The sequence below is a fragment of the Miscanthus floridulus genome, chromosome 6 (genome assembly GCF_019320115.1).
Source record: "Miscanthus floridulus cultivar M001 chromosome 6, ASM1932011v1, whole genome shotgun sequence".
Classification (NCBI taxonomy): domain Eukaryota; kingdom Viridiplantae; phylum Streptophyta; class Magnoliopsida; order Poales; family Poaceae; genus Miscanthus; species Miscanthus floridulus.
This window is the reverse complement of record NC_089585.1, coordinates 119,880,965-120,024,749: the sequence shown is the minus strand read 5'-3', so window position 1 is coordinate 120,024,749 and position 143,785 is coordinate 119,880,965. Positions and strand designations below refer to the sequence as shown.

Below are 143,785 nucleotides of genomic sequence, written 5' to 3'. Positions count from 1 at the left end.
AGTTGGATTTCACAAGACACTGTGCTAACTACTAATTGTGCCTCTTCTATAGGAGAGATTTAACCCATATGCCTCATGTACTCCCCCCAATAGTAGTCCCTCAGCTATTAGGTTATGGCCAGTATAACATGACATGATAAGATGCTCATACTAGAAGAGGCACAAATGCAAGTCAAACCTAGGTCGTGAGGCTCGCCCTTCGCAACCTACATGCGTGCGTCTCACTAAAAAGTCCATCCCAAAAATCTTATGGGGAAAAAGGGCATGGAGAGCACATACATAACTCTAGCCTATACAAGTGCTAACTCCAGAAGCTACTGACTCCATGTGCCTTGGTGTCGATCTTCCTGGTATCTTCGTCTTCGGGCTTCGGCTTCCTCGACCACTTCTATGACATGGATTGTTAGCTTCAGTCGGCACATAGGTCTTTGTCTTGAGGACCTTCTTGATGCATAGATCTTCATCTTCGGGACCTTCTCGGTGTGCAGATCTTTGCCTTCGTGACCTTCTCATTTGAGGCTTTGCTTGGAGATGTTGTCGTAGTCGATGTAGTAGAAGTAGTCATAGTTGAAGGTTGTCGTGAAGCCTTTTAATCTTCTCTCACCAGCGCTAGGCAAAAAACTTTGCCCTTTGGAGTGGCCGGTCCACGCCGGCCCCCTCCCTCCTGCCGTCGGCGAGCTCGCCAGAGTGGGCTGGGAGTGGGGCCTCCCGCCTAGTAGTCAGAAGGTAGTACTTGTAGGTTGCCCGGATGGGTGTCTCCTCTCGGGGAAAGTCCTGCCTTGATGTTGCCGTAGTCTTCCTTGCGATTCTTATCCCCTGACACGCGATTGCCTATGCCTACATGAGTTTGGATCGCTTGCAAATTTAAAGGATGATTTCTGAATCATATACTGAGGAAGGACGAAGGGCAGGCCTGGTGCAAGCGGTAGAGTCTTACCGCCTGTGACCGGAAGGTTCTGGGTTCGAGTCGCAGTCTTCTCGCATTGCACAGGCGAGGGTAAGGCTTGCCACTGACACTATTCTCCAAACCCCGCACAGAGCGGGAGCTCTCTGCACTGGGTACGTCCCATACTGAGGAAGGACGCTAAAAGCTTTTGTTTTCCAAGATAGAAATATTGCACACTTGCATTGTGTTTGAACAAAGATCATATACGTCCACAACGATTCCAATAATTAAATGAGAGCATGTTCATTGCACGTCTTAAAGAATTTATTGATAGAACTGACCACAACTGCTAAATCACATGGAGCCTTCACCTTGAAGGATGACATCTTGAGGCATAAAGGCCGAGTTTGGTTGGGGGCTAATTCTTTAGATTGCCAACATGTTATTCAGGCAATGCACAATAGTGGTTTTGGTGGACATTCTAGGTTCCATGCAACCTATTACAGAATTAGACAACTATTCACATGGCTAGGTATGAAGCCTCTATTAAGGACTATATCAAATCTTGTTTTTTCTGTCAGCAGGTCAAAATTAAACATGTGAAACAACCTAGGTTATTGCAACCATTACTTGTTCCAGAGCAGACCTGGAAAGTGGTTTGTATGGATTTTGTAGTTCCTCAAAGTCTTCCTCGCCGTCGACGGTGTTGCTTCCAAGGTTAGTAGAAATAAAATAAATCCGCTCTCTGAAGCAGTTCCAATCCGCCCTTCTCTGCCCATGGCTGCTTGAGCTCCATCGCCGTCGCCCTCGGTCCGTCTAGGTTCGAGGATGATTTGGTGGCTGCGCTTCTAGATTGGGTCTCCTGGTTGGTGGTTCTGGTCTTCGACGCCGGCTTTCAAGTCTTCTCCATCCTTGCCGCTTCATCTGACTCCTCTGACTCCACCCGACACCCCTGTGCAGCCTTGCGCCGAGCGTCACCGAACCTTCGTCGACCATGTCGCCACATGCCTTGCAGGTCGCCCTCGCATGGCCCCGACGAAGTTGTTCTTGCCTGCCATGGAGTACATGTCCTGAGCCCAGTCGCCGTTGGGGTGGCTGCTGATACCGTCAGTGCAGCCCCGGCCGCCATGAGGCTCTTCTTTGGTGCGATGCAAGGCGCTCACCTGCTGTGCTGCTTCTTTGAGACTCGTTGTCCTTGCTAGGGTGGATTTCATGTTCGATCCTTGGATCCAACCTCTGATTCACCGTCTCTACAGCGGTGTTTGTATGTGAAAGTGAAAGAATGATCGACCACACTTTGTATTGATCTCTGGTGTACAATATATACACGTATAGGTGAGCCTTGGCTCAACGGACTCTCATACAAAGCTGCTACGCAAGCCAGCGGCAGAGTGAGTACATGCGTGGCGTTGGCGAACATTGCGGATCGCGTCAACCGCGTCCAGCGATTACAAACGAGCTTACAAGCGGGCCCTGTGTAGACTAATCCACTAACACCACCCTCAGTCGCTGTTGTAGGTTTGCCAACGCAGAGGCTGTCTCGGAAGTCGTTGAAGAGCGAAGACGGCAAGCCCTTTGTGAAGATATCCGCGAACTGGTGCGCGCTCGGTATCTGAAGAACACGGAGCTCGCCGAGTGCAACCTTCTCTCTAACGAAATGAACGTCGAGCTCGATGTGTTTGGTCCACCGATGATGAACTGGAATGCGCGCCATGTACACCGAAGAAACGTTGTCGCAGTACGCGATCGTGGCGCCCTGGATGTGGCAGTGCAGCTCGTCGAGAAGCTGTCATAGCCATGGACACTCAGCGACGACGTTGGCGACACCGTGGTACTCGGCCTCTGCGCTGGAACGTGACATCGTCGCCTGGCTTTTGGAGCTCCAGGAGACGAGAGACTCGCCCAGGAACACTGCAAAGCCCGACATGGAGCGCCGTGTGTCCGAGCACCCTACCCAGTCCGCGTCAGTGCACGCCGTGAGCTTGAGCGATGCTGCAGGAAGAAGGTGGAGCCCAAGACTCGTAGTTCCCTTGACGTAGCGTAGGATTCTCTTCAGCAAAGTCAGGTGGGCATCGCGTGGTGCATGCATGTGCAAGCACACTTGCTGCACGACATAGGCGATGTCCGGCCGCGTTAGTGTGAGGTACTGAAGCGCCCCCGCCATGCTTCTATAACAGGACACGTCGTTGATGAGATTACCGTCGGTGTCGGACATTTTTGGGCGAATGTCGGCTGGTGTCCCGGCTGCCTTGCAGTTGCTCATGCCAGCTCATTCGAGGATCTCCTTGCCGTATTTCTCCTGTGAAAGGAAGAAGCTGTCGTCATCGCGTTGAACGTCGATGCCGAGGAAGAACCATAGTGGTCCCAAGTCCTTGATGGTGAACTCGAGCTTGAGCTTGGCCATGATGTGCTGAAGAAGGCGTGAGGACGAGGCCGACAAGATCATGTCGTCGACGTAGAGGAGGAGATACATTGTATCGGCGCCGTGGCGAAGCACAAAGAGGGAGCTATCGGCGCAAGATTGCACGAAGCCGAGGCTGGTGACGTACGCGACGAAGCGAAGGAACCATTGGCATGGAGCTTGACGAAGACCGTAGAGTGAGCGCAAGAGCAGGCACATGGCGTTCGGGGTGCTCAAAGCCAGTCGGCTGGCTACAGTACACCGTTTCCTGTAGGTTCCCATGCAGGAACACATTGGAGACGTCCAGCTGATGGGCCGGCCAACGCTGGGACGCCACCAAGGTGAGTACCGTCCTGATCATCGGTGGCTTGACGACTAGCGAGAAGGTTTCACCGAAGTCGATCCCGGGGCGTTGGTTGAAGCCGCATACGACCCACCTTGCCTTGTATCGGTCTAGGGTGCCGTGGGGGTTCCACTTGTGCTTGAAGACCCATTTGCCGGTGATGATCCGAGCACCGGGCGAGCGGTCTTGGAGCGTCCACGTGTTGTTTGCTTGGAGCGCGTTAAACTCGAGCTGCATTGCGGCACGCTAGTTGGGGTCACGCAGTGCAGCCTGGGCTGACAAGGGAATGGATGACGTTGATGCGGACTCCGTCTGCAGTGCGTACTTGGGGTTGGACTTGAACACGTCGGCCTTTGCCCGTGTCACCATATGGTGGGCAGGTGCTGGTGAGGCTGATGAAGCAAAGGCTAGAGATGAAGCTGGCGTGGCCGCGACGTTCGATGCAGGCGATGATGCCACACTAGGCGAACTAGGCGGCATCGTGGCTTCCTGGGATGACGGCGAAGCCTGAGGAAGTTCCGCATCGGTGCCGACTGTCGATGTCGGAGTACGCGGCTCACTACGGCTGTAGCAATACAGAAAACACTGTTCACCACAAAAAGTACTGTTCCACGTGGAAACCACTGTTCACTACGGGGACACTGTTCATTCACAGCATCACGCCGTGCGCAGGTAGCGGTTTTTTACCTTTAAGCAAGCTAGTGAGCCACTAACCTTATGACGCGTCGCTATCGCGCCTTCGCATCTCCTGCCTTTAAAAGGATACGCCGAGCCGCCAAGCCATTTCGCTCCGCTGCTCACTTGCTTCTCTCAAATCAAGTTTCTCTGTTCTTGCCCGTGAAAGCTGCGTCTATCGATTTCTCTCGAGCTGCAATAATCAGCTGAGGTAGCTAGTCTGCAATTGATCTTCTCATTCTCTAATATTTCCTTGACCTGTGGTCTCCTCCCCCATTAATTCCTTGACCTGCATGAATGAACCAGCACCCCACCGTCAAGCACGTTTAGCCTAAAGCACACTCCAGTCCTAATGTGCTCGTTAAGTCCAAAGACCACTCAAAGTCCATCATTGAATTAATTCTCTCATGACCAAAGACCCATTACAAGTCCATCACGTGAAATCCAATTCACATGACTAGCTAGCCAAATGCCAGCTCCACCTCTAGCCCCACGTCTCCTGCCTATAAAGGACACGCTAAGCCCACCGAGCCGTCCCACTCCGCCGCTCACCATCTGACTCTCTAAATCAAGTTCCTCTGTTCTTGCCTGGGAAGGCTGCGCTCTGCCGATCTCCCTCTCCGAGCTGTAATCGACCGAGGTAGCTAACCTGCAAGGATTCCTCCATTCTCCTTCTCTATTATTTCTAGACTCACAGTCACGTACTAGTCAACAAGTCCAATAGCATGATTAGCCTACTCCAATAATATCATTTTCTTCATCTCTAGAGCTCATTTGAATTTATTTATTTATTGTGAAATAAATTTTGTTAGATTCCTAAATTCATGATCTATCTGTTAGTGTAATTAGTTTGTATGGTTCCGCGATGTTTTAGGGTTACTTATTAATTCTAGGTTGCTTGTTATTATTACGGTTATTTAGAGAATGAATTTTTGTGATGCATTGGTAGAAGTGCTAGCCCTAAAATTCTTTTACAGTAGGTTTATTGTATTATTATGTGCTCACTGTAATTTTTGTGGCCTTAGAATATGTTGATAAATATGGTAGCTAGTGCACCTTGTTTTATCATATATATAGTAAATTAATATTAACAATAAGGATGTCTTTAGTTGCTAAGATAATACATGAAATGTTTCATACCTATTTAGTGGAAATAATAGGTAACTTTGCGTATTAGTCATTCGAGTTAGCTTAGTAGCTTAGTAGATGTATTCTTATTTTAAGAGTTGTTGTTGCCGTATTACTAAGCGTTGCATCATCATTTCATGCATATAGATAACGAGTTAGTAGAGTTCATGACTGCGGGCGAACAGGAGTACGATGAAGTCATCGAAGAGTACGAGGAGGAGATCCTCGTGCAGGAGGACATCCCGGAGCCATTAGTTGCTGACTTTGCTAACACCGTGCCTGTCCAAGGCAAGCCCCGGTGCATAACCCTTACTTTAAATAATAACTGGATATATATATATATATATATATGATGTGCATTTATATTATAGGTATTTTATGAAAACTACATGCATAAATATATCTACCTATGAGTCCTACTAGTACAGGTCGAGTAGCTGTTATGCTCAGGATATCGGTAATGTGAGTAACCTGCCGTTACTCGCAAATAGGTGATAAACATGATCACTCATGATAAAATTATGGAAAGGAAAATGGTGACCGGATAGGGATATGGTTGGGTTTTAATGGGTGTAAAGGGTTGTGTCCTGCGGCCAATAGGGCATAGCTCGGTTACACTTTTTCCCTGTCTGTGTCGATTAAGGACCGATCGTTGTATATGGCTCTAGGCAAGTCACAGATCTATTGTCCTGAGCGCATACTTGGGTATGGGCGCAGGGAAGGCTTGTTGCTCTCTTATCGTGGATTCAGCTCTTTTTAGACCGACTGATTAGAGGCGGAGATGGTGGAGGTCCTTGCACCGCACTGAGTCCGGGACTCAGGAGTGGGGGCTTAGAGTCCAAGTTTGGACGAGGACCTAGACACCCAGGACATGAGAGTGATTGGTTGGTCCTGCTTGTGCCTGGGGTACAAGCGAGGCATGTGTCTTCAGGGCACCCAGCTAGGCATATTGATTCGCGAATCGCCAGGAAATCCGGTACGGCTTGTCTGCGGTTTAGCACCGTAGTAAGAACTGAAAGTTGAAAGGAGAAGAAATAGAACTGATTGCTCAACTCTTGCTTGAAAGTAGAACATATGCTTATATAGACTGGCTAGATGATAACTTAATACGGCTGATAATAATACATAAATGAGGACTCATTATTAGTATTGCTTTCTGCTAAAAGAAACCAGTAAACCATAAAGCTTACCATATTCCTTGGAGTCGAGAAATTATTCCCACTAGTCGGATAAGTCTTGCGAGTACATTGTGTACTTAGGGTTTATTTACCCCTGTTGCAGGTGATGCATGAGAAGTACCTTTGTGTGGAGGATTCTTCTGGTGGGCTCAGACAGATCCTCGTTCTTATCGATAGATGTTTATTTTAAATTCCGTTGTTTATCATTCCACACTCTGATATTTGGTATTGTAATAATGTACTTTTAAGAAACTCTGATGTATGAAATGGACAAGTATTGTAACTCGTTCTCATTATTGGATCCTTGGAAAAAAATGTGGATCTTTTGGGTTCTCCCTTGGGGTGTGCCCGACGGATACCACCCGTTGTAGCTTGCTTTCGGGGTGCTTAGTGTCTGGTGGAAGACGAGCACCTCTGTAAACATGTTATTTCAGGCGGTTCTACCACAAGGGGCTTCCTGGACTGCGCGGAATGGGAATACATGCTCATCAAAGACAATGTGACATGAGGTGATCACCTGGTGCGTCGCGACGTCGTAGCAGCGATAGCCATAGTGGTCCGCGGGGTAGCCGATGAATACGCAGAGCGCGAGCGGGTGTCGAGCTTGTGGTTCGTGGTGGCTGTGAGGTTGGGGAAGCAACGACACCCGAACACGCGAAGCTCGTCGTAGGTCGGTTTGACGCCGAAGAGGAGGGCGAACGGTGTAGTGGTGCCGGTGGCGCGACATGGCCGTTGGTTAATGATGTATGTCGCCGTGGACAGTGCCTCTGCCCAGGGGGAGCTGCACTATGAAGAAGCATTGTTTGAACACAATCATTAACAGTGCGGAGCACCCGCTCGGCTTTCCCGTTCTACTATGAGGTATAGGGACAAGAAAGGCGAAATTGTATGCCATGTTCCACGAGAAGGAGCCGAGAAGAAGTAGAATCAAACTCCTTCCCATTATCTATCTGTAGAGCAAGAACGGGTAGATGGAACTGAGTGTGGATGTATGCCAAGAATGCGCGTAGGGTGGGTAGGACCTCGGACTTTTTTCCGCAGAGGGAATGTCCAGAGGTAGTGCGTGAAATCAAGCACAGGAAGGTAGAATTTGTAGCCAGAATGACTGACAACAGGTGATGTCCAAACATCTAAATGTATTAACTGAAAGGGAAAATATGTATGTGATGTAGAGTCATTGAAAGGTAGACGAACATGTTTGCCCAATCGACATGAAGAACAAGAGTGTGCCACTAATTTATTACAATTGAAATCAAAACTAGCTAAACTTGAGAAAGAACATGATGTCCGGGATGGCCGAGGAGCTAGTGCCACAAGGAGACCGTCGAGGATGATGAAGTGGCGAGAGCTTGATGAGCCGGTAATCGGAGAGGGTAGAGGTCACCACAGCTATCACATCGGAGCATCTCCTCCCGCGTTGGAAGATCCTTAATGGAGAAACCAGTGGGGTCAAATTCGATAGAAACATTGTTATCGCAAGTAAGACGTCGGACAGAGATTAAGTTCTTAATTAGAGAGGGAGCAACAAGAACATTGCGCAAAAACAAAGGGGAAGAGGAAGTGGGGATGGAGCTAAAGGTCTAATGAGTCATGGGCAATTAGGCACCATTGCCAACCGTGATCATGGAGGAGGAGGGTTTAAGGTGTTTAGGGAAAAATTACCAGGGGACGAGGCCATATGAGTGGTCGCGCCTGTGTCGAGGTACCATTCGACGGTGCTCGGAGGCTGCGTGGGCACGCCGACTATGGACAACGCCTGGTGGAGTGGATCCCAATTGCCGAAGGAGCCGCTGTCCAGGGCTTGGGAGGCCATCATGGCCTGCTGTGGCTGGAAGGGTGGGCGGGGGCCCAAGACGCCGGTGGCGGGTGCATGAAACTGGGCATGCCAAGCCTACACGTAGCATGTCCAGGGGTTGTAGCCCATGGGTGCCTGGGGGCCCGCGGGTGCTTGGGGGTGTTGGCCGCCGTTGCCGCGCGGTCCGCCCCTGCGGTTGTTCTTGGGGTTGGCGGTGCGCAGTGGATCACTGGAGCTGCTGGTGCTGGATCCATGCCCGGCGGCAAGCGCCTGATTGGCATTGGCCTTGGCGTCATGCTTCTCACTGAGTTCCTCAAGGATGAGGAACTATCTGGCACTCATGAATGTATGGGGTGGGAATTTGGCGGTGATCACTGGTTTGAGGTGGCGGTAGCAAGGATTGAGCCCATGGAGCAGGTTGAGGACCTGGCTGGGCTCGAAGACAGGATGACCGATCGAACGCAGTTGATCGGTGAGGCGCTTCAGCTTAGTGCAGTATTCACTGATGGAGAGATCACCTTGGTAGGTGCTGTGAAGCTCAGCCTCAAGGTAGACAACACGCTGGAGTTCATTGTCGTGGAAGAGGCTTTCGACCTCGGTCCACAGGGAGAAGGCAGTGAGGTGCGGCTTGTGGGCGATATCGAAGACATATTTGGAGACGGTGAGAAGGATCCAATTAACGATGCAAGGATCCGTCAGCTGCCACTCAGCGTCGCGCTCTGCCGTAGGGGTGGGAGAGCGGACGTGTTCGGTCAGCCCAAACTTGCTGAGGACGGAATCGAAGAAGCACCGCCACTGTGAGTAGTTGCCCTCGTCAAGATCAAGGACCACGGGGACATGGGAACGGATGTTGATGACTTGGATGACAGAGGCAGCAGTGGGATCGGGAGGATTGAGACCATAGTCAAAGGAGTCGTCAGAATGATGAGAGGGAGGAGCCATGGGTGCGGCTGCTGTGGAAGCTGCGGCGGTGGCGGAAGCTGTGGCGAAGGAGTTCAGGAAAGGTTCGCCGGTAATTGATACCATGAAAGTGGAAGAATGATCAACCACACTTTGTATTGATCTCTGGTGTACAATATATACACGTACAGGTGAGCCTTGGCTCAACGGACTCTCCTACAAAGCTGCTACGCGAGCCAGCGGCAGAGTGAGTACATGCGTGGCGTTGGCGAGCGTTGCGGATCGCGTGGTGACCACGTCCATCGGATCGCGTCAACCGCGTCCAGCGATTACAAACGAGCTTACAAGCGGGCCTTGTGCAGACTAATCCGCTAACCGTCTGAGTCCGGTATCGCTAATTTCGTATCTTCGGCTCAGCTTCCAACCTCCAGGGTTACAATGCACAAGTGAGGCCCTCGGTGGTCTTTGTCGCCATTGCACAGTGATAGTGTTCACCATGTTCCCAATGGGGCATTTGAAAGACATTCCGACACCTTTGGAAGATTCGAATTTGGAGAACTTATTCCAATTTACCTGCTTAGTTTCTGCTCTTAGGATGCAGTCTCTTGAAGTAGGCATAGTTTTCTTCTGTGGTGCTCGGTGGTTTCTACCATGTAATTGGGATTTTATTTCTCAAATCTGTATGCTCTGGTTCTAATGTCTTAATATATGTGAACTTTATTAAAAAAAATGGCAACATGTCAACCAGTGGCCGGCACCGAGGTCGCGTGGAGCTGCCACCACCATGTGCGGCATCTCAAGATTCGTGAAGTCGGCGCCTCCATGGTCAATGAAACCGCTAGATTATCTTCGGCAGAAACGATTTAACTAACAAGCCGGCCAGTTCAAATCGATCCGCACTGTACTTATTCAGTCCTGTTTGCCGCACCGACCAGTCAAAGCCTGTGGATTGGGATGCCAGGAACTCAACGAGCAAGCCATGGCCTGCTGCGACAGATCGTACGTCCTTGCTTGGTTGTCCATCCCGGCGATCGAGCGAGAACCGTATCCATGGCTGCTCGCCCGCTGTTACGTGTGTGTACGCCTACTGCACGCATAGCTGCCATGCGTGCGCTGAGCACCAGTGACACTGTACGAGTGTGCATCTTCTTCCGTGCTGGGGCCATGTTTAGATTGCAAAAAATTGCAACTCGATGAATAGTAGCACTTTCGTCTTATTTGGTAAATATTGTCACCAACTAAGCTCAAAAGATTCATCTCGTGATTTCCAACTAAATTGTGCAATTAGTTATTTTTTTTACCTACATTTAATACTCCATACAAGCGGCTAAAAATTGATGTGATGGAGAGAGTAAAAAACTTGGAATTTGGAGGTGATCTAAACAAGGCCTGGGTTTCGAGGCTAGTGTCTAGTATAGACTTGGAAGCATCGGCATTGGGTTGAGTGCAGACAAGCGGGGATCGATCGTTAGGCCCCGTTTAGTTTCAAAAATTTTTAGCTTTTGGCTACTGTAGCACTTTCGTTTTTATTTGGCAAAAATTGTCCAATTATGGATTAATTAGGCTTAAAAGATTCGTCTCACGATTTCTCGGCTAACTGTGCAATTAGTTTTTTTTTCGTCTACATTTAGTACTCCATACATGTGCCGCAAGATTTGATGTGATGAGTACTATGCAAAAAAAAATTTGGTTTTTGGCTTCAACTAAACAGGGCCTTAGATGCCCGCCGTCTGAAGCAACAAGCAACGGTGGACCAGATCCCGCTGCATATACATCCCAGATCACCCCACCCTCCCCATCTCTCTAGTAGATAGAATAAACAAACGAGAGAGCAAGGCGGTCCTGGGCTGAAGCTTCTCTCCTGTCTGAGCTGTCTCGGAAACAGGGAAGTCTCTCGAGCACACATGGACGGGTCCTGGAGCCATGTAGTACAAGCCCGTGTGCTGGTGATGCTGCATTTTTCAATTCAAGGTGGAGTGTCTGTACCTGACTTTACCAACTTCGAACTCAGCTAGCACGAGCTAGTTCTCGGCAATCGAACTCTGCACGCAAAGGAAAGGCTCCTCGATCGTCCTATACAGCCTTTAGGATTTAGGAATGCAATTAGCTAGCATATATAGCCGTCATGCCTAGTCATTGACATCTGACGTCCAATCCATGCATGAAAGAGCCACCTCACAGCTCGATCAGTAGATATGCAGACATACATATGTATGCAGATACCGAAAACTGCTACTACTCCAGTGGCCAATGAGCATTCTTTCTAATGGTATACAAGATCACGTGAACAGTACTAGGTAAAGGATTTCATATTTTCGTTGCCTGAAAACAATGATATATACTGCCCTGCCCTCCAATAAAAATAACCTATTTTGAGGTGTGCACACATCAAAGTATACATTTAAACTTTTTGTTTGACGCTTTATAATAATTAAGACCAACCATGTGAAAATCAGAGCAGCATGTATATAACCCCTTAAAGTAACAGAAGTGCTGTCGCCCTGTAACTCATGCAAACGTTAGTTCTGAATCTTGTGATTGACAAGCAAGCAGTGTACATATTATCTTGTGATTTTTTTCACTATTGCAACTCACAGGAACTAGCTAGCATCAAAATATAAATATTTTAAAACCGTAACTCATTGAAGAAAGTTGTGGTGTATGTCATGACATACAAAGCTATAAATATAATATAACGTAAAAGCAAAGCTTAATTAAGAAATAAACATGGTGTGCCTACTACTTTGTTGTGGGGTAATAATATGGCATACATAACTAGTACGAGTATGTAGAAAGAAAACCACGTGATCCTACATATGAATCTGATCCTTTTTCTGAGCCTCTTAAGACTACTTCATCAGAACAGGCTATGTTATAGAAAACAATACAAAGAATAGGCACGTCAAATATATATATAGCTACTAGGTAAGTTTATTAACATATATATAGCTAAAGAAAATGATCAGTCATAGCACACAAAAACATAGATGGGAAATTCAGTGACCAATTTAGCGATACAGGATAACAAACTTTTCATGGTCAAAACGTTCGTCGAGAAATTAAAATTAAATGTGTCAATCACATATTATTTATATATATCACCCCTACTGAAAATGTAGCAATGCCGAACTATAGCATATGGATGGCATTTTGGCAAGTGTGCTATAGGTGTCCACCATTATTATAAATTTTGATGTGGAATGAAAACAAATACCGTGCTATATAATAGTATATAATAGCTTCGTTGTTTTGCTTCAATAATCATAAGTTCTGTAGACTCTTATCCGCATACAGTTCTAGACTTCCATTTGAAAGAAAAACTGAAAAATGAACTCACTGATGAAATGCCAAAAACAGAAAGTTGGACAATGACATCATTAATCATTCAACAGATAGATACGGATCAATTGTTAAAAAAACTACTGCCTGAAATAAAGGGTCCATGGAAGAACAGTCTTTATAGATAGTACCTGAAAACTAAGTGCTGAAAGGATCCATTTATCATATACTTCTATCCCAAAAAGAATAGAATTCTTATTTCCCAATGAGTTAAACAATATCAAATTAAATTTGACTAGATTTATACAAGATAGTATCAACATTTGTATCTTCAAATAAATTTATTTTAACATAGATTTTATAATTAATCTAGTGATATATTATTACACATAAAAATATTAGTATATATTTTTTTGTATATGTTTGGTCAAATTTGAAATTGTTTAACTCCTTGGAAGCAAGATTTTTATTCTTTTTAGAACAGAGGGAATATCAACCTCGATATAGAAATTCATTCGGGCAAGGATAAATAAATTCATAAAAATCTATTGTTCACTGCAAGCAAATTAAGGAATATCATTTGCCTATGCGTGAACTAATCCACTGAAACAGTGTGTTTGAGCTACACAAGTTTGGTGTTAGCTGCTATGGGATTTGCATAAAACTTTTGAGTGCCAAATCCCTACTGATGATGGTTGTACTATTTATATATATAGGATCATGTCGTGCTTACTTCACTTCGTCGAACTAATTTAATCAACCAACAATATCGCAATGGACAATTACAAGAAAATAAATGGTACATACATTCCATAATACTGGATTGGATGAACTTTTTAGTCGCCCAATATATATATCCACATCGATAAACCTATTTCTAGAAAACTTGTATATATAATTAAACTTGCACATGGTTTATTCGCCCAAACTTTCTACTAGTTGTGATCCCACCAAAATGTTAAATAAATCCATGCATGTCAACCAAAGTATGCAGGATGCTGACTTGGGTTAAGGGAGCTATAGTGATTAGTACTTGCCGGCTGCTCGGCTTCCGCAACGTACACCGCGGACGACGTCCACATCCCCGACGCGCCGCCGGTGGCTGCGACCTCTTGGCCTGCCTCCACCACCGATACCACGTCGTTAACGTGCACCGGAGCCGACGTAGGAGCCACGAAGCTGGCCGTGGCATGCGCTTCGTCGTCAATGAGACGGTTGCCGGCGGCCTGCCGGTACCTGTGCTTGATGATCTCGCCCCTCACCGCCTCCAGCTCGGCTTCCAGCGCGTTCACCTGTTGCTGCAGCATGGAGATGGCGCCCATGCAGCCGTACACCGGATCCCGCAGCCGGAGGTTCGCCTCGTACACCAGGCTGCTTGCTGCGTCCGCCCTCTCCCCCTCCGCCACCTCCTGTGACAATCGACGCGTTTACGCAGAATCCATCTACGGTGAAATCTTTTTAACTAGACTAGAAAAGGATGAATTTTTTTTAACTAGACTAGAAGAGGATGGATTTTTCTTTATGTTGAAGCTTTACCAAGAGCATCTTGGAGACGTTGCTGGCGCCGAAGACCTTGTGGACGGCGGCGAACTTGTGGGGTTCGTGCGGCGAGAAGTAGGGGGCGAAGGGGCACTCCTGCGCGCAGCGGCGGCGGAGGAGTTTGCACGCGGCGCACGGTGTCAAGGTGTTGAGGGCACCGCCGAGGCCGAGGCGGCGTGGGATGTGATCATCCGCCGGCACGGTGGAGGCGGAGGCAGAGGCGGCAGCGACGGCGAGGGCGGCGGCTGTATCCGGCTCTCGCTTGATCTTCTTGCCGATCTCATCGAGTCTCTCCCTGCAGATGGAAGTCCAACAGGCAGAGCTGTCACTTAGGGTTTGTTGCATGTGGGATTGTGGGATCAAAGAGGGGGAATAATCTTGAGAATTTTGATGGCAAGCGCAATGGGACGAGGTTAAAACTTAAAACACTAGAATAAGAGTTTGTGGACTGTGGTATCCATTTTCTGTCTCTTGATTAACTAATTTTCAAGCAAAAGGAAACGAACAAAGAACAGCGATTAGATTCCTTCTCGGAGAAAGTTTTGTTGTTGAACTGTGACAGAATTCAAGGAAGAAATCTTACCTCTCCGTGGACATCCAGGCATGCTCTCCTCTCCTGTGCTTGGGAGAGGCAGAGGAGACGGAGATGGAGACGGAGAAGACAGGGGAGAGGGATCGTTAGCCTGATGGACAGACAGAGAGATATGAGGCATATAGAAGTGTATAAAGTTTGGAAGGAAAGAGTGCTTAAAAGGCAAGGCATTAATGAGGGGGATGGGCCTGAAGACCGACAAATTGGTAGTAGTAAGCAAATATGTATGGCGACGGGCAAAAGATTTGTTGTTTTTATTAGTTGGCCTGGCACCCTCCATCCCCTACCTTTGATCCCTCCTGCTGTTTCTGATCATGTCAAGGAGATTGTCCCTTAGGAAAATCCATTGGCAGCGGAACCAGAGCTAGAACCCTGTAGTGCAGTCCCTTACTCTCTTCGACTTCGTCTAAATTTCGTTGAATCTGAACTGATATCGATGATGATGTTTTGGAAGAAAAGAAAAACATGTGGTGTCAATCTTCGCCGTGTCCTATATATACACGTGTGACAAGTATGTTTTTAGTCAAGTACCGGGGGGTGGGGGGTGATTTTGCATTGATTCCGGCAAGCCGGTGATTGACCTGAATATCAAAGTTATTACAGATAGGGAGCGGGCTAATTCATTGTGAAAAGAGAGCACTAAACTTTAGTAACATGTATCCGACGACGGGGGAAACAGTGGCTCCATGGACGACTTTCTTCTTTGCAGGAGCTCAGGACTCGGCTCAGGTCTGGTTGCTCATTGTGAAAAACAACACCATGACGGTGTTTCCATAGATGCCAGCATCACATGAGAATGAAGGTAGGGAAGAGCTGCCGAGGAAGGTTCTCTGGTCTACCGATTGCCTAGAGTTGCAATGTGTCCCGGATGGAGTCGACCCCAGTTTTGCCCAAAAAGCTGCAGCAAACGGACAATACTAAATAGATGACCCTCAGTCTCCAGACTCCCATGGAAGACAACACATGTGTCATCTTCAAGGATGCCTTTCCTGTAGAGGTTTACGCAGTACTGGAGCCGATTTTGAAGTAGTAGCCAACCGAAGAGCTTCACTTTCGGTGGGACGTGGCTTCTCCAGACAAACTTGAAGCTCGGCTTGGGAACAAAAGATTGTGTGGATGCTTTGTAGATCTTTGCGCTGTCCAAGCAGCGATCTCCTTTCTTAAACATACTGAAACAGACATCCTCATTCGGTGTAAGGGAAACAGCGGAGAGTATGCCTTCAAGCAGGCCACATTCGACATCAGTTGCATTAGACAATCTTGGAACAAGGAAGGCACAGAAGCCTCGCTGCACCACTTCTCGGACCGATACTGTCTTGTTAGAGCTGTGGCTGTGGAGGATAGGGAAGGTGCTGCAGAGAGACTGCCCGCTAATCCAAGTGTCATCCCAAAAAGACGTGGATCTTCCATCACCAATTGCTAAGGAGGTGATGCATCACTAAGATTTTACCCCTAGGATTGTTGGAGCATCAATGGAGGAGAGAGGGAGAGCTGCTAGTCGGTTGGAGTGAATGAATAAGGAAGATGACCGTAGGGGGAGAGAGGGGGAGTATAAACCCTCAACTCCCACGGCCGGCCCAACAGACAGAGCGCGGAGGCTCCGCCTCCAAGCGCGGAGGACCCACGCACCCCAGAACAGAATGGGAATGAGAAGCTCTTGGTATTTTGTGGCTGGTTGAATATAAGGTGTAGATGGATATGAGCACTTGATTCTTCCTTGCACACTATTAGTATCCCCTGATACTACCGCTTGTCCTATACTCAAATTCAAAATAGAAAACAAAGTAAACTAGCTCTTTTAGCCTTTTCAATCCACCTTTCGAGTTGGGGGTCTCCTTTAGTGTTTCTTTGCACCCATAATACATCATACAATGTTGAATACTTACAAAAGCCATTAGACCTTTAATTATACGGTCAACATCACCAAAACCCACTTAGAGCTTGATTGCACTTACAGTTTGCCATCACTCAAAAAAGGAGATAGTAATCCTAAAGCTAGAATTTGAAAATACATTTGAAAAAATTGAGCATCAAGCAATTCTCGAGCTCATGGAGGCTAGGGGTTTCGGCAATGTTTGGCTTCCCTGAATTAAAAGCATACTATCTTCTGGAACTTCAAAAGTTCTTTTAAATGGTGTTCTTGGCAAAATAGTTCATTGTAAAAGGGGAGTGATGCAAGGAGGCCCTCTTTCACCCTTACTCTTTGTTCTTGTTGTAGACTTCCTCCAATCCTTGCTGAACAAAGTAATAGAAAATGGCCTCTTCAAGTTTCCAATTCCTTTGAACTCCACCTCAGACTTCCCTATCATCCAATAAGCTGATGACACACTAATCATCATGGAAAGGGATGCTAGACAACTGTTCTTCTTGACACTAGTTCTGCTTTCTTTTTCAGAATCAACCGGTCTAAAGGTTTACTATAATAAGTCTATGATGGTTACAATCAACATGATTGAAGAAAAGTTGGATCGTTTCGCAAACACCTTTGGCTGTGTGTCGCAGGGTCGGAACCGCGGCAAGCATTGTTGTCCGAGTCGGTGTCAGAGTACGTGTCTCCGGTGGCTCGGGTGGATTCAAGAACACAAGAAACACAGAGAGGACGCAACGGTTTATCCTGGTTCGGGCCAATCGGTGCCCTACGTCCAGCAGCTAATGATCTTTATACTCAAAAGCACCCAAAATCGGGGGGTTACAATAGGGTTGTAGAGAGATTTGGTAGGGGGTTAGCTCGGTGCTAATCCTAAGGTTGCTTCGCCGCTGGTGGAGTCTTTCCCTCATCGAAGAGGAGGAAGACGACGGGATGCAGTGGAGGACCTCTCGGTGCCCCTCTCTGGGTTGCCTTGCTCTCATTGCTGAGTAGAGGCCAAGGAATGGAATGGAGTGGAATGCTCTGTCTTCTGATGATCCTCCCCCTAGGTTCGACCTTATCCCTTATATAACGAGATAGGTCGGGTACATGGCGGTTTGGGGGAACCAATCTATGGTCTACATACGCCAAAGTCTAGGAGGGCCTTGTAGTGATGCGTTGTGGACCGTGGTAGTGTTGTGGAGCCGAAGAAGCCTTGGGCGTCGTCCAGCTGCTCTGTTTTGACACTCTACATGTTAGGCTATGTCGGCTTGGACCGGCCTCCCCCAGGTGGACCTTCTAGAGTCTTCTTGGTGGTGAAGGAGGTCGGCTTCAAGGGCTGACGCACAGGCCCAGGGGCCTCCGACCCCCTAGAGGCCATGGGGAAGCTTTGTCTTCTTGTATCATGCCCCATGTGTGACCTTGTCGGGAAAGTGGCTAGCAATGTCGTGCCCAAGGGGCAGTGTCGGGGAGCCCCCGAGCCTCGGTAGCTCGGGGCGTGTCTTCTTGTGCTGGGCCTTGGCTGGCATCATTGGCGAGGCAGGAGCCAAGGGCCGGGCCAAAGTGTTATCGTAGATCAGGAGCCTCAGGGCTCGGGCAAGCCCTCGAGCCCCAAGCGGAGGTTTTGGCAGAGTCAGGTTTGGTAGAGTTTCTTCTCGGAGGGTGCGCGTGAGTGTACCCAATGGGTATAGCCCCCAAGCGATCCTGGAGGAGTCTTCATTGTTCGGGAACCATTAGACTCGAGGCTTAACATACACATATGTTAGGATCTCATCAGGAGGCTCTGAGCCCTTTGTGGTTTCACTTGGCGTGATGGCAACGAAAGGTCAATTTCGATCTTCTGGTGACCAAACCCTCCTTGGCGGGGATGGCTTCCGCTGATAAGGGCGTTGTGCCCTACTTAGGGCCTTCTTGCTTCAATGTGATGGGCGTCACTCGGCTGTCGAGGCCGAGCGATGATGGTGCTGACCCCTTCATGAGCCTATGTCACATAGGTCTTCGACTCGAGCGAGGGCTCGGTGAACTCATCTAGGAGTTGCCAACCTTAGGCCCGGGGGTGCCCTCCTTTTTGATCTGAGCCTACCATGGGTTTGGTGATCGAGAGCGTATGGGCTCTCGCTCAGGGGCCAACTGATCATTTGGAGCACCACGCCCTTCTAAGGGTTGTGATAGCAGGTCCTGATCCTCTCGAGCTGGCCTTCTGCGGCCATAGATCGGGGTGCAGGGGAGCGCGCCGCGCCTTGGATGGAGGCCCTCATTGGGCCCACTGCACAATGGCTCCCGCCCCAACTCTAGGGAGTTGGTTGGTCTTCGAGGGTGCATCGCCCGAGTGCTCATCGATCGGGGAGTCGAGTTGCTCCATCTGGGGAGCTGGCGTAGCCCCCGAGGCCATTATGGGGCCTCCTTGTCAGTGGAAGTGGTGGCTTTTGGGCACGTCCCTTCCACTGATGTCTTGCATAGGCAGTTGATGGTGTCTGGGCCGTCGTTCTTGGAGGAGGAGTTATGGCATGCACCCCCGTGCTGTCCCACTTCGTCTAGGAGGTGGGACATCGAGGCCACTGAAAGGTCGTAATGGCTAGAGGGGGGTGAATAGCCTATTAAAATTTCTACAACAACACTTAGCAAACCGGTTAGACAAATATGAGGCGAAGCGAGTGTTGTGCTAGCCTACTAAAAATACAAGCCACCTACCATAATTCTAGTTTCTATAGTCTCTATTCACACAATGGCTATGTGACTACACTATGTTAGTATGCTATCAAATGCTAACTAAAGAGCCATACTAACCAAACTAACAAGCTCTCACGACTAGCTACACTAAAGAGCTTGACAACTAGTTTACGGTATTGTAAAGAGAGAGAGCAAGATGGTTATACCGTCGAGTTGAGGAATGAACCAATTAATCACAAGAGTGAATACCAATGAATACCAATCACCTCGGAATCAAATGTTGACACAATGATTTTTTTACCGAGGTTCACTTGCTTGCCGGCAAGCTAGTCCTCGTTGTGGTGATTCACTCAATTGGAGGTTCACGCGCTAATTGGCATCACACGCCAAACCCTCAATAGGATGCCGCACAACCAACACAAGATGAGGATCACATAAGCCACGAACAATTTACTAGAGTACCTTTTGACTCTCCACCGGGGAAAGGTCAAGAACCCCTCACAATCACCACGATCGGAGCCAAAGACAATCACCAACCTCCGCTCAATGATCCTCGCTGCTTCAAGCCATCTAGGTGGCAACAACCACCAAGAGTAACAAGCAAATCCTATAGCGAAACACGAACACCAAGTGTCTCTAGATGCAAACACTCAAGCAATGCACTTGGATTCACTCCCAATCTCACAAAGATGATGAATCAATAATGGAGATGAGTGGGGAGGGCTTTGGCTAAGCTCACAAGGTTGCTATATCAATGCAAATAGCCAAGAGAGTGAGCTTGAGCCAGCCATGGGGCTTAAATAGAGAGCCCCCATGAATAGAGCCGTTGGCTCTCTGTTCACTGAAAAATCAGGCCAACCAGACGCACCGGTCAGATCAACCGGACATAGGACCCCAGCGTCCGGTTCTTAGATTTTTGCCACGTGTCCCCTGCTTCAAATGCTGATCACCCATGAAGTTTCAAACACTCCACCGGTGAAGTTTCGAACCCTTGCTCCCAAGTGCTAAACACAATGTGTATCACCTTTGTGCATGTGTGTTAGCATATTTTCACAAACATTTTCAAGGGTGTTAGCTTTCCACTAGATCTTAAATGCATATGCAATGAGTTAGAGCATCTAGTGGCACTTTGATAACTGCATTTTGATACAAGTTTCACCCCTCTTGATAGTATGGTTATTGATCCTAAATGTGATCACACTCTCTAAGTGTCTCGATCACTAAACCAAAAAGCTCATAACAATTTCACCTTTGCCTTGAGCTTTTTATTTTTCTCTTACTTCTTTTCCAAGTCCAAGCACTTGATCATCACCATGGTATCACCATCATCAAGTCATGATCTTCATTTGCTTCACCACTTGGAGTAGTGCTACCTATCTCATAATTACTTTGATAAACTCAGTTAGCACTTAGGGTTTCATCAATTTACCAAAACCAAACTAGAGCTTTTAGCCACATGGAGCAGATCTGGTGGAGGAGTTGTGGCACTTGGTGGGAGTGGATCTAGGCCATCGATGATAGCTGGTGGGCTCAAGGGGAGTCGGATCCCCTCAAGTCCCGTGAGGAGGCGTGTGTGGAGTGGGCGTCGCGCATGGTGGAAAGTGGAGCGAAGACTTGACTTGTTATCAGCAGTTCCTTGACTCTGCCTTTACTGCGTGACCATCATCACGCAACTACCTGGAGGCGTGCTGCGGGGATTGAGGAGACACCCGACCGGTTCCCCAGGGCCCCTTTACATTGATGGCTAATCGGAGGGCCTGGAGCTGCTCACAGCGCATCATCTGGGCTATAAATGGGAGCCCCAGGGGACACGGCATCTTTAATCCCTTCCTCTGGCCCCTTCTCTTCTTCCTCTTAGATCTATCTTCTTTGACGGCGATGGCGATGATGAAGTGCGACATTTCCCTCCGAGTGAGCCTGTCTTCGTGCGCCAGGCAACTGTTTCTTCGAGGGTGGAAGGACTCTAGCGAAGGGGGGGTCATGATGCGGCACTAGAGGTGTTTGTCGCATTCCCCTCCCCTAGAAGGTGCAAGGACTCTAGCGTCCTTACGCCCTCTGACGGGGGAGGGGGCCATGACACGCCGGTCGCTGCCCCTCTGTCTAGGTGATAGCAAGGAGGGCCCGACCCTGTTGATGGTGCGACAGTCAGTGTCACCTGTCCTCAGGCCTCAGGGGGAAGCCCTGGGTGTGCCCTACAGTCTTTGCCATTGTATAGGCGGTAGTAGATCATGGTTTCTGCCGCCATATATTGTAATCGGGTCATTCCTAATTAATAAAATGAAATCTTTCATTTGTAATCCCATTGCTCTTGAGTTGTGCTCAGAGACTTAGTTCCTCGTTGGGATGGGCTGTTACAAGGATGGCCTCATTGGCCAAGATCGCCATGCCCATGCTAGTAGCGGGTAAGTCCGTGAGAACCCCGGGTTTATGATCGTTCCATGCCTCGGTCATGTCCCCCAGAGGAGAGATCCTCGGCTTTCTGATTGAACCACTTGAATAGTTCCTGAGCCCATCTGTCAATACTCGGGGGCCCACTGCCTCCCTTGATGGGTCACCACAAGTGGCTCAAAATCGGTACTCAGACATCGCTTGTCCAGACAGTCAGGACGCTTCTGGGCATCCCAGTTATAGCCACGTGGGCTCGACTCCCGAGCATCCCTTGCACTTTAGGTGCTTCGGGCGGCCTTGAAACCCGACGGGCTAGCCTTAGAACCCTCGGTGATGCCCCTTTTAGGGGCCTAGGAACATCATGAGGTGGGGTGGCTCGATCCAATGAAGAATTGGGAAATAGGCAGGTACCTGCAAAGAAAATAGAATGGACACAAGAGAAGGGAAAGATGACATAGCTGGTAATGCGACGATTGGGGCCGTTCCATTAGCGCCTTGCCGATCATTCGCCCGATCCTCTCGCTCCGTCCATCCCATCCTTGCCTCGCTCGGGGGGGCCCTCTATAGTAGTCCTCCTTTAGAAAGGTCAGCAGGTGGTTAGCTCGGTCGATCCTCTACTGCAGCCGAGCTACCGCTTGGGTGGCTCGGGTTAAAGGAGATAATTATAGAGACAAGCAAAGCAAGAGGGTCGGGAGGATAGGACTTATCTTGGTTTTTGTTGTTGGAGAGATAGGCCAGCGAAGGAGGTCGGCAGGCAGGTCATGGCTCAGGAGACGACACTTCTGGGTGGATGGCTCGGTGTTGGCCTTCCCTCATGGAGAAAGGTTAGAACTCACCTTGATCGGGTCAACCCCTTCTGTGGGTCTGAGCACCTAGATGGAGGGGCCAGTCGAGCCACCACTATCGTCAGGAACCTTGTCCGTCTCACTGATTCTCGGTCCATCGAGCACTGCTGCTGCCTAAGGTTGCTTCCTCCACCGGTGCCCCTCCTACATCGCAATCAGGGCCATCAGGAGTGTAGGGGGTGATGAGTACGGCTGCTTGGGTGACACGGTCTTGCTCATAGTAGTAGGCTTGCTCGAAGCTACCCTCGACGGTGATGACCCCCTTTAGACCAGGCATCTTGAGCTTCAGGTAGGTGTAGTTGGGGATGACCATAAACTTGGCAAAGCATGGTCGACCAAGGAGGGCGTGGTAAATGCTTTGGAAGTCAACTACCTTGAAGGTGAGTGGCTCCTTGTGGAAGTTGTCTGGCTGGCCAAAGGTGACATTGAGCCGGATGTGCCCAAGGGGCATGGCTTCCTTCCCCAGCACGATCCCGTAGAACGGCGCCTTGCTGGCGCGCAGGTTGCTGCGAGGGATGACCATCTTGTTGAGGGTGCTGGCATAGAGTATGTTGAGGCCACTGCCCCTATCCATTAGCACCTTGGTGAGGTGCATGGTGCCTATGATCGGGCTGACCATGAGTGGATAGCACCCCAGATGGGGGACACGATCAGGGTGGTCTTCCTGGTCGAAGGTGATGGCTATCTGGGACCATCGAAGCCACGTCAGGGTGGTGAGGGTGTGAACGGCATTCACCTCCTGTTTGGTGATACGGCACTGCTGGTGGGATTCATAGGCGTGGGAGCCCCTGAAGATCATGAGGCAGCGCTCGACCTCGAGGAACTCGGTGTCTTCCTAATAGGCACCTCTCGTAGGGTCATCGGCCTTCAAGGCAGGCTTTTGGGCCTTGCCCTATTGGGCGAGGGTGCCATGGATGTAGCCCTTCATGGTGGCATAGTCCTTGAGGAGGTGCTTTGCTTGCCCCCCCCCCCCCGTGGAATGGGCAGGGGGCCTCAAGAGCCTTCTCGAAGTATTCTGGGCATGCGCCTCGCCCGCGAGGTTTAGGTCTAGCAGCACGATCGGCCGCGTCCACCATCTCCTTCCCACAATGCTTTCGGTCCTTGTTCCTCCTGTCGCGACATCGCTGAGACAAGGTAGGGTCGTCGCCTCCGCTGAGGTGACCAGAGGCCTTGGGTTTGCTGCTAAAGTTGGCCTAGACCACCTCCTCACTGGTGGCATACTGGGTGGTGATGTCTAGGAGCTCTCGTGTCGTGCACGGGGTCTCACGACCATGTGCGTGGATGAGCGCCTCGCAGGTCATGCCACAGATGAAGGCGTTGATGACGTCGGCGTTGGTGATGTTGGGGACCTCGTTGTGCTTCTTGGAGAAACACTGGATGTACTCCTGGAGGGTCTTGTTGGACCTTTGCCTGTAGTTGTGGAGGTCCCACAAGTTCTTGGCCCGAGTGTACATACCTTGGAAGTGGCCGATGAAGACCGAACGGAGATCGCCCCAGCAGTGGATGCTGCCAGGCTTGAGCTGCTCGAGCGAAGCTCTAGTTGAGCTTGATAGAAGCAGGGGTAGGTACTGGACCACGAAGTTGTCATTGGACCCCCTGGCCTCCACGGCGAGGCGATAGTCCTCTAACCAATGATCTAGGTTGGTCTCATCATCATACTTGGAGATGTGCATCGATGGCCGAAAACGCCTAGGGTAGAGAGCCACTCGGATCGTTGCCCTGAACACTGGGGGGCAAAGTGATATGGGACGGCGCCCCTGTCCCAACACTCAAGGGTGCGGGACTACACCAGAGCATGGCGCCTGACTTTGATGGTGTCACAGATGTTGTGGTCTTCGCCGATCTGGTGACGTGGGGGGGGGGGGTGGACGCTGAGGAGAACGGTCATGTCTTTGCTCCTACCAAGGCTTGGTGCCCCGGGTCCATGGTCGGTTGGAGCTATTGCTGGAGGTGTCGCCACTACTCCCCCCTGCCTATGGGCATGCACGTCGGAGCGGTCCCCGTTGGGAGTGGCCATCATTTAGGACGGTCGGGAGAGCGCGACGCAGCACCGGGATGCCGAGCTCTTGGCCTGCTGCTCGAGAGCAACGTGGAGGAGCCGCTTTGCCTCATTTAGCTGCTCATTGGTCTTCGGGTTAGGCATGTTAGAGATGTCTTCCAGGCGGTAGGCGGTGGCTGCCATGTTGTACGCCGCACGGGGAAAGCAGAGGCCGTTGGGAGCCCCCATGGGGGCGTCGTCGTCGTCGCCGAGAGGGTGCACGGCCTGTTGCCGGGCAAGGTCCTGCCTTTGGTGCTCGAGCTCTGCCTCAGCAGCCTCTAGGTCCACCTACCGAGCCGCAGGCGATCCTCCTTCTCCTAGAGGTAGGCCACACGACTGCGGGGACTCTGGTCCGACGACGTGAGCCCAGGCGCCTCCTCGGCAAGAACCTCACCGTCGACGTGGTAGCACATGTGTGGAGGGGCGTCGTAGTCGATGTCGTAGGAGTCGTACTCCGAGTCGTTCCTCGAGAGGATCTCTTAGAAGGTGCGCATGCAATGACGGGACATCGGTCCCTGCTGCGCTGGAGTAGATGGCGCTCCGTGGCGCCTCAGGACTGATGAGGTGCTCTAGCTCCTTCTAGAAGGACGCTGCAGCATTCTAGATCCCAAAAGGCAGGTCTAGGAGGTAGTACCAGAAGTGATCAGGCGGTTGGAGCACCTCACCAGTGGCTATCTGGTGGTGGACATTGGCCAGTATGTAGAACATTTGGCGGTGGTTCGACACGGTGGGGTTCAGGACCAAACTGCACTGGATCTATCGGGCTAGGACCTCGAGATCTGCTCCTAGAAACCTAGGTGGAGGGGGCCATGCTGGGGGCTCGCTACCCACTAGCATGGCCCTCATGGAGTGGACAAAGCTCATTGTAGTAGTCAGTGATGTAGGCTAGGCTCCCAAAGTTTAGGACCTGGCCCGGAGTGAAGGCACCAGCCATGACGGATAACTCGCTGGGGAAGCGGACACCGCCGTTTGGGGTGGTGTCGCTTGCTCCGGCAATAAGGCGGGTGGCTCCGGCCACCGTAGAGCCTGAGTCACACTTGACGCTGCCCCCCACCTGGCGCACCAGCTATCGCGGGGTCCAAACTACGGCAAGCATTGTTGTTCGAGTCGATGTCAGAGTACGTGTCTCCGGTGGCTCGAGTGGACTCAAGAACACAAGAATCACAGAGAGGACGCAACGATTTATCCTAGTTCGGGCCAATTGGTGTCCTACGTTCAACAGTTGATGATCCTTATACTCAAAAGCACTAAAAATCGGGAGTTACAATAGGTTATAGAGAGATTTGGTAGGGGGTTAGCTCGGTGCTAATCCTAAGGTTGCCTCGCCACTGGTGGAGTCTTTTCCTCATCGGAGAGGAGGAAGACGACAAGATGCAGTGGAGGAGCTCTCGGTGCCCATCTCTGGGTTGCATTGCTCTTGGTGCTGAGCAGAGGCCAAGAAATGGAATGGAGTGGAATGCTCTATCTTCTGATGATCCTCCCTCCTAGGTCCGACCTTATCCCTTATATAACGAGATAGGTCAGGTACATGGCGGTTTGGGGGAACCAGTCTATGGTCTACATGCGTCGGAGTCCAGGAGGGCCTTGCAGTGACGCGCTGTGGACCGTGGCGGTGTCGTGGAGCCAAAGAAGCCTTGGGCGTCGTTCGGCTGCTCTGTTTTGACACTCTGCATGTCAGGCTGTGTCGGCTTTGACCGGCCTCTCTTTGATTCCTCCTGTGTGTGTCCTTTAAAAAAAATCCCAACATTTGGTGTCTGAAGAGTGGTGATGGTGATTGCTTTAGTTGTTGCCAGGATTGTTTCTTTACTCTCCTTGATTGATCGGTGCAAGCTCTAAAGATCATTCAGACGAGCTTTTGCCCCAAGATTTGGTTCAGTTCTTCAGCTCTCTCGTCTCTCCATGTGCCAATGTCCGTGCGCTGTATTTTTATCCCCTAATCGGCGTCAGGAAATACACACGGAGTACTATACTAGAGGCCCACATGCGGGCCCAGGGGACTCCGAGCCCCTAGAGGCCACGGGGAAGCTTTGTCTTCTTGTGTCACGCCCCGTGCGTGACCTTGTTGGGAAAGTGGCCGGCAATGCCGTGCCCAAGGGGCAGCGCTGGGGAACCCTCGAGCCTCGGTAGCTCGGGACGTGTCTTCTTATGCCCGGGCCTTGGCTGGCGTCGTTGGCGGGGCAGGAGCCAAGGGCCGGCCCGAAGTGTTGTCGTAGATCGGGAGCTTCAAGGCTCGAGCAAGCCCCCGAGCCCCAAGCAGATGTCGTGGCAGAGTTAGGCTCAGCCGGGCTTCTTCTCAGATGGTGCGCGCGAGCGTACCCGATGGGTATAGCCCCCGAGCTTCCGGGCGATCCTAGAGGGGTCGGTCAGGGGGCCTTCATCTTTCGGGAATCATTGGACCCGAGGCTTAACATACCCATATGTTAGGATCTCATCACTGTGCAAAAGGGGCCCTCCCTTCACATACTTGGGTTTACCATTAGGATTAATTAGACCTAGGGTTGAGGAATTCTTGCCATGGTGAACAAATGTGAGAGGTGACTAGCAAGCATTTCTGCATTCCTCTCACAAGCTGGTAAACTAGAGCTTACAAATGCAGTCCTATATCATCTTCCAACTTTATATATGAGTTCTCTATCATTGCCATATTCACTCATTAATCAGATCAACAAATTTATATAGCATTGTCTTTGGGTAAAAGAAGGCACTATAAAAGCTTCATGGGAGATGGTGTGTATTCCAAAAGATGAAGGGGGCCTTGGAGTGATAAATATAAAGAAACACAATGAAGCACTGATGTTCAAAAACAAGGACAAATTCTTTAACAAAAAGAACATCCCTTGGGTCTCTCTAGTATGGGAGAAACAATATTCTAATGGTAAACTACCTAGTCATATAAAAAATGGTTCTTTCTGGTGGAGGCAAAATTTAAAACTAATTGACTCTTTCAAGTCACTACCTACTGCACAAGTTCAAAATGGTTAGAGATGCCTCTTCTGGCAGGACAACTGGTTGGAAGAACCCTTAAAGGATGAATACCTAGAACTTTTCTCCTATGACAAATTAAAGGCCATATCAGTGAGGAAACTTTATGCACAAGACCCATCACAAGGGACTTCAGCCTACCTCTGTTGGCAATACAAATATATCCTGCAATACTTTCCATTAACCAACTAGAATGACATCTGGAGTTAGAGTTGGGGAGGTAAATTTTCTGCTTCAAATGCTTATATTCCTTTAATTGGGCATAGACAAGTACATCAAGGTTTCAAATGGTTATGGACCTATTTCTATCAACCAAAGCATAACGTATTCTTTTGGCTGCTCATGAAAGATAGATTAAGCACTAGAAACATTCTGAGAAGGAAAAATATTCAACTAGAATCCTATAATTGTGTGTTATGTCAGTCTCAGTCAGAAGAAACGGTGCAACACTTGTTCTTGTCTTGTCCTTTTGCTAAAGAATGTTGGAGTGTATTGAACATTGACTTCCAGGTTGATTCAGCTTTTCCTAAAGCTTTACTACAAATAAGAGTTCAGTCACATTCCCATTTTTTTCATGTTGGTGGCTATCTTGAGTTGGGCAATTTGGACAGCAAGAAATGACCTCATCTTCAACAACATTCAGCCATCAGTCAATAATGTCAAGGAGACTTTTACAAAAGAAATCAAGTTGTTGATCTTCGGAATAAAGTCTAGTATTTCAGATATCTTTGACCTATGGATCCAGAATCTGTTTAATTTGTATTTTATCTTTTATCTTCTTTTCTTCCTTTTTTGTTTCTTGAACTATGGCTTGTAACTGCTGACTCTTCTTTTTAGTAATTTAATTTCTCTGTCGGGGCGCAAGCCCCTCCAACTGCATAAAAACTATATATATAGAGTTTGGGGCTATGGATGCAGTGAGTCAAACAAGTAAACAAAGCTATTTGCATGAACCATTTTCAGATAAAAACTCCAAATGCAAAATAAAGCTAGATAACCTCACTATTTTGTGCTTACCACCTTGCTAGTTTTAGAATATTATATGGATCTAGCCCATGTAGATTATAACTTAAGGGTTGTCTGCATGCGGCTTCATAGTACGCATCACTGTTGGCACCAGAGATTCCAGAGTTAGCTTGTAAATTGGATATGTGTTGGAGGGTGACCAACATACTACAAAAGAGGTAAAATTGGAGTACTAGTTTGCTCTAGTAGGTGTGCATGCATGAGGAGCAAACAAGACACAGCATCAGACTCCGATCGAGGAGATCCTGTATGCTAATTGCTTGAACAACGACATTGAGTTTGTTGCAAGGAAATTGTCAAGATCGGTTGCGTTAGTTGGCCGACGTACGGCATGAACTGCAGCATACCACATCCACACAGATTGCAAATCGTTGTATAGGTCTTTCAGGCACAAAAACGTATAGTAACTGGATTGCCAATAACTCGCGAAGCTGTTTGTCTAGCTAGGACAGATGTTCTTCATCCATGTGTTGATGATCAAACTCCTACCAACGTACACTTTTCCCATACATACTCCTGCCGTACCACATTCATGCACTGCTGCTTCAATTCATCGATGAGAAGAGATGATCGAGCTCGAGCTATGCAGTTCGTCCAGTACGTATGCATGTACTATGTGACGATATGGGTTTGTTACAGCAGGAACCAGGCCAGCACCTACGCGAGAATGGCTTATACTTTCAGCCTTCAGGACTAGTAAGCGACAGCGCTCGTTTCTGCATTTTCAAGATCCTGAATGTAGTACGTAGCTGTCCTGCAGATTCAGTAAGAGCAAGTGAGCAACCAATCTTGCTCGATGGACCGACCCACGCAGCCACGCCTCGCTTACCAATAATATATGCATTGGGAATATATATGTTGTCAGCAATTATTTTAAGGTTGTTGATTGTATAGTACAGGAAGCGACTAGAGATCGATTAGTGCAAGAAATTTGGATGAACCAGGGGCCAAGCCACAAGTTCACAAACTATATATATATATATATATATATATATATATATATATATATATATATATATATATATATATATATATATATATAGGGAGAGGCTATTCAGTAGCCGGCTACAAAATAAGTTATTCTGTAGCCACCTCCATTTACTATAATTTTATATACTAATTTACGATAATGTCAATATATATTTACGATAGTTGGGTTACTATAACACATGGGGATATTTACCATAACGTTATATTAAACAACTTAGTAAGGAGTTACTATAATCTCGTAAATTAACATAGTAATTATCGTAACTCAAAGTGGCTACAGAATAAGTTATTCTGCAGCCAGCTACAGGATAGTAGTTCATATATATATATATATATATATATATATATATATATATATATATATATATATATATATATATATATATATATATATATATATATATATAGGGAGAGGCTATTCAATAGCCGGCTACAAAATAAGTTATTCTGTAGCCACCTCCATTTACTATAATTTTATATACTAATTTACCATAATATAAATACATATTTACGATAGTTGGGTTACTATAATACATGGGGATATTTACCATAACGTTATATTAAACCACTTAGTAAGGAGTTACTATAATCTCGTAAAATAACATAGTAATTATCGTAACTCAAAGTGGCTACAGAATAAGTTATTCTGTAGCCAGCCACAGGATAGTAGTTCTATATATATATATATATATATATATATATATATATATATATATATATATATATATATATATATATATATATATATAGAGAGAGAGAGAGAGAGAGAGTATATGCAGTGAAAGGGCAAAAGGGGTAATAAACTGACACCTTAGTGTTCCTGGAACAACAATAACTACTACCACTACGTATAGACACGAGGGTTAATTACATGTATTATATGAAATGATCAATCGTGTCTCAGTTGTATACTCTCTCTATTTTAAATTATAAGTCGTTCTGTTTTTAGATATGTATAGTCTTTACAATGTACTTATTTAGACATAACGTAATAAATGAAAAATCAAAATGACTTAAAATTTGAAAATGGAGGGGGTACTTATTACATAGCCTCTGAAATAGTTAAAGAGTGTGGACTTATGGTTGGTTCTCCGTCACTATTGACATCATAGGTTTTACATCGTTCTTTCATCACATCCATCACTACCATTAGTTATGTACTGCTAAAGTGCTAATTGCATACAACTACTTATAATACTATATGATGATGATAAAGATAGGATCACATGCATATTACGACAAGCAGCAGAATCAACATATGATTCTTATCTCGAGCTCATGTACAACAGAGCTGCGCATATACTATATACTAACGTTGACGAGATATTCCAAACTCGTGAACTACATGATCTGTAAACACGACGAACACAAGAATAAAATTTCATGAAGCACTGCACTGGCCACTGGGCAATATACAAACAAACACAGTTCGACTCGCTGGCAGCGATAGAAATCGATCATCGTTAACCTATTTCGTAACCATAACAAACCACTTTCTGACTTGAGGATTCCTTGTCGCCACCACGCTGGGAGAGAGCGACCTTTAATTTTCTACGCCCAGCCGTTGTTCCGGCCGCCCCGGTTGCCGGAGCTGTTGCGGAAGCGCAGCAGCCACAGGGTGGGGCTGCTGCACGGCACGGCCTTGTGCTGTTTCGGGTGCGCGGCAACGGCGCCGATCTCGTCCTGGTGGAGGTCGTTGTGCTCGCCTGTCTCCGTGGCCACCGAGGAGAAGAGCCACCGGCTGGAGGACGACGCCACCTTGACTGGCGTCGCCGGGCGCTGCCGCCACCTCTTCCCGAGGCTGAGCCGCCGGAAGATCCCGGCGATGAAGCCGATCCTGATCCTCTTGAGCCTGCAGCGCCGCTTCCTGCCGCTCCTCGCCGCCCTACCGTCGCTCTTCTGGTCATGGCGTGCCGAGGCGACCACCTGCTGCTTGAGCAGGTACGACGGCGGCGGCGTGATGGCCGGGAGCGCGGCGGCGCCCATCCGCGCGACGTCCTTGGGCGTGCCCGGCTGCGACTCCCAGACGAACGGCACCGCGCCCGGCTCCGCCCAGTAGTACCGGAACGACAGGTTGGCGGCGGAGCTCTCCTTGGTGAGGAGCCGCTCGTAGAACTTGCCATCCTGCTTGATGCGAAGCGGGCTCTGCGGCATGGGCATGGCGCCGTTGCCCCGGTGAGGGCTCCGCGGCGGCTGTGCCGGTGGCGCCTGGTCTGCGACGCCGGGACCGGGAGGCATCTCGACCGATCGTTCTCTCCAACTGATGTCACCACGCGCGGAACGGTCCAAGCGCTCGCTCGTTTGTCGTGTGTTCCGGTAGTGTACTTGCGCTGTAGGTGGAAAGGACGCGACGTCTTATAGAGCGGATCTTGCTCGGTGGTTGGACGTCACTTTTCGTACGCACGCACGCTTGCAGACGACGGAGCGCGAGCGCCACAGCCCACAGCGGGCACGCTGAGCTAGGCTGCACCACCGGACGACACGATCGATGGCTCGAAACAGGGGGATGGATATGCATGGTCCAACTCCAACCGATTGGCGGGTACAGTACTATATATACCGAATGTAATGTTGAGAAGACCCCCTCAGTTTATACAACAAATCTTCTCTATAATGACTGTAATGATGCTTCTTAGAAGTTAGAACTTATCTATGATCATGCCTGAACAGTCCAACACTACAGTTAAGAGAAATATGTCTGTACGTAGTTTTGTCAGTAGTGCTTCCTCACCTGTAAAAAATGGCGCATCGTATAAACAAGAGAGAAGTGGGCAAGGAAATGGCTCGCACCTCGCAGCGCGGCAACCTTGGCAGAGACAGATAAAGCAGATTACTGATGAGCAATTGTTGATTGTTGCTAAGAAGAAGTAGATGGATGATGCAACTGGCGACACCGCATCCGGCCGTGAACTTCAGTTTAAGTCCACAAAAGAAGCCCCACATTTAGTTCGTAAAGCGATGGGCAAGCTACAGCTTGTTAATTTTTGATGAGGCCTGTATGTTGCGGAGGCGGTGTTTAGTTCGCGAATTTCGTGAATTTGGCTACCATAGCACTTTCGTTTTTATTTGGCAATTATTGTTCAATCATGGACTAATTAGGCTCAAAACGTTCGTCTCGCAATTTTCAACCAAACTGTGCAATTAGGCCTTGTTTAGATTGGGGTTAGGAATCAGTATTTGGCACTGTAGCACTTTCGTTTGTATTTGACAATTATTGGCCAATCATGGCTTAACTAGGCTCAAAAGATTCGTCTCATAATTTGCAATCAAACTGTGTAATTAGTTTTTTTTATCTACATTTAATACTCCATACATGTGTCTAAAGATTTGATGTGATGGAGAGAGAGTGAAAAAACTTGCAATCTAAATAAGGCCTTAGTTTTTTTCGTCTACATTTAATGCTCCATACATGTATCGCAAGATTCAATGTGATGACTATCGTAGTATTTTTGAAAAAGTTTTTGGAAACTAAACAAACACATAATCATATTGACCAACGTTGTGGTGTGTCGGTTAGTGAGTCCGGTTCATGGAGCTCTTGGAAGTTGAGTGCATCTCAATGTCTCTCCTCTCAAGGTGTACAAGTTGCTACAGGCCTACAAGAAATCTTCGGATGCGTGTGTATCTGTGGGAAACCCCCGTCAGGAACAGGAAGGAAGCTGACCCAATTTTTGGAACAGCAACGCCTCACCTTCCTGATGTCGGTTTTTATTATATTCGTTGCCTCATGGAACGGACCAGCATGTTCAAGAACGAATGGTGTAGTAATTGCTCATCATCATTACATGGCGAGTCGACGATATGGATGGCATCCATGGTGAGGTGTGCAAGCTAGGGAGATGCTGGAATGCCCCTCCGGTAAGGATGAAAACGGATCGGATACGGACGGATATCACCGATATTACATTTGTTTTTATATTTCTGTCCGGATTCAGATTCGAATACGGATAGTGTCAACTATGTCGGATAAGATACGATTGGATATCGACATCATAAATATGCGATTTGAGTATTCGGATACGGATACGGTATCGAATGTTGGATATCCGGACTCGGATACGGACAGATCTCAACCTCTCTAAACGGATTCGGTTTCAAATACGGCCGGAAAAATATCCGTACCGTTTTCATCCCTACCCCGGATGACAAGTTTGACGCACGATGAATTCGTCCGTTTCAGCTTTCATTCATTCCCTGATGATTACCATTGACAGGTCAAAAGCATCTTCATTTCGCCAATGTTTCCTACCAGCTTGCAGGGGTGGAGCGAGGAAGTTCAATTTTTTTTAATGTTTTGAATTTCAAAAAATTCAATGGAGATTTCACATTCATATGGGGGCTTGCGCCCCCCCCCCCCCCCGCTTCTGTCCCTGCCAGCTTGGTCATACTATACTAGGAAGACAGGCGCTCCGCTGCGCCCGCATATATACATTTGTTTAATTAGATATCCTTAGGCACTATGCTGCATAGTGTGAGCATATAAGGCAACAATGGACAACTTCAATTTGTATGTTGTGAACATGTGTCTGGCAGTCCTTTCTCATATATGACGCATACAACTATGCACATTAAAAGGAAAACATACTACAGATGGTTGCTCATACATGAGTAGTCCCATTTCAAGTAAAAAGTATCCATTACAGACTATCTCGATGCAGAAACTTGACTCTCCCGATATAGAAACCTGGTGTCTTGTTTTTTTCACGATCACGTAAAAGGTTTACACGTCTCTGTATTAAGGTAGAGAAAATGTTTGATACAACACGCCATAGCGGCATCATAGGGGGTCAGAAGAGTAGTACATGGACGCTCGGACCCTTCCTAGTGTAATATAGTGTCTTGTTAAGAACCAATGAACTATTGATTAAAATCTGTAACAAATATGACACTTTTTGTCGGATATCCTGAATTGGGGGCATAAGAAACATTGTAACAAAGTGAATGCAAAACTTTCAAACATCCTAAAAAATTATTCCACAATCTAAAGACAGAGTTTATCCAAGTCCAAATGGAGACCTATGGGCTATGGTTATTGATTACCCTAGTAAACTGGTAACAATCCACAGACAACATAGGCAGTCGCTGGTAGCCTTAACCGTGATTTTGTGTAAGTCCAAGCATGGTTGTAAAGGCGATGATCAAGAGCATCTGGACTGATATTGTCCTGCATTATCAGTTTATGCATAACACATGTGCTGTTGCACTGTAGCGGCTGCAGGGGCAGGCGTCGAAAGGCTCCCCTGCCGCAACTGTAGCCACAGCAGGGATATGCGTCAAAGGTAGGCCTGCTGTCACATCTAGTCATTGTAGCAGCATGGCAGCCTGATATGTCTGTGTACTAGGATTAGATGGATAGAGTTGTATATATAGCTTCCCACTGTAACTCAGTAAAGAGAGTGAGTTCAGTTTTGCCATCTCCTCTGCAGAGTTCCGGCCAACGCTGGTGCTTGTGCTGTGTGGGTGCGCGCTCAATTCTCCCTCCCTTCTTCTACTTCTAGCCATAGTGTGTGGTCGGCAACGCCGGTTAGTGGTCGGCTCACACGTTCCGAAGATCCAGGGGCCAACAAGTGGTATCAGAGCCATACAAGCGTCGTCGCTGGACTAACCGCTAACGATGACTGATGGTTTGGAGATGGACGACAGCAGCAGTGCTGCAGTGGCTACCCAGCCACAACATGAGGTTGTTTTGCACACGGTGCGAGAGGTCAGCGGCACCAGTTGGCCGACGCTGACTCGCATCAACTATGGCGAGTGGGTGGTGACCATGAAGGTCAAGCTCAGAGCCTGACGACTCTAAAATGTTATTGACAAGGGCACCGACAACGAAGAAGACGTCATGTCAGCGTTGGAGGTTATCCTCGCTGTTGTGCCAGTGGAGTACAGGGTGTCGTTGGGGGCAAAGAGCTCTACTAAGGAGACATGGGAGGCTATTGTGGCGATGCGCGTCGGTTCTGACCACGTAAAGAAGGCAATGGCCCAGCTGCTGAAGAAGGAGTACGCCAACCTCAAGTTCAAGGATGGTGAATCGGTGGAGGACTTTTTCCTCCGCCTGTAGACGCTCATCAGCAAGCTGAGGAGCCACGGTGTCACCATCGACGAAGAAGAGGCAGTCTCCAAGTGCCTCCACTCCGTGCCGATGAAGTACATGTAGATCACTCTTTCCATAGAGACGATGCTAGGCTTGTCCACGCTCACCATTGAGGATGTGACATGCCATCTACGGGCGATGGACGAGCACATGGAGTAAGACACAACAACGATGGACAGCAACAAGCTGCTGCTGACAGAGGAGGAGAGGGCTGCCCGAAGGAAGAAGTCCAGGGAGCCTCCTCCAGGCGCGGTGACGATGGCAAGCGCCGCAGCAAGGTTTCTTCTTCGAAGAAGAAGAAGGTCGACCCCAACGCCTACCGGCGCTGTAGGAAGATGGACCATTGGGTAAAGGAGTGCACAAATCGAAAGCAGGAGAAGAAAGCTGAGGCTCATCTGGCACAGACTAATGATGATGATGAGACCACTCTCCTGATGGCGATGTTCTATGCACTGCACGATGTTGAGGCCAAGGAGAAGGGAGAGGTGATGGCGGTGGAAGGGCATGGCAAGGCTCTGAAGGCTGTCCACCTCGACGAACCGCGTGCCCAAGTCCACCTCAGACATGTGGGCGGTGGACAGGGGCAGCAGTGGTACCTGGACTGCGGCACTAGTAGCCACATGACGGGCTCCAACGCAGCCTTCTCCGAGCTCGACGACGACGTGACCGGCACGGTGAAGTTTGCTGACAGCTCAAGGGTGGCGATCCGAGGGCACGACACCATCATCTTCAGGTGCCAAAACGGCAAGCACCGCACGACAATGGATGTATATTACATCCCGTAGCTGTGTTCAAGCATCATCAGCATTGCCCACCTGGATTAGCGCGGCAGCGAGGTACTAATCAAGGACGACGTCCTCAAGATCAGGGACCGGGAGCAGCGGCTTCTTGCCAAGGTGAAAATGTCCCAGAATTGGCTGTACCTGCTCGACCTCAAGGTGAAGCAGCCCATCTGCTTGGCTGCACGGCGCACGAAGGAGCCATGGCTGTGGCATGCCCGGTGTGGACATATCAGCTTCGACGCTCTTGGTTGGCTAGAGAAGATGGTGACTAGGCTACCTCACATCAAGCACGCTGGCGAGCTGTGTGACGGCTGCCTGGCCAGGAAGCAAAAAAGGTTGTCGTTCCCAAAGACGGCGAAGTACTGCACGATAGAGACCCTTGAGCTGGTCCATGGTGACCTCTATGGGCTTATCATGCCGATGACGCCTGACAGGCACAAGTACTTCATTTTACTGGTGGATGACTGCAGTCGGTACATGTGGCTACAGCTTCTGACCAACAAGACTGAGACAGCGAAAGCGGTCAAGAAATTCAAGGCGCGCACGGAGGTAGAGAGCGGCAAGAAGCTACGTGTGCCGAGGACTGATCGCGGCGGCAAATTCACTTCGGTGGAGTTCACTACGTACTATGTGGATCAGGGTATGGTGCGACACCACACCGCGCCATACTCGCCATAGCAGAATAGAGTGGTGGAGCGGTGGAACCAGACAGTGGTCGACATGGCTCGATCCATGATGAAGGCCAAGGGCATGTCGGCAAGGTTCTGGGGTGAGGTAGTGACCACGGTGGTGTTCATCCTCAACCACGTGCCCAGCAAGGCCCTAAAGGGTAAGACGTCATTTGAAGCTTGGTATGAGCGCAAGCCGAGTAGGTCGTCCCTCCGGACATTCGGCTGCATTGGCCACATCAGGAAGACGAAACCGGTCCTCACCAAGCTAGAGGACATGAGCACACAAATGATGCTCCTAGGCTACGAGGAAGGTACCAAGGCATACTGGCTCTACAACCCACATGGAGGCAAGGTGGTTGTCTCGCGCAACGTCATGTTCGATGAGAAGGCGGCTTGGGACTAGGACAGTCTGGGCACGGGGGAAACTAGCGGCATCACCAGCACCTTTGTCGCCGAGCACTTGGTCATCCATGGTGGTGGAGACGCTGGAGAGGAGGTGTCAACCACTCTAGCAATGGAGTCGAGCACTTCTAGGCAGTGCTGAGCACTCTGGGAGGGGTGCCAAGCACTCCAGGAGTGGTGCCGAGCGGTTCTGCAGTGGTGCCGACCACTCTAGGACGGGTGCCGAATGCTCCCATAGCGGAGCCGAGAGGTCTTACAGTGGTGCCGACCACTCCAAGACTGATGCTGAGCACTCCTACAGTGGTGCCAACCACTCCAAGAGTGGTGATGAGTAGTCCAGGTAATGGGAACAGGGATCCCAACCTTTCGTTAGGTAGAGGTATTTATTATTGTGACAGAGAATGACACACCAATCCGGCTTCAGATCAAAAGATCAAACCCTGCAATCTTAGCACCACAGCTCCTCTGGTTATCAACCAAGTCACGCACTAGGTTGACCTCGCCAAGAAGGCTAATCCCTGCCTATGCAACGAAGAACACAAGCAAGAACAAGAAAGAATACAACCAAATTACAGATGAATGATTAATCTCACGAAGTTGGGGTCTCACAAACCGATGAGCGGCGAAACTGTTCTTGACAGATTAATCTAAGGAAAACCCAAAACCTAATAGCAGTGGTGGCGTATGATTATAAAGATCTTAGGGTCATCGCCTACCCTGGACGCACCCCCTAATGGGCCCAAACATGATACACGGTCCAACAGACCAAAAGACGGTGTTGCAGCATCCTAGCAGATTTTTGGACGCTGACTTGTTTCGATAATTTCTGTTGATTCTGAAGGACTTTTGACATGAGACCACTTGGATTGGCTTCCTTATCAAATTAGCTTTCCAACCATATATGGATCATCGAAAACGGAGTCCGGATGCATCCTGGGTGACCAGTTTAAGGTAGACTGGTCCTGGAGGCCGAGGCAGACTCGAAATCATGTTGGACCAGGCCTCCAGTTTCTATTAGACGTCCTTACTGGTCATCATCGCCTCCACCTCTTCCTCTAAGTCCCTCATGACACTCTCCAATGTTCCTAATTAATATAACATCATTAGGTAGCAATCTATTCTCAAAAGTATGAAAATGATCACTTAAGAACGAGCTCACCTCTAAATTAAGTTGTCGCCGACAGTGGAGCAGCACCCTGACAGATTCTGGATGTCCACTTGTTTCTACGATTCCCATTGACTCCGATTGAATTTTAAGGTGGGACTGGTGCCATTGGAAGCTCCATGAAATTATCTTTCCATCCATATAAAGAACGCCCAAAATGGACACTGTATGCGACCTAGGCATCATTTTTAGTACATGCTGCTCCTGGACTCCAAGACGGGCTCGAACTTTAGTTGCTTTGGGCCTCCACCTCGGAGACTCAAACCGAATTAGCCTCGGGCCTCCTTGACTTGGACACCCTTGCTGGCCTCCTAACCCTCCATACCATGCGCCAAACATGGTCATATGCATGGGTGTCATGTCCTCATCACCAGGAGTAGTGCCAAGCACTGCAGTCGGGGTGCCGAGAACTCCAGGTGTTGTGCTGACTCTGGCAGAATAGGGGACTCCATCGACGCCGATCGAGTTCGCCTCACCTACAAGTGACATCATAGAGTTCGTGGATGGTTTCCACGATGGTGAGGAGGTGCGGTTCCATATGCTAGACGACATCATCAGCGACACAGGGTCCTCAGGCTTGGCAGATCGGCTGCTCAATGACCCAAAGCTGCTTCTCATCAGTGTAGAAGAACCACCCACATTCGCGCTGGCCGAGCGCGATGCAAATTAGCGATGGGCGATACTGGAGGAGATGAAGGCGATCGAGGAAAATAAGACTTGGGAGCTCATTGATCCACCTCTAGGATGCCATCCGATCGGTTTGAAGTGGGTCTACAAGGTCAAGCGGGACGAGCACGGTGCCATTGTCAAGCACAAGACACACCTCGTCGCTCGAGGCTTTGTCTAGCATGAGGGCATCGACTTCGAGGAAGTCTTTGCGCTGGTAGCGCGCATGGAGTCTATTCGACTGTTGCTGGCTTTGGTAGCAACGAAGGACTGGCGTGTCCATCATCTAGACGTAAAATTGGCCTTCCTCAATAGTGAGCTGGCGGGGATGGTCTTCGTTAGGCAACCTTTGGGTTTTGCCATCATGGGAGCGGAGCACAGGGTGCTCCGACTACGTAAGGCACTCTATGGGCTGCAGCAACTACGTAAGGCACTCTACGGGTGCTCCAACTACGTAAGTGTGGGGGTATTAACCCCTATACCCTTACGGCTAGGCTTGGGTCGGACCGGATTAGTGGGTCTGGTCCACCAAAAGATGACGCATGGCCCGGCCAACCTGATCGGAGTCCCATGCAAGGAGTCAAGGCAGATTTGGTGATCAAGCAAGATCCTGGTCGGTTAGAATAGGAATCCTTATCCGGCCACATATGACAATTGTAACTGGCTATGATTAGTTTCCAGATCTGTAATCCTGCCCCCGGACTATATAAGGCGGGCAGGGGACCCCTCTAAAAAACATCTCTCATTGACATACAACAATACAATTAGACGCGGGACGTAGGTATTATGCCTCCTTGGCGGCCAAACCTGGATAAAACCTCATGTCTATCTTGCGTCACCGTCTTGTTTGTGGCTTGCGCATCTGTCTGCCGACAATCTACTACCTTGGGCATACCCCTAGGTAGACTGCCGATCATATTTCGTCGATAGTGGCGCGCCAGGTAGGGGGTGTGTGTACTGCTCTCTAAGCAAACAAGATGGTCATCATCTCCGGCTCCATGGCTATGCCGAACGGCCTCATGTTCACCGTTGGCCAGATCACCTGGACCACCGGCTCCGATGACTTCATCACCATGACCACGGAGGAGGCGTGGATTCAGTCTGCGCCGACCACTGCCTCACCTGCATCGGCTACGGCTCCGACTATGGTGGATACAGCTTCGACCACGACAGATATGGCTCTGACCACGATGAATCTGGCTCCGACCATGGTACATCTGGCTCCGACCACACCTGCATCACCTTCAGCCACACCGACAACCCACCATCCGCTTCCTCGCTACAAAGGAAAGCGGATCGACAACACCGACCTGCTCGACTCCATCGATCGGGTCGGCACCAAACTCGCTAAAACTCTAGCTCTGGTAAGTATGATTCAAAGTCAACCTAATGAGTAGGTAACCGCACCCCACAACAGATCTACCCGACTAGCTTGGGCCAGTCGTCCTACACAACTTGGTACAAATCTCGTGGTCATATCTACTCCTGAAGGGCGCTCCGCTCGTCGTCGGCTAGCCTCCACGACGGGTCTTTGGCTCTCCGAGTACGAAGCCTCGACGGAGAACTACCTGGCCCAGTGAAAGGTCCTTGTTTGGTTTTAGTAATTGAGTGACAACTTAGGTGGACTAATTGTGTTTATGTGAGATACACAGGTGATTAGTCCACAGGTACATGTGTGTGAGCAACATATGCCATGAAGGTGAAAATGGCTTGGAAATGTTGTAAAGCTCACACATGTGATGATGAAGGAGCTTAAATGCACATGAGACATGACATTGAGTCATGTGATCAAGGTGGAGAAGATTAAGACAAGACTTGGCTTGATGGACCGGTTGCAAGCGTGAAGGGCAAGTCGAAGGCTTTGGAGTGATGGACCGCGTGGCGGTAAAGCTTGAGCAAGACTTAGCGCCGATGGACGATGGCAATGGTGAAGAGCAAGTAAAGTCAAGATCGATGAACCAATATGATCACGTGATGATATGAAGTGGATCATATCATTGTTGATCGTGTTGGTGCATGTGTTGCATCGACATTGGAGGAGATGGAATGGAATGCGCAAGGCAAAGGTATAACCTAGGGCATTTCATTTCATTGGTCATAGGTGTGTAGAGAAGTTTATGACCGGGTTTAGGATAGATGGCCATACTATGAAGAGGGGCAAACTTATTTGCATATCGGTCATCTAGTGCCACTCGAGTGATCTAACTTTGCATCGTCGCTAGGATCGAGTGGCGTGGCAAGTTGAGTGGCTAACATCCTTTGGGAAATGATTGTGAAAAGCTAACACACATACACATGGTGGTGTACACTTGGTGGTGTTAGCACATTTACAAAAGAGGTGGTGTTTGCAGGATCGAGTGGCGCTTTTAGGAAAATGGAATGCCTATTTTCTATTGTGCCGGATGCAAATTCTTGTGGTTGCCTCTTTGGAGCAAGGGTGAAGAAGTTAGAAGAGAAAACAAGTTGGTCGCGAAGACGCTGGCGTCGGTCAACTAACCGGACGCTGGTTCTAAAAACACTAGACACTGGCAGGGTGCATCCGGTTAGGCTGACGTATGGTGACACAGAAGCTAGAGTGTGACCGGACGCTGGGCTGCGTCCGATCACATGCGACCGGACGCATCCGGTCGAAGAAATATGCCTCGGGGAGCTTACTAGAAACGACCAGACACTGAGGTCCAGCGTCCGGTCAGTTCAAGCTACTGCGTCTGGTCAGGTCAAATGACCGTTGGAATTGGGACACGTGGCCATCTGTGGGCGACCGGACGCTGAGGTCCAGCGTCCGGTCAATGCGACTGGAGCGTCTGGTCGGCCTGATTTTTGCCCAGTGAAGGGGTAACGGCTAGTTTAGCCCTTGGGGCTATAAATAGAAGTGGCCTTCGGCCATGGTTGGCATAGAGCACCTTGGGGGACTTTGTGTCCATGCTTGAGAGTGCTTAGGAGCCCTCTATCTCACACATACTTGATAGCGATCATCCGATTGTGTGAGTGAGCGATTCTAGTGCGATTGCATCATGAGGTTGCATCGAGTGGCACTAGGTGATCAAGTTGCAAGCCGGTGGTGCTTGTTACTCTTGGAGGTTGCCACCTCCTAGATGGCTTGGTGGTGGTCTCCATCGAAGTGCGCAAGAAGCTTGTGCGGCACTCCAGAGAAGTGCTTGTGAGGGGCATTGTGCTCGTCCCATGGGAGCCGCGAAGAGCAACTCTAGTAAAGCGTGTCATTGAGCTACCCTCACTCAAGGGGTAGGTTCTTGCGGCGCCTGACGTGTAGGCTTAGCGGGTGATGCTAATTAGCCGCCGAACCATCAAGTGAGCGGTCGACACAACGGGGACTAGCGTGTTGGCAAACACGTGAACCTCGGGAGAAAAATCATCTTGTCAACCTTATTCTTCCCGTTGGTTTGCATCTCCGTTACACAAGCTTGCAATTACTTTTATACATATTAAGCTTGTGTAGTTGCTCTTGTAATTAGATAGCTTGTGTAGCTTGCTAATTTCCTTCTTGCTTGTGTAGCATAGAAGTAGCTCCCTTGCGTGGCTAATTTGGTTTTAGTAACCTTGTTAGTCACATTGCTTAGTTTGTGTAGCTAAGTTTTTACGCTCTCTAATTAGGCATTGGTTGCCTTGTTATTGAGCATTGCTAGTGAGCTTAGTTAGCTTTGTGCTTTTGCTTACTAGCATGTGTAGGAGCTCCCTTATTACTTAAAGTACTAGTGGCATAGGTTTATGTAACCTTGCTCCTAGAATTGGTTAGGTGAGCTCTAGCTAGCCCGGCACCTTTGTTGCTTGATTAGTATCTTTGGAAGGTGCTAGAGAACATAGATAGAGGGGTGTAGTCTTGGCTAGACCAATAGTTATAATTCCGCACTTGTTTCGGTTAGCCGACGTGATTAAGTTTAAAAAAAGACTATTTACCCCCCTCTAGTACGCCATCTCGACCCTTCACCCAGCCCTACGGCCTACGCAACGCTGCCTCCAACTACGTGTATAACATACGACGCTGCTCGGATCTAGGTTTTGTACATCAGCCCCGTCCGAGGCCAAGCAACTTCGTCAACATGATCCGGATTGAGGATTATCAAGAAGGATCCATCCACACGGTCCAAGAGGGTGACTCCAACTCCTCGTCTGGCATCGCATCTAATGCCTCCGTGCACACCGAGCTCCAACATCACAACGATGAAGGCATCGAATACGATCTAGATATCCCAGACCACGCCCCAGGTTTCCCACAATTCCCGTCTTTCCCACCAAGGCGAGGGGGTTTGATCAACGTTGTCAGCAATGATGAACCGCCAGCAGTTGGCGAAACAAAACAAGAAAGGATTGCACGCGAGGCACGCAATATTGACCGGTTTAATCGCCGGCAAATCGAAGCTGAAGCAGAAGAGGAGGCATGACACATAAGGGTCCAACCACGTGACCTCAACAATGCTTTCGATAGGGTGGGGGACAAACAGGTCTTCAGGACTCCAAGCACCAATGTAGCCGTCGCCATGGCGACAATGCAATGGCTACCCAACACCCCGGAAACCCAGGCAGTTCACGATGATATACAAGCTTATCTGACGGCTGCCATGGCTTAGACCACAGAGATGGTGAATCAAGCCCAGGCTCCATCCATTTTAGTCGAATCAAGCCACAGCCGCCAATGCTCAAGTCGCTCACAACCACTCAACCAACGTGGCTCGCGCAACAACGACCCATCAGACAACCGTCAAGGCAAACGGCTGTCATGATGGTGGTCGGGACGATAACCGCTGTCAGGAGGATAACCGCCACGACGTTCGGGATGACAATCGCCGAGATAACCGCGATAATCGCCACGGTCGTAGGGTTAATCAGGATGGCAACCGGGATCACCGTGATGGCAATAACGATCTCCGCCGCTACCTCGGGGAACGCGATTTGCACGATCGCATCAACCAGAGAGCCAACGATCGAGCATCTCACGAAAGTTATCGCCATATGGAATATGACACTGCCCACGGCTCACCGGGTCTGAAGCAGTTTACTCCGCACCTTCGCCAAGTTATATGGCCCAAGAACTTCAAGCTCGAGAAACTTCAGAAGTACGACGGCAAGGAGAACTCCGAATTATGGGTCATGCTCTATGAAACTACGTGCAGATCAGCCATGGCTGATGAGCACATCATGTCTAACTACTTCGCAGTCGCTGTTGGCCATGCAGGTCACCAATGGTTGGTCAGCTTGCCGGTGAACTACTTTGATTCTTGGCAAGAGCTCAAGCAGGCTTTCATTGACAATTTCATTGCAACTTGTGAGCAACTAGGAAACAAATACGATCTACAATGGATTCGAGATCAGAAAGATGAGCCACTGCGCGAGTACGTCTGGCTTTTCTCAGAGATGTGCATCAAGGTCCCATTAATCTCTGACAACAAGGCAATCGAGGCTTTCATTACTGGCCTCCGCTTCCACGACGCCCTAAGGGACAAGCTCCTGTGCAAGAGGCCTGAATCAGTTACAGCGCTCCTGGCCACCGCTAAGAAATATGCAGACGCCAACGACGCTAAAAAGATAATTATTGAAGAAGCAGCAAGGGTTCCACGCTCCGACCACCCCCCACACCACGACGACTACCGCGGCAACCGTGGTCGAAACGACAATTTTGACCACCGCAACCAGCGCAACAACTCTCACGACCACCGCGACCAACGTAATCAGCGGCATAACCGCCGTGACGATTACAGGAGCAAGCGTGCTCAGGAAGACGACGACGAGGTCAACACTGTTAAAAAAGGTGGCAGACGTCATAATTACAAAGATGACTACGCCAAAGCATTGAAAGGGCCCTGCCAGCTCCATCCTAAGTCAAACCATACCATGGAGAATTGCCGCATTCTCAAGTCTATCTACACGCATCAACAGGCTCTGGATACATCTGACAAGCCTAACGATGCAGGGGAACAACGCAACGAGGATAACAACGACGATGATGCAGACCCTTGTCACAAGTACGTCAAGCCAACCGATCGTGTGCACACCATCATTGGAGGCAAAGTGTCCATCGAGACCAAGCGAGAACGCAAGCTGCTTGCCCGCGCTTGCTTGAATGTGGCCAACACCGACAACCTCCTCACCGATCCATGGCTCCCTCTGTGGTCTCACCGCGAAATCTCCTTCAGCAGAAAGGACCAATGGGCCGCAATACCTGAGCCAGGACATTTTCCCCTAGTCCTTGATCCTTGTATCAACAAGGTTCAGTTCGACAAAGTACTGATCGATGGTGGCAGCTCCATCGATATACTGTTCAAGAATAGTCTGCCCGCCTTGAAGATAGCTCAGGCGGACCTCAAGCCGTACGAGGCATAGTTTTGGGGTGTTCTCCCCGGACAGAGCTCTACACCTCTCGGGTAGATCACGCTACCTGTGCAGTTTGGGACCCCGGACCACTTCCGCACCGACTACGTCAACTTTGTGGTCGCTGACTTCGACGGCACCTACCATGCTATTCTTGGTCAACCGTCGCTCACCAAGTTCATGGCCATACCTCATTACAGGTATCTGGTGCTCAAGATGCCTACCGAGAAAGGAGTTCTAACCCTCCGAGGCAACATGTATGCAGCTTATACCTGCGAAGATGATAGTTTCAAAATAGCAGAGGCTCATGACCTCTCTATTCGCATGGCTAAAACCATGCTCAACGCCAAGAAGACCTCGACCGACCACCTGGAGATCCCGGAGCTTGAGGCTCCACATAAGAACATCAAGTCTAAGGAGCACAAGGTGATCCAGCTGGTCGACGGTGATCCCAGCAAAATGGCCCTTATCGGGGCCAACCTGTATCCCAAATAGGAAGACGCACTCATTAGGTTCTTGAGGAGCAACATGGATGTGTTCACATGGAAACCTGCTGACATGCCCGGTGTACCTTGGAATTTGATCGAGCACTCCTTGAATGTCAACGGCAAGGCCAAACCTATCAAGCAGAAGCTACGACGGTTCACTCATGACAAAAAGGAGGCGATTAGGGTAGAAGTTACATGGCTTTTGGCAGCCAGATTTATCAAAGAAGTGTATCATCCGGAGTGGTTAGCCAACCCGGTTCTTAATGAATGGAGAATGTGCATTGATTATACTGATCTCAACAAACACTGCCCTAAGGACCCCTTCGGCTTACCTCGCATAGACGAGGTCTTAGATTCAACCACCGGTTGTGAGCTGCTTTCCTTTCTCGATTGCTACTCTGGTTATCACCAGATCGCTCTCAAAAAGGATGTCCAGATCAAGACATCTTTTATCATGCCTTTTGGCGCCTACTGCTACACGACCATGTCGTTTGGGCTCAAGAATGCCGGGGCTACCTACCAACACGCCATACAAGCTTGCCTCAAAGACGAGATAAAAGACGACCTCGTCGAGGCTTATGTTGATGATATAGTTGTCAAAACCAAGGAAGTACATACCCTTGTTGACAACTTGGAACGCACCTTTGCAGCCCTTAACACATTCCAATGGAAATTAAACCCAAAGAAGTGCATCTTTGGTGTTCCTTCTAGCATACTACTTGGCAACGTCGTCAGTCACGATGGCATATGCCCTAACCCAGAGAAAGTCAAAGCTGTCTTGGACATGAAGCCACCTAAAAAGGTGAAGGATGTTCAGAAGCTTACCGGATGCATGGCCGCCCTCAGCCGTTTCATATCAAGATTAGGCAAAAAAGGATTACCGTTCTTTAAACTACTCAAAGCATTCGAAAAGTTTGAGTGGTCAGAGGAAGCAGACGTTGCCTTCACATAGCTAAAATAATACCTTATGTCACCTCCGGTCCTCACTGCTCCAAGAGAAGATGAAACACTCCTGCTTTACATTGCGGCTACTAATCGAGTGGTCTCCATGGCCATGGTGGTTGAGCGCGACAAGCCCAGCCATGTCTATAAGGTACAGCGACCAATCTATTTCATCAGTGAGGTACTCAATGAGTCCAAGACTAGGTATCCACAGATTCAGAAGTTGATCTACGCCATACTGATAACATCCCAAAAGTTGAAACACTACTTCGATGGATATCGTGTGGTGGTCATGACTGAGTACCCTCTGCGAGACATCATTAGCAACAAGGATGCGAATGGACACATCATCAAATGGGCAATGGAGCTATGCCCCTTCTCCTTGGAATTTGCAAGCCGTACTACAATCAAGTCTCAGGCACTCGTCGATTTCATCATCGAGTGGACAGACTTAAGCACGCCTGCCTCTCCTGGATCCGACGAATATTGGACGATGTACTTCGATGGCTCTCTCAACATTGATGGTGCAGGAGCAGGAGTCCTTTTCGTGTCACCATCCAAGGAGCAGCTTCGGTACATCCTCAGGATTTATTTCTCAGCATCTAATAATGCCGCCGAGTACGAAGCATGCCTACATGGTTTGCGCATTGCAGTTGAGCTTGGCGTTAAACATCTCTATGTCTATGGAGACTCGGCTCTGGTCATCAATTAACTCAACAAGGACTGGGACACGACCAGCGAAAAGATAGATGCATACTGTAAATCGATCAGAAAGCTGGAAGGCAGGTTCTATGGCATCGAGTACATACACGTGGTCCGAGACAAGAATCAATCAGCAGATGCGCTGTCAAAGTTAGGATCATCCCGAGCCAAAATCCCACATGGCATATTCGTCCAAGACCTGCTCACACCTTCCATCGAAGAGGAAGATTCCACGGCAGACAAGCCTCTAGACCAGCAATTGGTGGCTACGGTTCTGGTGCCAAGCACCACCGAGCTACCTCCGACCACTCATGAGCCCGACTAGAGAATACCTTTCATCAAGTACCTAACAGATGGCAGTGGTTACACTGATTGGACAGAAAATGAGCTCCTGATGCGTCGTAGTAAGCCGTACCTGCTCGTCGATGGCAAGTTATGGCGCAAGAACGCAAAGGAGGAAATCTTGATGAAGTGTATAACCCAGGAGGATGGCAAACATCTCCTGGACCAAATCCACTCTGGCTCCTATAGTAACCACGTGGCCTCAAGAACGCTGGTCGGTAAGGCTTTCCGAGCAAGTTTCTATTGGCCATCAGCAGTAGCTGACGCAGAGAAGCTAGTCCACCACTGTGAGGGTTGTCAGTTCTTCACCAAGAGAATCCACGTACCAGCACATGAGATCCAAACAATACTAGCCTCTTGGCCCTTCGCGTGCTGGGGACTAGATATGATCGGGCCCTTCAAACCGGCTCCTGGGAAATTTACATGCGTTTTTGTGTTGATCGACAAATTTTCTAAGTGGATAGAATACATGCCTTTGGTACAGGCATCCTCAGAGAAGGCTGTCACGTTCCTCGACCAGGTCATCCACCATTTTGGCATACCCAACAACATCATCACTGATCTGGGTACTCAGTTCACTAGGAACATTTTTTGGGACTTCTACGATGAAAGGAGCATAGTAGTAAAATATATCTCGGTGGCGCACCCTAGAGCTAATGGACAAGTCAAGCAGGCAAATGGCATGATCTTGGACGCATTGAAGAAGAGGATGTACAAAGAAAATGACAAAGCTCCTAGAAGATGGCTCAAAGAGTTGCCAGTCGTGGTCTGGGGCCTCAAAACTCAGCCCAGTCATAACACCGATGTCTCACCATACTTTATGGTTTACGGCGCTGAGGTAGTCCTCCCAGCAGATATAGCTTTCTAATCAGCACGGGTAGAGAACTTCGATGAAGGCAAGGTCAATGAAGTATGGGAGCTAGAAGTGAATAGCATAGAAGAGAAGCAGCTCGATTCTTGTGTACGTATGGTCAAATACCTTGCTGTTTTGCGTAGGTACTACAACAAGAACGTTAAAGAGCGGTTCTTTGTGGTCGGGGACCTAGTCCTGAAGTGGAAGAAGAACCAGGCTGGTGTCCATAAACTCACAACCCCATGGGAGGGGCCCTTCATGATCGAAGAAGTCACACGACCAATATCTTACAGGTTAGCTCACCTGGACAGTACAGACGTACCAAACTCGTGGCATATCAACAAGCTTAGACGTTTCTATGCTTAACTACTGAGATATGTACTCCTCTTGTACTTTCGATTTACTTCAATAAAGCTATTATGATTCCTCCGACCACTCTAATGTGTCACTTCGAATTTTATGGTTATTCTAACTTAGCCAGTAAAAGCCGACCACCATTCCTTCTACGGTTTTTAGAGCAGGCCCTGTCTCCGGTTCCTCCCAACATGTGCATAGGATCCGCTCTCTATGTTATGGGTGATCGGAAGGTCCCCCTTGGTTTGACTTATCTGCGTCTATGTGTGTATAGGTCACGCACCTCACACTCCGACCACATGGCAACCTAGGGCCGCACAAACTTTTTAGGATGACGTGTCGAGCAAAATGGTACAACTAAATAGAACGTTAACATGTTCTCACTTAGTTACACCAACATGAGTTTCAAGCTTAAATACGTTTTATACAAAGCAAAGCTTATGATGATATACAGTTACGTTATTACAAGCTTGCCTGGAGAGGCCCAAGTTTACAATAACACAACTATGTCCTTCTTCTATAGCTCTAAGCCTATTCCATTGGCTGGTCGGGGCACGCGGCATCTTCTGCTCGCTGCTTCTGATATCCTACTAGAGTCTCGAGGACTCTTGTACTGGTCGAGCTGAAGGGGATGGCCCTACCGATGCCTGGTTGGTCGAGACTGCAGGCTTCGTCAACTGGCTTGCAGTTGATGGCATTTCTAGCTGACTTGTCGATGGCGTACCATATACAGGTGCTGTCCCACCTCCACACAGGTTAATGTCTCCAATTATCTTTGATGATAGGTCTAGCTGGGCCATCCAAAGCTCCTCAGCCTTGTCTGGGTCTACCTCTTTTGGATATTCAGCCTCCAGGCGCTTGAGATCAATTAGGGGGTAGTGGGCACGCACCATGCTTAGCACATGTGCACCCATGTACTCACCCACCTCCTTCACGAACTCTTGGAACCATCCCCATGCTTTTCTACATCTCTCGACCAGTCCGAGCTGAGGCGTCCTTGGCTCTTCCTCTGTGAGCGCCGGGTCGATAAGGTTGAGGACAGGCAAAATGCCAGTTGCCACTTCCTGGCATCGGTTCTTCCATGTATCTCGATCCTCGGTGGTCTCTAGGCATCGTGCCTTCCAGCCGTCATGATCTTTTATCATGGCTTCTAGATGTTTCTTGGCATTGACTTTTAAAACTACAAACCGTACACCGTACAAGACATCAAAATGTAACGGCGCGACAAGATAAGGCGGGCAACAGAATAAGAAAGGTGGTCTAGAACACTTACTTTTTAGTTCCTCCTTCATCTTGGTTGTGCGGTCCTAGAGTTGAGACTGGTTGCGCGCCAGTTTCTCGTTGTCCTCCTTTAGGCAACCACACTCTATGGTCACACGGCTATTCTCCTCCTGGAGGCGGGTTACTTCAGCTTCTAAGCCTGCACTACAATTGTCACTACCAACAATGCAACAACAAGTGTCATGCACTTGCTGTGATAAAATGACAACTTACTTGTTTTTTCCTGCTCTTTGTTACTGAGCTAGACGACTAGGTTCTGGTTCTGTGCCTCTTGCTCCATCCTCTCCTGGTCGGCGGCTTCAAGTTGATGGCGCAAGCGTTCCACCTCGGCCGCCAGTTCTCTATTGTTGGCCGTGATTCCCTCAATCTGGTCGAAGCACCTCTTTCGGTACTTTGTGGTCTTCATCAAGTCCTGTATATAAACAAGCTAAGTCAGACAGTTCGACTAAATAGCAGGATCAAGTGGTCAAGCCAAACATACCTAGACTTCTGTCACCAGACGCTTTGCCGCTCATTCAACTTTTAGGGTCTCTTCGACCTCTGGGATTTCCTCATGCATAACCCACTTGTCGTTCTGCCAGCGCGACACATATACATGTTGTCGTGTGTCTTGGGGACGACCCAGGATCTCTTCTACTTTGTCCTCTTTGGCCTCTTGTTCAGGAGGTGGCGCTGGTCTAGAGTCTGTAGTCTCTACGACCACTATGGCTTTCCCACGAGCCGTAGCATCGGCAAGCGTGCTCTGTGCCACCTCCGGCTGTTGCTCCTCGGCTTGGTCTGGTCCCCTTGGCGCCGAAGTGTCCCCCTCAGCAGGGTTAGTGCTCGGAGCACTTGTACTTGGCTCGGCTCTCTTCTCGACCAGTTGCTCGAGGACTGTCGTCTGGCTGCTCGTCTGCTGAGGTGCCGGTGGATTTTCTTCCATAGGTTCCTCCACGGCTGGCTACTGGGTAGTTTTTTCCGCCATTGCTGGCGAAGACGTGCCACACCCAGCTAGCTGGTTGGGATTTTTGGTGGATGCCGACCTGATATATTAGAGAAAAGTTCATAAGACAATATTATTCAATACAAATTGTAAGCTTACATCAAGGTTACAAATACTTATAGCTTGGAAGCACGGAATGACGTGGTGAAGGAGCGTCTCTTCGACCGCGCTTGCTCCACATGCTCGGCGGGTTCCACCGGGTCTTTTTCCACGACCAGTACTGGCGCCAGGGTTTGGTGCTTGACCCTTTCACCGCTTGTCCTCTGTGTTGTAGTGGTCGGTGATGCGATCCCTGCTGGCATAGAGGAGCCACCCTGCTCCGTCGACTCCATTTGTCTCCTCCTCTTTCGAGGGACGAGTCGGAAGATGTCCGCATCCTCTGTTTCATTGTCTGAAAGGGGGAAGATGGCCTGATGACATTTGTTGGCCGCCGGCCGCTTGCCAGTAGCTCTGGCCATTGCCTCCTCCCCAACCCCGAGTACCGCCCAGTCGACGTCTTCGGTCCTGGCACTGGTCTAGGCGGTTGGGCCGGCAACTTGCGGCCAATCCACACCAGGGGGTGGAGACACGAACACTGCTACCCGGTCACGACCATTACTCTGGGAAACATAAAGGCGACAACATAGTCAATTTTTGTTACAACATAACTCTACAAATACAAGGAAGTATCATTTACCTTTGGGGGAGGTCGGGCCAGCTTGAAGGCATGCTCGATGTCGCTTAACCTGACATAATTGGGATTAGCTAAGTTGAATAGCTCCCCAATCCTGGCCTTGACTTCGATCTTGTCAAGCGCCTCTTTCCTAGTCCTCGTTGGATCTGCGCTCCCCTAGTATTCGTATCCAGGATGTACCCTCTTCTGGCAGGGCTAGATCCTTCGGCTAATGAAGTTCCCGACCACGCTTGGACCATCCAGCTTTCCCCATGGGATCATCTCAAGCAGTTCTGTGATCTGTTCCAAGTGCTCGGGCTTCTCCGACCAGCTGTTCTTCTTCTCCAGAATCAACCCCACGTTGCACAGGGTGATCGTGTTCGGCTCTTCGCGGATGTAGAACCACTTCTTGTACCATTCGTCCAGTGATGTGTTCCAGGGGCAGTGCAAGTACTGGGCCTTCATACCGTCACGCAGATTGAGGTATACGCCTCCGGCTATCTTTGAGCCGTCGCTCCCTTTCTTCCACAGACAGAATAGATGGCGAAAGAGGTCGAAATAGGACTGGAAGCCACCATAGGCTTCACAAAGATGGATGAAGGTGGAGACAAGAAGAATCGAGTTGGGATGCAGATTGCAAATCCTAATCTCATAATACAAGCAGAGCCCCTGAAGGAAAGGGTGCACTGGAACCCCAAAACCCCGCTTGAAGAAATCCTCAAAAACCACAATCTCACCTGGTTGTGGATCGGGGAAGCTTTCTCCTTCCGGCGCACGCCATCCCGCGAGTGCCTTGTTGTGGAGCACTCCCATGGTGACAAGGTCTTCAATGGTTTGCTCGTTGCTCCTTGACTTCCACCACTCCTTCGCCATGACTCCGGCTTTCTTCTGGGCGTCTCTCTTCGCCATTAATCTACCCTTGCTAAAAGGGTGGATGTGGTGGAGGGGGGATTGGTGATGATTTTCGGAGGTATAGGGTTCGGCAAGAGGAAGAAGAAGGTTGCGGTGGCGAATGACAATGGGGATCGGTAAAAAGTAACTTACCAGTTCTATATTATAAGTAACCAAGAGCTCCGTCGTTTTGTCCGCCTGAGATTCTTGGGAGACGTGCGCACGTGCCATAGACGGTTGTTTTCACAACCTCGAGATCTACGCCAATAAACGTGCCCCTTCGTTACCAGTGTACGCGCCTCTTCGTTGATAGTGTGAGAGGGCCCACACTGACACACCTCCATACAGGTACCAAGCGACTGTTTGCCAGAAAGAGCAAGAAGACAGAGTGATGTGCTATACCCATCTGCTTTTTTGACCAGACATGTCAGATTGGACTTGACAGAGTAAGGAGATAAATAAATACACCAAATAATAATACAAGCGGCGTTCATTTTTTCGCTGCATGTCTTGTGCTCCAGGATGGACCAGACCACTGCCGTGATCGAGGACTGCCCAGACCACTACCGTGCTCGGGGACTGCCCAGACCACTGCCGTGCTCGGGGACTGTTCCGACTACTACCGTGCTCGGGGACTGCTCCGACTACTAATGTGCTCGGGGACTGTCCCGACCACTGCTCGGAGATCGCTCTCCTTGGCTACATGTGATTTGTACTCACATACAGTTGAGAGACATTTATTTAGACCTTGCTACAAGGCTGATCCTTCGCCTTCCAGCAAGCTCGGGGACTACATCAGTACGATGCACCTGCCGGTGCATCTCGTCTCGCCTGCATGACGGTGGGATTCTTAACTTCAGTAGAAATTCTTTTTTAGACCCTGGCACCACGTGCCTGCATCACCTACTACCAGGCTCGAGGACTAAGTGGGCACACTTCACCTTACGGTGAATGTGTTTATTTAATCGACCCCTATGCTTTGACTGATTGTAAGGATTACTATCGTGCTCGGGGACTGTCCCGACCACTACTCGGAGATCGTTCTTCTCGGCTACATGTGATTTGTACTCACATACAGTTGAGAGACATTTATTTAGACCTTGCTACAAGGCTCATACTTCGCCTTCCAGCAAGTCCAGGGGCTACATCGGTACGATGCACCTGCCGGTGCATCTCGTATTGCTTGTACGACAATTGGATTCTCAATTTAACTGGGAATTCTTTTTAGACCCTGGCACCACGTGCCTACGTCACCTACTGCCAGGCTTGGGGACTAAGTGGGCACACTTCACCTTGTGGTGAATGTGTTTGCTTTTCGATCACTACACTTCTGATGATCAAGGGTGCTACGCTTCAAGATTTACTTATATTTCTTTTCAGAAATACAAGTGGGCACACTTCACAGGATGGAAATCTTTTTCTTTTTTCTTAAGAGCACCATATATTCTTCGGACAACCTACTTCTCCGGCGACAACGGTGGTCAGAAATGTCAAGGACTCAAGCCTTACTTGTCGGAGAAGGTTAAAATGGCGTGTCGCAACATAATACATGGTGCTCGGGGACTAGCTGTGGGGGTATTAACCCCTATACCCTTACGGCTAGGCTTGGGCCGGCCTAGATCAGTGGGTCCGGTCCACCAAAAGACGACGCGCGCCCGGCCAACCTGATCGGAGTCCCGCGCAAGGAGTCAAGGCAGATTTGGCGATCAAGCAAGATCCTGGTCGGTTAGAATAGGAATCCTTATCTGGCCACATATGGCAATTGTAACTGGCTAGGATTAGTTTCCAGATCTATAACCCTGCCCCCAGACTATATAAGGCGGACAGGGGACCCCTCTAAAAAACATCTCTCATTGACATACAGCAATACAATCAGATGCAGGACATAGGTATTACGCCTTCTTGGTGGCCGAACCTAGATAAAACCTCGTGTCTGTCTTGCGTCACCGTCTTGTTTGTGGCTTGCGCATCTGTCTGCCGACAATCTACTACCTTGGGCATACCCCTAGATAGACTGCCGACCATATTTCGTCGACAGTAAGGCACTCTACGGCGAGCATGGAACGCCAAGCTTGATGCCACGCTATGCGAGCTTGGGTTCACACGGTGTGCAACTGAGCACGCGCTCTACATGTGGCGACAGGGGAAGGAGGAGCTCATCGTCGGCGTGTATGTGGATGACTTGATCGTCACCGGCGCGCGTGCGGAGAACATCGATAGCTTTAAGCGCGAGATGGTGGCTCATTTTCAAATGAGCGATCTCGGCGCGCTCTTCTACTACCTTGGCATCGAGGTGAGACAGGGAAAGGAGACGCTCACGCTCGGTCAGAGCACGTATGCCTCGAAGCTGTTGGAGCGGAGCGGCATGGCTGAGTGCAAACCGTGCGTGACTTTGATGGAGGAGCGGCTAAAGCTGACGAAGGCCAGTACCGCGGCGATGGTAGATGCAACACTCTACCAGAGCATCGTCGACGGTCTGCGCTACCTAGTCCACACGAGGCTGGACATTGCGTTCACCGTGGGCTACATCAGCCGCTTCATGGAGGATCCCCGAGAGGATCACTGGGCTGCAGTGAAGCGGCTGCTACGCTACGTCAAGGGGACGGTGGATCATGGGATTGTCTTCCCCAAGATCGGTGGAAGTGGGCTGCAGCTCACTGTGTTCAGCGATGCAGACATGGTGGGGGACATCGACGGACGGCGGAGCACCTTTAGCGTGCTCGTCTTCCTCGGATCGGCTCCAATCTCATGGCTGTCGCTGAAACAGAAGGTGATGGCGTTGTCCACATGCGAGGCAGAGTACATGGTGGCGGCCACAGCGATGTGCCAAACTGTGTGGCTGCGCCGGCTGCTGGGCGAGCTGACCGGTGTGGAAGCTCACCCACCAGCACTGATGGTGGACAACCAGCACGCTATCGCCCTAGCAAAGAATCTGGTTCTCCACGATCGGAGCAAGCACATCGACGTCAAGTTCCACTTCCTCAGAGACTGTGTCGATGGAGGGCAAATCGTCATCGAGTTCGTCAAAACTGGTCGGCAACTCGCGGACGTCCTCACCAAGCTGCTCGGTCGTCTTCGGTTCATGTAGTTGAAGAAGATGATCGGCATGGTGGAGGTTCTAGAGTTAGCAGCAGGATTATGGAAAAAATTGTTAAGTAATCTGTTGCTCCCTTGTATGAACGCGCGGCAGGGACAGACGCCGAAAGGTTCCCTACTGTTGCACTGTAGCTGCTACAGGGGCAGGGACAGGCGCCGAAAGGCTCCCTGCTGTTGCACTGTAGCTGTTGCAGGGGAAGACGCCGAAAGGCTTCCCTGCCGCACTGTAGGCCATAGCTGGGGCAGACGCAAAAGTCAGCCCTGCTATCATATCTAGTCATTGTAGCAGCATGGCAGCCGGACATGTCTGTGTACTAGGATTAGATGGGTAGAGTTGTATATATAACTTTCCACTGCAACTTAGTAAAGAGAGCGGAGTTCAGTTTTGCCATCTCCTCTGTAGATCTTCGGTCAACGCTGGTGCTTGTGCTATGTGTGTGCGTTCTGTTCTTTCTTCCTTCTTCTACCTCTAGCTATAGTGTATGATCGACAACACCGATGAGTGGTCAGGTTCAACCGTTCTGAAGATCCTGGGGGCAACAATAGGATACCGTGAACCTTCTTTGGATCTGGGCCAAAAGCCAATAAACTGATGGTATCGGCATGACACGACTAGTGGTAATGAAAACCCTCTAGTTAGGGACCATAGTCCACCTTGATTCACACAGTTGTCAATTACTACATCAGTGAAACCAGTTTCAACTTTCAACTGTTCTCCCTTCTTGCTGTTTAAGAATGGCTATACGGTCTTAGACTCTTGCTAAACTACTCTTGAAGGGGGGCCCAAAAAAAGACTCTTGCTAAACTGAAACTGGCCTATTTGGACTATAATCAGAAACCTCCACTCTGCGTGCATTTATTCATTTTGTTTCTATCACACACGGCCTCACCCACAAATGTTTCTTCTGTTGTTATTCAGGAAAGTACATAGGGTAAACGGCATCAAGAGCAGCTACTACTCCATTAGAAGTAGTAGTATTTGAAATCACTTCACCGTAAAGAAAAATCACTCTTTTTGCATAATACGCTCCTGCCCAAACGGAGAGGCCTGAAAAGTCTGGTTGTATATAGAATTGCCTACCAAATCTGAGCTTCAGGCTACACCTCAATGGAGACGTCAATTACAATTTATTTTTGGAGGCTTAACTTGCTCCAGCATGTGAATAAAACCACCAGTTTTTTTCTAAAAAAAAACACCAGTTTACTCAATCATTCTTTGTTTTTAAAAGTTATGGAACAAGTTGCAGTCAGCCAGTCATGTGTACTATAGTATATACTTACAAAAGAAACCTTCTATCTGCTTTACACAGGCAGACATTCCTTCTGCAAGAATTTTGTTATGGGAGTTGTTTGTGGCTGTTTGCTGGTAGTAACAACATTGTTCAACTGACATACAAAAATATGACTGGCATACAAACATTTACTGTACGATAAATCAACGGTACCTTGTAGGTTAAACAGAATACAGACAGTTGTTCCTAAGACGCGGGGAGGGCATTACTGGCAACCTTTGCGGCGAGCGGGACGGCCACCAGCATCTCCACGATGGGGAGGATGTTGCTCAGGAACACCACGCACGCCGCCGCGTTCTTGTCGCGCGGGGGGCTGCAGAGTGGCCCCGCCACCCGTCCCAGGCTGGACACGACGGCGGCGAGCAAGGTGAACACCAGCGCCTTCGTGTACATGTCGTACTCCGGAGTTCCAAGCAGCGCGGCGTAGGCCGCACCCAGCATGCCGAAGCCGAACGTGGCGACGACGGTAGTCGGCAACATCTCCATCTTGGGCTCAGCAACCTCATCTCGGTCCTGCTCTGCAGTGTCGTCAGTGAACAGGTTCACGGCATAATACATGGCAGCTATGGTGATCTCCGGGAAGAGCGCGAGCACGGTGTCGCCGCCGAGAAACTCCTTGGCAATAGTCACCGCGGTGACCGCGAGCAAGGCGATGACGGCGTCCTTTAGGTACCTCACGAGGGACAGCACCTTGTCCCTCGCGGCACTAGTCCTGTACCCAAGCGGCATGCAGGTGGCCACGACCAGGAACACGCTGAGAGCCGACGCCAGGAAGGACACGGAGAGGTCGAACCGGTGGCCCAATGCCCGGAAGCTGGAGTTTTTGAGGTAGCCGAAGAGGAGCGTGGTCTGCACGGCGAAGGCCGTCGCGGTGGCGAACAGGGCAACCTTGCGGCCGCTCTTGATCCCCGCCTCGAACGCCTCGTCGCGCATGCTGTCCTCCGTCGGCGTCGCGTGGTACGCGAGAATGCCGATGAGGCCCTGTATGGGCAGCAGATTGAGAGACAACAAGCTGCTGCCTTCACTTATGAGGAGCAGCAGCAAGGAGTTCGTCGCGACCAGCGCCGCGCCGCTGATGATGCAGAGAAACTGGATGAACCGGATGTGCCCCTTATGCAGCTGCCTGTGTCCTGACAAGAACAATTTCAGGTAGACCAGCAGGAGCGCAGATAGGTATGCAATCACCAGGAAGCAACCGCCGGCCACCAGGACGTGCCGGTGCAACAGAGCATCTTTGCGCACCGAGAAAGCTGCTGTGAGGAAGCCGGTCGCAGTGGCAATAGTGCCTTGAGCGAATGATGTGGTACGCTTCAGTACCTTATTTGTTGCCTGCTTTGGCTCCTCCTCTGGATTATTCTTGGGAGGAGCATTCAACTCTGGGTCATCCATTGTACTCTTTACCTTCAAAAGAAAAGTCCATCGGGGAATAAAAAAGTCTGTCTCTGAAATTAAGCTAATTTCATAATAATGTCTATTAGAGACCACAATACTTTGCAAGAAAGTTGAAAGCTTAATTTAAGGCCATGATCTCAACATGCCAGAATACATGTCAGTAGGTAAACAACTAGTAATCAATTCATACCACAAAGTAAACTGCTAATAAATGCGCTTAACTAACTATAGAAAATATACTCTGAAAATATATAATATGAACTATCCAGGTCGCTACCATAACACAAACAGCACACATTATAATTACAGCTGGCTAATTTCGTTCCCCTTCTGCAAAATCGTGTACATAAGCAGCAGTATACCTAACTAACAAAGGTTTGATCAAGATTTTCGCGTACTCCCTTTTCTAAAAAAATGAAGGAACTACTTCTCAACAGATCTATACATATGACTGGCATTCAGAAAACTTATTAATTGAGCTGTAAACATGCCAGTACTGAACAACCTGGCAAATAGATTCACATGTAAGCATTTAATAAAATGCTGATTCAAAAGACTAGGCTTGCGATAAGACCAGTTTTCTTAAGAAACAACTACAGTGAAACATGGAGATCCTTTTTATGACGACAAAAGAATGTAGGATAGCTGCAAGTTGGCTTCAAAACTTCAGGCCATGCTTACAAAGGCACCATAGTCAAACCTTTAAAACTTTGATTACAAATAATTTTTAAAGTATTTATTATAGAAACTTGAAGATCATATTCATAGGGAAAAAGTAATTTCATAACAACCATAAATTTCTTCAGTTATATTTATATTCTAATAGAAATAGTGGTCAAAGCTATGATTTGGAGACTGTTCTTCTCCAAAACGTCGAATATTTGCAAACCGGAGGGACTACAAATCAGGTCAGCACACAAGGAAACTTTATTGGGCGAGTAACAAATTATCTCTCGGATATCAGTGCTGATTTCAATATCAACGTCTGTCAGACGCCCCAAACATTGCAGGAAAGCTGAGTGCTAAACTTTAGGCCATGCTTTCAACACAAAGGAATAAAAATGTCAGAGGGGTAAACAACTAGGAATCAGTTTGTACTTAGTACCACTACCACAAGAAGCTGTATAGGAATTTGAACTACGCAAGTCACAATGAAAAGTGTAAGTTGGTGTTTCTTTTTTTGAAAGTAAAAGGCAGGAGCTCTGCTGCTCAATTAAATAGTGAAAAAAGGTTTATGTACACATGACACCTAAGGTGCCAAAACACCGTGGTCCGAAGACCATAGAGGAGAAAAACACGCCTCGCACTGCTAGTTTGGCCCCCAACCAAAATTCATTGCCCTAAGCCATTGCACTATGTCTTCTTTGATCTAAGTTGGTGTACAATGTGTACTTAGAGCAACTCTTTAAGATCTCGTGCAAAAATGTATGCTCACTCACAGTAAGCAATTGGAATTTGTAACTAACAGTGTTCTTATTCGGATAATTCATTTTCCTCTTGCAAAATCATGCGCTTGCAGTAAGCAATTGGAATTTATAACTAGCAAAAAGCGTACCAAGATGCTGCCTACTACCCTTCAACATATTTCTAACCGAGGTTGAGGCGTAAAAAGAAAGTAGCAAAGAACCTTGCAAATGCTAACTACATAGGACTAAGCTTGGCAGTAAGCTCAGTTTCCATCAAGAATCAGCTATTGTGAAACATGAAAGATTCTTTTTATGACTACACTTTTTTAGATAATGAAAAATAATCTGGCTTCAGACTTCTTCAAAGAAGGAGCATAAGCATACACACCCTAAGTTAAAATTTATTATAGGCACCCAACTATAGTCTAATACAAAAAATAAAAGGCCAACCATTGGACGCAAAGAAAAGCATAGCTCTTGATTCCATAAATAAGCAGCTGTAAGTTGGCTGCTAACTTCATTCCATGCTTTCAATACACCAAAACACATATCAGAGTTGTAATCAAGTAGAAATAGGTCATAGCACAAGACAACGTTAATTGACGAGCTTAACTATGAAGATCCTCTTACTGTTCAGTACAGGAACATATAAGACAAATATTACATCAGATAGTTAATTGGTTGTCAAATTTGTCTCCATAAAAACATAAGCTCTGTAAATATGATCATCGTACATATTTTTTCCTGGATTGAGGTTTAAAAAAGCTAACAGATAAACTGACATAGGAATTGCTAAACATAGAACTAGACAGGACAACAAGTTCAGTTTGCGTCAGAAAGCAATTATCTTGATAACATGGAAATCCTTGTCGTGAACAACATGGATTTGGCTACAGATCTAACTGCTAACTAAGGCCCTGTTTGGTTGGTCTTTTGGCTTTGGCTTTTGGCCCCAAAAGCCAAAAGCCCAACCAAAGGGGCTGCTTTTGGAGGGTGCTTTTTCAGAAGCAGCTGCTTTTCCGTAGTTCATTTTTGAAAGCTGGTTTGACCCTGCTTTTGGCTTTTGGCTTTCTGCTTTTCGAAATTGGTGGAATAAAAAGCTCTTCCATAGTTGTTTCAAGAGAGATAAAGATAAAATGTATATTTTATACTTGTTTAACCAAACAGCTTTCAGCTTTTCTACAGCTCACAGCCCACAGCAGCTTTTCCACAGCTCACAGCCCACAGCAGCTTTTTCCCACAGCCACAGCTCAACCAAACAGGGCCTAAATCATGCGTAACACGGATTCCGCTACAGATCTCTCTTGAAGGGGGGCCCAAAAAAGGGTCGAACAGAAACCTGATAAAACGCACTTAAAAGGAAGATGGGCATGGAAAAGGTTCAAAAAAAAAATCTGAAGCAAGCAACAAGGATTTGCATGTGCACCTGTGAAGGAAAGGAGTTTGCTGCCATGGAGGGACGTCCGTCCCCGAGTAGCCTCCCAGCAGTGGTGGTCTTGAGTCTTGACAGTAGGAAAGAGGGGAGGGGATCAGGGGAGGCAACAGGCAGAGGCAGGAAAGACTTATGTTCCTAGTGCGTCAACGCATGGCTTGCTGGGAAATTTCTTGCCACACAATAAATTATTGGTTTCTCCAAGAGTAATATAAATTAGCTATCGCTGTTTGTCAAACTGTGCTCTTTGTTCTTTTCTTATCTCTGTATCTCATCCTAGATTGATGCAATAAACTTTTAGCAAACTTTAGGAGCGAATACACGGGAGAATGTTAGTTGTTAGCAATGGATTGTGAATGGTTCCAAGTGAGGCCTCAGTAATATGCCTTGTCAGTGTGTAGCTACTACTCATGTTGATGTCTAAACGTTTTGATTTACTCATTGCCAGCCATCATTATCGCAGCATTGATACCAAGGCCAGTGTCAGCGGAGAGTTTTACGGCGACGTTATCAAGATTGCCATGTCATATAAAATAAAATAAAACTTGAATGAAACATCTACTCTGAATAGAGAGTTTCATTATATGATTTCAAAGACATTTAATTTTATGACTTGTGTGCATATGTATGGTGGTGTGAGTGTGTTGTGTAGAATACAGATACTACAACTTGTACCACTAGGAGTCTAGGCTCAAAAATTTTATGACTCATATAGAGTTGGTAATCACGCCAAAAGAGTTCCATCTAAGCTCTTGTTTAGTTCTCTAAAAGTGCACTATGTAAAAAGAAGATTCACCGTCACATCAAACTTGCGGTACATGCATGGAGTACTAAATGTAGACAAAATCAAAAACTAATTGCACAGTTTGCTTTAACTTTGCGAGATAAATCTTTTGAGCCTAATTAGTCAATGTTTGGACAATAATTCACAAATACAAACGAAATGCTACGGTGAAGAATCGTGCCATATGCATTGCCAAACTAAACGCGCCCTAGATAAAACTCATTTCTTCTCTCTTTTCTTAAATACACTGTCATATCATCAACAATGTCTACGTGATAACATATTTAATGCAAATAAAGCTCTAACCTATTTAATGCAAATGAAGCTCATATGAAACTTTCATCGAGACCGACCTAAAACAGTTTCCAGTTGGATACTCACACCGTGCGGACACAATATTCCTCGGTTCGTCGCTTGATTTGTGATTGAACAGTGATTGGAGCCGCAAAGCATCTCCATACCATATGGGGCCACACGATAGAGACAAAAACGAGGCGGCCTGACTTTTTTTTAAAAAAAAATAATACGTGCTTGTCGATGTGCCTTTCGGTTTGTAGGGACGATTTGCATTGCATGGCGACGATATTCCATGCTACTTCAGTTGCCAAATACGAGCTTCCAACTTCCAAGAGTCTATTAGCGTCAGTAACTTCGCAGCAAAGGTTACTCCCAAATAAAAAAACCTTCACAAAAAAATGTCCTTCGTGGATCAAGTAGCTATCATGGACGTTGGCCCCTGGCTACCTCAAGAATCTTCCTCAACCGAAAGAGATCGCGTCGGCTCTTGCTTCCATACAACGAATTGGTAAGCAAGGGAAAGAATCTCAGTCTCAGCCAAAGCTTTTTTTAGCAGCTCAGCCAAAACTCTTCGCTTGCCCAATTCTGGAGCAGAATTCCTGACCAAATCTGTGCCACAGACTACACCCTGCAGGGGACAGAGATTATGGCCTGCTTGGTTGCAAGCCAATCTTTGCAAACTAAAATAAGGGTAAGTTCAAAAGAATTGGCACTCAATTGGTGTGGTACCAATATTTTGGCAATGCCCTCTAAATTTTTGGCAACACAACATTGTTTCTCTCTTGTTGGTAGCAAACCAAACTTTCATTCTCTTACCAAAATATTGGCTTACCCTAATATTGATGTATCCATATTTTGGCTTGCCCTAAAATTGGCTTGACAAAATTTGGCTTCCAACCAAACAGGTCCTATCTGCCGGTGCGGACGTGCTGTGGTTCTTGCTAATTGTGTGTTGTTTGTCTGCATTGATGAATTCGTCAAGATAAATTATCGAGATTGAGTTGCTATAGTCATGCAACGGCAAACTGTAAGGCTGTGTTTGGAGGGGCTCCGACCGGCGCCGGCTCCTTCAATGTAGCTGCACTATGACGGAGCCGACCGGAGGACCCAAAACCTAGCTCCTCAGGCTCATGTCTGGTGGCAAGCGGAGCAGGAGCCTTTTGAGGGCAGCGCACAGTGACGTGCGCAGCAGAGCCGGAGCCGCTGAGAGCGCCACCAAACGCAGCCTAAGTCTTGCAGTAACCATTAGCAGTTTAGCATAGCACTTAACCTGACTTGCATATAGTTCTGACTCTCGGTCGCCGAAGCACCAGCTCCGTCATGCTCGGTGCGGTGCCTTCTCTCTCACACACACTTCTGCTCGTTCCCTCGGCCTTCCGCAAATTTTTAGGTCCAAGTGGATATTTTAATTCCTGTGAAATAGACCAATCTCCAAATCTTTCCTCTATTTGCCTTTCCTTTGTTCTAAACGGGCCTGTCTAGAACCTTTTTTAGGGAGGCCGATATGACATGACCGGTCATGCGCTCATGTTGTCTTCCTCCTCGCGTTGCCCTGCCTGCCCCCTCCCCCTCCTCCCTGGCCACCACCGACCAGTAGCTGCCTCGCCGTCGGCCGCGTCGCCCACCTCCCACCTCCACCCTCCACTAACCATGGGGAAGCGCACCGGCGACGTCCCCATCTTCGTCCTCACCTGTGCCCCCACCATCGGCGGCCGGTGGAGGAAGCCGCCCCGCCCCTCGACCCTGCCCCCCTAATCCTAGGGCATGACGTCGAAGAGCTCCGCCGCAACGCCCCCACTGCCAGCCCCGCCCAACCACCTTCCTCCGCTGTCGTCTCGCCAGCCTCCACCACCATGTCGTGGCTGCAACCCCCAAAACCTCCTGTCGGGTTCATAGACCCAGGGTCCCTTATGGACCGGCTTCCCAACAAAGGCTCGGCCCAATAGATAACGTTACCAACGACGCGCAACTCCTGGGCCAGCCCAAAAATCTAACGATAGACCAGAATGGCGATCCAATCTCCGACCGGAAGGCCTGGCCAAAGAGGAACGGCGCTCGCTTCCGACTCTGGCCCGCCTCTCCGACTGGATGGCCTCGCTTCCAACTCTGGCCCGCCTCTCCGACCGGAAGGCCTAGCCAAGGAGGAACATCCCTTGCTTCCGACTCTGGCTCGCCTCTCCGACCGGAAGGCCTGGCCAACAACGCTTCCGACTCCGACCCGCGTCTCTGACTGGGGATACACCAAACCCCTACTTACAGCTCTTCTCCGACTGGCGTAGTCGGAGCCGACTAGGACCAACCGACCGGGGACGCCTGCTCGGGGAGGACTAGGAAACGGGTGGAGCAAGTAAAGCAGGACGCTCAAGTCAACCACAAAACCAATGACCGTACCTTGTATACCTACAGGACAGTACCGACAGGACATGCTAGAAGGGTGCCCTGCAACCTTCCAGGCATGCCAGAACCCAAGCAGTGTTGTGGGCGTCGATATTTACCCTACAGTATTGTGGGCGCCATCAACTCCCATACCAGACAAACACGGTAAGACTCACCCCACATGCCTCTGGGTATCAATAGTGTTGTAGGCGCCATCATTTGCCCTACATGGAGAACATAGTAAAAACCTCCCACATGCGTCTGACATCAACAGTGTTATGGGCGACTACAATCATCTTATACCCGACGGCATGGGCAACAAGACTTAGTAGTATACGTACTCTCTCTCTCGCTTGTAAGGTTGTCCCCTTCATCTATAAAAGGGGATGTGCTCTCTCCCAACAAGAGGATCAGTGGACAACTCAAACAACATACACATGATCCAAACGATCGAGGATCCCAACGAACAATAGACGTTCGAACACTTAACACATAGCGGAGCTCCCGTCACTCTCGGCCCTTCAGACCAGAGTCTGACCGGACCTCTTACACCCCCCATCTTTCTCCCTTCCATTTGTAACCCCACAGCAAACTTCGAGCACCTGGGCTCAGGAATAAAGTCACCGACCGACTCAGATTGGACGTAGGGCACGTTGCCTGAACCAATATAAACCCTATGTCATTGAGTGCTAGGCCACATCTGATTACAACGTACGACAAAACTACAAATATTTACGTGTTGGTCACTTTCTGCACCGACAGTTGGCGTCGTACGTTCACACTTTTAGTCATCGGATGACCCACTTTTCCGCCATCTCTGCCATGGTGGGCTCAAGCGATATGACTCGCTTCAGCTCACTGGAGTTTCCCGCACTCCCACCTATTGGGATGTGGGATCCTCCCATCTTTGAGCCGTCCTAGGCCTTCTTCTTCGGAAGTCTAGACTTCGTCGCTGACCGGCTCGGCGTGCTGCACCTCCGTGAGGAGGCATTTGTTCCAGCGCCTGTCGGAGGAGGCGCGTCCTCCATAGGCTCTAGGGCACCCGATGACTTCAATGGCGAGGCGCCTACACTTTGTTCCGAGCATACGCTCTGCTCAAACCCCACTATGAGTAATGTACGCTTTGTTATTTACTTGCTATTTACTATCTTTTGCCGATTCTCCGAAGGGACCCCGTTGTCCCTACCGTGACCGCCATGCAACCGGTTCCCATACGGCCTCGCATCCCCCATGGACGCGGACGCTTGGGGGCTCCGAAGGATGTTGGTGCCGCCCCCTCTCACATTCAAATTCATGGGGATGGTGAGCTACGCTCCCACCTCTTTTCACGACCTCTTGGATGATGATGTTGAGAGCAACGGCTCCAGCATCGATGATGTCGTGGCACCTAGCCACCCTCTGTCTCGGGAGTGCGCTATGGCGAACGCCTCAGGACAGCTGCCGATGGTAGTGGAGTCTCTTTAGACCCACACCCCTCTGGACCCTTGCGCGGATGCCCTTGCATGTGCCCAGGCGCACGGTGAGGAGCTATGACAAAGGCGGTAGAACCAGCCACCACCTGCGCCAGCACGCTCGGTGCACCATGATGCGCCCCGTGCGCCTAACCCAGCGAGCGACGCTTAGGGTTGTGCCTGCCAGGTCTAGCGCAACATCATGGACGGGGGAAACAACCCCCATGGTTCGCTCAGGCTGGCCAAAACATCGCCACGGCAGCGATGCTTCTGCGTGGCCTTCCTGAGCCAAACAACCCCAAGGAACAGGCTATCCACCGGAACCTCCGGGCACTGGTGGAAACCGCCACTGTTCAATAGGCGGAGAGCTCCGCATCGCGACATCGACTCACAACCTCTCTCCCCACCAGGGGAGTGGGGATGCACCAGATGAATCGCTCCATCCACTCACCGCTATAGCCGCCGAGCATGGCACAGGAGGGCATAGTTGCGCCATAGCCTGACCCGGCACCCGCTCCACACCGACCGCCTATGCACTCAGAACGAACCAAGACGCTCACAGCGTCATCAGCAATCGGTGTTGGGCCTGGCATAATGATGACGTCCATCAGGCGGCAGTGAGAGCAGATGACACAGGCTCCGACTAGAACATCGAGGAGACCGGGGAGACACACCCTAGGCGTGGTCACCGACTGGACGATCGGAGTCCCAGCCCGGATGGCCCAAGACCACAGGCCTTTGGCCGATGTATCCAGAGAGCACCGTTCCCATAGCGCTTCCAACCGCCTACCAACATCGCCAAGTATACTAGGGAGATGAACCCCGAAATATGGCTCAAAGACTTTTGGCTCACCTACCGAGCCAGAGGAGTGGATGATGATCACTTCATCATTCAGTACCTCCCCATCTATGTGGGGGAACATGTTCAAGCATGGCTCGAATTCCTCCCACACGACAGCATCCGCGACTGAGCGGACCTCAAGCGGGTCTTCGTTAGGAATTTCTAGGGGACGTATGTCTGCCCTGGAAACTCCTAGGACCTCAAGAGCTGCCAGTAGGAGCCCAATGAGTCCCTGTGGGATTACATCCGTAGGTTCTCAAGGTGGTGCAACTGGCTACCTGATGTCGTCGACACAAATGTCATTAGCGCATTCCTCTCTAGGACAACCTGCGAGTCCCTGATCTAGAAGCTTGGCTACCTGAAGCCTCGTGCCACGAACCACGCCTCCAGCGAGGAGGTGGTCGAAGTGGTCTTCAATGGAGGCCGGGATAAGGGCAAGGCCAAGCATGAGGATCAAGACGAGAGCCCCTCCACGTAGAGGGGCAAGAAGAACAAGAAGGATCGGCGCCGACCTACCAACTCTACGTTGGTAGCCGTAGCTGATCACACGGGCAAGCAGCCCCAGCAGGGCCTGCCTGACCACTTCGGCAAGCTCATGGATAGCCCCTGCACCAACCATGCTTACCCCATCAAACACCTCTATAAGGACTACGGCTCCTCAAGCGCTTCCTGCAATAGGCCGGCGGGCCAAAAGAAGGAAAGGGCAAGGAGGCAGTAGCCAAGAAAGAAGGCATGGTGGGCAAGGATGGGGACGACTTCCCCAAACCCAAGGAATGCATCATGATCTTTGGGGGATCCGATGCCATCTACTCCAAGCGCCAGCACAAAGTGCGCTATCGAGAGGCGTGCATCGCCGAAACGGTTGTCTCATCCTTCCTTCACTGGTTGGAATATCCGATCACTTTTGATCGGAGGGACCATCCATCCCACGTCGCCAGACCGGGGTGCTATCCACTCGTCATCGACCCCATTGTTCGCAAGAAGCGCCTCACCAAGGTGCTGATGGACGGAGACAGCGGCATCAACATCCTCTACGTCGACACCCTCGACGCCATGCGCATCCCCCGGTCGGAGCTCTGACCAACGATCTCTCCCTTCCACGGCGTGATCCTAGGAGCGCAGGCATACCCGCTCGAGCAGATCGGCCTGCCTGTCATGTTTGGAGATCGAGCCAACTTCTGCTCGAAGGTGCTTACCTTCGAGGTGGTGGACTCCAGGGTCTTACCACGCCATCTTGGGGTGGCCATGCTACGCTAAGTTCATGGTGGTCCCTAACTACACCTACCTAAAGTTGAAGATGCTAGGACCGAACAGCATCATCACTGTGGGTAGCACCTTCTCGCACGCCTTCACATGCGACCGCGAGCATTACGAGCTCACCACTGCGGTCATCAATTCTTCTGAGCTCCCATGGCTCGAGGAAGCATCGACCCCGGTAGTCCCAGACTGCAACAAACCAACCCCCTCGATGGCCTTCCGCCCACTCGAGGAAACTAAGGCGGTGGGGATCGACCCTATACGGTGACCAAAGTAATCCGATCGGGCGCCTACCGACTGAAGGACGACAACGGCGATGTTCTCTCCAACACTTAGAATATTGAACAGTTACGTCGTTTCTTCCCTTAAAAATTCGGTCTTACCATTTTTTCATTCAACGTTCGCTCCTACAAAGCACCCCGGCCAGAACACTTTCAGCCCAAGTCGCTTGGGGGCTCCATGGAGGTGCGGTACCACCTCTCTTCCTGTTTACTAGCATATGGCAAATATATTTTTTACCCGAACGAAAGGGTAGTCCATTCCTTTAATTATCTTACATAACTTTGCTTCAACATTCCGACCGATTGCACCCTGCCTCTACCTATGGTTACGAGTAGCTAAGCCTTGCGGGCCATGCCTGGGCTCTTAAGGTTGTAGCCTATGGGACAAACGGGCAGGTGCGAAGAAGAAAGAATAAAAACAAAGCTATGCTAAGGTAAAAATAAGGAACAGACGGGACAAGCTTCCCTGAACGAAGTAAATTCATCACAAAACGAAAAATTGATGTATTCGTCAATACGGACTGTTCACACAGGGGCTCCCCTAGGAACTTAACTTTTACATCTACTAATCTACTTTTACTCTAATTCCTATTGTGGCTGCCCGACAGCATCGACTGACGGCATGACCGGTGAAGGTAGGGGCTGCTCACTCTCTAGCTAGATGACACTTGGGGCGGATGGAGGCGAGGCGACGTTTGCTTCCAACACAGGCTCTACGCCATCCGTAGTCTGGGTGACATCCTCCTAGTGCGCGCCTTCGGCTGCGTTCACATGGCGGACATCCATCACCCACTGCACAGAGACTTGCTTGGGCACCTACTGTGCGTGTGGCAGCAAGCTTTCCCCAAGCTCATGGATGGCCTTCGGGCTCCAGCCATCGGTGTACCCACTACAGATGGCAGTGAAGTCTAGCTCCGAGTGGTGTGCCACCACCGATGTCAGCACCCTCGACGTTCCATAGAACATCCCATTGGATGCGGGCGTTCTGGTACTTGGCGCCAACCCAAAGACCTCTAAGACAACGACCTGGGCAATGTTGCGAAGCTGGTCGAGTTCCCCCTCAAGAGCATATCGCTCTTCAAGGGTCTTGGCCAGTGCCTCTACATTCCAGCCAATCATCACCCTGGCTATCTCTAGGTCCTACTCTAATGACCCAACCTTTCCGCCCAACTCTAGAAGAAGGATGACAAGCTCAGAAGCAGGCTAAAGGAAAAAACCAAGACACCGAAAGCAGAAAGGTAAATACCAAGGCGAGTGTTCTCAAGGATGGAGAGTCCCTCCTCCTACTGAGTCACCTACTCGCGCAACCGAGCGTTCAACTCCTTAGTCCCAAGCACCTAGCCCCAGAGCATGAGCACTTCCTGGTCGGCCTCTGATCAGGCCTTCTGCTCTGTCTCTAGGGTCTCTAGGGTACTTTGGAGCACCACCTCAGTCTCCGACAGGGACTTCCATAGCGCTGCCTCGGTCTTCGCTTGACAGACCTTCACCGCCTCAAGCCCCTGCTCGGCGGTGGTCACCTGCTCCACCATGAGCAGTTCTGCCCTCCCATGCATCGATCACCTCTACCACCCGGTCTTGGGACTCGTGGCGGGTGGACTCTAGCTCACGCTCAAGCTCGGCGACCCACCACGACATCTCGTCCTCCCAGGTGTGCTCCATCTAGAGGAAACGAGACTTGCGGCTTGACATCTCCTATAGATCCTATAAAACAAGAAGCAAGTGTGATGAGGCAACCAACGAAAGACAAGGAGTCAAGGATGAATGCAGAAAACTCACCTCTATGACATGGGGCAGGTCGACCGTGACCACCTGCTGGATGGAATTGACCCACTCCAAGGCCTCCTCCAGCTTCACCCTAGTTTGGACGAGATCAGACTCCATCGCAAGTCCTCTCCCCCAAGAATGTCCTAGAGCTAACACTTCTACTCATCCCGAAGGATGAACTGAACCTTCCTCGGGTCCTTGAGGCAGGGCCACACCAGGTCAGTAGCCCCTAGCCTGCTGGAAGGCCTAGCTGACGATCGAACCACCGCCAGCTCCTACAATGGCGCCGATGGCTCCACCTCATCACCTGCTTCGCCATCAGAGGGGATCTCCACTACCTTGATTTCATGGGCCGCCGACAAACATTCTGCCTCTGGCCCGACCACATCTCCCTTGGCACCTCCAACTCTGATTGGGGAGGGTGAGCCATGTGGCCTTCTGCCCGACGAGGCAGGGAGCCCCGCCACCCCATCCTCTTCCACTGTAGCCGGTGGGGGAGGAGCCACAAGGGTCACCTTTGACCCAACCTCTGCTATGGTCACCGAGATCACTGCCAACACCGTTGTCGCCACCATCACCGTACTTGCGACCGGCTGTGAAGGCACCACCCCTAGAGGGGAAGAACGTGCTGCCACCACCCTGCTCTCCCCACCACTCATCATGGTGCACTACAAGGTGGGACTCTACTCCTCATGCACAGAAGTTGGGGCGACGCTCAACCCCATCAGCATCTAGCCCCTGTCAAAAGGAACAGGTCAATCGCTCAAAAACTCAACTACGAGATTAAAAGAAACAAAGAAAGCATATCGGGATGTAAGCGGTAGGGCTCTGAAGCCCTGACCCACCGGCGATGGGCCCACTAGGCAAGGACCGCTCCTAGGCTGTGACCCACGCCCCCTCACTTCGACCAGGGGGAGTCGACCCGACCGACTCCTACTCGGCCCACATGTCGTCGTGACCGCTGGCTCGGGGCGCACCGACCGAAGCAGCTGGCGGGGCATCCCCCTATTGTGGGTCATGCGCTGGGACCGGCCTCGACGATGCATGGGTGCAAGGCCACTCCTTCGACCACCTGGCCTGCCCCATCATGCTCAAAGTAGGCGGGGACAAGGTCGACGACGCCTCCAAAGAGCGCGGTGACCGCGTCCGCTTTGCCTCCCGCTCGCCGACAGCGTTCGAGCTCGCGGCGCACTTCCTTGGCGTGGGAACATCACCGTGCCTCTTCACCTCAAGCCCACTGCCGGTAGACGCGGCTATAGGATCACGACGCACCACCGAAGTCATGACCTCCCAACCCCTCTCATTCTCAGAAGAGCTCGCATCGTCCCCCACCTTCGTGGGGTCCTTCGACTCAAGCTTCGTCTCGACGTCGCTCCTATTTTCCCCAGCCTGCACACGCCGGGCGATCTCCGTCTCCTTCTCATGCTTTCGTCGAGCCTTCTCGGCTCTCTTCTTCTTCTCAACCATCGCCTCCTTCAGGGCAGCTTGCCGCGCCGCGCCCTTCGGTCCCTTCGGAAAATGTGGCCGGGACTTGTAAACTCTGAGTCCCTATGAAACAGATGACTCAAAGTCAAGATACAGGAGAGAAAAGGGGAAAAGAACACAGAATAAGGAGAGGGGAGCATACCAGTTTGGATAGCTTCATAGCGTGAAAAGGTCTGGGCTTTCCATCAAGGGTCTCTTTGGCCCTTAGCTGTAGCACCCGGTCGAGGCAACTCCAGACCTCGTCGTTAGACAGCTCCTCTGATGATGCGTGGTCGAGGTCCGTCGGGCCATTGTACATCCACATCGGCCATGTCCTTTCTGCTAGCAGGGTGACCCGATGGCAGAAGAAGGTGTGGAACACCCGCACCCCATCAAGGTCCTCCTTCACCAGCTTCCGGAGCTCCACCCCGATGATCTCCAGCTTCTTCTTCTCTCGGCTAGAAGGGCCCCACGACCAACTGTCCTACCTCTCTGGCCTCCTGCCAGTGAAAGGTGGGGACGATGCCTCCGCTGGGTTCCTGATGTAGAACCATTCCCCGTGCCACCCCTGATTGGAATCGTAGGGGGTGTATGTGGGGTAAGAGCCTGATGCGCTCGGTTTCTTCTACAGCGCAAAGCCCCCCACCGACGTGACCCTGAGCGGCTTCCCCTCCGACAATGCTCACCCAGAGAACATCTGCCGAAAGAAATCCACATGTGGCTCTATCCTGAGGAAGGCCTCACACATGGTGATGAATCCAACGATGTGCAGCACCCCAGTCGGATTGAGGTGCTACAGCTCTAGGCCCCATTCATTGAGGAGCCCACATAGGAACCAATGCGCTAGGTATCCTAAGCCATGCTCATGGAAGGTGAGGAAGGAGACAACCTCACTGTCCTAAGGTCACAGGAAATCCTCCCCTGCAGGAGCCCTCCAGTGCGCCACCTCCTTTGGCGGCAGCAACCCCTTCTCGGCGAAGGCGGCCAGCACCGACTCCCTCACAATGGATGACCTCCAACTCGACATTGCGCTCTAGATTCGCGAATGGATCTTTGAGCTTTCTCCTCTCCCTCGCTCTCCCCTTTCTTTTTCTAGGAAACACCACGGCGCACAAACGCTCTTGGCAAGAAGGAAGAAAGAGAGGCGGCAGATGGGGAATAGGCGAAGGAATGGGATGAAAACTCTCTCCCTTCCCCTATTTAAAGAGGTGGTGCAATAGTTGGGGAAACACAAGGGATTGGGGCAAAAAACCCTCTCCCTTCCCCCATTCAATGCGGATAGGAAACGACAGGACGCGCCCTAACCGATGGGACGCACCCTGCCCAACGAAACGGTGCCTAGTCAGTCAGGATGTGGCCTAGGTATGGCCCACCACTACCACATGCCAGGCATGAGAAACAAGGCACAACTACACGTAGGCGGCTCTCCGCCTTCCCAAGCGGAACATGGAAAGGCCCAATGATGGGATCTCTGCTCAGGAGAGACCAACGGGCTTCCTGAATCGATCGGACGGCTCAGGCGAATGCCAAGAGACAGGTAAGGAGCAGAGGGAGCCCTATGTGGGCCATGCCGACTCCATCACGAATGACAAGCGTGGATACCGGTCGGATATATCCGATAGGAGCTCCTCAAACCCCATCACTCGAGTCATCAAGGTAACATTACCAACCCCCACTATTTCCTTATATGATCATTCATTCATCTGCTGTCATTCATACATTCATGCAATGCATTCACACATTCATCTATGCATGCATTCATTAATTCCATACATCCAAGGCATCGCATATGTAGTCAAATGCATCACAATGCTCTGTGTTGTGTCACAAAGTGGCAGTTGCCTCATTCAACATGAGCAATGACTGACCAAGGTTTGAAGGCCGGCCCACGAAGGGCTCGAGGCCACCTCATGTCAAACAGAGCTAGGGGAGAAAATGTAGATGAGCCCTGAGTGGTCCTCGCCTAGTCTGCCCTGAGGTAGATAGGGTCATCTCAACCTTCTCGTTTGATCCTAACCTAGAGCCATGCCCATAGAATCTCCATCGAGGGGAGGCTAGCGGGCACCCGGGTTGGTCTCCAGAATGACCCAGGCATCTACCAGGACGCGGGTTAAGGAGCAGTGAAATGCCACATGAGGGCTATGCCGACCTCATCACGAACGACGGACCTAGATTTTACTTGAACATGCCCGTTAACGAGCCCACCGAGTGCGTCACTTGAGCCATCAAGGCAAGCGACATTAGCTCAGCCCCTCCGGTTGCGAGAAACCATGGACGTGGTAACGCACAAAAACTCAAACCGACCCCTATCGAGCCCATCGGGGCTCAGGGGCTCAAGATGCCCAACACCTCAGCTATGCCTAGGTCCGCGACTCTGACTCGCCTAATCCCACGACGCACCCGATGCCTAGATCCACGACTCTGACTCGCTCGATCCCTTGGTACGCCCGATGCCTAGATCCGCGACTCTGACTCACCCGATCCCTCATTGCGCACAGCACCTACATCCAAACACCTCGGCACGTTCGATGCCTATATCCGTGACTCTGGCTCGCCTGATCCCTCGGCACATCCAAACGCCTCAACACGTCCAATGCTTGGATCCATGACTCCGGCTCACCCGATCCCTCGTTGTGCACAGCGCCTGCATCCAAACGCCTTGGCACGTTCGATGCCTGGATCCATGACTCTGGCTCACCTGATCCCTCATTACGCATAGTTCCTACATCCAAATGCCTCGGTGCATCCGACGCCTGGATCCACGACTCTGACTCGCCCCATCCCTCGGTACATCCAAACACCTTAGCACGTCCGACACCTGGATCCAGGACTCTGGCTTGCCTGATCCCTCGTTGCGCATAGCGCCTGCATCCAAACACCTCGGCACGTCTGACGCCTGGATCCATGACTCTAGCTTGCCTGATCCCTTGTTGCGCCCAGTGCCTGGATCCGCGCCTCTGGCTCGCCTGATCCCTTGGCTCATCTGACACCTAGATCCATGACTCCATCTCACCCGATCTATCGGCTGTCCCTCAGCTGCGCCTGACACCTGGGTCCATGAGTCCACCTCGCTCGATCCCTCGGCTGTCCCTCAGCCACGACCAAATGCCTAGAACCATGCTCCTAGAAATGAAGGGTCAAAAACTAGAAAGAAGCTACGCCCACCAAGGTGCACACACACACGCCCGCTTATAAATACCCCCAGGCGATTCTTCCTGAATCACCCATGGGCTCGGGGGCTACACCCATGGGTGCGCTCGCATGCACCTGTCGTCAAGACAAAAAATCCCCTAGACAATTCTATCTGAATCGCCCCAGGGCTCCTGTCGGGTTTATAAACCTAGGGTCCCTCATGGACTAGCTTCCCCACAAAGGCTCGGCCCAACAGATAACGCTACCAACGACGTGCAACTCTTGGGCTGGCCAAAAAACCTAATGATAGGCCAGAAGAGCGATCCAATCTCTGACCGAAAGGCCTAGCCAAAGAGAAACGACACCCGCTTCTAACTCTAGCCCGCTGAATGGTCCTTGTATAGTTTTGGTAATTGAGTCACAACCTAGGTGGACTAATTGTATTTATATGAGATACACATGTGATTAGTCCATAGGTATATGTGTGTGAGCAACATATGCCATGAAGGTGAAAATGGTGTGGAGATATTGTAAAGCTCACACATGTGATGACGAAGGAGCTCATTGCAAATGAGACATAACATTGAGTCATATGATCAAGGTAGAGAAGATCAAGACATGACTTGGCTTGATGGACTGGTTGCAAGCGTGAAGGGCAAGTTGGAGGCTGTGGAGCGATGGACCGCGTGGCGGTGAAGCTTAAGCAAGACTTGGCTCCGATGGACGAAGGCAACGGTGAAAAGCAAGTGAAGTCAAGATCGATGAACCAATATGATTATGTGATGATATGAAGTGAATCATATCATTGTTGATCATGTTGGTGCATGTGTTGCATCAATATTGGAGGAGATGGAATGGAATGTGCAAGGCAAAGGTATAACCTAGGGCATTTCATTTCACAGGTCATAGGTGTGTAGAGAAGTTTATGACCGAATTTAGGATAGATGGCCGTACTATCAAGAGGGGCAAACTTGTTTACATATCGGTCATCTAGTGCCACTCGAGTGATCTAACTTTGCATCATCGCTAGGATCGAGTGGCGTGGCAAGTTGAGTGGCTAATCCTTTGGAAAATGATCGTGAAAATACTAACACACATACACATGGTGGTGTACACTTGGTGGTGTTGGCATATTTGCAAAGGAGATGAAGTTGAAGTTGATGTGGATCAACTCAGCGATGAAACAGAGGCGAGAAGGGTTTGAAACTTCACTGGCGGAGTGTCCGCCTGTAGAGTATGGATAGTCCAATGGTGCCACCAGCGCCCTATACAGAAAAGATAGGGTTTCACAGAACTAATCAGATGCTGGCCTCGGTAGGACCGATGCGTCCGGTCAGTGGCAGCAGTGAGTGTGTGGTCTCAGTCTCGTGATCGGACGCTGGCACAAAGAGTGACCGGACGCTCAGGGTCTGTGTCTGGTCAGTGCTAACGTATGGTGATGTAGGTGGCACTGGAGTTAGGCGCGCAGGCGTAGAGCGATCAGACGCTAGTCTGCGTCCGATCACAAAACAGAGGCTCGGGGAGCTCTCTAGAAATGACTGGACTCAGGCGCAGCAGTGTCTGGTCATTCACTGTGCAGCGTCCGGTCGCAACTTAACCATTGAGATCAGGCGGCTCCAGTTGAACGCAGAGTGACACATGGACGGCATAGAGAGACCGGACGCTGGCAAAGTGCGTCCGGTCGATCTGACTGAAGCGTCTGGTCGTCCCAAAATTTGCCTAGTGAAGGGGTAACGGCTAGTTTAGCCCATGGAGCTATAAATAGAAGGTGGTCTCGGCCATGGCTTGGGCTAAGCACCTCGGGGGACTTTGTGTCCATGCTTATGAGTGCTTGGGAGCCCTCCATCTCACATATGCTTGATAGTGACCATTCAATTATGTGAGAAAACGATTCTAGTGCGATTGCATCGTGAGGTTGCATCAAGTGGCACTAGGTGATCGAGTTGCAAGCCGGTGGTGCTTGTTACTCTTGGAGGTTGCCACCTCCTAGATGGCTTGGTGGTGGTCTCCGTCGAAGCCCGCAAGAAGCTTGTGCGGTGCTCCGGAGAAGAGCTTTGTGAGGGGCATTGTGCTTGCCCCACGGGAGCCACGAAGAGCAACTCTAGTAAAGCGAGATGCAAACGGCGACAAGTGGTCTGGCCGGGTCAAGTGCTAGAGTTTGTGGTAAGCACTCCACGTGGGAGAGTGTGACTTGCGGGTCACCACTAGCAAAAGGACCGACGGCAACCTTGAAGCTTGTCTCAACGGGGACTAGCGTGTTGGCAAGCACGTGAACCTCGGCATAAAAATCATCGTGTCATCCTTGTATTCTCGTTGGTTTGCAACCTCGTTACACAAGCTTGTAATTATTTTTATATATATTGTGCTTGTGTAGTTGCTCTTGTAATTAGTTTGCTTGTATAGCTCACTAGTTACTTTCTTGCTTGTGTAGCATAGAAGTAGCTCCCTTGTGTGACTAATTTGGTTTGTGTAACCTTGTTAGTCACAATGCTTAGTTTGTGTAGCTAAGTATTTGTGCTCTCTAATTTGGCATTGGTTGTCTTGTTATTGAGCATTGCTAGTAAGCCTAGGTGGCTTTGTGCTTTTGCATACTAGAATGTGTAGGAGCTCCCTCAGTGCTTGAAGTACTAGTGGCATAGGTTTGTATGACCTTGCTTTTAGAATTGGTTAGGTGAGCTCTAGCTAGCCCGACACCTTAATTGCTTAATTATAATCTTTGCAAGGTGCTAGAGAATATAGATAGAGGGGTGTAGTCTTGGCTAGACCGATAGATTTAATTCCGCACTTATTTTGATTAGAAGGCGCGATTAAGATTTAGAAACGACTATTCACCCCCCTCTAGTCGCTATCTCGACCCTACACCTGCCTCTCTGACTGGATGGCCTCGCTTCCAACTCTGGCCCGCCTCTCCAACCAGAAGGCCTGGCCGAGGAGGAACAACTCTCGCTTCCGACTCTGGCCCGCCTCTCCGACCAGAAGGCCTGGCCAACAACGCTTCTGACTCCGACCCGCTTCTCTGATCGGGGATACACTGAACCCCTGCTTACAGCTCTTCTCCGACTGACGCAGTCGGAGCCGACTAGGACCAACCGACCGGGGACGCCCGCTCAGTGAGGACTAGGAAACGAGCGGAGCAAGTAAAGCAGGACGCTCAAGTCAACCGCAAAACCAAGGACCGTACCCTGTACACCTGCAAGATAGTACCAACAGGACATGCCAGAAGGGGGCCCTGCAACCTTCCAGGCATGCTAGAACCCCAGCAGTGTTGTGGCCGCCGACATTTGCCCTACAGTATTGTGGGTGCCATCAACTCTCATACCAGACAAACACGGTAAGACTCACCCCACATGCCTCTAGACATCAACAGTGTTGTAGGCGCCATCATTTGCTCTACATGGAGAACACAGTAAAAACCTCTCACATGCGTCTAACATCAACAGTGTTATGGGCGCCTATAATCATCTTGTACCCGACGGCATGGGCAACAAGACTTAGTAGTATATGTACTCTCTCTCTCTCTCTCTCGCTTGTAAGGCTGTCCTCTTCATCTATAAAAGGGGATGCGCTCTCTCCCAACAGGAGGATCAGTGGATAACTCAAACAACATTCACACAATCCGAACGATCGAGGATCCCAACAAACAACAGACGTTCGAACACTTAGCACATAGCGGAGCTCCCATCACTCTCGGCCCTTCAGACCAGAGTCCGACTGGACCTCTTGCACCCCCCATCTTTCTCCCTTCCGTTTGTAACCTCACAGCAAACTTCGAGCACCTGAGCTCAGGAATAAAGTCATCGACCGACTCAGACTGGACGTAGGGTACGTTGCTTGAACCAGTATAAACCATGTGTCATTAAGTGCTAGGCCACATCCGATCACAATGTACGGCAAAACTATAAATATTTACGTGTTGGTCATTTTCTGCACCGACACCCCACCCCCCTTCTAAGGCCGTCAGAGATTCATTCCATAACCCGACGGAACCCTAACCCTAACGCCACTGTCGTCTTCTTCCTTTCCTCTCCAGTGGGGCGCGGGCGCGGGCACGTGGGCATGATCATGTGGGAGAGGGAGAGGGAGAGGGTGGGCCAGCCCACATCGCGCCATCCACGCTCCACGCGACGATCACGTGTTTGTGTTTCCCTTTTCCGGAGGAATCCGTCTCCTTTGAAATTCCTAAGAATTCCTTTGAACCAAAAAACGAGCCTTAAGAACTCAGTAACCACAGACCAGAAAGAATGTTTCAGCCAACTAGAAAAAAGCAATATTAGGAAGCCTTACAAACAGGTAGAGGGGAAAAATAGAAAGAATGCGGTTCAAGTAATAAGCCAATCGTACTCATGAAAAAAAAGTGAATTCCTAAAGTTGTCGTAAGTCATTATTTTTTAAAATTTGATTGAATTCATAGAAAAAAAACATAAATATTTGTGGCACCAAATGCATTAATAAATAAGGACTTATTTCCTCCGTTCTAAATTATAAGTCATTTAGTTTTTCTAGGTACATATGTCTAGATACATGGCAATCAATATACCTAGAAAAAGCAAAACGACTTCTAATTTGGAACCAGCAAAGTATCAGAGAAGGGTATCCGGACTGAGTGCCAAATGCAGTAATGAAAAAAGTTACTGCTGGCACTCTACACCATGTACTCTACCACAGGAAGAATTGCGCCAGTTCCCACCAAACAGCCAAAGACTAACGATTGACGTAATGGTCGACGAAGACCTTGAGCACCAATCGAATGGCAGCCAGAAGCGCCGGCAGGGGAAAAGCGAGAGCGACACCAGCAACGCCGATCTCGATGACTCCTCCCACTCCAGCCTCAGGCATGTGAAGTGGGATTGCCAGACGGCTCAAGCTTGACAGAACCATGAAAGCCATAGTGATCTGTCCCCATGAAAGCCGTATAGAGTCCAGTCATTAGAGTGAACCCCGCGGCGGCAACGATCCGGAAGGTGAAATCCAGCGGTGAGCTCTCCTCTCGGGGTTGACACGCCGAGAACAGCTTCACCACGTAGTACAGGACAATCGTGACGGCGTCCGGGAAGAAGGAGAGCACGACGAAGCCGTCCAGGAACTCCACCGAGACGACCAGCGCCATCATCGCCAGAGCGGCCAACACAGCACTCCTGAGCCTCTCGACGACTCTGACGAGAACCTTCCGCACCGGGCCAGATGGATACACGGGCGCGTTCTACAAGAGCGCGTGGCCCATCATTCAGGAGGACCTCGTGGCAGTGATCCAGGCTTTCTCTTCCGGGGATCACAGAGGTCTGGACAGGCTAAATAACGCAATCATCGTCCTCCTACCGAAGAAGGCGGGAGCATCCAGCCCGGCTGACTTCAGGCCGATTACAATGATACACAGCTTCGTAAAATTGGTCTCCAAGATCCTGGCGCTGAGGCTTGCACCAAGGCTAGATGAGTTGATTGACAAAAACCAAAATGCCTTCATCCGTGACAGGACTATTCAAGATAACTTCAAATACATCCAGCGCGCTTCCGTGCTCATTCGGAAGAAGAAGGTCCCAATGCTCCTCCTGAAACTCGACATCTCAAAGGCATTTGATACTCTCTCCTGGCCTTTCTTGTTGGAACTCTTGCAAGCAAGGGGCTTCGGCCGGAACTGGTGCAGATGGATCGCCGGTCTGCTATCCACGGGGTCATCCAGGATAAGCTTCAACGGTCACCTTGGGCCACCGATCAAGAATCTCATAGGAGTGCGCCAAGGTGACTCATTATCTCCGATGCTTTTCATCATCGCCATGGACGTGCTTCATAAGATGTTTGCCAAGGCGTCCAGAGACGGAGTCTTGCGCCCAATGCAGCTGCAACAGATCAAGTACCGATGCAGCCTCTACGCCGATGATGTGATCCTTTTCATAAGGCCATCAGCGCAAGAAGCAAGGGCCGTAAAGGAGATACTCCGAGTGTTCGGGGAAGCCTCAGGTCTCATGACCAACCTGTCCAAGTGCTCTATCACCCATATCTTCGGTGGCGAGGAGGCGCTCGAGGAGATCGTCACCATCCTCGGTTGCCAAGTCAAAGAATTCCCAATCCGTTACTTGGGGCTTCCACTAAGCACCAAGAAGGCCACCAAGGCGGAAGTCCATTCAATCGTTGAGGCAGTAGCAAGGAAGCTCTCACCCTGTCATGGATCGCTTATGGCCAGGAGCGAGAGACCGGTGTGGATCAAGTCGGTTTTCCGAGCCGTGCTGATCTATTCGATGATGGCAGACAGCCCTCCACCTTGGGCGAGGAAGGAGATAGACGCCATCTGCAGGAAGTTCCTGTGGGCTAGTGGCGACACTTCGGTGCGTGGAAAATGCATGGTGGCCTGGGACACGGTTTGTAGGCCAACGGAATTGGGAGGACTCGGGATCACCGATCTCAGGCTGACCAGGCTACGCACTGCAGTCTCGCTGGTTATGGCTACAAAGGACCGATGACTCGCGCGCTTGGAGCGAGCTGCCGATCAGCACAGAACCGCAGGTCAGAGAGTTCTTCCGAGCATCCACGTTCACGATCCTGGGTGATGACACAGCGATGCTATTCTGGGACGACAGGTGGCTCCAGGGTTCAGCGCCGTCGGACATCGCTCCAAACTTGGTGCAGCTGATCCCAAGGAGAACAAGATCAAGGCTCACCGTTCACCAAGGAATCACAGATAGGCAATGGACGCAAGGGATCAGGGGAAGCATGACCTCCGCGGCAATTGCTGAGTACCTGGATCTCTGGGAAGCTACCGCCAACATGGTGTTCAGTGATCAGGCGGACAAGACGGCTTGGAGGAGGACGCCCGATGGCAAGTACATCGCCAAGTCTGCTTACAAGATGCTCCACGCAGGCTCCATTCCGTTCTGAGGACATTCGCCCATCTAGAAGACATGGGCGCCACTGAAAGTGAAGATCTTCCTATGGCTTGCGTTCAAGCGACGCCACTGGACGAACGATCGACGCGCAAGGCATGGGTTGGAGGCTAAAGAGGAGTGCTATCTCTGCGATCAGGCTCCGAAGACAATCGACCACATCCTATGCAATTGGCCTTACGCACGAGAGTTGTGGTTCAACATCTGCCGCACCCTCGTTGCCACTGGTGGCTGGTTCCCTGCTGGCCTGGTGGAGGAGCATGCGAACAAGCTGGCAGGGCCAACAGAGGAAGGGTATGGACTCCCTAGTTGCGCTGACCTGCTAGCAACTATGGAAGGAGAGAAACGGCCGATGCTTCAGGGAGGCCTCGACCACAGTACCCGATCTTCTAAGCTTCATCAAGGCGGAAGCGGGTCAATGGGTCAAGGCGGGGAGGGTAATCCGCCGAGCTTTCAGTGTAATCTTAGTTTCTTTCTTCAACCGGTCTCTCGTAGATGTGCAGACCTTTTCCTTCTTAATGCAATGATACGCAACACTCTTGCATATTTGAGAAAAAAAATGTTGTCCGGGAGACGCGCCAGCGGCATGGCGCACACCATCATTGCGATCAGGGAGAGCGTCGAGGTGGCATAGCACGCAGCGAGGTCCAGGGGCGGGTCACGCTTGACCTGCTTACTGCCTGGGGTTTTCAGGTAGCCAAAGACTATGCCCCCCTGAAGAGTGAAAGAGACAATGGTGCCAACTGTGGCCAGATCAAAGGTGACCTTCATGGCCGCGTCGTACCTGCTGCCAAGCTCCGAGCTGGGTTCCTCCCGCATCCATGCTCCAGCACTCACGGCCGCACCGACAAGCAACACCACCGGCCCAAGAACTGACAGCAACATGTCGCTTCGGTTCGTCACGATGAGGAGGATTGTATCAGCCACGATTAGCATCCCACCGGTGACTGCAACGAGGATGGTGAGAACCCAGCACCAGATACGGCCCCACCGGCCATACTGGTACACGAAGAACTCAGACATCATTAGAACCACAGCACACAAGAAGGTCATGAATATGAATAAGCCCTCGTCGACGAGGAGGCTGCTGAGGGGAGCTTTGTTGTGGCTTGTGGTCGAGTAAAGGGTCTTCATGTCCTTGTAGCTTGCTAGCGCCGCCGTGACGAACACCATGATGGCCGACAGGACAGTCTGGTAAAAAGTTTTTATTCGGTCAGATTCTGATTTCACCAGGTCAGATGCGGGGTTCTCAACGATCGATCCATTTCCAATGCGGGGTTCCTCTTCGATGTCCATGGACATGGATTCCTGCACAGAACGACCGCAAAAGGAGATTACTACTTGGACACAAGGCAAAGTTCCCTAAGCCTGACGGGGGAAGGGGGTTACAAATCTGTAATGTAAAGTAGATTTCCATTACCCTGGCACAACCAAACAATCATGCCCCACATTGAACTCTGGGTTCAAAGTGCAGAAATGAAAGAAACAAAACTTACTAAGGTTTGCTATATGTTTGAGAATATACAAGCAGCACATGAAAAGTACTAGGAGATAATACTTGCATAATGATGGTGAAAAATTCAACAGCTAAAACAGATCTAGAAATCCACAACAAAATCCTAGAAAGCACCCCACAGATCACATGGTAGTTTACCCGAAGTGGCTGTTCTATTTCTGCAGCTATGCTCATATGGCCAACAGAGACCGGATGCAGCTCAGCCTCCACACCAGCTGGACGAGGAAGATGGAGGGCACTCCTGAACGAGATAGAACAATGTGTAGGGAATTAGAGTGACCCGGAGCTATAAACAGAGAATATGGTGCCACTGAATATAGTACCTGGGAGCAGTAGACTTGCAAAGTCTTCTATGACCACATCTAAGCAGAGCTGAATCATTGCCCGGTCATCCCACATAATACACCAAAACAAGGGTCAGTCAGATTTTTCATTTGACCAGCACAGCGAATCAGTGTTGGCTATTAACTGCTTCTTTGATGGGAACATGTCTGGATGGCTTTGTATGTCTCCAGGAGGAGAGACGTTCCTCTGCAGGACAGCAAGTGTACTACGATCTGTTTGGAAGAGGTTACTAAATCATTTCAGAGCACGAATATCTCAAGAATTTCCATCTCCCTCAAAAAAGTCTCAACCATTTTTGTTATCCTAAGTTATTCGTGATCCACACGTATTTCTCTATAAAAAACAAAAACAATGGCAATTTACAACGAAATTTTATGCCTATATGTGTCACATTTGCTTAATTTGCAGATATCAGCAATCCAGAGAAAGCAAAATAAAAACAGAACAGATAGATGCATTTGGTACAGGAAGGGTAAACTTTCGGATTGCAAGGTGAAAGGAGAAATATGGTAAATGACGCGAGTTGAGCCTAACTCAACACTCAACTACTGATATTGTACTTGCAAATCCTTTCTTTTTGTCAGGACCTTTTTTTCTTCTTCTTCTTTTTTTTGGCATCTGCAGTAAGCAAACCGACGTGTGATTGTGCGAAGAATTTTCGCCACATTATCTACCTACTAATCAACCACATGGCAATTAGCAAGGCCTCAATCCTATGAAATACAGAGCACTATGAGAGGGAACCAAATCTCCAGCGACAAACTTAGAATAAGATCATAACAGAAAACGCCAAAGCCCACAGCAATAAATCTGCTCATAGCAGTGATAGTACAGGAAACCAATCATGAAGACTTTTTAGTCATCAAAATTCATACAACTCGATAGTGCTGGTCAATGAATATTATTCTTTCCAAAATTTTGGTTTAACATCGGATGTATGATGTATTCTATCATTTCAAACTGAAATACATATACATGGCATTTCTGCACTAAATACAAGCATACAGCTTTACAATTCCAGAAGAAATAAAAAAGGCAGAACAAAGAGTAAAAACCAGAATAGAACTATGAACTATGGCTGAGAGGGGCATATGAATTACCAGCTGGCTGTTAGAGCTAGTTATTTTGTTCCTCTAGAGCAATTGGCGTTTGCAACTGTTCCAACTGTTCTTGTTGTGGCAGCTGCTCTGCTTGCTCTGGGGCAGTTGGTGATTTCAACTGGTCAAGTGGTAGTGATGGCAATGTGGCTTCTAACAAGTCTTGCCCCTCTTGCTGAGGCAATGATGGTCGCATGGCTGCGGTGGTGAAAATAGAGACTGTGGTGGTTGTGAGTGCTGGTGTTGATCATCTTGCCCAACCCAAACAATATCCTTCAGTGCTGGCCTTATCTCCTCTTTCACTAGCTTTTGATACTCCATCGTGTCCCCATTGGTCTTTTTCAACTCAACTAAGAGCAAAGAAGGGGCAACCTCCAAAATCTCTGCATCAAGCTCAAGCACACCCTTCTTTCCTTCCTTTGGAGCTGCCAATTTCAAGATCCCATTTTCTTTCTTCTTGACCTTCAGCTTTAAGCGTTTGGAAAGCTCCTTTAGCTTTGTAAATACTGTTGTTACAGGCTGTCTGGTAGTAAATCTCTCTTCCCTGCGACCATACTTATCCTCAAAAAACCCAGAAAGATTAAAACCTGTTGAGAGAGAGATGATGTCAAATGCATTCAAGTTTGGGAGGCTTAATGGCCCTTGATTTCCCTCGGACGTACTGCACTCTGTTGAGCCAGAAGTTGTACCTTCACCTGTACAAGTATTCTCGCTTGTTTCGGCCTCATTTTTCTTTGCATGTACTTCAACCGGTTTTCTGTACCAAGCACTCCTCTTTATCCTCGAGATAGAAATTCTAGTGCTTGGATCTGGATCGAGGATTTTATATAGCAGATCCTTCAGCTCAGTTGAGAAAATGCGAGGGCATCTAAACTCGGCTCTGGAAATCTTCCTGTACATCGCTATCAAATTCGTGTCATGGAAAGGAAGGTAACCAGCCACAAGCACAAAAAGAATTACTCCACAAGACCATATATCTGCCTTTGCACCATCATAACCTTTTCTGCTCAGCACTTCAGGAGCAACATAAGCTGGAGTTCCACATGTGGTATGCAGGAGACCATCTTGCCTCTTGGACTCAGCTAGAGCACTCAGACCAAAATCTGAGACTTTAAGGTTTTCGTTCTCATCAAGTAGAAGGTTTTCGGGCTTCAAATCACGGTGATAGACACCTCGACTGTGGCAATAATCAACAGCACTGATCAATTGGTGGAAATATCTCCTCGCAGCATCCTCACTGAGCTTTCCCCCCTTAGCAATTTTGTTGAAAAGCTCACCACCTTTAGCATACTCCAAAACAAAATAAATCTTGCTCTTGCTAGCCATAACCTCAAAAATCTGAAGAACATTTGGATGCTTCACTAACCTCATTATTGAAATCTCCCTCTTTATCTGCTCCATGAGCCCAACCTTCATGACCTTGTCCTTGTTAATCATCTTTATGGCAACAGCTTGGCTAGTAGTAAGATTACGAGCGTAAAAGACCTTTGCAAAGGTTCCTTGTCCCAGCTGTTTACCGATTTCATAACATCCCATCAAAATTGTCCTCCTCACATCCATCGTATCAAACTATACAACAACAGTATAATGAAGCACCACACCACTTATGAAAGAATGTAGAAGATTTTAATCGTCGTCTCCAAGGTAATGGCCAACAAATATAAAGGGCTTCAATCTACTGTGCTTTAAATCATTGAAGAGAAGAACAGTATCAGCATGGAGCCCATGCTCATGAGAAGCCAACAATATCTGCTTGAACAGAGGTAGAATCTTGTTTGCGCAAAAGATTTTCCTGCTGTTTTGCAAGCACATTTTTCAGCATTCCCAAGTCTTCTTCCTCAACAGTCTACAGGTTTAAAACTGCCAATATGAACAATTTGATTAGGATATATAGACATAGATGTAGTGTAGTGACAATCATGATTTCTGGTCAGATGTTAAACAGGTACTTTACTGACTAGGGAACAATTCGGTGGTGTTTGGATATTAGGATATGAGGATGGGACAGGAACATACAAATAAATGAGTGGCTAAGATTAAATAAGGTGTAAAGAACGGACGACTAGGATTGTATATCTCCTGTACCTGATTGTATATCTCCTGTACCTGTCCCTATCCCTAGAAAAACATCTTCTTAGTGGTTGTTTTCCTGTACGGCTGTGCCGTCTAGAGGATGCTGGCCCCTCATATCACAACCCCTCGGGATCTTCTGATTCTGGCCGCGCAGGACGCGTTTCTTTTGGCGGCGCGCTCCGCGCTTCCGCGACGGCGACGCAAGTGGGCGGCCGTGGTCGATGCCCACCGTCGTGGTGACGGTTGACGGGTTGAGGGAGGGAGTGGACGCTTATGCCCCTGAGGCCCTGACGCGAGGGACCTACTGTCTACGGGTCGGTGTGTCATAGACAGGCGAGTATCGATTGCTCTGCTCGTGGGGACAGCATGCACAAGCCTGCTACTCCCCAAGAGGTTCAGACGGCCGGCGAGAGATACAGCGGCCGTTGACGGGGGCGGAAAAGCGAGGGTGCGAAGCGATGGAAGCATGAGGAGCTGATAAAACAAAAGGGCAATGGCGTTCGAGGCATGAGCTATCGTGCACGCCACCTCACTGGACGGACGAGGCGCTGCGCCGCGCCGCCCCGCGCGCTTTCCCGTGTCCCGCGGCCGCGCCCCGCGCCCCGCGAGGCGTATGCGTATCATTGCCGTGGCCCGGTGCGCTGGCGCCAGCCGGGGCGTCGACAGGTGTGCCGGCCGGCGCCTAATTCACGGACGCCACGTCCGTGTGCGGTAAGATGGGCCGTCCTCTTTTGATGGTCAATTGAGGTTCGTCCCCGTAGGCGCGTAGCGATAGAGCTACTAGCTGCTAGCGCAGCAACGATTACGACGCCTTCGGTTGTTTTGGGCGGGCCGTTGCTAACTTTCCGTGGCAGCTACTGAGCTTCCAAAGCTTCGCCAATCACCTCTCGCTTGCCTTGCGAGTTGCGACGGGGGCACTCCTACTCGCGGCCTCGCAAAACAGGGCACCAGGTTGCCCTGACCGATCACGTTCGCGGTTCGCCAGTGTCAGGCTGGAGCCTGCGTCCACGGCACCGATCTCCAGCTTCTGGTACATCATCACATTCCATGATAGCGACGACGTCTTTGTCCTTGCTGCCAGGGTGTGTCTGCCGGCCAAAAAAAAAAAGAATGCTATGGCCACGAGGACGACGATAGCAAAGAGCAGCACGGCCAAGGGCCAATCTCATTATCTCGATACGGTTCTAGTGAGCCCAACCCACGTCAAGCTGTAGAGGTGGTCGGACCCAAAGCTCCCCGGGCACACCACTACAGCAGGTGGCAGGGGCAGCCCTGTTTCTGGATGAGCAATCTTCACTTCAGCGCCCCATGAAAGACGGCCCACGGATCCAACTCGCGCGCTTTCTTCCTCTCAAACAGCACGGCAGAAACCGGGCTGTAGTCTCTGAGGGGTAGTGGCTGGCCCGTGCCTTGGCCAGCGGTGGCTTCGGCGCCGTCATTAGTATTGGCCATTTAGCCTAGCCCATTAGGTGGCCCAACCGGCCAACCCACGCCAACGGGGACCAGGAGCGAGCATCTGTTGAACACGCCCAATATGATGGCGTTCTTGGTGCCGCTCAGCTTCATCACTTCATCAGCATCCGCAGCACACAGTTACCGAACCAACTTACAGAGAGATAAGAATAGCTGGATCGAGCTCTGCAGCTGCTTAGTCGTGCTGCCAAGTGCCAATATATTGTCGCTGCGGCCTTTTAACTGGGCTTCAAGCTGAGAAGAGAAAGGGATGCATCTATAGTTGATTAATGAAACCAGCATAATAGGCTGCAGTTTCAGAACAGCGAAAAACAGTTCTATAGATCAATGGATGGAGATTAACGTGCAGGAGAAGGCGGGCGGACGGAGATCAGTACGTGGGACTTGTTTAATTACGATGAGCATTGCATGCTGAATGCAGGAGATGCATGGACGGACGAAGATCAGTGGAACTTGTTTAATCAGGATGAGCATTGCATGATGAATTAAATATGCAGCATGAGAAGCTAGGAAAATTCTGTAGAAGATTTTACGTACGTAAGCATTTATGCCTAAAACTAAAAAAGAATGTAGTCACAAATCAAATATCCAAATAAATTTTGATTACATTCTCCAAAACAAGACCCCTACCTCGATATATAGAAAATACTTCATCAACGAACATTTCATACGAAGACGTGACATTTTCTTTGTTAAGCACCCCCCCCCCCCCCCCCCCCACCCCACCCCAAAAAAAACCCCAAGAGAGATCGATGTTCTACATTTAGAATAACAATATTGTATATTCAGAAATAAAATCATAGATTTTAGTGAATAGTATTATATAATATTAGTGTCTAGTGTTAGAAAATAGAAACATTTTATGCATAATAGTGAAGGACCGGAAACGGCGACCAGAGGGGGATGAATGTAAGCCTCAAATTTCTTTCGAAATATTTGGCCGTTGTCCCAAAATCAAACTCCAAAAGCAAACGCACGCGAGAACGATAAGAACACGAGCCAACCGGTGGTTGGGTACCTCCAGTGATGACCAAGAGGCACAGTGGAACAATCGAGAACCGACGGAAACAAGTGCTCGAAGGAACGAGAGAAAACTGCCAACATTGCACAGGTGCGGATTGTCTGAGCCTCAACCACGGACTGTCTGCAATCGGAACCCCGGACAGTCTGATGTCCAACCTCAGACAATCCGGCGGCAAAGGTGACAAAAACCAACCGACTGAAACAGCCCCTGCTCAGTGCTGAAACGTGAACCGGACTGCCCGCGATGAGGTCCCGGACTGTCCGGCGTTCAAAACTCCGAAAACGAACTAGCTGAAACAGTTCTAGACACACTTCAGCAGCAGCCCCGAACTGTCTGCGGGTAGGCCCGGACTGCCCGGCGTTCAGAGCATCAAAACATGATCAAAAGAAGACCTTCTGCTCGCGACTGTCCGGGGGTCAGGGGTGGACTATCCGCAGGTCGCGAAATCAGCACGAACAGAGTCGCCCGAAAATCGTGCGGAGCAAGGAAAAACCCGATTTGCGGCCAAATCAAAACCAATTGCCATCAAATTTTAAGCACATGCTCACAAAGGCAATAGGTGAGCTACCCCTAAGAGATCATGGCTCAATTTGAAGCCAATCAATGGGAAATCAAGAAACTCCGAAGAACACAGGTTTTCCAACCCTAAAGCTTGATTCGCCCTGATCTATGAACTTGTGAGGAATTAGATGAAATCCTTCGGTGGAAAGACTCAACTCACATCCTAGTTCATCTTAGTGTAAAAGGAACGAATCAAAACGGTCTCAAAACGACGAATCGAACCACACAAGACAAGGGGGAAAGGGAGAACGCGAAGAACACAAACGCGATTCACAAGAACATCTCACAAATCAAATCCTGAAGAATACGAGGAGGTTAGGGCCTCCATTCCCGCTGCAATCTTTGGTTCTTACACAAATTCTCCAATTTGTGGACCTCTCTCACAAGAAAACCTAAGAGGAGGGGGGAAACCTAGAGAAGGATGAAGCAAAAATAAAAGAGGTGAAGGAGATGGGAGCTCCCCCATCCTATTTAACAGGGCTATTACACAATCCTAGTTTTGCCCCTAGATATTTTGAGTTGAACCATTTAACCCGAGGGCGTTATGGCTCAACCCGAGGTAATCTTCATCCAACAGTCACCGTGTCCTTTATGAGATAGCTTCGCCTCGACACGAACTCCTCGATACCATCACGTGTCGTCCGTTCCTCCTTAGAACCTCCGCCTGGGTTTTGAGGCCCAAACCCGTGAAACCGGCCACCGATGGTTTTGAGGCCCAAACCACCAAACCGCCCATGAGTAGCGTACTCCATACGCGTCTGAAAGGACATAGGATGTCGTCTAGAGGGGGGTGAATAGGCGTTTCTAAAAATTGACACCTTTAAATGCGGAAACGATTAGTAAAGAGAGTTTCCAAAATGGAAACTCCAAATTAAGTGTAGTACCACCCCTCACAAGTTTGCCACAGAGTAAACAAGGTATAAAGAATATATATAGAAGTTACAACCCTACAATACAAAGTTAGAACAGAGAATAAATATTTTCTATACTGAGCTCTAATACCGGACATGTCCGGTATGCACGATTTCTACAGATCAGCCCCAAACTTGCTCCTTTTGATTTCTATCTTCAAACCAAACCGCAGGCACCTACTAGAGATGACAATATACATAGAGAGCCTGCACAAGAGCTAGAGCAACACAAATATCAAATGAAATGTGAATTGAGACATGATATTTGTTTTACCGAAGTTCGGACTCGTTCGAGTTCTACTCTCCATTGAGGGGGCTGCGGGCAACCCAGTGAAGGTCAGCCCTAGAGGATACCACGAAGGTCACTCTAGTCAGAGTCTTTTCCAACTCCTTTTCCTCCTTCCACTAGTTGATTCTGAGGCGGCGGAATCGACCGTTACAAACTTTCCATGGCACACCACAATCTCTTGGGTGCTCTCCGATGATGCCTAACCGTCTAGGACCAAAGAGTCCAGGAGTAACAAATGCGAATCACGAGATTGACAATATACACAAGTGCTCAAGTGGTTGGATTGCTCTTTTTTTGAATTTCACTCAACCCACAATTGGATTTGGCAAATTTGATCAATCACACACTAAGAGAGGGTTGGGAGAGTTGGCAAGGCTAAAAAACGTGTGTGTATATCAACAGAATCAGCAGCCTCCAAAGGTGGAGGCTTGGGGGTATTTATAACCCCCTTGGAAAAACTAGTCGTTTTATAGCCGTTGTCATACCACATACCAGACACGTCTGGTATGACTTACACTGCATCAATAATAATTAAGTTATAGTGATGTTGTGAGGCGTCAGAACTCCTGATGAATGCCGGAACTCCCGACCATCGGAACTCTCGACTCACGTCGGAGCTCCTGACCCTCAGCATATTCGAAAACCATGTAACTGAGTTAAGGTATGTGAGGTGTCGGAACTCCTGACACATGCTAGAACTTTCGACCGTCGAAACTCCTGACTCTCAAGGCATTTGAAAACTAGCCGTTGGCCTCTGGTCGTCCATACCGGACACGTCCGGTATGACCACCACAGTGAACTCTCCAAGTTAGTTAAAGCGTGAGACGTCGGAACTCACGGCCATTGCCGGAACTCCCGACAAACCAACCCAAGAACAATAATTTTACCATTGCTGGGCAAATACCGGACATGTCCGGTATGAATACCGGACACGTCCAGTATTGCCGTACCAGCAAGGAATCAGTTAGCTCTTTTGTCTCTCAAATACTCAAAACTCATATGGGTTGGCTTGAGCACTTATGAAACATTATCTATCAACATGATGCATCCCTCTTAATAGTATGGCATACCTATTAAACTCAAGATTAAAGGAAAAACGAATTTATACCGCCTGAGTTGACCTCTTTTGAATTAATGCCATCTCTTTCAATCTTCATCAAGTAAGGGTGCCAACATGTTGATATTGATCTTGTCACTTGAGCATAGCCATCTTGAGCATGTCACTTGATTTCATTCATCAAATATGAATAACTCCAAATGCATCAAGTCACTTCAAACACTTTGTCCAATATAGATTTGATCCTCCACATTAATATGACCATCGTAGCTTGATTAGTACCTCAACTAAATGCAAGTACTTCCTTCTTCACCCTAGCTAGGTTCTTTGGCCGCCAAGCCATCGCTTGCCCTTCACCCTTGCTTAGTACCTCGAAGTCTTTCCTTGCTATCTTCACCATCTCAAGCCATCAAGTCACATCTTGTGTTGAATCAATCATTCATTTGTATTATTATCTTTTTCATTTCAATTTAGCAAGCTTCGAATATGAGACCATTCCATATGCAATCCCTCATGTCTTATTAATTAATTCTTACGAGCTTGCTTTCACATAAAATATGGAAATCCCACAATAAATAAGCCTTTGCATGAATTCCATTTGCATTGTTGTCTTATGCTTGAACTAGATTGTTTTATACAACAACACATTATTTTGGCCTTCATTAAGTACTTATGAGATAACCTATTACCTGTCCACACTTAGCAAACAGGTTAGACCTTTAATCAAGTTGTTATTCAACCATCCAAAACCCACTAAAGGGCTAGATGCACTTTCAATCTCCCCTTTTTGGTGATTGATGACAACTTGATTAAAGCTTACAAAAGAATATAAACATTTAAACTTTTGGCTTCAATGATTTATGAGAGGCTCCCCCTTAATATGTGCTTGTGATTAGAATTCATGAAATGACCTCAAATGTCAATTACACATACTAAAACATATAGGAGACTCCCCCTAAATTATTGCATCCATGGGGTGCATGTGTGTGTGACAAAGTAAAACCGTGATGCATATGACAAGATATATCACACAAAAATTAATATAAAGGCATCACATCAAATATTTTTATTCTAGCATGCATGGTCCTTATGAAAATAAATACAACACATGTATGTCAAGCATAGCACTCATTACACATTTTTCCAAGTCCACAAGCCACTAATATATAAATAAAGATCATGTCTCAAGAGATACATAGATAAAGCATAAATGAGTCTCATCTCTCATAGGATACAATCTATCTCAAATCCAAGATACATCAATGAAGCTAAAAACAAAAACTATAGCCTACAGTACATATCTTCAGGTACAAAGATAAGCAAATGAAACAAATATCCTAAAGCTTTAATCAGTCTCTTTCCCCCTTTGTCATCTATCACCACAAAGGTCTAACAATGACATACTAAGGACAAAGGGGCTGCAAGCTGAAATCACTCATCATCGTCTTCATCTCCACCAGCATCCTCATCATCTGAGTATGTAGCACCAGTTGGACGAGAACCACCCGCACCAGACGAGTCATAGAAACTACCCGTGAGGTCACTCCACCAGTCTGAAGCATACTCGTCTGTAGCACTAGGACATGGCTGAGAGTAAGTAGGCACCCAAGCCTATAGTGGTAAAGTGTCAGGGTGCTCTGGTGCCTGCTACTGCTGCTGTCGCTGAAGGAACTCAGCAAACTCTGTGTCGTACCTACCCTGCTGCTGCTCCTCAGTCTCAGGCTCACTAGCTGCCTCATCTGATAGTGGAGATCTAGGAGGATCAAGCTCAAGTCTAGAAGCAATCTGCTTCAAAGTCTGAGTATCCTTCCTCCTAGCCTCCCTCTCCTTCTGCTGATAGGTCCGTATGTCCTTGCACATCCCAAAGATAGCACTAAACATCTTGCGAATAGGAGAAGGAGGACTACGGCGACATGGAGAAGAACATGAAGGAGCATGTGGTAGAGGAGAAGCTCATCCTACTACTGCACCACCTGCAGGTGCATCTGCCTCTGGTGCTGCTGCTCCTCCTCCTAGTCCTGCTAGAGGTACCCCAACCTCAGGCAAGTCTACAATAATCTTTAGGGCCTTATGTACCTTGTCATACTCAAAGGTATGCCTTGTGACCTGCTCAATCATGTGCATGATGTAGGGAGCAAAACCACAGCCCTTGAGGGGCCTCTTGCCGACACTCCTGATCTTGCACCAAATAAAGTCAAATACACTGAAGGGTCATGCATTAGGTGCCGTCCTATGGAGCAGGTTCCTGGAGTAATCTGCAATGTTTCTCTTATCTCCACCCTTGCAATCAATGGTCTTCCTAAACATCCTATCCAGGTATCTATAAGTAGGGTGAAGACCTAGAACCTTCCCCACTACTCCTCTCTCACCCCTTGGTGGGTACATATAGGCAAGCTGCTCTAGAGGCAACACCTGCTCTGTGTGGATCCTATCTTTCTGAAGATCATCATCTGAGAAGCCAAGTAGAGCTACAAAAGCATCATAATCAACATTGTACCACTGACCCTCAAGCATCCAGTGCATATGCCTCTCATCCTCCTCAACATATAGGGTGGAGTAGAACTGAGCTACCACCTCTGTATTCCAGTCATGCTGGAACTCCATAATCTCATAAACCCCTGTATGCTCACAAATGGCAATAGCATGATCAATGGAGGCCTTATATAAATCTCTAGTGTACTACCAGTCAATCCTCTAAGACCTGGCAATCACTAGGTTCCTAGCGAGGATCACACTGGTGTAGAAGTCCATATGAAAGGCTGTCTGAAATCGATGGTCAAACTAAATCCTTGACAAGCCCCTTGGATCAATTCTTCTTTCATCTCTGACCCTTCTGGTCATGCCTTTCCCTCGATAGTCAACTCTGGCAACATAAGAGGGTACACTAGGTGGATGTGGCTTAAGTAAACCATAGTGCATACCCTGACCTGGCTGGTGCTGAGCTAGAGGTACTGTCTACTCCTCCTCAATCTCTTGCTCATCATCTGAGCTGCCACCATCTGAATCTCTATCAGTGCTTTTCCTCTTCCTGGTACTAGGCTCCACTCTATACTCTTCTGTATCTATGTCAGAGGAAGAACTATTGTCTCCCTCTTTATACTATGGAGCACCCCTAGTAGCTCTGGAGAGTCCCCTACTGCTGCCCTGCTCCTGCTGACTAAATCTAGGATGCATTTCATGTCTTGCCTTTTTGTGTTTCTCCAAAGCTATATCATGCCTATGCTTGGACCTAGGCTCCTATCTTCCGCTCATGGCTGTTGTCCTATATCCAAAGCTATGCAAGGAATTTTAGATACATGCCCAAACGATAGCTTATTTTAGTTGATATATAGAAATAAGAATAATTGTTCTATGCTTTATAATCACCTCAACCAAACTAGGTCAAAAGGTTCACAAAACACAATAGACAATTAAACTTAGTCCTAAGAATCAACCACTGAGAAGATTGAAACAAGGGAGCAAAATCTGCTTTGCTATCCCATACCAGACACGTCCGGTAGTATGAGCGGACAACAACCCTAACCGAGGTCCTTAGCCCAATCTTCAACCAATCCAATCCAAACTCTAGGCATTGCTTCTAGACAAGTAATGTAGCATCTCTATCAAAGGAATTCCAAAATCATGCCCTAACCACTTAGATCAGATGAGGTTCAGGATTAGGGTACCTTGTGAGAGTGAATGAAGATACGATTGGAAATCTAACTCTTGGAGTCTTCGATCTTGATGCAAATCTCCTCCGATTCAATCTCCCTCTCTTCCTTTTCATGGTGGAATCACTTGATTGCCAATATGGTGGAACTGAGGAGGCGGTGTCGGCTTGGAGGAGAGAAAAGAGAGATAGAGGATCAGGGCCGAAGGGGTACCGACCATTATTATAGCCCCGCTCATACCGGACACGTTCGGTATTTACGGGTTGGCTGATCTTTTTTCAAATTTTATTCACTTAATTCCAATCCCCTTCTCTATCATTTCTTGATCCAAAAACATGTATGTCCTTGATCCAAATAAGATGTAATTACTTTTCTTATGCAAATGCCATGAGTAGCACTTATTTTTTCCAAATATTTGGCATACAGATTTTGATCACTTGAGAGAGATTGTGAGACATAGTAGATTGTGGACTTAAGAAAGCCATGTCATGTGTAATTAGCCAATCAAACAATCAAGGAGAGCTATAATTATCACATGACAAGGCTAGGTCACAAAGACCAAGATTCAAATAGTTTTTCAAATTCACACCACCTACACATGCTAGTAATGAGTTTTTAAAAAACATCTTTCCTATGTCACACAAATGCACGTTCTAACATATAAAGGGCCTTAGATGCACTTACAATGCATGTATGTAAAGACTTACCTTTGCCTTGAGCCCACAAGAATACCACTAAGAAGATACATAGCATGATAATCTTTATGTTGACCTTAATTGCCAAATAATCATGCTAGATACATTTTCATTCAAAGGACTACAAATAATGCTAGATAAATGTGTTAGTCCACAAGAGTGCAAAATAGAAACTGAGCCCCCCCCCTAAATAAGTGCTTTAAGTAATTTGAATGTGTCGGTGTTTCGGACTGGGGGGTCCTCAACCAACCAGTGAATTTGAACTGCGTGCTCCTGATTCTGGATGGTGATGCAAAGAGACACAAGGTTTATACTGGTTCAGGCAATCGATGCCCTACGTCTAGTCTGAGAGATCGATCTTGTATTCCTTGCACCGAAGTGCTCATAGTAGGGGGTTACAAGCTAGGGGAGAGAGGGAGCTAGTCCTAGGTCTCGGCAAGGTGTCATGTGGGTCATCTGAGACATTGCTCTCAGGCGGCTAGGATGTGTGTGTGTGTTACAATGTGTTCCTCCTCCCTTTCTATGGGGCCTAAGTCCTCTCCTTTTATAGTTGAAGGGAAGACAAGGATAGTACATATGTTAACTATGCGACGTCATGCCAATAGGGGCGGCATGTCCGAGCCCTGTGGCCTGTTCCTATGGTGGCATGGTCATCGGAGTGGTCTATCCTTGGAGCACTAGGGCAGCATGCCAGTCCCATCTGATCCTGTGCGTCGTGAGAGCCCTAGGACTGCCCTAGAGTGGGTGCGGCGGTGGACGTGCAAGCCGCTGTGGACAGACTATGCGCAAGGCCGAGGCTTGGTCGATGCCGAGGCTGCACCGTAGTGGGGGGTCTCGATGGGCACAAACCTCGAGATAGCCAAGACCTTGGTGCATAGTGCCGAGGCCCCGAGTGGGCGGCTGACCTGGTGCGCTGGCTTGGAGGCGGTGATAACCCAGGCCAAGTTGTCCATGTCGCGTTGTTTTCGAGGCAGGGATCATGGAGCATAGTGCAGTGTGGGCACTGATCATGGGCACAGCGTCAGAACACAGTGGCCGGTAATCCCTGCCGTGCTCTGTCCCAGCCGGTATGGCATTGATGCGACCTCAGGTCCCGTCAGCCATTCTATGGCATCGAGCCATCGTCCGACTAAGATCGCGGGAGTGGTTGAAGTATTAATGAGACATGACATGCTGTTGGGAAGACCGGCCGAGGCAGGGGCGACGGACTATGGATAAGCTAGTCTCACGTGATACGGGGAATGAGGCCTCACGCGAGATAGAGAACGGAGCCTCGCGCGGGACGGAGATCGGACTCCTTGCCGAGGCCTTTCATGAGAAGCCTCGTGCGATATGGAGATCGTGTTCCCTGTTGAGGCCTCCTATGGAGAGCCTCGTGTGAGGCGGAGATTGCGTCAGGACACCGAGACCTCCTACGCAAGGCTCAAGGCGAAGCGGAGGGACTGGTGGGCTCGGACGTGGCGGGTGAGGGGCCCACGGCTTACCTTCTTGCTTTGTTTCTTGATGGGACTTAAGTGACCTCTTTGATGTTCGCTCGGGGTACCCCATTCTAAGGTACCCGACAGTAGCCCCCGAGCCTCTGGGGGAGTGCGTGCACTCTCCCAGAGGGTTTGCCGAGGCTTGGTTCGTACCCGCTCCCGTAGGAATTGGGTTTTGTATCTTGAGGTTCCGGTGGGTGCGTGCGAGCGCACCCACCAGGTGTAGCCCCCAAGGCCTTAGAGGAGTGGAGTTACTCCTCTAGGGGCTTTTTTATTTTCGTGTTTGAACGAGTAGTTCTTATTGCATTTGCCGAGCCCATAGGCGCAAGTTCGGGTTGTGGGGGTCTCGGCGAGGTTGTAGGAAAAAACCCTCTAGCCTCCGCATGGAGCGAGAGGTTCGTCAGGGGGCCCCCTAACTTTGGGTATGACCCTCATGCTTCCTTTCACTCGGAAGGAGGGTGGAATGTGCCAGGCTACCCTCGATGGGCACGAGCGTGGACACTTTCGGTGAGCTGTTATCGGGTAGTCCGAGTGGAGGCCCGAACCCCGTTCGCTAGGGGATGGCTAGCGGTCCAGAGACGCACTCCAAGAGTACCAAAGGGTTTCTCTAGTGGGTGCCAAGGCCGTTCGCTGGGCCTCGGTGGCTTGGTGCCTCCCTATGGTGGGATCCCATTCGGAGACTTCCCTGCCGGTTTCGGACACGACTTAGGATGCCCCAAGCGACTGTTCGCTTGGGCCTGGGCCATTCGTAGGCTCACCCCAAAGTCATCTCTGACTCTGTTGCCCTGGGGTGGCTGTCGAAACCTCTTGGAGGCCCAGCCTTCGAACCCCTAGACCGTAATGGGCTCGGTGCCCTTTGTCGTGTTTTGTAATAAAACCTCTAGCATGGGCTTGGACCGTTTGTCTTAGTCTTGGGTGCAAGAGGAGCCCCCGAGCCTCCACCTAGAGCAAGAGGGCGGTCGGGGGTCCCCTGACTTTTTTATCCAACCCTCACATATCCTTTTCGTTTGGACGGAGGGTTTGTTTGCCGAGCCCATTCTAGTCTCGGCAAGGTTGCAGGAAGAGCCCCTAGCCTCTGTGTGGAGTAAGAGGGCCATCGGGAGTTCCCCTGACTTTTTATACGCCCCTCGCGCATGAGGGTTTGTTTGCTGAGGCCCCTTTTGGGCGTGAGCCCAAGTTGTGGGGTCTCAGCGTATTTGCAGGAAGAGCCCCCTAGCCTCTGCACAGGGTGATAGGGCCATCAGGAGCTCCCCTGTCTTTTTGTATGACCCTCACGCTTCCTTTTTGCTCGGAAGGAGAGGTGGAATGTGCCTCGCTACCCTCGATGGGCACGAGCGGTGGCACTTCCGGTGAGCTATTATCGGGTAGTCCGAGTGGAGGACCGTACCCCGTTTGCTAGGGGATGGCTAGCGGTCTAGAGACACACTCCAAGAGTACCAGAGGATTTCTCTAGTGGGTCCTGAGGCCATTCGCTGGGCCTTGGTGGCTCGGTGCCTCCCTATGGTGGGATCCCATTTGGAGACTTTCCTCCGGTCTCGGACATGACTTTGGGCGTCCCAAGCATTTCGCTTGCTTGGGCCTTGGCCCCATATAGGCTCACCCGCGGTCATCCCTGACTCTGTTATCCTAGGGTGGCTGTCGAAACCCTTTGGGGCCCAGCCTTCGAACCCCTAGATCGTAATAGGCTCAGAGCCTGGTTCCTTTATATGAAAGGAATAGGCCATGGGGAATATCTTCCCCATTGGCTTGGCAACGGGTGGCGTGCCTTTTGAGGCGGTTTCATGGGGAGATGAAATGATGCCTGTTGCTATAGTGGCCGAGCGTTACATGGTGGATGGGATGCAACTGTCCTCGCATTTAATGCAGGAGACATGGGCACGTGGGCCGGCGAAATCGGCTCGTGGTTAACTACGCCGGATCGGGGGGAAAAATCTCCTCGATTTCATCGCCCGTTTGTTTTGCCTCCTCCCTGCACAAATACCCAAAGAGTCTCGCCCCTCCTCATCTTACCTTGCCTGCATTAGCATCGCCTCCGTCGAGCCATCGCTAGAGCAGCGGGTGCCGGGAAGAAGAGGAGAGAAGAGCAAGCCTAGGAAGAAAGCGAGAAAAAAGTGAGAGCGTGGGAGAGAGAGAAAAAACTCACCGCCGCACCCGATTCCTCCATCGCACCCATGGCCGGCGACATCATCGTTGTCGAGGTGGACCCCTGGGACCCGTCGGACATCACCGAGGAGATGCTTTAGTCACTTGTCGATGGTGGACTCCTCCACCCAGTGACAGACCCCACCAGGCCAGAGTGGATTGCTCCGTACGGCGAGCCAGAGCCGAGGCCTCGCGATGGCTATGTCGTGAGCTTCGTCTCCTTTCACGAGCGTGGCCTCGGTGTCTCGGCGGACCGGTTCATGCAGGCGCTCCCGCACTACTATGGCATGGAGCTCCACAACTTCAATCCCAATTCCATCGCTTAGGCGGCTATCTTCGTTGCCGTCTACGAGGGGTATTTGGGGATTGCTCCCCATTGGGAGTTGTGGCTCCACTTATTCCAGGTAGGGCATACTACCAAGCCAACGGGCACGTCAGGTAAGAGGAAGGCGACAAGGGCCGACGGCTGCACTCTCCAAGTGTGTCAGGACCACCTGCACCTCTATATCCTAGCCCAACTCGCGTCCTCCAATCGCCGGTGGTACACGAGTTGGTTCTACCTCCGCAACGACGACGGAGGTCTTCCCCCTTACACTAGGTGAATTGTGGAGAGTTGCCTGGAGAGATGGAAGTACGGCGTCCCAAAGGACGTCCAGTCCAAGCTGCAGCTGCTTCTGGATGGGTTGGCGAGGCTGCGGGGCCACGGTCTTACCATGGCTGTGGTCGTGGCCGCCTTCCACCGCCAGAGGGTGCTGCCGCTGATGGCTTGGCAGCGGTGGCTATTTGAGATGAAGCTGGGTGAGCCCATTGAGGGCACTCGGATGTCCTCCTCCGCCCTTTCCGACTAGGAGATTCTTCATCGGGTGGGGGAGACGGTTGAGACGAAGCTGAGGGGCGGCAACTTGACCCCTATCGTGATGCGGCCGTCGCGGGGGTTCCTCTCGCTAGTAAGTCGTGCACCGCTATAGCCTCTGAGCCTCCTCAATCTCCCCTTACCCTTATTTCCTTATGTGCGTCTATCGTTCCTGCAGGGGATGAGGGACGTGCGCTCCTCTCCTCCATCCGTTCCCGAGGACACGAGGCGGTGGGCGATCAACCGCGCGCACGCCGACGCATAGAAAAAATGGAAAGACGCTAAGGCGGCGAAATGCACGAAGCAACTCCTCGTGCGTGAGGAGCTGGATAAGCGCCGCCATCAATAAAGGAAGGAGGGTCTCTCGCTGGAGGAATCCCCGTCGACATCGCTGTCGATGGAGGCCTTGGATGGGGATGACGGGGGCGAGGCAGGGCGAGGTCCCCTAGACCACCTTCCTGATGTAGTGGAGGTGGTGCCCGGGGCACTGGCCAGCAGCCCGGCACTCTCGGGTGGAGGAGGAGAAGCGGACTTGGGGCCGGCGGTTGCCCGCTCCGGGGCCGAGACCGACACGCCCGAGGCGCAGGTGTTGGGCAAACGCGCTGTTAGCCCGGTGGGCTCGGCGGTCATGGTGGAGCGAGTGGCGGTGGAGACAACGCCACCGCCCCCGCAGAGGACCGAAGGGGCGCTGGGGTCCATTGAGGACCGACCGGCGCCGATGGATACGGAGGCGACGCCTCTACCGCCGCCTCCGCCGTTGCGGACGAGGTTCGCCATGGCGAAATAGTTGCCACCCCGTTCAAGGTTAGTGTATTTTTGGTGGGGTCATAGTGCATTCCATTCGCCTTTTTGGTCTCACGCTGACCCTGTAGGTTATTTTTCCTTAGTCAGAAGCGGCCTGCGAACGAGCTCCCCTTGGCGCCCCTTAAGGCGCTTAAGGCGAGCCCCAGCTCCTCCGCCCACTGGGTGGTGGAGGCACAAGCCGCTATCCAATGCGGCGCGGCGTCGGTGAGGGTCAACCCAAAGGGGCCGGCCGCCCAAGGAGGGGTTGCCGAGGTGGTCCCTACACAGATGAGGGAGGGAGCGCTTCCGCCTCATGGGGGCGAGGCTCACAAGTCGGATGGGGCCGGCATGCCCTTGGTTGTCGAGGCCCCCGAGGTCTCCGAGGCTGAGGCGACGGAGGCCACAGCGCCCATGACCGCCGAGACCGCAGTGGCTGTGGTTGGTGTCTCTACGTCTGCCGAGGCCACGATGGCGGAGGCCGAAGCCCCCGAGACCGTCGAGGCCACAATTGCAGAGGCCGGAGCCCCCAAGATCACCAAGGCCGTCATGATGGCGGCGAGGCCATCTGTCCAGGAGGCGGAGATGCAGGCGGCGAAGGCCTTGGTGGCGCCCTTGGTTCAGGGCCCACCATTGTTGTGAGAGAGCGCCCGGGTGGCGGAGGTCTATCTGATCTCCTCCGACGATACTTGCCGGGCGCGGGAGGTGGTCGACGCTGAGGAGACCGATGCCGTGGAGCAGCCGGCGCCGCTTTTGGACGAAGGAAACTCGGCCCTTGTGCGGGTGCGACCCAAGCCTCGCGGGTGGGATCACCCACGGGTATTGTGGTGGAGCTGGGACGACCCTAAGGGGGAGCCTCTGTTCACCCTCGAGGACGCAGCCGAGGGCGGGCGCTAGGGCACCTTCGAGCAATACCGCCAGTTGGCGGAGTGGTCGCTATGGACGGCGCTGTCCATGGTGGCCGATGAACTGCCTAGAGTCGCCCAGGAGCTCGAAACCCGGTCCCTTAGGAAGCCGGTCTTTCTCTGGTGGGAGAGGGGCGTCTGGGACCAGCTTCAGTGGCAGAAGGGCATTCTTGCTAGTGCCAACGAGCTCCTATCGGCATGGAGCATGGAAGTAGAGGACCTCCGCCTTTGTTGTGCCAATGCGAAGGTCGAGGCGGCCACGGCCCAGATGCAGCTCGCCCCTCTGGTGGCGTGGGTGAAGGAGTTGGAGGAGGAGCTCACCCGCGCGGTCAGAGATTGGGATGCCTTCAGGGGCCGAGCCATTGAAGCTACGGCCTTGGCCACGGATCTCACGGGGCAGCTAGGGGTGGAACAGAGGGCGCACCAGCTGATGAAAGGTGCCTTGGATGAGGCCCTTGCTGCAGCTGAGGCCTCGCGGACCGAGGCTGTGGTTTGGAGGTGGATGGTCGAGGGTGAGTTTTAGTCCCCTCATTTTGTTTTCTTTTTCTTATGTTCACTCCCTAACTCCCTTGCGTGATGTAGAGCTAGGGAGTGAAGCTTCCAGGGTGGCCGAGGCTTCTTGGGTCGAAGCCCACCGCTTGAAGGAGGAGGCCGAGGCTTCCAGGGCCGAGGCCCTGCGCTGGAAGGAGAAAACCGAGGCCTGTCAGGTCGAGACCCGATGCTAGGAGCAGAAGGCCAAGGGTGAGTTCCGTGGGTTTCCGCCCCTAACTCCCTTGTTTTCTCTCTTGCTCAACCTCATTCCATTTTCCGTGGTGCAGAGTCAGAGGCGGAGGTTACTCAGGCCGCCGAGGCTTCTAGCATGGTGCAGACGATGCTCGAGACCGAGATCGGGGAGCACAAAGCGCTAAAGCGTGCTGCCCTTTCTGCCTACGAGGCCCTAGAGGTTGGAGGGGTTCAGTCAGGCAGCTCCCTGGTGAGCCGTTTGATCGCACTGAGCAACCAGATGCGCGAGCGACTCCGAGGAGCACTGCACACGGGTGTCAAGCGCGCGCTGGCCATCATCTCTTCTCACTACATCGGCGTCGACCTCCCGGCCATCAATGATGGGTATGTCCTACCTGATGATGACGAGGAGGCGGATACGATGGTCACAAAGCTGATGGAGGTGGCGGAAGGCCCTGGCACGGCGCTGGCGATGCTCTTTGAAGAGGAGGTGGTTCCTCCCCTACCACCCGCCAGTGTTGAGGGCTCTGAGCCTTGATCTGGGCCCTAGGGGCTTATGTAAAAATAGAATAGGAGTTATTTTTGTATCATAACGCTTGTGGCCATCGAGGCCTTTATTTCTGAAGTATTTGTGTTTCTTAGTTGTTTTTCTTATGTTTTCGAGCCTCTGCCCTCTGTTGCTCCTGATCAGATTTCATTTGCAAAACACCCCCTTGGGGCCTAAGCCGTCCCTTGGGTGAGAGGTAGTGAGGGAGTGCCATAGCCCAGAGGCATAGGCCATCTCGCGGCTCTACCGGCCTCTTGCTTAGGAAACAGACCTTGGTCCGAGGAGTTTTTGCAACTGATTCGTTAGAGCCTGCTAGAGTCTTGGCATAGGAATTTTTGCGAAAAACAACTGAAGAATGGTGTGTGGGACCTAGGGGGAGCCCCCCATCTAGCCCTCGAGGGAGGCTCAGTTCTACCAAGGCAGAGCCGAGTCTCCCTTGTCGTGTTACTGTACCGCCGAGACCTACGATGGGCTCGGGGGGTTTCTCAAAAAATTAGACCAATTAAAGAACGCTTTTTAATTGTATTTCAAGAAACGACATGTACAATGCTTGGAAATTTAGGGATAAAAGCGATGTAGCTGTTCTATGTTCCAAGCATTGGTGAAGACTTCACCCTTCTCGTTGGCCAGCTTGTAGGTTCCAGGCTTCAGTACTTGGGCGATGATGTATGGTCCTTCCCATGGCGGGGTCAGCTTGTGGCAACCCTTGTTGCTCTGTGCTAGCCTCAACACCAGGTCGCCTACCTTCAAGTCTTGGCCTTGGACGCGTTGGGCCTGATAGCGCCGTAGGCTCTGCTGGTATTTGGCCAAGTGTAGTAGCGCAACGTCTCAGGCTTCCTCTAGTTGATCAAGGGCGTCCTCTCGAGTGGTGCGGTTACTTTGTTCGTTATAGGCTTGTAGCCTCGGGGAACCATATTCCAAGTTAGTGGGGAGGATGGCCTCGGCCCCATAGACCAGGAAGAAAGGCGTAAACCCCATGGCTTGGCTTGGAGTGTTCCTTAGGCTCCAGATCACCGACGGGAGTTCGGCGAGCCATTTCTTGCCAAACTTTTTCAACCGGTTGTGAATCCTTGGCTTGAGGCCTTGTAGGATCATGCCGTTGGCATGCTCTACTTGGTTGTTGGTCCTTGGGTGTCCTACGGCCGACTAGGCCACATAGATGTGGTGGTCGTCGCAAAACGTCTAGAACTTTTTGTTGGTGAACTGCGTCCCATTGTCGGTGATGATGGTGTTGGGGACCCCAAACCTATGGATAATGCCAGTGAAGAACAACACTGCCTGCTCGGATTTGATTCGATTGATTGGACAAGCCTCAATCCATTTGGAAAACTTGTCGATTGATACCAGCAGATGGGTGTAGCCCCCGGGGGCCTTCTGTAGAGGCCCGACCATGTCAAGCCCCCATACAGCGAACGACCACATGATGGGGATGGTTTGCAGGGCCAGGGCCAGGAGATGTGTCTGCCGAGCATAGTACTGGCATCCTTCGCAGGAGCGTACTAGCTTGGTAGCATTGGCGACCGCCGTCGGCCAGTAGAACCCTTGGTAGAAAGCGTTCCCCACGAGCATCCAAGGCACCGCATGGTGCCCGCAGGCGCCTGCGTGCAAGTCCCAAAGCAGGGCTCGGCCCACCTCGGTAGTGATGCATTGTTGGAGGACACCTGAGGGACTTCGCCTGTACAATTTGTCATTGTAGAGGGTGTAGGTCTTGGCTCGGCACGCAAGCCATCGTGCTTCGGTTCTGTCATCAGGGACCTTCTCTGGGTTGGCTTCAATGCCGTGTTCCGAGACTATGAATCCCAAGAGCATGCCTCGGGGGACCCCGAACACACACTTCTCGGGATTGAGCTTGATGCCCTTCTCTCTAAGGCATTTGAAGGTTATCCTCAAGTCATCGACGAGACCCTCGGCCTTTCTAGTCTTGACCATGATGTCGTCTACGTAGGCCTCGACGGTCCACCCATTGTTGTCGCCAAAGATCTGGGTCATGCACCGCTAGTACATGGCACCTACGTTTCTGAGGCCAAAGGGCATCGTCACGTAGCAGTACATACCGAATGGTGTGATGAAAGAAGTCGTGAGCTGGTCGGACTCTTTTATCTTGATTTGATGGTAACTAGAATACGCATCAAGGAAAGACAGGGTCTCGCACCCTGCAGTGGAATCAATGATTTGATCAATTTCGGGGTAATGGGAAGGGGACCTTTGGACAGGCTTTGTTCAAACCGATGTAGTCTACACACATCCTCCATTTCCCATTTTTCTTCTTAACTAACAAGGGGTTAGCCAACCACTCTGGGTGGGACACTTCCTTGATGAACCCAGCCGCTAAGAGTTTTTGTACCTCCTCTCTGATAGCCCTGCATTTTTCCTCGTTGAAGCGGCACAGGCATTGCCTTGCCGGTCTAGACCTGGCCCGGATGTCCAGGGCGTGCTCGGCGACCTCCCTTGGTATGCCCGGCATGTCCGAGGGGCTCCATGCGAATATGTCAGCATTTGCATGAAGAAAGTCGACGAGCACGGCTTCCTATTTGATATCGAGGGTGGCGCTGATCCTCAGCGCTCGGTCGTCGGGGCAGGCGGGGTCGATCGGGACGAGTTTGATGGCTTCCGTGGGCTCAAATGCCCCCGCACGATGCTTGGAGTCAGGCGCCTCGCCACTAAGTTGGTCGAGGTGGGCGATGAAGGTCTCAGCCTCTGCTAGAGCCTCGGCGTACTCGATGCACTCAACGTCGCAGTCATATGCATGTTCGTACGTGGACTCAATCATGATGACACCGCTAGGGCCTGGCATCTTGAGCTTGAGGTAGGTATAGTTGGTACTGCCATGAACTTGGCATAGCACGGCCGCCCTAGGATGGCGTGGTAGGCTCCCCCGAACCCGACTACCTCAAAGGTAAGGACTTCCTTGCGGTAGTTGGAGGGGGTGCCGAAGCAGACGGGAAGGTTGATGCGCCCGATGGGCCGTGTGCGCTTCCTTGGTATGATGCCGTGGAAGGGGGCGACGCCGCCTTGGAGCCTCGACCAGTCGATCTCCAAGAGCTCCAGGGTATTGACATAGAGGATGTTGAGGCCGCTGCCTCCGTCCATCAACACCTTGGAGAGTTGGGTGTTACCGATGATCGGGTCGATGACCAGCGGGTACTGCCTGGGATTTAGAACATGGTCAGGGTGGTCATCTCGATCGAAGGTGATTGCCTCCCGAGACCAGTCAAGGTACTGGGGGTGGCCACCTTGATCGAGAAGACTTCTCGGCATTCCCTCTTGCGCTGCCATGTCGTAAGGCACGCCGAGGGTCCACCGAAGATCATGAAGGCATTGCGTACCTCGGGGAACCCGTCGTCCTTGTCTTCATCCCGGTCGCCGGTGCCCTTCTGCTTGGTGTCATCGTCGGGGAGCCTGAGCTTAGCGTAGTAACATCGCAGCATGGAGCAATCCTCGAGGGCGTGCTTGACCGGGCCTTGGTGATAAGGGCATGGTTTCTTGAGCATGTCGTCAAAAGGCCTAGGGCCTTTGGAGCCTCGAGGATTCTTGCGTTCTACGGCCCTGACCAGATCAGCCTCCAGGACCTCCTACTTCCCTAGGTGCCCCTTTTTCTTTCTCTTGGGGAGGTGGGAGGCCGAGGCCTCGGGGGCCTCGTCCCTCCGTTTTCCCTTGGTGTCGCTATCGGGGAAGATGGCTCCGATAGCCTCCTCTCCCGAGGCAAAGTTGGTGGCGATGTCGAGGAGCGCAGCAGCGGTGCACGACATGTTCTGACCTAACTCCCAAACTAGGTCTCGGCAGGTGGTGCCAGAGAGGAAAGCCTGGACGATCTCTGAGTCACCGACGCTGGGCAACTCAGTGCACTGTTTGGAGAAGCGCCGGATGAAGTCTCGGAGAGACTCATCCTGCTTCTGGCGGTAGCTCTTAAGATCCTAGGAGTTCCCAGGGCATACATATGTGCCCTGGAAGTTCCCAACGAAGATCCTAACCAAGTCATGCCAGTCGTGGATTTGTGAGGGAGGAAGGTGCTCGAGCCAGGCTCGCGCTAAGTCCAATAAGAGTAGAGGGAGGTTGCGGATGATGAGCAAGTCATCGTCCGTGCCACCTAGCTGGCAGGCTAGGCAGTAATCGGCGAGCCAGAGTTCAGGGTTGGTCTCACCGCTGTACTTCATGAGATTGGCCGGTTGCCGAAACCGGGCGAGGAAAAGAGCGACGCGGATGGCCCTGCTGAAGACTTGAGGGCCTAGCAGTTCAGGGGAAGGACTGCAGTCTTCCCTACTATCGTAGCGACCGCCTCAGTGCGGGTGGTAGCCCCGAGCGGGCCCCTTGTTGTCGTGGTATCATCACCTACTGACCACCTCATGGTCTCCCTGTACCTCACGTCGATTGCCGAGGCGGTCCAGAAGCACAGGGACCCTATGGGCTATCGGTGCTCGATCGGGCTCAGGATGAGCCGGGGCTTCCCTGTCCTACTGAGGTGGTGCCATGGGTAGGTTTGAGGTGCCCCCGTACCATCGGGAGGTAGAACTCTCGGCCTGCTGAACCGTGGCGGTCTCTAGGAGATCCTGGAGCTCGCCGCGGACCCGCCGCCCCTCTGTGGTAGAAGGCTCGGGCATTGCGTGGACCAGCATTACCGCAGCCGCGACATTCTGGCTAGCGTGATTGAAGACTGGGGGTTGCTCACTCCCTTCGTCGTCATGGATGCGGTGATACACATCACGGGCCCTCCGTCGGGCTCCCCTGCCTTCGCCACGACCTCGCTGCTCCTGTTCGAGAGTGTCTCAAAGCTGCTGTAGAAGGAGTTGGTCTTGTTCGACCTTGGCCTAGAGCTCACGGAGTTGTTCCAGGTCTAGGTGTTGAGGTCGTGCAAGGGCAGGGGTCTCGTTTTGTGTAGTCGGTGGGACAATGCATGGAGGTGTGGCGGCACCAGCACCTGGGCGAAGCGAGGAACGGCTACCTGCCACCTCATCCTCCTCGCCCACTCTCGGCAACCCGAGCCCGATGTGAAAACACTCGCGAGTGGGGTCATAGGTGCCTTCGTCGTCGGGGTCGGAGTAGCCAAAGCAGTAATCGCTTGCGGTCAAGAAGCGGCACATGGTTTCAGGGTCACGGAGTCCGAAGAAATCCGCCCCAACCCATTGCTCGTCCTCCTCCGAGGAATCAGCGTAGGCATGGGTCGACTCAGTGGTGCCGAAGTCAAGGGCGAAGCGCTGGTAGCGTTCCGAGGGATCCTCGTGAGCGGCAGTGTAAGCGTAGGCATGAGAGGCGGTGGCATTTCTCAACCCAAAGGGGTATGGGGATGGTGCCGTCGCCCGACTCTGCTCTGTCGAGATCGGCTCCTTAGGGAGTGGTGGAGCAGATCTTGATGATTGGGCATCACCGCGCACCACCAGTGATTTTCCTTTGTCCAAGCTCAGGCTAGACAGGTCCCCAGCCAGGGACCCTGTGCCAACAGCTGGTCATAGGATATCGGTGGGGAGCAGCGTGCCGCCCCGGATTCACGTAGCATCGGGGTGGTCTTGCTCACGTCGTGCCTGGCGGGTGCGGCGAGAGCGGCCGCTCGGACGCCGCCTACGCCTGGGCAGCCGGTGCGTGACTTCATCATCGGTTGGTGGGGCTCGAGGAGTGAGGAGTACCATGTCATACTCATGCCCTAGGGACATGAACTCTAGGCTCCCAAACCAAACCACCATGCCGAGACGCAATGGTCATACGGGGTCTGCCATCCAGAACCTGTTGGGATGACGAAACTGACACACAGAGGCCCCTACCTGGCGTGCTAACTGTCGGTGTTTTGGACTGGGGGGTCCTCAACCAACCAGTGAATTTGAACTACGTGCTCCTAATTCCGGATGGTGATAAAAAGAGACACAAGGTTTATACTGGTTCAGGCAATCGATGCCCTATGTCCAGTCTAAGAGATCGATCTTGTATTCCTTGCACCGAAGTGCTCGTAGTAGGGGGTTACAAGCTAGGGGAGAGAGGGATCTAGTCCCAGGTCTCAGTAAGGTGTCATGTGGGTCATCTGAGACGTTGCTCTCAGGCGGCTGGGATGTGTGTGTGTGTTACAATGTGTTCCTCCTCCCTTTCTATGGGGCCCAAGTCCTCTCCTTTTATAGTTGAAGGGAAGACAAGGACAGTACATATGTTAACTATGCGACGTCATGCCAATAGGGGCGGCATGTCCGAGCCCTGTGGCCTGTTCCTGTGGCGGCGTGGTCGTCGGAGTGGTCCATCCTTGGAGCACTGGGGCGGCGTGCCAGTCCCATCTGATCCTATGCGTCGTGAGAGCCCTAGGACTGCCCTAGAGTGGGTGTGGCGGTGGACGTGCAAGCCGCTGTGGACGAACTATGTGCGAGGCCAAGGCTTGGTCGGTGCCGAGGCTGCACCGCAGTGGGGGTCTCGGCGGGCACAAACCCCGAGATAGCTGAGACCTTGGTGCACAGTGCCGAGGCCCCGAGTGGGCGGCTGACCTAGTGCGCCGGCTTGGAGGCGGTGATAACCCGGGCCAAGTTGTCCATGTCGCATTGTTTTCGAGGCAGGGATCGCGGAGCACAGTGTAGTGTGGGCGCTGATCGTGGGCACAGTGTCAGAACATAGTGGCCGGTAATCCCCGCCGTGCCCTATCCTAGCCGGTATGGCGTTGAAGCGACCTCAGGTACCGTCGGCCATTCTATGGCGTCGAGCCATTGTCTGGCTAAGATCGTGGGAGTGGTTGAAGTATTAATGAGACATGACGTGCTATCGGGAAGACCAGCCGAGGCGGGGGCGACGGACTACGGATAAGCTGGTCTCGCGTGATACGGGGAATGAGGCCTCGCGCGAGACGGAGAACGGAGCCTCGCGCGGGACGGAGATCGGACTCCTTGCTGAGGCCTTTCGTGAGAAGCCTCGCGCGATACAGAGATCGTGTTCCCTGCCAAGGCCTCCTATGGAGAGCCTCGCGCGAGGCGGAGATCGCGTCAGGACGCTGAGACCTCCTGCGTGAGGCTCGAGGCGAAGCGGAGGGCCTGGTGGGCTCGGACGTGGCAGGTGAGGGGCCCACGGCTTACCTTCTTGCTTTGTTTCTTGATGGGACTTAAGTGACCTCTTTGATGTTCGCTCGGGATACCCCGTTCTAAGGTACCCGACAGAATGACTTTCAACTAGCACTTTATTCTATTAAGAATATGGGAGACAATTTTCTATTTTGAACCATAAATAAATAATTTGCTATATTTAAATTTGAGTTCAAGAGATGCTCATAATCCACTTAGATTTGGTAAACCACAAGCTTCTGAATAAATTGAGAATATATGAAAATATATGGATCAAAGACTCAGTTGTAATCCTATTAGTGTTCTGATTCCTGCAATACCGGACACGTCCGGTAGGTATATCGGACACGTCCGAAATACACAGAATAAAAACACTTTCTTTTAGTCGCTGGCCATATCAGACACGTCCGATGGTAATACCGGACATGTCTGATAGGTGCAGGATAGAAAGAATTAATTCACTACTTGTGATTCTTTGTTTAGCTCTATTATTTATTATATACCTGCAACTCAATAAATGAATTGCTCTACTAGAGAGCTATTAAAAGCATCATATGGCAAACATGATCATTATTAAGTAAAACTAATTAGCCACTTTCAATTTTTCACAAATATGCCTATTTGTGAGTTATTGCGCACAAAACAAATAAAGTGGCTATCCTATAAGGTTTAGGTACTTGTTACCAATGGTGAAGATGAAGTAAATGATATATTCATTAAATTATCTTTGGGTCAACCATATAAGAGATTATGATAAGAATTGGTTAATAGATTGAGTGAATATTATCAAATTGCTTGCTCAACCACCCCGAAGCCTTCATCTCATCACTAAGTACCTACATCATTAACCTAAGCACACTTTGGTACCCAACTCTTGTTGGGTCCTTTTTGGTTAGTCAACAAGTGCTTAAGCACCCAAATAGCTTTAGCACTAGTTTGTGGTGAACACATCGCCTTGCTAGTGCTAACTTCATTTTTGGTCTTCCTAAGCTTATCATTATAAACAAATGTGTTCGGCTTAGGAGTGTTACCATTTTGGCATTCATAGCTTAGATGCCCCTTTCTTCTACAAGCATAGCATATGCGACCTTTGTTTGCTCTATGCTTGCTTTGCTTGTATGGACATCTATCAACCTTGTGGCCCATCTCATTGCATCCATAACATCTTCTTTTTACAACTTGGGCTTCCTTTCTTGCCTCTTTGTACATTGGGCATTTCTTAGTAGGATGTTCCAATTTCTTGCTCATGAGACAAGTGCTTTGTTTATCACTTTTCTTTTGGTTGGCCAACTTATTTGAGGCCTTTTGTTCGGCCACTTCACACTTGTCGGGCCAACTCTTATGTGGACACATTGCCCACTCATGTCCATATAATCCACAACCATAGCATAACCTTTTTTCATGTTTCTTGCTCTTGGTTGTGTTGGCCTTACTTGAAATGTGATTCTTTTGTTGGGCTTTGGAGGAAGCAAGGTTTGAACCCTTCTCAAGCTTCTTCACCATGTTATCACGGTTATCTTGAGAAGGTTGTGCTTTCTCCTTACCTTTCAACCGAATCACATCTTTCTTTAATCTTTTCACCTCTTCTTTGAGCTCTATGTTTTCTATGAGATTTAGCTCAATCGAAGATTGGCTTGCTTGAGGAGCACACTCATTAGTACAAGAAATATTTAATTGAGATGGTGTACTAGTGAGTGAATGTGTGAGAGGTTGAGAAAATTTTACCAATGTCATCACAACCTCATGAGCTACCTCAAGCATGATGCTTGATTCTACTACTTCCTCATGAGAGCACTTTAGATGAACATAGTTTGTTTGTAGCACATTATACTTGCTTGATAGTTCATCTAGCCTTGCCTTGAGCTTAAGGTTTTCCTTCTCTAGTTGAGAAACACTAGAAGAGGAGTTAGTAACTAAAGCATGCTCAATTGACAATTTTTCATACCTTGCACTTAGAGCCTTTAGTTGTTCCATCTTGGAGATGAGAAACAATTCTTGCTTTCGAAGTGATTGCTCTTGCTTCTCAATCTCTTCTTCAAGCTCATTATTCTTTTCAACCATCTTCATGATGATGAACTTGTCTTTGTGGTTGAGATGATCAAGGTTGTAGTTGTCTTCAACTTCAACATCACTCTCATCTTGATCATCTACTTGTGCTTTCTCCTTTTCTTAATCTTTCTTGTTACTATTTTTCTTGCTTTTCTTGGCCATGAGACACAAGTGATGAGTATCATAAGATACTAAGGTTGACTCATCACTTGGTCGCCACCAGACTTGAGCATCGTTGCAAACAGCTGCTTGATGGTCTACTGCCTCGGCCATACCGGACACGTCCGGTATGAATACCGGACACGTTTGGTATGTGCAGGCAGACAACAAGTCATGCACTGCTTGCACTTCTTGCTCTGGCTTGGCGCTCTTGAGGTTTTGTGAGGCTTCTTCGCTGCATGAAGACACAATGGACATACTTTCCATTAACACGATCTCAAGTGCATCATCACATTTGGATTTTCCATATAAATAAAAAAGTCTAGTCCAAATGAGATGAGCACTCTCTAGAGGTGGTTGTCCATTGAAGATTGCCTCATCTTGAACCTCTACACTCAATGTACTCAACATGACATTAATAGCTTGAGCATTGAGTTGCACGCATATCTCTTCCTCTTTTGACAAATTTTTGTAGTTGCTCCAATCAATTACAGGAAGAGGTATGCTTGCATCCATAATATGCTCAACAAGAGGACTAATATCCCTAAAAGCATTGATTACATTAATTGACCAAGGTAGAAAGTTTGAACCATCATTTTGGAGAAGCACCGGCTCCAACTCGATAGGCGTCAACATCCTTTTCTCATGACAGTGAAGCTTTAGGTGAGAACCTCGCTCCGATACCAATTGAAAGGACCTAGGATGTCGCCTAGAGGGGGGTGAATAGGCATTTCTAAAAATTGACACCTTTAAATACGGAAACGATTAGTAAAGAGAGTTTCCAAAATGGAAACTCCAAATTAAGTGTAGTACCACCCCTCACAAGTTTGCCACAGAGTAAACAAGGTATAAATAATATATATATAGAAGTTACAACCCTGCAATACAAAGTTAGAATAGAGAATAAATATTTTTAGTACTAAGCTCTACTACCGGACGTGTCCGATATGACTACCGAACATGTTCGGTATGCACAATTTCTGCAGATCAGCCCAAACTTGCTCATTTTTATTTCTATCTTCAAATTAAACTGCATGCACCTACTAGAGATGACAATATACACAGAGAGCCTACACAAGAGCTAGAGCAACACAAATATCAAATGAAATATGAATTGAGACACGATATTTGTTTTACCGAAGTTCGGACTCGTTCGAGTCCTACTCTCTGTTGAGGGGGTTGTTTGCAACCCAGCGAAGGTCAGCCCTAGAGGATACCACGAAGGTCACTCTAGCCGGAGTCTTTTCCAACTCTTTTTCCTCCTTCCACTAGTTGATTCCAAAGCGGCGGAATCGATCATTACAAACTTTCCATGGCACACCACAATCTCTTGGGTGGTCTCCGGCGACGCCTAACTGTCTAGGACTGAAGAGTCCAAGAGTAACAAATGCGAGTCACAAGATTGACAATATGCACAAGTGCTCAAGTGGTTGGATTGCTCTCTTTTTGAATTTCACTCAACCCACAATTTAATTTGGCAAATTTGATCAATCACTCACTAAGAGAGGGTTGGAAGAGTTGACAAGGCTCAAAAACGTGTGTGTATATCAACAGAATCAGCAGCCTCCAAAGGTGGAGGCTTGGAGGTATTTATAACCCTCTTGGAAAACTAGCTGTTTTATAGCTGTTGCCATATCGGAACGGACACGTCCGGTATGACTTACACTACGCCAATGGTAACTAAGTTACAGTGATGTTGTGAGGCATCGGAACTCCCGATGAATGTCGGAACTCTTGACCCTCAGCATATTTGAAAACCATGTAACTGAGTTAAGGTATGTGAGGTGTTAGAACTCCTGACACATGCCAGAACTTCTGACCGTCCGAACTCCCGACTCTCAAGGCATTTGAAAACTAGCCGTTGGCCTCTAGTTGTCCATACCGGACACGTCCGGTATGACCACCACAGTGAACTCTCTAAGTTAGTTAAAGCGTGAGACGTCAGAACTCATGACCATTGCCGGAACTCCTGACTTATGTTGGAACTCCCGACGAACCAACCCAAGAACAATAATTTTACCATTGCTGGGTAAATACCGGACATATCCAGTATGAATACCGGACACGTCCGGTATTGCCGTACCAGCAAGGAATCAGTTAGCTCTTTTGTCTCTCAAATACTCAAAACTCACATGGGTTGGCTTGAGCACTTATGAAACATTATCTATCAACATGATGCATCCCTCTTAATAGTACGGCATACCTATTAAACTCAAGATTAAAGGAAAAACGAATTTATACCGCTTGAGTTGACCTCTTTTGAATTAATGTCGTCTCTTTTAATCTTCATCAAGTAAGGGTGCCAACATGTTGATATTGATCTTGTCACTTGAGCATAGCCATCTTGAGCACGTGACTTGATTCCATTCATCAAATATGAATAACTCCAAATGCATCAAGTCACTTCAAACACTTTGTCTAATATAGATTTGATTCTCCACATCAATATGACCATCGTAGCTTGATTAGTACCTCAACTAAATGCAAGTACTTTCTTCTTCACCCTAGCTAGGTTCTTCGGCCACCAAGCCATCGCTTGCCCTTCACCCTTGCTTAGTACCTCGAAGCCTTTTCTTTCTATCTTCACCATCTCAAGCCATCAAGTCACATCTTGTGTTGAATCAACCATTCATTTGTATTGTTATCTTTTTCATTTCAATTTAGCAAGCTTCAAATATGAGACCATTCCATATGCAATCCCCCATGTCTCATTAATTAATTCTTACGAGCTTGCTTTCACATAAAACATGGAAATCCCACAATAAATAAGCCTTTGCATGAATTCCATTTGCATTGTTGTCTTGTGCTTGAACTAGATTGTTTTATACAACAACACATCATTTTGGCTTTCATTAAGTACCTATGAGATAACCTATTACCTGTCCACACTTAGCAAACAGGTTAGACCTTTAATCATGTTGTCATTCAACCATCCAAAACCCACTAAAGGGCTAGATGCACTTTCAGCGTCCCCCACCACTCGACACGTGTCATCGCTGTCCTTGACCGATCGATCGCCAAGTCCTCCTGAGCCCCGCTCGACTCGCACGTCCGCCATCTTGACTCGGTCAACACGGTCACTCCCATGTGCACTTGTGCTTGTTGATGTCTCAGATGTCAGCCACCGTAGCTAGTCACCCGACCTCCTAGTCCCTCAGTCCAAGCCTCACGTTCGTCCTTCATCGCTCTCGGTCTGTCGGCACAGCATGTCTCTACTTGACCTTCACCTTGTTATCGACCACCACCTTCGATCTCCACACCTACACACCACAAGCAAAGAGATATGTCGCACAACCCAACTCATGCCATGGTTAGTTCACAAACTCAACCCAAGACGCGAATCACGTTGACAATCACTCATCACAAATTCAAACCACAAGGGCACATATCAACCTTGTGTTCATAAATAGGAACAATTAAATTATACCATCAAAGGTTCCATGGATACTAGATAAAAAATTTAGAATATAACATAAAACATCTTATGAGTGCTATGTGAACAAGGAAAAGACATCGTGGTACACCTATGCACAGTGCACGAATATATCAAAATACATCACAGGATATGTCATGGGTACGAGAACACTAAAAAATATGTAACATGCATGGAACATTACATGAATACATTGGGAAAATTCTAGGATAAACCTTAGAGCATAAAAAAATTGGAAACAATCCATGATACGTTATCGAACATACCATGGATACAAATTGCGATAGTTTAGAATACACATCATAAAATTCAAGAGAACAATCATATTATATTAAAGAATAAATACTTCAAGTGAATCTCACTGAAAGATTATGGATCAACTAAAATACAAAATGAAAAAAAGAAATGAATAACCAAAATTAATAGAAAACAAAAATACAAAAATCACTATGGCCAAAGCTAGGGTAGACTCTACATTATTACACTCATGTACTCCTATTTGATTTGATTCTGAGTCAAATAATTAATGTGTGCAAGTGTAGCATGAGTCAAACATTGCATGACTTTAATTTAATCCACGTGATAGAAGTGTCAAATCAGAGGTATTAATGTGACTCGCCCTCGCGACTCGTAGGGCCACCACCGTGCCCCCGTCTCCACCAACGTTGGTCCCCCTCCCTTCCCCCTCTGGCATCTCGCTAGAGGTCAAAGGAAGTGGGGATCCATCACTTTTAATAAGTTTTATAGTAGATCAAGTCCTTAGGGCTAGAGTTTTTCTATGCCCAATTTCTTGGTATTGGGGATTTATTTCCTCCTCCTCCTCCTCCTCTTCAGTGATGGTGAGAGGGCAGTGTGGATTCGTTTTCTCCATGGCGGCTCTATTCAAGATGAGGACGACAACTACGACGTCAACATCTTTCTCGGCATGATAACATGGAGACTTTTCTTTCTAAATGGCTACATCAAGACGGAGATGGAGGATTAGGGAGAATATGTTTCATATCAGTTTTCGTCATTCTTCGGTGGCAGAAAGAAGAAGGAAGACACAAGAAAGAAGAAGTTTCTCAAGTTCGCCTGCAGGAATGTTAGCCATTGTTCGTTGGGCATCTTGAAAGGTCCTAATGGCTAGAGGGGGTGAATAGACTATAAAAATTTCTACAACAACACTTAACAAGGTAGTTAGACAATTATGAAGTGAAACGAGTATTACGCTAGGCTACTTGAAATGCAAGCTTCCTATCCACAATTCTAGTCACTATGGTCTCTAATCCACACAAGAGGCTATGTCACTACCACTAAGTTAGTGACATCTCAAAGACTAACTAAAGAGCCTCACTAACCACTAGACCCGACCAAGCTAGCTCTCAAAACTAATTACACTAAAGAGCTTAGCTACATTAAGAATGTAAATACAAGGGTGAGGTAGTGAGATTATACCGATGTGGCAAGCGATGATCAATCAATCAAACATAAGATAATCAATGAAATCCTTGGAACAAGATGACACAAGATTTTTTTACCGAGGTTCACTTGCTTGCCGGCAAGCTAGTCTCTATTGTGGCAATACACTCACTTGGAGGTTCACGCGCTAACTGGCATCACACACTAAACCCACAACCGGGTGCCGCACAACCAACACAAGATAAGGATCACACAAGCCATGAGCAATCTACTATAGTACATTTTGGCTCTCGATGCAATCACCAACACAAGATGAGGATCACACAAAACACAATCACCAAGTGCCTCTAGATGCAATCACTCAAGCAATGCACTTGGATTCACTTCCAATCTCACAAAAATGATGAATCAATGATGGAGATGAGTGGGATGGCTTTGCCTAAGCTCACAAGGTTGCTATATTAATGCAAATGACCAAGAGAGTGAGCTAGAGCCGGTCATGTGGCTTAAATAGAGCCCCCCTCACTGCAGCCCAACTCGAGGCGATCAGACGCGCAGGTCCGCCTGACCGAACGCACAGCCCTAGTGACTGGTCATCGGATGGTTGCCATGTGTCCCCCGCTTCAAACTTGCGTTGCCCGATCTCAACGGTCGTCTTGCCCGCGCTTGCACTTAAGTCACGACCGGACGCACCCGAAGGGCGACCAGACGCACCGCCACTACATCAGATCAAGCAAGCGCCCGAGCACCCAATGTCACGACTGAACGCGCAACTTCCTTCACCTGAGTTCTCTAGTTTGATTTTGGTGAAAGCTATATTCATAAAAACCATGCATGTGTGTGTGGACTTACTTAAAACCAGGTCCAGGGCCCATTTGTTTCCTCCGGTTTCGTCATCCTTGTTTTCCATTTTAATTCAGGCCCATCTTGTCTTTTCCTCGAAACAGGCCCCCTGCCTCCTTCTAATTTCTCTCCTTTTTTTTCTCTTTTCCTGAAGAACTTTTTTTTTCTTCTTGCCAAGGAAGCAAAAGCAACGGCCTATTAAGTTGAGCATCGTTGGAAGGCTGTCGTGTTGAAACTTGCAAAACATGGTGTATGTGTGTACACCAAACTGTGTACAGTTTTCTTTCCATTTTTTTCAGTAAACAAGAAATTTTTGTCATTACGAGATGCTATAATATAATAAAGAAAAGAAAAGAAGGTGGTAACTAACTATGCAAATTGCTTGAGCCATTGCCAAATCCTAGGTAAAACATGGTGTATGTGTCTTTATAGGTGCTACGAATACCCTTCTCTTCTCCCTCGTGGACGCGTGGTTGCCGGCGTGCGGGTTGCGGTAGGCATCTGTGCTGCCGTGGCTGGCCTATAGCGTGTGGCTGCCTGCGCTGCGCGCCTGCGTTTGCCCGCTGGCCCCTGTCCGCCGGTGCGCTATGCGCGCCTGGTCAGCGCGAGGAGGCAGCAGGCGGACGACAACAACAGGCAGCGGCCACGTGCGGTGCCTCTGGCCCTGCTACCTGCAGTCGGCTGGCCTGTTGTCCAGCCCCTGCTTTGGGGATTCCTTTGGATTTTTTTCCCACAATTTTTTGCCAATTTCTTGGTTGAATCGATGTATCTGAACTATGTGTGCTCATGGACAGCGGCATGGGTCCAGAACATGAAGTTTGAAGCCGGGCATGGGTCCAGCAGAGGTGTGGATGGGGAACGAAATGATGCCATGTCAGGTGCTCCTCTTGGTTCTCAATCGTGCCTTGCTTTAACAACTTTACTTTTAGGCCTGTTTTTTCTTTTTTTTACTAACTCAATTTTGTTCCATTTAATTTCACGGTAGTTTTTTCTGACATAGGTAAATGCAATGGAAATGCCCCAACAAAAAAAATATATTAGAATATAGAAATGGTCGCTCTAATCATTTGTTGTCCATTGCAATTTAGTGTACCCATTTTTGCATGCTTTCAATGGTTTGTATAGTTATTTGCTATTAACGTTGCAACATGATCCTTATCTGCTCAGTATGAATATTGCAGTACTACCTGTATTGTTGTCGTCAAAACTGCTCGCTGAGATGGAAGTTGATGAAACTACGAAGAGGGAGTAACTCTTGACTAGAATAACTAATCTACCGGTGCCTACACAATTTCAAAAATTAAAGGTGACCAATTTAGTATGAAGAATGAAAACATATAGCATGTGTTGTCAGCTTCATTTCTCAGCTATCTATAATTAGAATGAACCTGGCATCATTCCTTCGAGGTTAGAATAGACATGATTAGAAGTGCATGTGAAACTGCTGACAAAATAATTGTTGAATTCTGTAAGAGCTATGGGTTGGGAACCCGTCACGGGTTCGTTCTGTTTGTCATGACATAAATCATCTCCCCATGGTGTTCGTAGGATAGTTATATATCATAGGAAATGGCAGTAACCAAACTCAGATAAATGTTTGGTATTTCTGTCTCAGTTTTCAAATTTGTTGCCTTCATACTACTTGCAGGCATCAGGAGGACAATTACTTCTTTGTCTATCTTCGTATTTTACCTCTTTAGTCACTCTGCATAATTATGTTCTTTTTTTAGCGAGACAGCTCGACATACCTATCTTCTGAACCAATAATTAATATACATCATTCTGCCCATGACAGACCCTACAGCCTGTCGATATGCACTTACCTTCATGTAATCAGTGTTAATGCTATATTTGTTTGTGTGACAGTTATGTTCTGAATTTTCTGTGTTTCTTTTGGTATAAAAAAAGTTTTAGGTCAAGGTTACAACGGCCTTTTCTATTTCCCTTCATGGACTTGATGTGTTTGATACAAATGTGACTATGACAGTTTAATAAAGGCCATATCTAAGATTCAATTTTAGAGACCTATGCAGTGCCTTCGTGAAGACGTAGAGTAAGGTATAACCACCTAAAGTAGATCTTTCTAGAGTTCAACTATGCAGAGCAAAACCACCATATTAGTTCACTGATTCATACCTATTGTGACATGTCAACTGTCTCAGACATGACCCATCCTACTACACATTATTGCAAACTATCCGTATGTTAATCAGTCAGTTCAAAAAAGGAAGATTGGATTTGAACTCTTGCAGTGTCACCTTTGTTTCCTTATGAACACAACAAAATATCCCAACTTCAGACATGACCCATCCTACTACACATTATTGCAAACTATCCGTATGTTAATCAGTCAGTTCAAAAAAGGAAGATTGGATTTGAACTCTTGCAGTGTCACCTTTGTTTCCTTATGAACACAACAAAATATCCCAACTTTAGACTTCCAATGTGCTGCTTACCAAAACGCTAGGCTTATTTTCATAAATGACTGCACATTTTGATTTATGTCATGTAATAGATAACATGCCCTGGATCACCAAACTTTTTATCATTCTCTTCACCTGTTTATTCAGAATAGTAGCAATAGTCTTTTTGCTAATATAGAGTAGTAATTCTTACATATGTTATTTTTGTCGTCACTTATGCCTGCAACATCTAAATATTTGTTAGTTCATCAATTCCTGTAGGTTAAGATTTTCAAAGACAACAATGAATGAGCATTCAGACAAGGTCGAAGAACTTGCTGCAATGCTTGCTATTGAAGTGGTATGATTGTTTGTTGTCCTGCTTTATCTCCTTACAGGTCACTCACTACCTAGGTAGCGAAAAAAGAGGGTTACTAAACTCTTATGAATATTGGTATGAGTGAGCCCTATTTTGCTAATTCCTTTGTGTTTTTACTTTGTGTTTGTGGCACAATTTATTTGCTAAATTCCTTCCACTGCAAAGCTTCTGCTGCTGAAACAACCAGACAGATTGCAGCTACTCCAGCACCTGTACTTGGCATAAGAGATGGTTAAGATCATTTTGCAAAAAACCAGCCAAATGATTTCTATCAACGATACAATCGATTCTGCTGGAATTTTGGTACAGACTGTCTACAATTTCGTGTTAAGATAGATTGTTAATGATTCGATCTGTGCACAAAAAACTAAATAGCTTCTATTTGGCAACCACATATTGTTAAAGAGAACCACTGATAGTCCCATACATACAACGAATCTATGTGGAATGCCTTCCGAAAGCTAACCATTTAGAAAACCCTATCTCCTATATTTACAGGAGAGTGCAAATGGTAGTACTTATCATATCTAACAGTGAACAGGTAATCCAATCAACTCCCACACTGATTTTTTTTAAAGTTCAGCACATTTGCTGTCCAACAATAATGTGCCTATATAGATGTGATCGCTTCAGAGTTTTTTTTCTTCTCCTTTTCCGTGTCTTTATATGGTCTGCACTTAATCTAAACATCCTATTTCAACTATGTAGGACAAAGGAAGCGCTGAAGAAACGTATACAACAAAGGCTACCCAAACCGCACCCCAAAAAAACCATGCCTCCTTCACAGAATCCCCCACGAAGAAGTAAGATCCTCAAACGTTATAATACACAACTGCATACTATGGTACTGGCAAACATATACACAAAGAAACATATTTACTTCTATGTGGTACATATCATTTACAGATCCATAGCCAAAAGGATTTTTTTACCTATAGATTTCATCGTGTCATACATCATTTGCAGAGCCACGAGCGTAGAACCTAAACACCATATCCAACTAGCAGTAGAAGTAACCAAAGGTCCACTCATATTTCCTACATTATCACTTATTGTTTTTCTTCTTCTTTGACTCTGCTTACACAGTGCCATAGTAAACAGCTTCTTTGCATGTTAACAAGTATGCATATTTGGAACCAATATGAAAATAGCTCTTTCTAATGCTTCAAATATGGATAATAATATCAAAATGACCATGTTCCTAATGCTACAGATATGGATGAACAAAGACGGCTCGTCATTTTGCAACATGAACGAGGCTATATTCGGTGCACCAACGGGACATGGCAACATGTTTGTGGACTTTTAAATGTTGTCACTCATGTGTACACTACATGTTTATCTCCACGCTTTAAAATAGTTGTGCTCCAAGTCAGATCAGGGTACCAAACAAATCATTTATGTATAAGCATAGTAGCCATATGTGCAATAAGTCAATGACAATAAGTGATGCCCATTATACCTTCAAAAACTTTCTTATGGCTACCACTCATATTGCAGTATATATATCCAAAACATTTTCTCCATCTTTACGATCTTTCCTATGCCCCCGCCTATGCGTGCGATGGCGCACGCTCTTCACTAGTATCTTAAATATAAGAAGTTGTGTCGCCATACAAGTAAAGAACAAAAGAAATAATCCTAGCCTACACAGGCTGGGGTGCGGGAACGCCGCGCCAGTTTTTCTAGTAACAATGATCATGTTGAGGGACCGTTGTTTTCCATTTTAATCCAGGCCCTTCTGGTCTTTCCCACGAAACAGGCCATGCAGGCCCTGCCTCCTTCCTATTTCTCTTTTTTTCTCTCCCTCCGATCTCTCTTTTCTGTAGAAGGCTTTTTTTTTTGGTTCTTCTCGCCGAGGAAGCAAGAGCAACGGCCTGTTGAGGCTGCCGTGTTTGACGACAGTGACGACTGTTGAAACTTGTATAACGTGGTGTATGTGTGTACGTACGACGACGACCTGACCTTGTACGATTTTCTTTCCACTTTTTTTCTGGAAACAAGAATTTTGTCATTACGAGATGCTATAAATAAATTAATAAAAGGGAAAAAAGGGTGATAACTATACCACGGAATTACTTGCGCCATTGCTAAATCATATGCAAAATTAAATCCGCATGGCTTAATCCGCGTGATTCTGCAAAATTTCTTCCTGCAAGTTTGAAGAAATATTGGGAACATGCATGGAGGCGTTCGTGCGCATATATGTATGCTGCAGCTCCACGCCGGAGAACGAGACGCGCGGGAGACCGGCCGGAGCGGGGGCGACGACCGCCACGGAGGATCGGATTGACTCCTCGTCGTCGGAGATAGGGAGACCGCCGCGTTGTCGCCGACATGACTCGGCCGGCGACTGCCACCAGTGCTGCGCAAGGATGAAAAAGGGTACGGAAATATTCTAAATGTCGTTTTCTATATTATGATATCGTTTTTGAATTTTACTAAACATAAAATTTTATTATTTTTAATTAGTTTCACAACCATTTTCGATCATTTCTATACTCTTTAACTGCTAAAACTGCTTCCGTGACCGTTTTCAACCACCCGCTGCGATATCCGAGACGAAGAGGCCCAGGCGAAGGGACGCGTCGCATCGCACCTTTGCATGGGATCCACCCATCAAGCACTGGGTCACCTGTTTTTCATGTGGATCCCTAAGATAAAGCCGTGACGTTAACATGAGCATTATACTAGTATAAAATAAGACATCAAGGAGTTTACTTCTACCTGCAGCAATTGATAAATGAACGAAGTAAATATGGAAAGGACGAAATTGATGACTTATGGGGTGGTTTTGCAACATACCAGCACTCGACGTGGTGGTGTGTCCCAATAAACCTATAATAATTATTATTTTAGATAGAATATTTATAAGGTTATCCAAGAATATGATATTGCCAACAAGTTTATCTCTGGTTTCACACCTACTTAAAAGAAAGAAACGAATAAGAAAAAGATAAAATCACTTGTTCAAGGGGAAGCCATATCAAACCAAATAAAAGCGAGGTGCCAACCCCCCCCCCCCCCCCCCCCCCCCCCGTTTGCCAAGGTGGTGTGTCGTCCTGTGTTATGTTTTGTTAACCCAAGCAAATAGGCCTAAGGGAGGGGGTACTTGGACAGAACTGATTAAACTCTTGTCTCTATTACATAGCTCACCTTTTTTTTTTAAGTTAATAGTTAAAATGAAAAAAAGGGAATTCTGCTCAGGAAAGCGGCAAGTGCAATAATCAGCTCATGAATCTAATATCGAGGCTAAAGTGTTTTTTACTCCAGAAGCCATGTCCCATCATTTTAGTAGCAGGCAGCGTGAAGCCATGAATGCTTATGATTTCCTTATTCCAGGGCCATTGAAGGCCATGAGCGAGGTGAGCGACCGCCCAGGCCCCAAAAGGCAGAGGGCCCAAAATTTACATCCCATGGCTGCTAATATCAGTTCAAATTTTGAGTATTTAGCTCAGGAGTCGAGCACTTCTCTATTAGTTTCTTGTTTCTAACACATAACTTATGATGCAATCATGTTTAGCTGCCGACTGTGGCAATTGAAACATAGAGACTCGCAATTGCTTCTACATGACTCCGTATCTCCGCCCATCGGCCATGCTGTTGTGATCTCGTTTTGTAATTCTGCCGCTGCGCCATTCGCAATATTCCAGCCCCGATGAACATGAGCGCCCCAACTTATATTTCGCTCTCGGACCCCAAATTCCTAGCGACGGTCCTGCCTTATTGGTTATTGATCGTACGTACAATATGCGCTTATCCAGCGTGTTCGGCTGAGCATGTCTTGGATTGTTTCAGCTTATTCTCTCTCACAGAACACTATTGAATCATTCAAAATAAGTCGAACTACAGTGGACAAGGGTACCAGCCGAACACATTGTCTTTTGCTATGGATGCGAGAAAGAATACGTGTCCTCCAAGCCGAAATTCTTCTTAGCGACACAATCGCCTAGATGAAAAATTGGTGTCTCCATGATGCTATCAATGATCAAGATGTGTTGCTTGGAAGGACGATGTGTCCTAGAAGTTTATAATATTGTTTATTAAAAATAGTTTATAAATTTGTTCGTACAACATAAGACGACAAACAAGTGGACACTTAGGTGAGAGAAATATAGAATAAATGGACAAAATGCATGGGGAAATAAATGAAGTCACCGACATTTTCTAGAAACAAAGAAAAGGCACCACCGCTGAGTGAGGTAGTGTGTTCCACAACCATAAGCAACGTGCAATTATGAATGCAAGCTACGTGTAACTCATGCGGATGTTACTCTCCATGGCCAAATTAATAATAAGTATCTATTTTTATCATATGGCCTAACTGCCCAACACAAGAAAGATACCATCTATGGCTCACTTGCCAAGAGAAATATGTCCCCGAGTCAAAGAAAAGACACCAAAGCTATTTTAGTGAAAATCACCAATATGTGCCAAATCAAAGAAAAGGCACCACCCACCGTTTAGTGAGGTAGTGTGTCCCACGACCCATGCACGGCTAACGTGGTGTCGTATGTGTATGACCTGACCATTCACAGTTCTCTTTCCACTTGTTTTCGAGGGAACACGAAATTTTATCATTACGAGATGCTATAATAAAGTAAAGAAAAAAGGTGGTAACTAACTATGCAAATTACTTGTGCCATTGCTAAATCATAGGCAAAACGTGGTGCATGTGTCTCTATGGGTGGTACTAATACCCAAGATGTACTGGTTGGAAAGGTAGTGTGTCCTATAAGTTTATAAATATATTATTTACTAAAAATAGTTATAGAGTTGTTTGTAGAATATGAGACCACGGACAAGTAGACACTTAAGTGAGAGAAATATAAAAAAAAGAATAAAAGTGTCTGGGACTTGAATGAAGTCACTGGTATGTTCTAGAAACAAGAAAGGCATTGCCGCTTATTTAGGTCATGTGTCCTACAACCATATACAATGCGAAGGTATGCGCATACACGCACAGGCAACCTGTTCGCTTGATTGTTTCTGTGGCTTATAAGCCGACTGATGCTATTTTATTATAAGAGAAAAACACTATATCAGGACTGATAAGCCGATCCGGGACGTTGAACATCCGTGAAACTAATAATAATTAAATATTTGTTTTGTTGTACGGGCTATCTATCAACACACACAAATGCCCCCCTAACAAGGACGGTTGAGCATCCCTGGAATGCTGTGTTCGACGACAGTGATGAGTGTTTGTCTTTCCTTTTTTTTTTTTTGGAAACAAGAAATTTTATCAGTATATACGAGAAGCTAATAAAGAAAAGGAAAAAAAAAACTTGGTAACTACACTACCGAACTACCTTGTGCCACTGCTAAATCGTAGGCAAAATTAAATCCGCGTGGTTAAATTTGCGTGATTTTGTGAAACTGAAATTCCTTCCTATGAACATGGAGGCGTCCATGCGCAAACCCTCCTCGGTACTCACCTGCCTTACTCTCCTCCCGTCGCGCTCCTATTTCTCTTCTCCGCACTGCTCTGTCGAACGTCCTTGTGCCTCCGAGCCAACGCCTCCGCCTTCCTCGAGCCTCCTCGCGCCGCCGCATCCGTTTCCTCGCGCCTTCCCGCGCCGCCGCCTCCGCTTCCCCGTGTCGCGGCCACGCCTCCCCAGCCGTCGCCTCGCCCCTGCCTTGTCTCCAGATCATCTTCCTCGGGCCAGTGCTCTTCTCCGTCTCCGGTGTGCATGCGCTCGCGCCCCCTGCACACGAAGGCGGCCCGCGCCCTGCGCTCGTCACTGACCCGTGCCCCCGCCAGCGACCGTGCCAATGCCAGCGCTTCGACGGCGCCTGGTCGAGGAAGGGCATTTTTGGGTGGGCCCACAAACAGGATGGATGGAGCTAGGCGAAGCTAAAGCGTGTTTGGCTGATCACGTTTCAGCTTATTCTTTCTCACATAACACTAATCAACTGAAATCAGCCACGACTCGGCTCCTCCTCTCTCCTACTGCTCTAGAGACAGGGAAATACGGCGCTTCACGCAAGGAGCGGCGCCTTCTCGACCCGCTTGGTAGGCAACGGGCAGCCACCCAAAACAGCTTCAAGAATCCCTACCAAACAGCTTGAGGAGCCGGCGACGCACCAATGAACAATTGAACACCACAAATCACCCTGGGCACTTTTTCACCAAAAACCGAACACCGAACCGAACCGAATAGTCGGTAGTTCGGTTTTTCAGTTTCCAGTTCTGTGAAGTTTGGTGTTCGGCTTTGGCTTCGACTTCTATGCCATACCGAACCGAAGTACCAAGAAACCGAATAGTCGGTAGTCCTGCTGGTTGGAATCTGTTTTTTTCTTGTTGTTTATCAAAACTGATGGATTACTGTGGTTTATTATCAAGAATGAACTGCAAATTTGTAATATTTGATTTGAGCATTTAATTGTTAAGTTTGTAACAGTCTTGAGTCTTCAAATAATATACTATGTTGTGCAAGTTTATACTGTGCTATGCTGTCAGTTCTAAATCCTGTCTGATGTTTTCTTGCATCTGTTTATTCGGTTTTAACCGAAAAACCGAACCAAAATTAGTCGGTTTTTGAAATTTTAGCAAACCGATCGAGAGTTATTTTTTGGAAATCGAAATTTTAGAAAACCGAAGAAATTTTTTGGAAATCGAAATTTTAGAAAACCGAAGAAACCGAACCGCCTCGCATTCGCTGAAATCACTCCACGTTCCTCCGTTCCCGACCTATGAAAGTTCAACCCCCAGGCGTGGGCCCCACCGCGTGTACAAGTACTAGTCTCCGAGTCATCGACACTTCGACAGCAGTCGGCAGACTCGGGGAGTCACTCGGTCTCCATTGACTGACCCAGACAAAGCTCCCCACCACCGCTCCCGTCCCGCTTGGCGCTTCGAGGAGGTCCAGGTCCTGGTCCTCGTCGGCGACTGGCCGGAGATGGCCTTCCTCCGTCGCTCCGCCACCACCGCCGTCCTCTTCGCTCTCCACCTCCTCCTCCTCACCGCCTCCGTCGCGTCCTCGCCGTCGTCCTTGCCGGAGCAGCAGGACGACATGCCGGCGCTGCTCCACCTCAAGCACGGCCTCACCTCCGGCGCCGGCTCCGTCGACGCTCTCCGCCAGTGGTCGCCGGAGTCCGGCGCCCACCACTGTTCCTGGCCGGGGGTCACCTGCGACGACGCGGGGTCCGGGCGCGTCGTGGCCCTCGCGCTCCCGTCCCCACCCGGCGGCCGCCTCGCAGGGGAGCTGTCCCCGGCGGTCGCTCGCCTCACCGAGCTCAAATCGCTCGCCTTTCCCTCGGCGGGGCTCCGCGGCGAGATTCCTCCTCAGCTCTGGCGGCTGCGGCGCCTCCAGGTGCTCAACCTCGCCGGCAACTCCCTCCGTGGCCGCCTGCCGGCCACCTTCCCCGAAGGGCTGAAAAGCTTGGACCTTTCCGGGAACCGGCTGAGCGGGGCAATCCCGCCGGCGCTGGGGAGCTGCGCCGCGCTCCGGCGCCTGTGCCTGTCCTCCAATTCGTTGGCTGGAACCATCCCGCCGCGGATTGGGGAGCTCGCGCGTCTCCGGGTTCTGAACCTGTCCGGGAACAGGCTCACTGGCGGCGTGCCGCCGGCGCTCCTCCATTGCGGAAGCCTCGTCCGGATGGATCTCAGCGGCAACTTGCTCCACGGCCGGCTTCCCTCAGGCCTCGCGGAGCTGAAGAACCTGAAATTTCTCTCGTTGTCCGGCAATAATTTCAGCGGTGAGATACCTTCCGGTTTGGGCCAGCTGGGGTCGCTGGAATTTCTTAATCTGTCCAACAATTCTCTATCAGGGGAGGTTCCTGTTGATCTTGTGGCACTGCGAAATCAAACTGTTTTACTGCTTGACAACAACAAACTATCTGGGGAGGAGGAGATAACTGCTGGTGTTAATGCTGCTGCTGCCGCCTCACCAGTTCATGTATTTACTGTTCATTCAGTTACTGGTGAACTGTTTCCTGTTTCTCCTATGCCAGCAATTATCCGTGAGCTGACTGAGACAAGGCCAGGCACTTCTAATGACAGCCCCAGCAGCAGCAGTAGCAGCAATGGTGATGGTGGCTTGGGTATCAAAGAGATTGTTGCCATAGCTTCAGCATCAGCCATTGTTGTGGTTCTGTTAGTTGCACTCACCCTGTGCATCTGCACAAGGAAATGGCCTCAGAGAGCATCAAAGCGCTCTTTTAGGGGAAGGGAAATCAAGATTTTCGCCGATGTTGAAATTGGAGCCCCCCTGACATATGAGACTGTGGTCCGCGCCACTGGGAATTTCAATGCTAGCAACTGCATTGGCACTGGCGGCTTTGGCGTGACATACAGAGCCGAGGTGGCACCTGGAGTTCTTGTGGCAATAAAGAGGCTTGCTATTGGGAAGCAGCATGGCGACAAGGAGTTCCAAGCAGAAGTGAGGATCCTTGGGCAATGCCGTCATCCTCATCTTGTCACTCTCTTGGGGTACCACATCAGCGAGTCGGAGATGTTTCTGATATACAACTATCTGCCAGGTGGCAACCTGGAAAGGTTCATACAAGAGAGGGGTAAGAGGCCAATCAGCTGGAGAAGGCTTCACAAGATTGCTCTGGATGTTGCTCGTGCGCTTGCGTACATGCATGACGAATGTGTCCCCCGCATTCTGCACCGAGATGTCAAGCCAAACAACATATTGCTCGACAATGAATGCAACGCCTACCTTTCTGATTTTGGATTGGCGAGGCTTCTCCGGAACTCAGAAACGCATGCTACAACGGATGTTGCTGGTACTTTTGGTTATGTGGCTCCTGAGTATGCAATGACATGCCGCGTGTCTGACAAGGCAGATGTCTACAGCTACGGAGTTGTGCTGCTGGAGCTGATTTCAGACAAGAAAACACTGGACCCATCATTTTCTCCATATGGAAATGGTTTCAACATTGTCAGCTGGGCTGTGAAGCTTATCCAAAGAGGCAGGGTTCGTGAGTTCTTCATCGAAGGCTTGTGGGAGAAGGCCCCGCATGATGATCTGGTTGAGTTCCTGAACCTGGCCGTCCGGTGCACGCAGGAGTCTCTTGCTTCTAGGCCCACAATGAAGCATGTTGTTCGACGCCTAAGGGAACTCCGACCACCTTCTTACTAGGAAGGCAAGGCGCTCAACACCTAAATACTTACCTAAGAAGAACTGATGGGCTGATTAGTTAGGTGGTCTCCCTGCCAAGCCAAGGGGGTTAGTAGCTGTGGTAAGGAGGTGCCAACAATTTTGTCTCCTCAGCAGCCTCCTTTCCACCAAGTTTTACTGATGCATAACATTCTAGGTAGATGAATGCTTCCTCTGAAAAAATGAAAAATATAGAAAAAGAAAAAAAAAGGTGAAAAAAAAGAAAACCGAATGCTTCAACAGTTCTGCAACTACATAACATTTGAGCGACATTACTTCTTTTCCTGCATGATTGAGAAAAAAGGGTAGTGATGCTCAAATGGTATGTAGTTTCAAAACTGTTGAAGCATTTGGCCTTCTGAAATCTTGTAAATATTATCAGTAAAGGTTAAAGTTTGACATGTATGGATTGATGATTGTGTTGGTATGTTAACTGTTGTTGTTTCATGGCCTGAATCGTACCTAGAACGAGGTAGGTCACAATCTGTGACCGTGCAAATGCGATAGCAGACGCTGCTAGTGCTAGCTGCAGCTGCCAATTTGCAGATGCTATTGCTGCACTCTGCCTTGTGCTGTTGCTAGTAGTTGCAGAATGCAGGTTGTATACTTTGCCGACCAAGTGAGCAGCTGGCCTCTGCTTCACCCTTTGCTGGCGTCTCTGCCATTGGTCTGATCCAGGCTGCATAACTCAGATCGGACGGCTCTCAGGTGCCCAAGTGGTGGACGGCCGGTGTTTCAGAACAATGAAATATTTCCGTCCTGCAGGCATAGTCAATCGAGTAAGAAAAATAGACAGTTCACAACATGCTTCAATCTTTTTGGGTCCTAGTCTATCTATCTATATCTATCTGTTCTACACTATAAAGGAGCGAATGAATTGAAAAATACCTGTCACATAAAAACTCCCTACCCACCCAAGTTCTCCACCCTCGGATGTCTTTTAATTTTACATCTAACAGTTGATAGATATTTGACAGGTGGACCCCAAGACGAAAAGGACCATACTTATGTGATGAAACACGCTTTCTCTGTTGTCAATCTCCCCTCCGTGCCATTTTTTGCCAGGTGGCCGGTGATGGTCTGATGGAGCAGGCTGCTGCAGCGGCGCTTGGGGAGATGGAGATCGGCTAAGCATCCTCCATGTTGCGCACGTCATCTTCGAGCGACCTTCAGGTTAACAGCCATGCGATTCTGCCTCCACATCCAATCTTTAGCCGATGCCCTATAGATTAGGATTCTGTGCATTCAATTTTTTAGGGTTTGATGCATCGCTGTTTTTCCTGTTTTGATCCGAAATCAGACTGAAACTTCCATCGAGCCATCGAGGGGTTGAAAAAATCATTAATAGTGGCATGCTTAGGGGTTGTGCGAGAGGATGGAGAAGAAATTATGTATGTCTATCTATTTTTCTGACTGATCTTGAGTCTGTCTATTTCCTTGATTGCTTTGAACTATTGGTCTATACTGCTGATTCATGGGTTCCAAATAATACCATCTCGCCAATCAAACTGGATTGCTTTCTCTTCTACTTTCACCTATTGATCTATACTGCTATTATTTAGCCTGCTACTGTCATGAGTTCCAAATAATACCAGCTTGCAAATTAAACGGGATCGAAGCCCCAGTAGTGGCTACGATGACTAATATGTGCAGCTTGCTGTAATCCAACCCTGAGATTAGGGTCCAGCAATTAGTACTTTATGCCGAAAGCTTTTTATATTATGTTTCTGCTTTTTGATCCTCAGTGTCAGTTTACTTACATATTCTAGGGCAGTATTTGTGTTAAAAAAAATAACGTGACAAATTTTACTTTGCATAATGCATGGTCTAGAGTTAATTTACTTCCATGTTCGCAAATGTATCATCACTGATTCAACCAAATTGCCTATTGTTGAAGGGATTACTTTTAAATTTTTTTGTATGCTTGTCAATAAAATTTGATACAGATAACTTGTGACATTTTTCTATATACAAAATAACTAAATTGTAATTCTAAAGTGTATTTCTGAATTGGAGCAGTATCTGTCTTCTTTCTATAGCTGCAAACTTTGATGTAGTGATGGTGCATTGTTTCCTCATATGAATTTCAGATGACGATTTGAAGTCGAATGGACTCTCGGGACAGAACCCTGATGAGATTGGTGATTGTTTGTTGCTTGAAACTATGTAAGTAGGTTTCAGTTTTGCTTATGTTATTTTCTTTTTTCAAAAATGGTCTTTTTAGCCTCAGGGCTCCCCCTCTTTTTTTTTCTTTTGCAGGGTTTTTCCTTGTGAAATTGGCATTTCTTGTGCCCTTGATTACCATCCCTATATTTCTATATGAAATACTTCCTAACAGCAATGCTATTTTGATCCAGGGACTTGTTCTCTAACAATCTGGAAAGAGATACACCATTCTCCATATCTAAGTTGAAGCACCTTGAGAGTTGAGAACTTGTAAGTTATATTATTCATTCCAGATATAAGTTAAACAAAATGATCCACAATGCTTGTTTCATCATGTATGGTGTATTGGTGTTGTTTCCTGTTTTTATAGGATTTTGACACATGTATGGTGGTGCATTGAGCTGGCAGGGGTGATTCCATTGACACACTCTCAACTTCCAAATTTGAATATATTGTAAGTCCTAATAAAGTATTATGTGGTATTAATTGGGTTTAATCTAATGTGATATGCACCATAGGGACTTGGCTCAAAAAAGGCTAAGCGGTGAAATTCCGAATCTAATATATACAATACTTGTAAGTAATACTTGTGGAGAAAGGAATTTTGTTTTTGTTTAGCCATTGGTTAGTTGTATTCGGTTCGATCTGGTACTGGTAGTTTAGATGACATTATGCCAGGATGGCCACATTGCATTAGCTAGAATTTACACCAAAAGAATGAAGATCTCTTGAGCTGATCGAGAGAGTACTTGTGGTCTGCTTTATTGAACTGCTTTTGCTCTGCTCATCTACCAGGATTCTCGTGACGGCGTTCGTCGGAACCGCAATTGCTTTTGGATGCTTCTCTGGCACTGCCATCATCGCCAAGTGCAGGGAGTACCTGTACCTCAGCGGTCTGCTTTCATCTGGCCTCTCCATTCTTCTCTGGCTGCAGTTTGCTACTTCAATCTTTGGTCACACCAGTTCCACCTTCGTTTAAGGTGAATAAACTTGCTTTTTATACCCTACAAACTTAAATTCTTTGTCGCATTGTAATAAGAAAGCATGGAACCAAGCTGACTGACTGCAACATGGTCATGGATGGCCACCTACACTGCTGCAGCTCTACTTGGGCCTCCTGGTTTTCCTGGGATATATGGTGTTTGACACCCAGGAGATCATCGAGACGGAGCACAGTGGGGACATGGACACATCAAGCACGCGCTGACTCTCTTCCCCGACTTTGTCGCTGTTTTTGATTGAATCCTTGTTATCATGGTGAGTTGGCAGCAGCTGCTTTTGTTGTATGCACGTTTAAAAAAAAATTCTATTCCTCCCTCAGGTAATGATTGCTATGCTATTGGATGTAGTTGATGGCTGCTGCCTCACACTAAGAAGTTGTTGCTTTGGTTGCTTCCGCAGATGAAGAATGCGCAGGAGAAATCCGAAGACGAGAAGAAGAGGCTGTTGAATGAATTGGAAGACGCCACACCTCCAACTAGCCTATCTTGTTCCTATGAGAGAACTCTTGAAACTATTGTTGGGGTCTCTTGTGCTAATAAACAATTAAATAACTATATCTACTCATTTGTTTGTTTAGTTCCTGTGAAAAAAATCAAAGATGACTGCATATGCATGAAGGATATGATGAGGGAGTGAGAGCATGAAGGGCCAATATTAATTAATTTAATTTATTTTCTAACTATATTCAAACCCTCTTAAATAATTTATAAAATTACCAAGTGCACGCCACGCGTACATTACCACTAGTAAGTAGAAACTAGACAAGCTTTGCTAAAGTCTTGCTCTGATATATGTCAGTGTTCATCAGCCATTCCTCAAAAGAAAGGAGCAAGCATCAGCACATCAACTGCTTCCTGAAGCCTTTGTGCTGAGGATCAGGTGTTTTGATTTGGTTATTAGAATTTTCTTTTGGCCTCCCCAGAAATTACCAAATTTTGTAAAATTTCGATGAAATTCCACCTAAATTTTAAATCCCGACTGAGATACGAACCCTGCATCTCCTTCCAATGCAGGAGAGGGGTTTAGTTTATGAAATATGAATTGACTCGTGCTTGGCTGACCTCCCTATATTTTTAATACATGCTAGGTCCTAAGAGACGGGGAATCATTGCTGGCTTGCATATAATTGAGAAGAAACTTCACAAATCACTACACATACTATCTATAGACTAGAAGCATTTTTTTTTTTTTTTGAGATCGTGCGCTGCACGTATTTCATTAAGGCAGAAGGTTCGGAAAACAACAAGCGGCTTGCCTCGGCGAGGTGCCAGGCGCCAACACAAACACGGACGGATTACAATTGGATGTCTACATTTTGACTAATTGAGCGACTTGACGACACATTGTTGAAGCATCAGTTAGTGACCAAAGCCAGCAAGCACGACAGGGCCCTGTAACCAGCTTGGAGCCGGAGGTTGCCCTCGGAGCGGATAGCAAGGGCCAGGTTCTGGGAGGTCGTCGATCTGCTATCGAAAACTCGGCAATTGCGCTCCTTCCACAACATCAAGTGATCAGCAGCACTAGCGCATCAAAGCCCTTCCTGGTGGTAGCTGTAAGCTGCAAACGTGAGGACAACCACCAGGAGGCAAGATCGGTATCTGCTGGGGGCAACAGATTCTGCAAACCGAGCGGCTGCAAGCAGTGGTGCCAGGTATCCCGACTGAAGGGGCACTGCCTATCTAGAAGCATCACTTAATTCCGTTCCTAACCACCCAAGCCAGTCTCTAGTATGCAAACCGGATGCCATGCCGGAAGCTGTCCAGCAGCTTCCTCCTAACATGCAGATTGCAGCCTGCGCCTTCTTCCTTCCTCTACTCCAGTTGCTGACAGTGACAACAGAAGCTTTTGGTCAGTCGATCACATCTAGTACAAATTAAGAGGCTGCAAAACTTAGAAATACTACCAAAATAGTAGCAAAATCTTGGATACGATCGTGTATTATTACTGCTGGCTGGTTTGGTGTGAGAGAAAAATACTGTTCTGGCTGGAAATTTACGATCGTTTATGACTAAGCGAACAGGCTGTTGGTATCTAACACGCACCAGAAAAGAAACCACATGCTGTCTGTAACATCATTTGTCAGAATCACTAGGGACCCATCTATTTCTTCTACCAATCAGCACTGTGCATATAGTTGGAAGAAGAAAAAGGCATTTTTCAACACACGCCCTGAAGGCATCCTGCGTTCACAAAGGAACCAAAAGGCATTCACATACGAGATTCGGTAATGATGTGATGTGATTGATCGGAAGCAGCTGGCTAATAACATCGTTTTGGAAAATCAGTGGGAATCTGTCTGGCTTTCTTCTCCATCCCAATCATGTGAGTTGAGTGCAGATGCATCCAAAATACGAAAAGGGCGTGACCGAAAATACTGGAGGCACATGATTCAAACTTGAATAAGGGAAAAAAACAAAATACTAGTCAGGCTGATTTTGACAGTGGATCTCCAGCTGGGAGCTATGTATACCCCTCTTTTTACGGATGCCAGATTCAGAATTTCACCAAACATACATTTCCAAAGTAGAACTTTTTTTGGTGCGCAACTACAATCAGACAGAGCGAAAACCGACAACAAATGAATGCGGAGGAGGATCCTGCACCTCTGGCGATGAATGCCATCCTGGCCTCCGCTGGCGCCGGGAGACGGTGGCGAGTCGGTGACGGTCGCTGCGCTGGTCTAGAGAGAGCGTGACGGCCGCCGCCTGGCGCGGACGGAGTAGACCGGCGGCGGTGGCGGCGGGTCGTATGGAGCGGAGAGTTTATGAGAGCTGGGCCGTGGTGTGGTTGCTTTTGCTGCTACTGGGCTGTGAGTCCGCCAGGAAGCTAGGCTACTGGTGCCTGGGCCGGTGTGGGCTTCAGTTGAAGAAACATGAAACGTTTTTTTTTTAGTTTTTTTAAAGGAAGAACATGAAACGATTTTGACCTACTTACTGCTACAAGCAAACATGCAAGTGTAATCGAAAATTGGAGCACCAAGCTCGTTCATAATAACACCCAATTCAGTAAGACAACGTACTGAAAAAAACTGAATGCTGGCATGTCATAATATCCAATACAAAAACACAAACAAACAAGTGACTGCATCTGATCCTGCTAGCAGGGACGACAACAACGTCAGGGAAATTGACCATCGAAATTGCTTGCATTGCAACTCAGCCTTGCTACCTCTTCCACCACCTTCTCTTCAACAGCAGCCTCAGCGATTCCTTCCTTTCTTCTATCTACTCGAGTCGTAGTAGTATTCGCTTGTAGAAGTTCCAGTCCGGGTCACTCTCCGTGATGGGGGGCTGACCAAAAGGGTGCTCCTGACGTAACGCTGAACATCGTCTGCAGTGGCAAGGGTCTCCAGGTACAAGCGAAATTCTCCACCAGGTCCTGCTCATGGGGCATTGTTAACCCATAACATTAGCCACTCTTCAACTATGCATTACTACATTCTAAGCAGAATGTAACTACGCCTTATTTTATTACTAGTCTGAGTGTCTGACGAAGTCGACCGAAGCTTATTATATTATATTACCCGGTGCATCATGCGCGCTGTTCGTTTGTCTTATAATCCATACTTTTCAGCTTGTTTTTCAATTAAAACAGTGTTTTTCTCTCACGATAAATCAGCTGAAACAGTGTTTCGACTTGTTTTTTCAGCAAAGTAAACAAGGCCCTTGTCGTTTAGCTTGTTCGTTTCGTCGTAAACGATCGTGAATTATTTACTGTGGGTGGTTTGGTGTAAGAGAAAAATACTATTTCAACTTATAATCCACGATCGTATACGAGCCAGCGAACAGGCTCCTGTAGCCGTAGGGCCGAGGGAAAATAGCGGTGTGCGGCTGCACGTACAGCAGACATGCATCAAAGGAAGACAATGCATGTGTCAAGTGTGTGAAGTATATACAGCCAAGTCCAGAAGCGAGCATTACCAGCTGTGGTAGACGTTACGTATGAAGTAGGAACGAAGGGGAAAAAGGCAGTACCGGATTGCGCAGAGCTTTGTAAGGGGAATCGTCCACGAGGGTGTTTGAGTGCGAGAATCCTCCTTGTCCCACAACTTATTCAGCTCCTTCAGCACCAGCTGTTTGACCTTGTTTTCAAGGGCGTTCAGTCCAGTATAGGTACATTTAGACAAGTCTGTCACCGATCTCAATCGAATCCAACTCACATATCGAATACAGTAACACAAATCGAGTCTCTAGAACACACTAGAATATTATGGATACATAAACTGGTAGTTGGGAGGAGGAGGAAGAGAGGAGGAGGGGTAGATCCAGTCCGCAGACTCGCCTCGAGCTTGCCAGTTCAGAGTCCTGGTCCTTCGACAGTTCATCGGCTTGGTAAAGTAATATGCTGCTCCCTCGCTTGTACGTGCGGTAGAAGCATGCGTTGAAAGGACTTCCCTACTGTTGCAATGTAGCCGCGGTAGGAGCAGGCGCTGAAAGGCTCTCCTGCCGCACTGTAGCCACAGCAGGGGCAGATGTCAAAGTCAGCCCTGTTGTCATATCTAATCACTGTAGCAGCATGACAGCCTGGCATGTCTGTGTACTAGGATTAGATGGGTAGAGTTGTATATATAGCTTCCCACAGCAACTCAGTAAAGCTGAGCGAATTCAGTTTTGCCATCTACTCTGTAGAGCTCCGGCCAATGCTTGTGCTTATACTGTGTGTGTGCGCTCTGTTCTCCCTCCCTTCTTCTACCTCCAGCTGTAGTGTGTGTGGTCGGCAACGACGGTGAGCGGTTGGCTCACCCGTATCGGAGATCTCGGGACCAACAAGTGATGTCAGAGCCGTACAAGCGCCGTCGCCGGACTAACCGCTGGCGATGACGGACGGTTTGGAGATGGGCGACAGCAGCGACGCTGTTGTGGCTACCCAGCCATGACAGAAGGTCGTCGTGCGCACGGTGCGGGAGATCAGCGGCATCAGTTGGCCGACGCTGACTCGCACCAACTATGGCGAGTGGGCGGTGACCATAAAGGTGAAGCTCAGAGCCCGACTGCTCTGGAATGCCATTGATAAGGGCACTGACAACGAAGAAGATGATATGTCAGCATTGGAGACTATCCTCGCTGCTGTGCCAACGGATTACAGGGAGCCGTTGGGGCGAAGAACTCTACTAAGGAGGCATGGGAGGTCATTGCAGTGATGCGCGTCAGCTCCGACCGTGCAAAGAAGGCGACGGCCCAGCTGCTAAAGCAGGAGTACGTTACCCTCAAGTTCAAGGATGGTGAGTCAGTGGAGGACTTCTCCCTCCGCCTGTAGTCGCTCATCAGCAAGCTGAGAAGCCACGACGTTACCATCGACGAACAAAAGGCGGTCTCCATGTACCTCCACTCTGTGCCGGTGAAATATATCTAGATCGCTCTCTCCATAGAGACGATGCTGGACTTGTTCACCCTCACCATTGAGAATGTGACAGGCCGTCTGTGGACGATGGACGAGCGCACGGACAGCGGCAAGGTGCTGCTGATAGAGGAGGAGTGGGCTACCCAAAAGAAGTTCAGTGAAGCCTCCTATAGCCGCAGTGACGATGACAAGCGTCGTGGCAAGGCTTCTTCAAAGAAGAAGAACAAGAAGGCGATCCCAATGCCTACCGGTGTTGTGGGAAGATGGACAATTAGGCAAAGGAGTGCCCAAATCGCAAGCAGGAGAAGAAGACTGAGGCTCATTTAGAGCAGGTTGATGAGGATGATGAGGCCACTCTCCTGATAGCAACATTATGTGCACTGCACGACATTAAGGCTAAGGAGAAGGGAGAGGTGATGGCGGTGAAAGGGCATGGCAAGGCTCTGAAGGCTGTCAACCTCAACGAACCGTGCACCCAAGTCCACCTCGAACGTGTGGGTGGCGAACAGGAACAGTGGTGGTACCTGGGCTCCGGCGTCAGCAACCACATGACGGTCTCCAAGGAAGCCTTCTCCTAGTTCGACGGTAATATGACCGGCACGGTGAAGTTCAGTATGACTCAAGGGTGGTGATCCGAGGGCGCGACACTATCATCTTTAGGTGCTAGAATGGTGAGCATCGCGCGCTGATGAATGTGTACTACATCCCATAGCTACGTTCAAGCATCGTCAGCATCGAGTAGCTGGACAAGCGCGGATGCGAGGTACTGATCGAGAGCGAGATCCTAAAGATTCGGTATCGAGAGCGGCGTCTTCTCGTAAAGGTAAAACGCTCACGTAATCAATTGTACCTACTCAACTTGAAGGTGGAGCAGCCGATGTGCCTAGCAGCACGGCACACCGAGGAGCCGTGGCTGTGGCATGCCCGGTTCGGCCATCTTAGCTTCGACGCACTCGGTCGGCTAGAGAAGATGGTCCGAGGGCTATCCCACATCAAGCATAGAGGCGAGCTATGTGATAGCTACCTAGTCAGAAAGCAGAGGAGGCGGCCTAGTATCACACGGTGGACGCTCTTGAGCTCATCCACGGCGATCTCTGTGGACCAATCACGCCACCACAAACTATGGTCGGCGGTACTTCCTCCTGCTCATGGATGATTATAGACACTATATGTGGCTGCAACTCCTGATGAGCAAGGACGAGGCGGCAAAGGCGATCAAGAAGTTCAAGGCATGCACGGAGGTAGAGAGCAGCAAGAAGCTGCACGTGCTGTGGACTGATCGTGGCAGCGAATTCACTTCGGTGGAGTTCGTTGCGTACTGTGCACATCAGGGTGTGGTGCGACACCACACCGCGCCATACTCGCCATAGAAGAATGGCGTGGTGGAGCGGTGGAACTAGATGATGGTCGACATGGTTCGATCCATGATGAAGGCCAAGAGCATGCCGACAAGGTTCTGAGGTGAGACGGTGACCATGGTGAAACGACCCCGATTTCCATGAAGGGAAACCCACAGCGTCGAAGTGTAACAAGATCGTTGTAGATCATATTACCCAAATTCCAGTTGAATATCACATCCATACAATGATAATATCAGAGTACAATAGTGCGGAATTACATAATTTATTACATCACCGCATTAGCGGAATCAAAAGTAGCATTCATTCAGAACAGCTTGAAGATAAGATCGCCAAACTCGAGCGTAGGCACGAACCCCTCATCCGTCAAACTCCTCGGAACTATACTCCTTAGCAGAACCTGTGTGCCCAAAATTTATCAGTACGATTTGTACTGGCCACTCTCATCCCTATGAGCATTGCTTTGTGGAAATTGGATGCAAGTTGGATATAAGCAAAATGAACCTATAAGGCTGGGGTTTCCTATGCAATAGCATATCAAGTAAATAGTAATAGTTCGTCAAGTTTTAACACCATTCCCACACACATTCCACTCCATTCCCTTTTTTGAGCCAGGTTTCGATCCTGGGATCGACATACCACCATCTCTATACCATCACCATACAATCACCATATCATCACCATATCATACCCTCGCTCAGTCGATAGGCCAACTCCCTCTTGGCACTGTCTCAAGGCCCGTAGCCCCTGGCTACGACCGACACTCTCTCATGGGGGAAGAAGAGAAGGACTCATCTCACTATCTAGTTTAAGCGAAACCCAGGAAAGGTCCATAGCCGACGAGTCGGCACATGTATCGATCGATCAACTATACACTCTGCAGAGGTTTTACATAACCATAAGATCCGCCTTCCTCGCTGACCGTCGTCAACTAGGCTGATTCCGGCTGCTTGCTAGCCTAGGATAATGCCACTCTACCATTCAGCCCTAGTTCACCCCAAGTCAAGTCTGGGGTGGCTAAAACTATGAGTCATGAGCCGGGTCCACAAGGTCTCTATGAAGTCTCGGAAGGGTGTGGGGGAAATCCTCCGCGCTCCGTACCTCCTTACACTATCCGCTATCAACCTAGCAGTAGTGGCAATATCCTACCAAGTAGTCTAGCCGTTTCGCACCATATAGAGCGAGTGGTACGTAAGGCTTCCCGGTGAATCTGAGTACTAGTAAGTCCTTAGGGGTGACCAAGCCAAAATGTCTCTATCAGGGTTTCCATTTACTGTGCCACCACAGCACCTCCATCCCGGGCTCCACCCGTCATATGTTCACACCCAGGTCCACCTCATATACCATTTTACCCACCACAGGTATCCATTCCAGGGGTGCCTAGGTAGCACCCCATGGCAAGACTTGCCCCAGGCTCATCGTATACTCCAACTTGGTCGACACAACCCTCACCCTCCACACACCCAAGTCACACACGCAGCACTCTCCCCATAGTCCAGGTAACACCAGTTTCCACCACGCACATAGTATAAGCATAGTAGAAGTATAAGTAATGAAATATATAGCAGTAAGCATGTGTTTAGCCTAATAGCAGGGTATGCAGGGGTATGGTTGCATCAAGGTAAAGGCTTTCAAGCAAGCATACTACCATGCAAGTCCTAGCATAATATATTTGTAGCAGTAAAGTAAAGCGATAGCAGTTCTATATTAGCCATGCGTAATAGGTGCTACGAGATTGGGTGGGATGTGGCACCTTCAGTGTAGTCATCTCCGTTCTCCTCACGGTACTCATGGTCCTCGTCTGTCAGGTTCTCCTTCGAGTCTGCAACATTTGCATTATAGTCGCGTTAGCGACGTCTATAGAGTAACACAAAGAAGCAATGAAAATTCAAAAGAGTCAAATGCACTCAGACATGAGTTCATTGCGTAGAGCTTGATTTTAGATGAATTTTGGTCCTAGTCTCATATTTTTCCGAGGTCGTATGAATTAGTTATGAATTCTTGAAGTTTAAATCCTTTCTGAAATTGAATAAAGGCTGAATTAATCCTGGGCTGACACGTGTCACGGTGTCACTGGTCAACGTGGCATGCTGATGTCAGCATGATGTCAGCATGACATCATCGTCTCGGTTCCGAGCTAACAGGTGGGTCCAGGGGCTCTTGGGTCGCAGACATGTGGGTCCTTCGTGATGTCATCATGCCGTCAGCATCTGACGTGTGGGTCCAGTGTGTCTGTGCTGCTGACATGTGGGGCCAGGTCAATGGTCAATACGTGCTGGGTCTCAAATGGGCTTTGGTGGGCTCGGGTCGGGCCGGTGTGGGCCAGGCCGGGCCGAACACGTGGCGTGCTGTGGCGCAGCCACGTCACGGTCGTGGGCTTTTATTGGGCTTCGTCCGTAGCACGGCTCACACCATGTGGCTCACGGTGGACCAGCACTCCTGGTCCATGGTCCTAGGGTAGGGTTCATGGTGGATCGAGCCCATCGTCATTTCTCCTCGGCTCGGCTCATGTGCATCGGGTGCAGGGCTGCGCTGCTCACCTTGTCCCTTCTCTATTTCTTCCATGGCGTGGTCCCGCCGGTGACGTGCTCACTAGCGAGCTCTCACAATGGCTCAGGCATCCAATAGAGGTGGGGAAAAGCCTCCCTATGCCATGGCGACTGCAATGGTGGAGTCAGGGCGACGGATGGTGCATCCTAAGTCTCTGGTCACGGCGAACGACGACTCGAGCACAACCGGCGTGCGGGAATGGCGTGGGTGCAGCGGCATTGGCCGGCTC

The 143,785-nt window shown here is 49.0% G+C and overlaps 6 protein-coding genes, 1 non-coding gene and 2 pseudogenes across 11 annotated transcripts; 2 read left to right on the top strand and 7 right to left on the bottom strand.

The window, feature by feature from the left end:
- Positions 1-13,431: 13,431 nt before the first annotated feature.
- On the bottom strand, positions 13,432-14,823 carry LOC136459326 (LOB domain-containing protein 15-like). Of its 2 annotated transcripts, none has more exons than XM_066459193.1 (3): positions 14,708-14,823; positions 14,122-14,419; positions 13,432-13,994 (listed from the first exon to the last, which is right to left on the bottom strand). In XM_066459193.1, exons 1-3 carry the CDS (start codon positions 14,719-14,721, stop codon positions 13,563-13,565), a joined length of 744 nt encoding a protein of 247 aa, XP_066315290.1. In that variant the 5' UTR covers positions 14,722-14,823; the 3' UTR covers positions 13,432-13,562. The 2 variants fall into 2 exon arrangements, with proteins under 2 accessions (XP_066315290.1, XP_066315291.1); XM_066459194.1 differs by having other exon boundaries at positions 13,432-13,991.
- Positions 14,824-22,544: 7,721 nt separating this feature from the next.
- On the bottom strand, positions 22,545-23,060 carry LOC136461123 (uncharacterized). Its single transcript, XM_066460560.1, has one exon. It carries the CDS (start codon positions 23,058-23,060, stop codon positions 22,545-22,547), a length of 516 nt encoding a protein of 171 aa, XP_066316657.1.
- Positions 23,061-30,875: 7,815 nt separating this feature from the next.
- LOC136459325 (uncharacterized) lies at positions 30,876-31,812 on the bottom strand. The gene has a single exon (XM_066459192.1). The coding sequence runs from the start codon at positions 31,737-31,739 to the stop codon at positions 31,053-31,055; it is 687 nt and encodes a 228-aa protein (XP_066315289.1). The 5' UTR covers positions 31,740-31,812; the 3' UTR covers positions 30,876-31,052.
- Positions 31,813-57,287: 25,475 nt separating this feature from the next.
- On the bottom strand, positions 57,288-62,073 carry LOC136459324 (uncharacterized). The gene is made up of 2 exons (XM_066459191.1): positions 61,699-62,073; positions 57,288-58,875 (listed from the first exon to the last, which is right to left on the bottom strand). Exons 1-2 carry the CDS (start codon positions 61,723-61,725, stop codon positions 57,661-57,663), a joined length of 1,242 nt encoding a protein of 413 aa, XP_066315288.1. The 5' UTR covers positions 61,726-62,073; the 3' UTR covers positions 57,288-57,660.
- Positions 62,074-80,052: 17,979 nt separating this feature from the next.
- LOC136461121 (uncharacterized) lies at positions 80,053-84,231 on the bottom strand (annotated as a pseudogene).
- Positions 84,177-86,744, bottom strand: LOC136459323 (CBL-interacting protein kinase 11-like; annotated as a pseudogene).
- Positions 86,745-102,108: 15,364 nt separating this feature from the next.
- On the top strand, positions 102,109-102,812 carry LOC136461120 (uncharacterized). Its single transcript, XM_066460559.1, has 2 exons — positions 102,109-102,158; positions 102,263-102,812. The coding sequence occupies exons 1-2, from the start codon at positions 102,109-102,111 to the stop codon at positions 102,810-102,812; spliced, it is 600 nt and encodes a 199-aa protein (XP_066316656.1).
- A 26,002-nt stretch (positions 102,813-128,814) lies between these two features.
- Positions 128,815-134,949, top strand: LOC136456752 (probable LRR receptor-like serine/threonine-protein kinase RPK1). 4 transcript variants are annotated; one of them, XM_066456710.1, is made up of 9 exons: positions 128,815-131,919; positions 132,206-132,313; positions 132,441-132,531; positions 133,231-133,306; positions 133,498-133,576; positions 133,677-133,760; positions 134,102-134,286; positions 134,409-134,563; positions 134,708-134,949. In XM_066456710.1, the coding sequence occupies exon 1, from the start codon at positions 128,933-128,935 to the stop codon at positions 131,120-131,122; it is 2,190 nt and encodes a 729-aa protein (XP_066312807.1). In that variant the 5' UTR covers positions 128,815-128,932; the 3' UTR covers positions 131,123-131,919; positions 132,206-132,313; positions 132,441-132,531; positions 133,231-133,306; positions 133,498-133,576; positions 133,677-133,760; positions 134,102-134,286; positions 134,409-134,563; positions 134,708-134,949. The 4 variants fall into 4 exon arrangements, with proteins under 4 accessions (XP_066312807.1, XP_066312805.1, XP_066312808.1 ...); XM_066456708.1 differs by having other exon boundaries at positions 132,118-132,313; XM_066456711.1 differs by having other exon boundaries at positions 132,118-132,313; positions 134,656-134,949.
- Positions 134,950-136,548: 1,599 nt separating this feature from the next.
- On the bottom strand, positions 136,549-136,627 carry LOC136462073 (small nucleolar RNA R12). The gene has a single exon (XR_010760595.1). It is a non-coding gene; the product is annotated as a small nucleolar RNA R12 (small nucleolar RNA).
- Positions 136,628-143,785: the final 7,158 nt, after the last annotated feature.

Bases quoted from the DNA above. Each gene is read 5' to 3' on its own strand.
- LOC136461123 (XM_066460560.1), bottom strand. From the start codon at position 23,060: ATGCACCTCACCAAGGTGCTAATGGATAGGGGCAGTGGCCTCAACATA.
- LOC136456752 (XM_066456710.1), top strand. From the start codon at position 128,933: ATGGCCTTCCTCCGTCGCTCCGCCACCACCGCCGTCCTCTTCGCTCTC.
- LOC136461120 (XM_066460559.1), top strand. From the start codon at position 102,109: ATGGATACGGAGGCGACGCCTCTACCGCCGCCTCCGCCGTTGCGGACG. The intron at 102,159-102,262 runs GTTCGCCATGGC...CTGACCCTGTAG, and splicing joins CCTCCGCCGTTGCGGACGAG to GTTATTTTTCCTTAGTCAGA.
- LOC136459324 (XM_066459191.1), bottom strand. From the start codon at position 61,725: ATGGCAGCAAACTCCTTTCCTTCACAG. The intron at 58,876-61,698 runs GTGCACATGCAA...TTTCTTTTGAAG, and splicing joins CAAACTCCTTTCCTTCACAG to GTAAAGAGTACAATGGATGA.
- LOC136459325 (XM_066459192.1), bottom strand. From the start codon at position 31,739: ATGCCTCCCGGTCCCGGCGTCGCAGACCAGGCGCCACCGGCACAGCCG.
- LOC136459326 (XM_066459193.1), bottom strand. The intron at 13,995-14,121 runs GTAAAGCTTCAA...CGATTGTCACAG, and splicing joins ACGTCTCCAAGATGCTCTTG to GAGGTGGCGGAGGGGGAGAG.